Source organism: Primulina eburnea, chromosome 5 (assembly GCF_022965805.1).
Source record: "Primulina eburnea isolate SZY01 chromosome 5, ASM2296580v1, whole genome shotgun sequence".
In the NCBI taxonomy this organism is placed as follows: Eukaryota; Viridiplantae; Streptophyta; class Magnoliopsida; order Lamiales; family Gesneriaceae; genus Primulina; species Primulina eburnea.
The window spans coordinates 9,385,203-9,523,303 of record NC_133105.1 but is presented as its reverse complement, the minus strand read 5'-3'; the positions used below and the strand labels follow the sequence as shown (position 1 = coordinate 9,523,303).

General features: G+C 34.9%; 10 protein-coding genes across 25 annotated transcripts; 6 read left to right on the top strand and 4 right to left on the bottom strand.

The window, feature by feature from the left end:
* Nucleotides 1–4,133: 4,133 nt before the first annotated feature.
* LOC140832945 (two-component response regulator ARR1-like) lies at nt 4,134–7,912 on the top strand. Its single transcript, XM_073197269.1, has 6 exons — nt 4,134–4,670; nt 5,179–5,331; nt 5,429–5,815; nt 5,969–6,045; nt 6,197–7,288; nt 7,372–7,912. Exons 1-6 carry the CDS (start codon nt 4,511–4,513, stop codon nt 7,438–7,440), a joined length of 1,938 nt encoding a protein of 645 aa, XP_073053370.1. The 5' UTR covers nt 4,134–4,510; the 3' UTR covers nt 7,441–7,912.
* A 1,908-nt stretch (nt 7,913–9,820) lies between these two features.
* On the bottom strand, nt 9,821–11,457 carry LOC140831737 (GATA transcription factor 15-like). The gene is made up of 3 exons (XM_073195488.1): nt 10,978–11,457; nt 10,764–10,901; nt 9,821–10,293 (listed from the first exon to the last, which is right to left on the bottom strand). Exons 1-3 carry the CDS (start codon nt 10,996–10,998, stop codon nt 9,997–9,999), a joined length of 456 nt encoding a protein of 151 aa, XP_073051589.1. The 5' UTR covers nt 10,999–11,457; the 3' UTR covers nt 9,821–9,996.
* A 13,741-nt stretch (nt 11,458–25,198) lies between these two features.
* LOC140832944 (uncharacterized) lies at nt 25,199–29,834 on the top strand. 5 transcript variants are annotated; one of them, XM_073197265.1, is made up of 7 exons: nt 25,199–25,348; nt 26,310–26,423; nt 26,490–26,619; nt 26,813–26,871; nt 26,948–28,663; nt 28,857–28,998; nt 29,093–29,834. In XM_073197265.1, the coding sequence occupies exons 2-7, from the start codon at nt 26,421–26,423 to the stop codon at nt 29,761–29,763; spliced, it is 2,721 nt and encodes a 906-aa protein (XP_073053366.1). In that variant the 5' UTR covers nt 25,199–25,348; nt 26,310–26,420; the 3' UTR covers nt 29,764–29,834. The 5 variants fall into 5 exon arrangements, with proteins under 5 accessions (XP_073053366.1, XP_073053367.1, XP_073053368.1 ...); XM_073197268.1 differs by lacking the exon at nt 25,199–25,348 and having other exon boundaries at nt 25,385–26,423; nt 26,948–27,149; nt 27,183–28,663; XM_073197266.1 differs by having other exon boundaries at nt 26,417–26,619.
* Nucleotides 29,835–44,116: 14,282 nt separating this feature from the next.
* On the bottom strand, nt 44,117–56,845 carry LOC140832942 (AMSH-like ubiquitin thioesterase 3). Of its 8 annotated transcripts, none has more exons than XM_073197258.1 (18): nt 56,263–56,845; nt 55,470–56,198; nt 54,986–55,189; nt 53,961–54,172; nt 53,725–53,879; nt 52,907–53,033; nt 51,233–51,440; nt 50,167–50,365; nt 49,911–50,009; nt 47,245–49,481; nt 47,109–47,155; nt 46,537–46,739; nt 46,282–46,371; nt 46,144–46,206; nt 45,790–45,864; nt 44,787–44,849; nt 44,648–44,700; nt 44,117–44,389 (listed from the first exon to the last, which is right to left on the bottom strand). In XM_073197258.1, exons 10-18 carry the CDS (start codon nt 47,286–47,288, stop codon nt 44,215–44,217), a joined length of 813 nt encoding a protein of 270 aa, XP_073053359.1. In that variant the 5' UTR covers nt 47,289–49,481; nt 49,911–50,009; nt 50,167–50,365; nt 51,233–51,440; nt 52,907–53,033; nt 53,725–53,879; nt 53,961–54,172; nt 54,986–55,189; nt 55,470–56,198; nt 56,263–56,845; the 3' UTR covers nt 44,117–44,214. The 8 variants fall into 8 exon arrangements, with proteins under 8 accessions (XP_073053359.1, XP_073053364.1, XP_073053358.1 ...); XM_073197263.1 differs by having other exon boundaries at nt 47,245–47,350; XM_073197257.1 differs by lacking the exon at nt 49,911–50,009 and having other exon boundaries at nt 47,245–47,350; nt 49,217–49,481.
* A 1,961-nt stretch (nt 56,846–58,806) lies between these two features.
* On the bottom strand, nt 58,807–65,700 carry LOC140832941 (putative pentatricopeptide repeat-containing protein At3g16890, mitochondrial). Its single transcript, XM_073197254.1, has 2 exons — nt 63,449–65,700; nt 58,807–58,979 (listed from the first exon to the last, which is right to left on the bottom strand). Exon 1 carries the CDS (start codon nt 65,653–65,655, stop codon nt 63,532–63,534), a length of 2,124 nt encoding a protein of 707 aa, XP_073053355.1. The 5' UTR covers nt 65,656–65,700; the 3' UTR covers nt 58,807–58,979; nt 63,449–63,531.
* Nucleotides 65,701–68,424: 2,724 nt separating this feature from the next.
* On the top strand, nt 68,425–69,446 carry LOC140831736 (large ribosomal subunit protein eL29z-like). 2 transcript variants are annotated; one of them, XM_073195486.1, is made up of 3 exons: nt 68,425–68,543; nt 68,658–68,784; nt 69,149–69,446. In XM_073195486.1, the coding sequence occupies exons 2-3, from the start codon at nt 68,683–68,685 to the stop codon at nt 69,230–69,232; spliced, it is 186 nt and encodes a 61-aa protein (XP_073051587.1). In that variant the 5' UTR covers nt 68,425–68,543; nt 68,658–68,682; the 3' UTR covers nt 69,233–69,446. The 2 variants fall into 2 exon arrangements, with proteins under 2 accessions (XP_073051587.1, XP_073051588.1); XM_073195487.1 differs by having other exon boundaries at nt 68,450–68,543; nt 68,655–68,784.
* Nucleotides 69,447–95,012: 25,566 nt separating this feature from the next.
* On the top strand, nt 95,013–97,178 carry LOC140832940 (DNA-directed RNA polymerases II, IV and V subunit 9A). Its single transcript, XM_073197253.1, has 4 exons — nt 95,013–95,147; nt 95,378–95,453; nt 96,506–96,664; nt 96,872–97,178. The coding sequence occupies exons 1-4, from the start codon at nt 95,119–95,121 to the stop codon at nt 96,950–96,952; spliced, it is 345 nt and encodes a 114-aa protein (XP_073053354.1). The 5' UTR covers nt 95,013–95,118; the 3' UTR covers nt 96,953–97,178.
* Nucleotides 97,179–97,851: 673 nt separating this feature from the next.
* Nucleotides 97,852–99,794, bottom strand: LOC140832939 (uncharacterized). Its single transcript, XM_073197252.1, has 3 exons — nt 99,585–99,794; nt 99,087–99,202; nt 97,852–98,325 (listed from the first exon to the last, which is right to left on the bottom strand). The coding sequence occupies exons 1-3, from the start codon at nt 99,687–99,689 to the stop codon at nt 98,004–98,006; spliced, it is 543 nt and encodes a 180-aa protein (XP_073053353.1). The 5' UTR covers nt 99,690–99,794; the 3' UTR covers nt 97,852–98,003.
* Nucleotides 99,795–109,062: 9,268 nt separating this feature from the next.
* LOC140832938 (uncharacterized) lies at nt 109,063–122,913 on the top strand. Of its 4 annotated transcripts, none has more exons than XM_073197251.1 (25): nt 109,063–109,400; nt 109,600–109,701; nt 110,752–111,103; nt 111,475–111,632; nt 111,931–112,170; nt 112,760–112,869; nt 112,958–113,035; nt 113,110–113,216; nt 114,797–114,891; nt 114,970–115,085; nt 115,274–115,377; nt 115,455–115,532; nt 115,666–115,744; nt 115,880–116,048; nt 116,703–116,773; nt 117,669–117,749; nt 117,837–117,907; nt 118,276–118,372; nt 118,480–118,539; nt 118,907–118,961; nt 119,065–119,450; nt 119,548–121,425; nt 121,542–122,108; nt 122,187–122,245; nt 122,370–122,913. In XM_073197251.1, exons 3-25 carry the CDS (start codon nt 110,757–110,759, stop codon nt 122,563–122,565), a joined length of 5,202 nt encoding a protein of 1,733 aa, XP_073053352.1. In that variant the 5' UTR covers nt 109,063–109,400; nt 109,600–109,701; nt 110,752–110,756; the 3' UTR covers nt 122,566–122,913. The 4 variants fall into 4 exon arrangements, with proteins under 4 accessions (XP_073053352.1, XP_073053348.1, XP_073053350.1 ...); XM_073197247.1 differs by having other exon boundaries at nt 119,065–119,456; XM_073197249.1 differs by having other exon boundaries at nt 109,600–109,708; nt 119,065–119,456.
* Nucleotides 122,914–135,594: 12,681 nt separating this feature from the next.
* On the top strand, nt 135,595–136,404 carry LOC140831349 (uncharacterized). The gene is made up of 2 exons (XM_073195101.1): nt 135,595–135,795; nt 135,874–136,404. Exons 1-2 carry the CDS (start codon nt 135,634–135,636, stop codon nt 136,402–136,404), a joined length of 693 nt encoding a protein of 230 aa, XP_073051202.1. The 5' UTR covers nt 135,595–135,633.
* The last annotated feature ends 1,697 nt before the right edge of the window (nt 136,405–138,101 follow it).

Here is a 138,101-nt window from a genome sequence, read left to right as displayed (position 1 = left end):
GATAATCCCGTCAATTCAAACATCACAGATATAATACCAGAACTCATAATCAATGTCGATACCAGTCATAATTTCACTAACCATACATATCTGATATGAATTCTCAGTCAAATCGAATCCAAAAATCATAACAATTACATAATCAGTCCGTTTCTCAATCTGACTTCGATTTTATGATGTCTAACATGACAAGAACATCATATCTGAATCATATTCAATTCTGACAAAAGTCTAATTTCAAAACATGTCAAAACGTAGCAAAACTTACATCCAGTTGTACCCTACGTTGATAGGAACTTAGTACTGAAGTTGGATTTGAAAACAGACGGACGGATCGTTTACAACTCACGATAATACCTTCGAAGAAAACTTAGCACGTTTCCCCTCAATTCCTTCGTTTTCTATGGATTATGCTTGCATGTATATATATATAACTCGTGCATTCCAAGAGAACAAGTGGCGATTTCTCAAAATGCATGCCGCGCGCATATGCGCGCACCAATCCGCGCATATGCGCCGAAGGTTCGGCCCGGCACCTTCCGCTTCTCCCTTCTCGCGCATGTGCGCGCCTCCAGCCGCGCATGTGCGCGCAAGTTTCTGGACACTCCGCGCCGATGCGCGCATGGACGTCGCGCATGTGCGCGCAAGTTTCTGGACTTGCTGTTGGACGCCTCGCGCATATGCGCGCTCATTTTTGTGCATATGCGCCAATTTCTCTGGACTTTTCCCTTGGCTTCTCGCATGGCTCGCGTTTCACAATTCAAAATCCAATTACAACGTGTCCCTTTATATTACATTAATTAATCCATAAATCATTTCAGATTGATCTCAGATTACGGTAATTATACCCAAATCATTTTCGATTACGGTAATCAAATTCTCGGGCCTTACAATTGCACTCCTTGCAATCAATTGGAATCGAACCCGTGACCTTGGCTCTGATACCAATTGTAGGACCGAGCATTTGCCGCTTTACAAAAGCTATAGCTGGTGGTAATGGTGCAACTCAAATCTTTTAAACCGCACAGCAGCTCAAGAACCACGGTTCGATCGCTCTACCAAGTAGGGACAATTATTACACCCAACAAGATGGACGAGAGAAGAGAACAGCGGTGATATGTTAAGAGGTGAAAGAGAAAAAGAAATAGTATGTGTATAAGTTTTAAAATCCATCTGAATATTTGGGTTAAACCAAAGATATTTTTGACAGTTTATAGTTGTACTTTATACTTTAATATTTGTATGATAATAAATTACAAGGAATTATTAAAATTTTAATAACTCTAAACTTTTATAAAAAATTTATAAATCAATGTTGAATATCACTTAACTTTTTAAAAATTCTATGAAATTATATTTTGAATATCACTGGATTTTTATAAAGTATGAAAAAATCTTGATTAAATACCTCTAGATTTTTAAAATATGCAAAAATAATTAAAAGTCATTAAATCTCTTAAAGGAAATACACTCATATTCACACTATGTATCATCCTAAGTATCATCATTAAAATTATCTTATTGTTATTCCAATAATCCTATTAATCTATGTTTACATAAAAATACTCTTTCAATCAAATTAATTTTTTTAATCAACTTAATAACAATAATATTATGTCTGTTCCAATTATATAAGTCGCCTTTCTTTTCTATTTTTTCTCAAATATATAGACATGTATCCATATTTAACAATATTTCTTCTATTATTTTCCTAATATACTCCTATTTAATTTGGAGTTTTTTAATTAACTAACTATCGAAAAGATAACAAACTATTTATATAAGCACTCATTCAAAAAGAGTAAAATTGAAAACGTGTTTGTATTATCGATATTTCTGATAAATTTATTCATCTGCGTGGAAAAAACAAGTTTATATATTCGGGACAAAAAAATATTATTATTTAGACATATTTAGACATAAAAGTTAAGAATGTTTTAGGGAGAAAGTATTAATTCTTGCATGTTGGGTGGCGTTTTGACAAAAACTTGTGTGAAACGATTTCAAATAGTGGCGGATATAAAGTAGGGCTATACTGGGCTGTAGTCCAACCTACTTTGGTTTTTTTTTTTAATACTTAAGAAATTTCAGCCCACCAACCAATTACCAAGCCCAGCCCTAGCTTCTCCTAATTTTCATGGCGTCTTCACAAAATTTGGGTTTTTTTTTTGTTGGCTCTTGTTCTTCCTAAGATTCAGTCTATTTCCTAAGATACAGGTTAGCATATAATATTTTTCTTAACGACTTCTTGCATTCTGTAATTCATAAATTATTTTTCCAAAATTTTTATTAATTTTCTTCTTATTTTTTTTTAAGAACCCCTCAACTTAGTCATTCTATGAAATGATATTTGAATTATAAAGATAGTCTCTGCGATTGTTTTGGTCGAATAAGCTTGAAGAAGGTATAAAAAAATTGGAACTAGCAGCTTTATTAACGAGAAAGAAAAGAGAAGAATAGGTGATGAAAATCAATAGGAAATATGACTTGCACAACTTTATTATCATATTGTGTTCAAGCCCCCCAACTCTTATTCTTAGATCCGTCACTGGTTTCACGGGTCGTATTTTGTGAGACGAATTTCTTATTTGGGTCATCCATGAAAAAGTATTATTTTTTATGTTAAGAGTATTACTTTTTATTGTGAATATCGGTAGGTTTGACAATTGACTCGTCTCACATGTAAAAATTCGTGAGACCGTCTCACAAGAGACTTACTCTTGGATTTTTATGTATGAGAATTGGTAAAATGGGTTTTCAAGAAAAAAATTGTCATATAATTATTTATATTGTTTCTTTCTAAGATTTTTTTTGTGGTTACACGTTCGACCAATTTTATATTTATTATTTAAAATTTTGAGAATATAATTTTCAAACATAGAATCTCGATTCAATCCTTTGGTGAAACTTGCCCAATAAATGCAAATTGTAAAACCTTTGCTGTCACATAATATGATTGATGAATTATACCACGTGCTTAACACCTAATTAATCATTGCTTAAGAAATCAAATTGGAATTAAATAATTTATTTAATTTAAGACGTTGTTTAATTGAGGTCAACTATCTCAATTAATTAGTGGTCGACGTACACGTATTGCATATATATAAAATTTAATATATAAATATTACGCATGTCGCATTTTTATTTTAAAAATATTTAATTTAATTATGAAATTTTTGCGCAAAATTCGATATATAAATTTTCATAAATTTCGATTTCAAAATATGATCGTTATTTTATAAATTATTGTAATGTACATTTGATAATTTGTTTATAGTTTTTGAATATTGTCACGTTCGAGACATCATGTATTATTCGCAAATGTAAAAGATTGAAACAAAGTCAAATAAGATTATAAATGTACTTAAAAATAATATGACAAAAACTTGTGTGAGACGGTCTTATCGGTCATATTTTATGAGACGGATATCTTACTTGTGTCATCTATGAAAAAATATTACTTTTTATGCTAAGAGTATTACTTTTTATTGTGAATATCGATATGGTTGACTCGTCTCAAAGATAAAAATTCTTGCCATTGTCTCTCAAGAGACCTAATCAAATAATATTGTAAATGAAAAATAAAAATTTAATTTTAAAAATTATTTGACCAAATTCATTTCTCCCTAATTTTTTTTTTAAAAAATCGAATTTTAATATATGATTTTTTTCAATCGAAATTAAATGTGAGAATTTAAGTCCAAAGTATTTTGGATTAAAAATACAAGAGTAAACATGTGTTGACATTAATATAATTGGAGTCATTCAATTTAAAAGATTAGCAAATCGAAATGATTTAATATATATAAGTTTGTTAAATTTAAATAAGTAAGTTTTATATTTTTTAAGAGGAAATTTTAATTTTATTATGGTAAGAATATCCTTTGATTGATATCAAATTGTGTAAAAGATTTATCAAAATTTAATCTCCAAATTTTCAAATTTAATCTAAAATCCAAATTTACCATTTAAAAAAATAATCATGAACAAATGAGTTGGATCCACACAAGGGATTGGCCATTGGACTAATTAATAATAATAAATTAATAAATTAAATTTATTTTTATAAATAAATAATTAAATAATCCTACAAAAAACCGAGTCCCAATTATAGAGAAGAACTAATTCAAGAAACGCATTAAAACTAAGGCAATGCCTTCAATTTCGAGAACTCGCAGGCTAAAAAGCAAATTTCTTTCTATTTTTTGTTCTTGTTCTTGTTTCCTTTTTTCTATGTTTCTCAAAACCCTATAGGAATCAATAAAAAAACCCTATAGGAATCAATAAAAAGTTTCGAACTTTAAACAATTCAGTCCCTTTTTCCTCCTCTCTCTAATCTTACCTTGTAGTTTACTGGATTTTCATGAACTTAATGTAGAATCACATGCCACAAACACTTGATTCCATGCATTGGAATTTTCAGAAGACGCGGTTGCATTAATTTCCCATTTGGGTTTTGTTATTTGCATGTAACAGGAAGATTTATTTGTTCAATTTCGAAGAAAACATGAGTCTTGAAGTAAAACCCATGTTTTTTGCGAGTACTTTGAAGTCCGGCGATGGATTCACCGACCAGTTTCCGGCGGGTCTTAGGGTTCTTGTAGTGGATGATGACCCGGCTTGTCTCAGGATCATGGAAAAGATGCTTAAAAATTGTCTCTACGAAGGTAATTTATTTATAAAAACACACACTTCTGCGTGTTTTGTTTGTTTGTGTGTGATTGTGACTGTGTTTTTTTTCCCTCTTTCGGGGCACTTCATCTGTTCTTTTTTTGTCATATTTTGCGGATTATTGTTGCTTAAAAGTTCAGAATGTTCATGTGTCCGAGGTTTTATTTGTCTGGTTATTGTAGATCTTGATTACATGAAAACTTGATGTTTCTGCTATTTAATTTTCGGGATTTTGATTTTGAATGTTTTAAATTGCGTGGTTGACCAGAACAGGCATAGAGAATGGTTTGTGAAATTGTGGGATTTATTCTAATTAATTGTTCAAAATATTAGGTTGATTGGTTGAGTTTAGATCTTTTGCAGAATTTGTGATTCAATGGTGTTTATTTGTGCTGATGGTATCTAAATTCCATTGGTTCAATAAGGAGGTGGAAAATAATCTTTATTGCCCATCTACATTTATCGGGTGATATGTTATAGCTAAACTTGTTGGATTTTTTTCAGTTACCAAATGCAACCGTGCGGAGCTTGCATTGCAGTATCTAAGGGATAACAAAAATGGCTTTGATGTTGTTATAAGCGATGTCCACATGCCAGATATGGATGGTTTTAAACTTTTAGAGCAGGTTGGGCTTGAGATGGACTTGCCTGTTATCAGTAAGTAGCGCTGTTTTCTTATTGTGTATGGATTAAATGTAATCAGGAATCAATAGATTACATGTATTTTGTTCTGAGTTTTTGTTTTGGTGTTTAGTGATGTCAGCAGATGACAGTAAAGATGTTGTGATGAAGGGTGTTACCCATGGTGCATGTGATTATCTCATAAAACCAGTTCGTATGGAAGCGTTAAAAAACATATGGCAGCACGTGGTTCGGAAAAAGAAGCACGAGGGCAAGGATAAGGATTTTGAAAATTCAGGAGGTGTGGAAGATGGAGACCAAAAACAAAAAATATTAGAAGATGGCGACTACTCTTCTTCCGGTAATGAAGAGAATAGGAATTCAAAGAAAAGAAAGGATGAGGAAGATGACGATGCAGAAGAACGTGACGATGTGTCAGCACATAAGAAACCTCGTGTTGTATGGTCATCTGAACTCCACCTGAAATTTATGGATGCTGTGAATAAACTTGGCCTTGAAAGTATGGATCTTCCCCATTTCTCTTGTTTTCCTAGTTTTTTTAGTTGTTTGGGCTGTTTTGTCTTTGTTTACTTGTGTCTGTGCTATAGAAAATTCATAGATTTTGTATTATGTAATTTGATGTGCTATGTTCCTACTCCGTCAATGAATGCAGAGGCTGTTCCTAAGAAAATTCTGGAGTTGATGAATGTTCCCGCTCTTACCAGAGAGAACGTTGCAAGCCATCTTCAGGTTCGAACAATTTTGTTCGCTATCTTTTCCAGTCTTTAAAACCGATCTTGAGTTATTTTTTATTATTTTTTTTTTTACTTCAATTTATTATAGCTCAAACACTTTATATTCTTCCCTCGAGAGGTTTAACTTATACAGCCAATTGATGCAGAAATATCGGCTCTACCTTAAAAGGCTAAGCGATCCATCACAACCCTCGATTGGACTCGATAACTCTTTTATGGGACCCCCAAATCCACCATTTGGGCCTGTATCTCCATTCAGTGGCGTCGATATGCAAAGCCTTGCTGCTGCCAGACAACTCCAGCCGCAGAATCTTGCTACAATCCAAGCAGCAGTACTTGGCAGGACTGCTACCAAAACTTCTGTATCACTACCCCTGAATGATCATAGAAACATCTTCAACTTCGAAAATCCAAGACCAAACAATAATAGCAAGCAAATCGACTTACTTCATGGAATCCCAACAACTATGGATTCAAAGCAGCTTGCTTCGTTACGACAATCTGCATCGACTTTTGGTCCCATGAATATGCATGTCCATTCACCTGCAGTACAAAATAATCCTCCGATGAATCAGATGGTTCAACTTCAACAGTCGAGGATTCAAGGTCTAAATGGTCAAAGTTTAAATGCTGCCGTCAGAGGCAATCATGTTTCGAATCTTCCAGCAAATGTGGTTCAATCTGTTTTGTCAACTGCAATACCCAGTACGCTCTTGGGCAGAAATGGAATAGACAATGTTCAGGGGCCAGTAAATACATCTTTTTCAGCCCCCTCGAATGCCGTAGGTCTAATCACCGAGTTCCCAAGTAATAGCTTCTCTCTCCTTGGCAATTCAGGAACTTCCACCCTCACTTCTAAAGGCATGTTTCAAGACATGAAGTCTGAAATAAGAGGGCCTAGAGCTTTTGTTCCTAGTCACGGTGTTTTCAATGAGTTAAATATGAACATGGCCCAAGATTGGGGTTTGCAAAACGCCGGATCAACTTTCGAATCTCCCCAACATTCTAATGCACGAGGAGTTCTGGGCATTTCTCCGTCAACTTTATTTCAACAAGGTTTTTCTTCCAACCCGAAGAATGTGCAAGGGCAAAGTAAGAGTCCCGTTGTTAACTCATCCTTACCTGAAAATTCATTGAGAAATGAGGATGCAAGACTATATAATATGGGCTTTGAAAACAGTCTCTTCCCCGAACAATATATTCAAGAAGATGACCTCATGAGTGCACTTCTGAAACAGGTTTGCATTGCATCTTACATTGAGATTCTTTAAATTAGTCGCTAGATAATTCTAATTCGAATATTGTTTTTTTCCATCGGCAGGATGGGACTGGCCATGTTGAAGGCGAGTTTGGCTTTGGTGGATACCATTTGGAAACCCTTCCTCCGTAGCATAACTCTCATGCTTCATCGAAGAACTTGTACATACTTGCAGTTAGAGCTGAATGTTGACCTTCCTTTCTTTTGTGCTCGGAGAAATAGGATTTACTCTTTTTTCCTACTTATTTAGTTTGGATACATGTTTGGAGCTTCATTCTTGCAAACTAAAGAAAATACAGGATCTGAGCATTCGATCAGGTGGAAATATCAAAGGGTAAACGAGCATGATACACGAAGCATACATGTTGATTAGTTTAGATTAGGCGATTGTAGTTAAGGACATTGTTTCATGGAAAGATGGTGAAAAGTTTCATGCATTATTATGAGTGCTCATCTTTTCAGTTTGTGGGTATAAAGTTCCCAAACTTGTTACTGAAAGTTTTGATTCAACTTTGTTCGAACAAGATAATACTTTGTTTAGGATTTCATTTCAATACAGTTTGATGAATTTTATTGGTCAAGATGCATATTTTGTGACCATGAATCTCCTTATCTCCTTTGTCAAGTCTTAAATTATCAAAGGACTAATACACGAATCGATTAATGTTTGGATTTAAATCTCTTTCGGCACCATCCTATTCCGAACAATGTGTCGAACTATTTCAACAAGTCTGCACCTGAGATATCATGGAGGAAAGTTGGTCGATTTAAAAGACTATACATTGTGTGATATCGTATAAAACATGTTATGATCATGTTCACTTACTCAAAAATAAATAAATAGAAGGAAAATGGACATGGTTTATGTCATATACATGGTTAGTATTTGTTTCTATACTAAATTATCAAATATACAAACTATAATTTTAGTCACGTATGTTTGTTTCTTTACGATTTTAGTCATCTGTGTGATCAATTTTTAGTTTTAATGTTTTCTTTAATTTTTTTTTTTTAGTTTTAGTAATTTTTCACATGAAGTTGGTATTACGTTGAAGTATTCAGCTCTCACATTAGCACTCTTATTGAAAAATAACTAGAATTACAAAAACTTGAAAGATACAACATTAAAAATGAAATTTGTCGGTATAAATAATCAAAATTATAAACATACAAATATATCAAATTAAAATTGCAATGTTCACTAAGATTAAATTACAAAAGTTTTAACATATAAAAAAAGATTGACAAAAACTTGCGTGAGATGGTCTTTCGGGTCGTATTTTATGGGACGGATCTCTTATTTGGATAATCCATGAAAAAATATTATTTTTTATGCTAAGAATATTACTTTTTATTGTGAATATCGGTAAAGTTGACCGTCTCAGAGATAAATATTCGTAAGATCTTCTCACAAGAGACCTACTCAAAAAGATTTTATATCCATAAATTTATTGTGGAAATTTTTGTTTTACTGTTCATATAATATATTAGAAATAGTTACGAGTATATATTGTGTATGATGTTATCTGTCTAATTTAGGGTATATATTTTACCACCCAATTATTTCGATTAATCGGGCAAAGAATGGCAACTCTATGATTTTACATCATTGACCACTTTTTATAGCTGGTTTCATGGTATGAATTTATGATCATCAGGGGCAAAAAGAAGATGGTTGAGAGTCTAGGAGTGTAAACGAACTCGAGTTGTTCGAATCGGTTCGAAAAATATTTGTTTTTTATTGGAATTTATCGAGTTCGAACCGAACTCGAACATGTTCAATTTTTTTTAACCGAACTCGAGTCCAAATTATTTTATTCGATTGTTTGCGGATTTTAGTATTTATTAATATTATATAATTATATATTAAATAATTAAATTTCGAGTTATTCGAGTACTTATTTGCATGCAATAATTCAAAATGTTCGTGGTTCATGAACATGTTCGAATCTTTTGAACCGAACTCAAATTCAAGCTTTAATTTAAACAAAAATTTTAAAATTTTTAAACTATGAATCGAACTTTAACTCGAATAGAACTAATTCAAACCGAATTGGATTTTTCAATACTCAGCTAGTTGAGACAATTGTTTTGCATCTTTATATCTTTTTCTAAATTCAATAATTTAATTTAAGTTTTGTGCTCTATATTGATTTTCAAGCTGTCACTATAAGTTTTAGACCATCTCCAATGTTACACTAATAGTATAAAAACTTCTGAAATATTAATTTAATACATAATTTATGATAAAAAACTTCTGTGAGATGATCTCATGAATCGTATTTGTGAGACGAATCTCTTATTTGAATCATCCATGAAAAAATATTACTTTTTATGATAAAAATATTTTTTTTTATTGTTAATATCGGTAAAATTGACTCGTCTCACAGATTAAGATCCGTGAGACAATCTTACATGAAACTCATAATTCATTCACCTTGATTACGAATCTAAGGTTACTCATCTACAATTTCGAAAATTATGTCACATTATATATATATATATATATATATATACAAATTTGATTTTTTTTCCAAACAACAAACACAAATTGGAGCAAATTACATTTATGAACTTCCAAGGATAAATAAATAGAAAAAGCCCACTACAACTATTTTGAACTAGAAAAAAAATATAAGTCGAAAAAACAAAAGGTACAACAATAACAGCTGCTAGCACAACTCGGTTTCAATAAACAGAGCTACATGACAAAGCCATTAAAAGAAATGCAGCTTGTTCTTCCTCTCCCAATTTCTTTCTCTGATTAGTATTTGATCTCGGCCTCTGCAACACCAAATCCCTGTCAAATCCCCAAAATCTGTTCTTCAATGAAAATTTAATCTTCCTGGTGTTGTCTCCTCCTCCACTGCTCCTCCCATTTTGAATATTTTTAGATTTCTTGGGTTTCTTGTCTTCTTTAATGGCGGCACCAGTCAACGATCTCCTCTTTTTCCTGCTTTTGATCCCACATGCATTGCACAGTGACTGTAGGCAAAACAACAACAAAAACAAAAGGCCAATAAGCATACATACATATTATAGACTGTGGGCAGGCAGGGGATAATCATAATTTTTGTTTTCTATAATTTGAGACCAAAATTGTTTTGATCCTCCAGTTTTAGATGATATGTACCCCAAAATGACCCATTTTTCTCGTACATATTTATTTATGCTGTGGGCAGGCAGGATTAGTTACAACTTTGGTTCCTATATATATCAAGATCGTTTCACATGGATATTGACCCCAATATTCAAAATGGTTGATTTTTCTCCAAAAGGGGGGAAATGGGTACTAGTCTAAGTCGGAAAAATAAGATCTTTTTGTTGATTAGTGTCTAGTCAAATACTATCAAGAATCAAATACATCTAAAATCCACAAATAAAAAGAGAAAGAGGCCAGAACAACTCAACACCAAACAATAATAAAATCAGAAAAAATGTATGTATGTATATACCTTAGGGCCTGCAGGACCACCTCTCCAAAGTGGGGTTTTCGAGGTGCCACAATCTACACAAGTCTTGATATTTGTGCCACTGGATGAGGCGCTATCAGCATTCACTGTTTGGTTCCTCGTTTCATCGGATTCCATTCCCTGTAACCAAAATCATTTTAGAAATAATAATTAAAAAAAAGAATCAATTTAAGTCAAATGAATGATGATCACTTACTTTATTACTATGATCCAGCATCTTCAAGCCCTCGATCGGAGATTTAAAACGACCCCAAATGTATAGTTTTTACCAAAAAAGATACCAAGTTGGTTCGATCAAACAAATGCTGCAGCAGCACCACCTAGGATCATAGCCCTAAACAAGCTGTTCCAAGAAAAATCATACAAGGGAAAAGGACGCTCTAAACCAAGCTAAACCCAGATCAGTAAACAGAAAATTTCACCCAAAAAACCACACACACATGAACCCAATCCTGAACTATGATCAGGAGCACGTCAGCTGAAGGAGAAATGGACTAAAAACCCATGATTTCCAACCTTCTCCGGACATGCATGCGAGGATTGAGAGAGGAAGGGAAGTATTTGTTAATGGGTGAATATGAAGAAGACACGCCGCAATCTCTTCCGGAAAGAGGATCGATTCCAGAGAGAGAAAGTTGTGGCTGAGTGTGAAATTTTTTGATTTGGGGGTTTGTATAAATATATGGGTGTTTACAAAAACCCTAAATGCGCGCGCGGGAGAGCGAAAAGACGAAAATGGGGTTGGGTTCCCCCGTCGCCCACACCCGCCAATTTGTTGCAAAAAATAGGCGCCAATGTAGGCAGTGCTCTTTTCAATGAGATTGTGAATTAATTTTCCCAAATTCACAATAATATGATTTCAATTGATTTTTACATTTTGAAAGACTTCACAAACGATGGTCATACTTCGAATCAATGTTCGACGGAGCTCGATTATCGAGCTAAGATGAAATCAATCGAGTTAAATTTTATTAATAATTTGGATCGGAGATACTAGTTTATCGTTCTCTTTTTCTTTTTCGTTATGATGTTGATAGTTGACTCCCGAGCACGAGAATGAATATAAAATTTTTGAGTAAAGTTTGATTACATCGAATTCATTTGAATCCCAAGAACTTGATGATTGGCGATCAATGTGACAAATCTTGAAGTTTTTTTCTAATTTATATATGATCGACGATCAACGCGACAAATCTTGATTTTTTCCCATATATATATATGTATGTATGTATCAAAGGTTCGACTTAGTAGCTTGATACCATGTAGACAAAAATATACTATAATTAGTAAACTAAAAAATATATAACAATTTTCTAATCAATTAATCATTATAAAATAATTATCTTATAATTGGCATTTTAAGTCTTTGTATTTTGAAACTTTTGTATTATAGTTTCATTATAACTATTAAAAATATTTCTATTTATACATTTATCATTCATCCAATCATCACTTAATTGATTGGAAACACTATATTTACATTTGTAGTCCCAATGGGTGGAATCAATATAAAATATTTTAATATTAAAATTTTGAATGTTTATTTAAAAGTAATTTATTGTGATTATATAGTAATAAATGATAAATTTTCTTCAAAAATAACATTGAAACTATATAACACAAGGTTCTAAAAAGTATGAGACGGTAGCAGACGACCACCTCACGCTTTTTGTAACCTTGTGTTATATAGTTTCAATGTTATTTTTGAAGAAAATTCCAGCGATCGCCCACCAACTAATGCCTAGATGCCTAAATGGTCGCCAAGACGTCACTTAGACGGTTTTTTTAACTATAATAAATAATTCTAAAAATTTTAAAAATATATATATTTTATATTATAAAAAAACTGGTCAAAAGATGCATAAATGTGTTCAATATTTTCATTTTTTTCAACCACGTTTATTGATGTGCCTAAAAATTTTATGTGAATATATTTCGACAAAATATATATAAAAATTATTATTATTTTTTTTAAATTATTAATTTTTTTATTTTTTTTTAAAAAATCGAACCATTGGCAGTTTGTTGTCCGCCTAGGCAACCGATTTTTCCAGCACCCCCTAGAGCCACCGATTTCTAAAAATCGAGACGATGGATGATACCTAAGCGACGCTTTTTAGAACTCTGTGAAAGTGCGGAGCCACATGTATGCCCTCAAATGAGCTTTTATATTTTTAATTTTTTTTACATTTAGATTTTAATTCAACTTGTGTTTAGCAAATGTAACTCAGGTAGAAAAAGAAAGATAAAGTCCAGAAAAAAAATTAAATTTTGTATTGAACCTGCATAGTCAAAGTATAAAATTAAAAACCCAGAAAAAGTATTATTTTTAACCTATAAAATGTAATCACTATAAATTTAATTGACATGTATTATTTTGTATTTTGTTAAGAAATATTTTATCTCGAATAGTATCAAGTTTCCGACTCCACTACCGTCAGTATGGGCAACTGCTCACACTGGGCTAAGGGAAGCTTCGCCCATGGGTGTAGCATACAAAAATTTGTATCTAACATGGTTTAGACGTCAATTTTATAAGAAACAAATACACGCTAATAAAAAGTTGGAATCAAATTAAGTTTCTTGCTAATATTAGGTAAGTGGTTTATTCGAAACTCGATTTGAGTTTGACTGGATTTTAGTTAAACTCGGATAGCTCCGAAATAAATTTGAGTCAAGATTGAGCATTGGGTTGTGTTCGGATTGTTGTATCTAATTTGAACGCAGTGATTTGATTTGAAAAATGAATTTCAAATTACACGGGTGTTGTATTGCATTTGGATTGAAAAAATCGGACTTAGGAAAAGGATTTCAGACGACTTCATTTTTTATTTGAATTTTAAATATATTGCATTAGTTAATGAAGTAAAAAAAACTAAGTGAAGTGTATTAGTTATAATGAAATCATTAGCATCAAATTCATCAATCTAGACATTTTTTTTAAATTTTATCTATCTATACAAGTAAAAAAGTTTCAAATCATCTATCATTCCAAATCTATCAATCAAACACAATGTCGTCTTAGGCTCGAGAAATAGAATTCAAATCCAAAAGCAAATCACGCAAAGCAGAAACTTATGTGAGACGGTCTCACTGGCTGTATATTGTGAGACAAATATCTTATTTAGGTCATCCATGAAAAAGTATTACTTTTTATGCTAAGAGTATTACTTTTTATTGTTTATATCGGTATGGTTGACCTGTGTCACAGATAAAGATTCGTGAAACCGTTTCACAAGAGACCTACTTTTTAACCAAAAGAAGAGAAGGAAAATTCTAAAAAAATGTCACAAAAATATTCTCTCTTTTTTTCTTTTTGTTGCATACACATATTATATATCGTTATTATTGTGTTTTCAAGACAATATTAACTATCATATTTGTAAACCTCAAGTGTTTGTCTAGTTCATTTATTTGTGGTAGATCCCTTGGTAGGTGAATTGGATTGATCGACATATCTTACGTGAAGGCAAAATTTTATTGTTGCAATCAGATCGAGACAAGTTTTATGAACCATTCACGATATATTTCGTGAGGTATATATTTTTTTTTCTGTGCATTTTCTATTACAAGTGGATGTTTTATGTGAACGAAAGTAAACAAATCATTCCCAAAATCCAGATATTTTAATTTTTAAAAATTTTGATACCTTTTGGTTCTGGTTCTTGGGGGATGCCAATCGATAAAACTCAAGCTTGACTCAATTTGAATGCAATGTTGGTGGTTAAATGCCGTCTATATAAGCCGTCTATATTGCTTATAGACAATAAAATTAAAATTATAGATGTCTCCAAGGATGTTTGAATTGATGGAATACGTGAACGCTTAGTCAACAATCAGAAGTTTGATTTCTCTTACCAGATAAACTTTCTCTTACCAATATCTTTTTGGGGCGACTTTGTCACACATAGAGATGATAATGAGTCTGTTTGGGTAAGATTTCATATTACATGTTATCATCCTCATTTGTTATATCCATCATCATCTTCATTCTCATCATCATCACCATCCTCATATCCATCGGTTATTCAATTTTATTTTCATCCTCGTATCCGTTGGAGGATTGAATATCAATATCTTACCCAAATATCATAATTAATTTACATATACTTGCATTTTCTCATATTTGAATTATTTCGAGTAAGCTAAGTGCATTCATTAAATTGTTGAGAACAATAAGAAAATATATAAAATTAGCAAATTAAACATTATTGAAAAAACAACAAAACATTAGAAACAATTTATCTCAATATAATTATCCAAATAATTTTCTTTATTATCCATCGGCATAGATGATGTAACGCCCCGAGACCGAGGTTGTCAACATCGGTATTGTTTCACAATCACATAATTTATAAACAACATGCCTCGTAGTAATAAAGTATCCAAAGTCTATTTAAAACAAAATTAGATAATCATATTTACAATGTGATTAAAAAATGTGGAAGCGAATTATAAACTTAACAAAATCGAAATTATGCTTGATCTCGAACTGGTTCTTCATCATCATCCCGAAAACATAGCTTGCTCATCCTCATTTAATTGCTCTTCATTCTTATCTGAGAAGGGGTAGTAAGAGAGTGTTTGGGAAAACACTCGGTAAGTGGGGGTCGATCGTGCCCAACAAATAAAAAAATTACATATACATGTACAAAATCATAAGTTTGATTATAAGCACGATGAATCCAATACGAACAAATTACAAACATAGCACTGAAACTCATTTCATTTTTCCACGGTCTACTTATCGGTTTCTTATATGTTACTCCTCTATAGGACGAGATCAAATAAATGGTTGTTATATCACATCGCATCAGGGTAATATCAAATCAATTCAAACGTTAGAATTTATTTGATAGTTCTAACTCGAATCATTACAGTGAGTTTCAAATATTTTAAACATGTTTTTCGAATATCATAATTAGTTCTAACTCGAATCATTACAGTGAGTTTCAAATATTTTAAACATGTTTTTCGAATATCATAACTAATATCGAATAACAAATGGATTTCAAAGATAGCATATCAAATATAAACGGATATGTATCATGCGAATTGAGTTTTCGAAGACATACATAATCATATTTGGAAAACAATTTAGCACACTTATAAAAGAAAATATATAAGTTTGCAAACTTTATAAAGAATATACATACAAAAGCCTACTTACTTGTTTTGTTTTCTTGCTGCTAGAATGTTAACTAAATTTCTTGGAAGTATCTATGAAGTAGAAAAAATCCTTGGACACTGGCTATTCTTTGAGAACTCAAAAATGGACAGCAACTTGGACTGGAATTCCTCGAAAATTGATGCTAAATGAATAGTCTCTTGCTCGAAAATATGGAGGGATTACAGTAGAAAGTCGACTCTATCTTGTAGCCAATGTGACCGAATTTCTGCAGCCTTTGGAGAGAAATTTTTGTGTGGTTTTCCTCTTAGATTGATTCACTATTTGTAGGCCAACGTGAGCAGCTGAAAGGGCAGCTGTTACAACTCATTCAAGGCTGATAATGGTCACCGAAATGGCTGTTGCATCATCATTTTAATTTAGGTTAATGTGCCCTTTTAGTTTCTTGAAATATGTTGATAATACAGCTGTTACAAACTTTTGCCCAAAATTATTTGCCTGAGAAGCCTCTAATCTGGAGAATGTCAAAGACATGTCTTGGATCTTGCTCTTGGCATGGAATGCGTTTTTCCTCTACTTGATTTTGATTTCTGCCGAGTGATGGTCTTCATCATGGTTGGAGGGGTTATTTCGTGTTGCGGGAGACAAGATTTTTTTTAAAAAAAATTATTTGAAAATCGCATAAAATATTGGAACAAGGTGGGATTATAATTAGTACTTATTTAGAGATTCATTATTCTTGAATTCTAGGACGAAACAACAAAGATTGGAAACGTGCCACCAAATGTTCCAGTTTTCAGAATTTTCTTGATCAGAAATCGATTGAATAAATATCTATAGGGAACAGTTCGGACTTTAAAGCATATCAGTTCCGGAACTAGATCGAAATTTCTTAATCCTTAAAATTCTATCAAATCTTTCCTTCTTAATATGATGATAGTCGTATATCTGTAATATCTATCTTATGATCCAAAATATTAAAATCTTAACGAATTTTCTGTCAACCAAAATTATTCGGGATAAACCTGAGAGTCTCTGATGCCACCTATGGGCCCCAACTTGTTATATCATTATCTCTTTTAACTTACAGTAGTAGAAACATGTATAATAGTTGACTTTATAAAAGATAACTCAAATAATATCAGTACGATATCAAATGAAAGACAACGTAATTTCACATCTTGATAAGTCAATATTTCAATTTCCATAATTCTATTTCTAATCGAAATCCTGAAATCTTGTATTTGGAATTTACAAAATAGAAAAAAATAGAGGTCAGATTTTTGGGGACTTAGTAAGAGATAATTGATACAAAACGTCAAATGGTAATTTATCATTGCAGTAATTCAATATGAAATGACATGGATTAACAGTAACATATCGTTATTAAAATATCAAGTCAAATTAAATATAGTTGATTTTCATGTCTTTAAAGTCAATATACTGGGCTAAAAAGGATTACTTTTACTAACATTTGATGTAGAATTTTCTCCACTTACTCAAATAAGATTGAAATACCTCAGTCCCATGACAATAATATTTTAAAGAAATAACATACGCGGAAGCCTTAACATTGAAAAGGAAAGAACACTATACTATTACATTATAAGCATTTTCAACACTAATATACGTGATCATTTACACAACATCATTCAAACCCATAGCTAAAAGCCAACACATTCAACAAAATACATGATATTTTAAAATTTCACATGTTCACTCTACTCCAAATAAAAGAGACAAGATAAAAAGTCTTTCCCATGGCATTCTATATGACTTCTTCTGCCTCGAACAATCCATTTCAATTCTTTTTATCACATGCATCACATGACATAACTGGAATGAGAACAAACTCAGTAAGTATAAAGCTATACATAGCAATTACATATATATAACTTTGGCTTAAAACGTGGCTATAGCAATGACAATAAAGTAGAACGATACTATCTTCAATGAACATTACATAATCAAGGCAATATGGATAGTATCTCATGACATGAGTGAAAGGAAAGGAAATGATAGTTTGTGACCTGTGGATAGTATCTCTTTGATATATAAATATATCAAAACTGTGAGAGATACTCATAATCATGTAATTGGCCAATGACATACATGAATTACTATCATTCCTTGGCTTTAATCATAGGAACTCTTATTGAGGCATTTATACAAACACTTGGTAGGCACAATGGTATATTAGCTCATTGATCGATGAATTCAATGAAAATCTTTGAACAATGAATATATAACAATATATAGATTAAATATATACCAATGAAAGGAGCTAATTATCAATAAACATGGATTATATACACATATATATATATATATATATATATATATATATATTCATCATGTGAGCTCAAGGAGAAGTTTCTACTTACAACCCACAAGCACTGTTCCTACAACATAATACATAATAACCATCAACAATCATCACCAATATCAAAGGAATCCATCAACTCAATATGAACCTTCATTTTCTTGAACTTTTCTAAACTAAATATAATTTTCTTACCGTGTTGCTTAGAAATTGAGATAGGAGAATTCAAACAAGAACCTAAAATCCTTGAGCTTGAGGTAGAAGATGAGGGAGAAAACTTTGGAGAGAAGAAGGCTTGAGTCGATGGAATGATAAGGGGAAAGAGGAAAATGAGTGAAAGCCATATCCAATGCAATATATAAATCTTTTAGTGCTTAAAAACATGTTTTTTATTTTTTATACAGGCCGTTGGGCGCATATGCGCGACTTTTCGGGCGCATATGCCGCCCCCTTCTGCCCAAACATTAAACTTCAGTTTCTGGCGCATAGAAATCGCGCATATGCATGCCACATTCTGCCAAAAAACTCATTTTTAGCTTTCGAATTTGTAAAAGTGATCAACATAAAAGTTGTAGCCCTATGTGTTTTCTTGTATCTTCAATTGACCTCATGTCATTTGAAGGTCTCAGTAAAAAGTTATGCTCATTTTCTCAACATGTGTCAGTGCAGGAACAACGATACACGCGACACACTTCGGGTCACTTTTGGCTCGTCTTCCCTAATGATTCGAACAAAACTCAAAACATGAAAGTTATATCCTTATATCTTATCTTTCTAATAGAAGTGACCTCACACCAATTGAATCAATATACAAAACATTATGATAAAAACCACAACTACTGTCATATTTTTCAATCAATTTCTGCACTCCAATCTTCTAAAAACTATAGTCATCAAAGCATCCACTCCAAAACCTTCACCAAATCCAATACCAACACAAACTCAAACTATCTAACAACCATCAATGAACTCATTCTTCTCTATAAACATCAACAACTATGAACATAATACCAAAATAATAACCATAAACAATGACCATATTTTAACCATTCCAATAAACATAATCAATGATCATTCCACATAAACTCAACCACCAAAACCATATAAAATATCCATTACTATACCTTACCATAATAAATCATAAATTACAACATCAACAATAACATGATAAAGTGTCGGATATTACAAAGATCTATACAGTCATTTACAAAGCTAGATGAATTTACATTTTTGGGCCAAAACACGATATTCAAATAGACCATATACCTGGATTAATAACATGTTGTTCATTGTGGTCCTTTTATATGCAAAAATGGGGTGGGATGAATCATCCTCTCACAACAAGTGTCAAGTTTTTTTTTTTCACACCTACCTAAGTCACCATCTTTTAACACATGTCAAGCTTATTTTTTGCAAATATATAAACTTAAATTTAAATCAATATTCATTATTTAATATTTTATTTTACTATCTATTTTCTTTATTATTATTTTTATTATGATTATTAAATGGACTTAAATGTTTTTATTGTATTCTATATATATTTTTATTGAAATTTTCATATTCTATATAAAGTTATTTTATATTCCTTTATTTTATATATTATTTTTATTTTAGTTATATTATTTTAGAAACATATTTTATGTGTTGTAATGTTCAATATAGATTTATTAATTTTAACTTGTAGGAAAATAAAATTCATTTCACATAATTAAATTATTATTATTATTTAGATATGCTCTTGAAAATAATACCTGTAAAATTTAATTATATGTTCCTAAAATTTTTAGGAGTGTTACAATCTCCCCTTCTTGAGGAATCCGGTCCACAGATTTTCACGTAGACGAAATCTCTAGAGAGTTCGATCACTTGCTTCTTCGAATCTTGCGAGACCTTGTTTATTTTCCCTAAAGTTTCTTATTCATAGTTGTTGACAAAACTGCACCAATTGTTGGAGAATGTCAAATACATATCTTGGATTTTGCTCTTGGCGTGGAATATGTTGTTCCTCTTCTTGATTTTGATTTCTTCAAGGTTGGAGGGATTATTTCGGGTTGCGCCGGCAGACATGATTTCATCAAGAATTTTTTTTATAAAAAAATATTTGAAATCGGAAGAAAATATTGGAACAAGACGAAAATAGAATTAACATTTAGAGATTCATTATTCTTCAATGCAAGAACGAAACGACAGATATTGTGAATGTGTCATTGATTGTGCCGGTAATATTCTTTCCTAATAGGGTGATATTGATATATCTGTACTGTCTATCTTATAATCCAAATACATAAATTTCTTAACAATTTTTCTCTGTCATCCAAAATTATTCAGGATAAACACGGGAGTCTCGAATACCACATGTGATCCACGACTTATAATATCATTATCATTTTTTAACTTACTTTAACGGAAGCATGTATAATCCTTGGTTTTACAAAGATAACTGAGATATTATTAGTACGATCTCGAATGAAAGACAACGTAATTTCACGATCTTGCTAAAACAATATTTTAATTTTCCATAATTCACTTTTTATTCGAAATCCTGAAATCATGAATATGAAATTTGCAATAAATATAAAAAAAAAATAGCTTTAAGTCTTTGGGGACTTAGTGAGATAATAAACCGAGCTTATATAATTATAAAAAGTCAAACACTAATTAATCATTGCAATAATTCGATATGAGACAACATGTATCAATGATAACACATCGTTATGAAAACATCTTGTCAAATGAAATGTAGTAACTGTTCAGAACTATAAAATGAATATCTTAGGCTAAAAAGTGGCTGTCACCAACATTCGGTGTAGCACGTTTTCCCACGTACTCAAGTAGGATTAATCGATCATTTATGAGCCAAGTTGAATTCATATTTTCGAACCGAAGACACATTATTGAGATTAACTATATACTTGAGTTAATAACCCGTTGTTAATTGGACTCACTTTTTGGGTCGAAGTTGCATTGTCTAGTGGACTAACAATCCGGCACATAGATTGTTATCTAAGGCTCCAGTCTTTCGGTCATCCATTCATTCAATCGTTCAGTCAATAACCGATCGGTAACCAGTCAGGAACCAATAATAATCCATAAATCAAATATGATGTACAATATGACAAATAAATCATAAATACACAATATGATTCAGTATGTATAAATAAATCGATAAATTATGAAACATTAATGTAAATTCCAAACTGAATGCCAAAATAGTCATAATTGAAAAAAAAACCGGTAGTGAACTCAGATAGAAACCTCATCTCGATAGCTTACTTTTCCATCTCCGTTTTTTTTTAAAAAAAAATTATAGGTAAATTTTGATATAATTTTGGATAAAATTGATATTAGTCCGGGTAGATCAATTTAAAATATTAAAGGATTTTAGAGTTTAAAATTCTAGCCCGGGTAGACTTTGATTTCTGGCTCCGCCAGTCACGCGTCGATGAAGTTTGTACATCGGGTTCACCTCATCTTGATCTAAAAATTTTGTATTGCAATTGTTTTGTATCGCAATTCTTTTTTTAAAATTCATGATGATTTTGCAGAGATTTTGAAAAACAAAGATGATCAGTTAGTTTGTTTCGGCCATCCCAAAATATTTGTCTGATGTGATTATGAAGACGATAAGCCAAACATTTGTAAGCTAGGAAATATTTTGAACATCTTTTATGTTACGACCGAAACAAATTTCGTCAAAGAAAATTGAGAAAAACAAGATAAAAATAAATACATCAAAAACAGTTTTCTTGAAATTTTTCAAAATTGTTAGTCACGAACTCGAATTTTCTGGAAAGATTTTGATCGTGATCTTGTTATATCTTCGGAAACTATGGTTTCTGGGTATGAAAGTAGTGTTGTGTAAAAATTTAGTCACCGTGGCTTGAATTGACAGAAATTTGTTTACTCTTTTGGTATGATTTCTTCACAAAGTTGCATGTATGTATTTATAGGGCAAAAATGAATTGAAAGTTGAAAAGTCACTTTTTTAATGGCCATTGACCAGCCCTTTATGGCCATATATATATATATCAACCATTTTTTGGCTGCATATTAGCTAGTCATGGTGCCCCTTTAATTTCGAACTTAAGGCCTTGAATAGCCATGAGGAATGGGTTGTTACATGGCTGAAATTTTGATTTTTAGGTGCTGCTTAGTTATCGAAATTTCGCTTTTCACATAAGATATTTCAAATCATTCATTCTAATTTTGAACGAAATGAATACAATGAATTTGATTTAAAAATTATAAATCAAATCTTTCGATCCAAACGCAACCTCAAAGATCATGATTGCATAACAAACATCCCCAAGCCTAGCAAATCCAACTTTCGCCAACACCGTTGGGTGTACACATATTAGATGATAAAAACGATTATTGTGTTTACACAAACTAATGTGAGTCTGTATCATCGAAAACAACTTAAACGATGTTTTCGTGATCCCATAAAGTCGTGCATTCGCCGAACTATAAAATTATAACTCTATTTCTCTGAAAGATATCAATTTAGCTCGATGATGACAGATTTCGTATTTATATATATATATATATATATATAGTGATTGCTCATATTTAATGGAAGTCACAAGAAAGCAACTTTTCACGTTCAGATTTTAAAATTAGACTTTTAAAAATTCAAAACGTTGTATAGTAATTGCTGCAAATTTCAACAAATCGTGAAGAAACTTTAAATGATATAGGTATGCATGCACCTAAACATTAAAATCTCCAATATAATTATCAAGATTCTTATATAATTTAAGTATATAAATTATTTGGATAAACGTAATATATGTCTCGAGTAGATTATCATGTTACCATTTTATAGTTTTTCAAAAGCAATTTACATCGCAAAATAGCTAGGAAAATAATATATAAAAGAATGATATTTAAAATGGTCAAATGGGACATTTAAATTAATTGTTTTTGATATTTTGTTATTTTTTCTGTGATGTTTAGTTTTCTAAATTTTATCTTTAATTTGTTTTCTTATTCTTCTCATGAGAATGAGGTAAATATGTATAGAATGGATTTATCGAGATAATTAAAATTTGAAAAAAATATATATAATTGTACGTATGTGATAATATGATATTTGATTAGAATATGAATATCCAATTCTCCGACGAATATGAGGATGAAGAAAAAACTTGAATACCTGAAGAGAATGAGGACGATGATAGATGTGTATATAATAAATAGGGATGAAGACGGAGGATATAGAATCATACCCGAATATGACTCATTGGCATCCCTAGTTTAAAGTAAAATAAAAGCTCCTGTATGAAGAGAAAATAATTTTTTTTGGTTTACAAACTAATTTCATCTCGGATCTTGGTCCACTGAGTATATTATTCAAAATTTGATTTTGATTCAATACCTTCGATTTTTGTTTACTTTTAGCTCTATTACGTCGGAATGCAGAAGTGACACTGAAAAACGTTGACATGACTCTGAAAAATTATGATGTAGTATTGAAATGTTCTACAACATGTAAGCAGTTAAACCAAAATAGTCGGAAAATAAAAGTTAATGCATCAAAATCGAAATTTGACAAGTTAATAACTGATATCCAAAATTGAACAAGTTAGTAGACCATAAAAAATATGTTATCCAATAACAATGGCTATAAATTTAAAATTGAATGTATTTTTAAATAAACTTTAATTTTTGAATGCCATTTAAGGATATCTTTTATAATTTTCAACCAAGTTTACAAATAAATAGGACAAACTAGGTTGTATGCCAAATTTAACCGGTCCAAATAAATCAAGCTAGAAATATTTAAGCTCGGTTTACGATGGTTCCATTTAAGCCAAAACCCAATTAAAGCCAGTCTTTATTGGGTCTACTTTTAGTTAGCCCATTTAATTTTAAATTTATAATTTTAAAAAGAAGCAAAAAATAAACTAAAAAAAATGACAATTTTTCATGAATATTATAATCACTAAAACCATAAAATAAGCAATTCTATTTGTCTACACTACAAATTCTAAAAATCATAGAAAGATAACAAGTGATATTTAATTTTTAGTATCTAATAACTGCGAAAAACCATTTAAAACAAGATTACCAAAACACCTCGAATACGTAAAGGTTAGTTAGCATCCGGCCATTAAAAAATTGAATTTTTTGTTTAAAAAATCTAATAAAAAATTTAATTCAAAAAAAATCAATTTTAAAATTACTGAAATCTATTTTTATAGATAAACTAAAATATCGAACTAGATAAACCGAATTTTATGAGTATAAATAGTTTCAAATAATTGAGTAGGTCTCTTGTGAGACGGTCTCACGAATCTTTATCTGTGAGACGGGTCAACTCTACCGATATTCACAATAAAAAGTAATACTCTTAGCATAAAAAATAATATTTTTTCATGCATGACTCAAATAAGAGATATGTCATACAAGTTTTTGAAACTCTTAGTGGTTAATCAAGTGACACCAATTAATTATATTTGACAAAAATGTTCAATCAATTTTAAAAAGTAATCTTTCTCACTAATAAAAAATATCATAAATAAATTTATATTATTTATTAATAAAAATCATGTCTCTTATAGTTTTCAAAATTTAAAATTCGAAAACTCTCCCATTATCTGTAAACAAATATATATAATATCACTGCATCGTTGATTTTTCTAAAAGTTTCAACCCATTTCACTAGAATATCTATACGTGAAAACTCAAGAATTTGACTTATATTAACAAACTTTATTAATATCCAATATTATGTTACACGCAACGCGCGTGTGATCGAGTCGCTAATATTTATTTGAGATGCAAATTATATATATTATTCAACCAAATCTCCTATTCAAAACACAATAATAAAACGGTAGAAAATGGGCCCACAAATTTCTCTGTTCGGAATTTGAAATCACTCCCTCTCGCCAAAGAGACGTTACAAGCTTTTTAACCTTTTCTGCTACACTGCCCATTATTATAACTCGAAAAAATTTCCACTCCCCTTCATTTATTGCTCCACTGGTCTGTGACCGAAAAGCCTTCCCCTTCTCCATATCTCTCTATCTAAACCTCTCAACTTCCATTTCTGCTCACATGTGTGTGTGTTTTGACGCCGAAAGTTTGCAGCTTTGCGATTGGGGGAAGGTTAGCAGATCTTGTTTTTTGTTTTTTCAGGTGGGTTGTGTGAGTTTTACCGATTTGAGTTTGCTTTATTTTTCTTACGTTTTGTATCTGAAATGGGTTCCATTTTCATGGGTTTTGGTGATCCTTTTTACTGTCTCGTGAATTTCATTAGTTTGGGTTGTGTTTTATCATGCGTGGACTCATGGAGTGTTGTTATCCAAACGGGGTCGTTCCTTAGTGATCGTTTGTGTGATTGTGTTGCTTGTACGAGGTTGAACTGTTTAGTTTTTTTGGTGTATTTTGATGTGAAAAAGTGTAAACTAATAAATAAAGCAAGTGGAATTCAGTCAATGAGATTTTTTTTTTGTGTTTTGAGGATAATAATGGAATTTGATTGGTCTGAAAACTTAGTAACAAAGAGTCAATTCTCAAGTGGTTATCGAAGCGGGGGACTAAGGGAGTGGAGCACGAGAGCGGCCACTCAGATCAAGAGAACTTTAAGTTTCTTGTATAATGTTGTATAGATACATATTTCTCAAAATTCAACATTTTAATCCATTAGTCGGTCACTGCTACTCTCCCCATTTGTTTTGTGAAGATTTATCTAGGTAGTGAAGGTAGCACTTGACTAATGAGATATGACTTTTGGATCAAAATGATGTTCAGAAGTGAGCTGGTAAAGGTGTTTTTTTTAGTTTTGTGCTTAATGTCTCTGTGCCCTTTTCATCTCACTTTTTGATTAATTTTGTGGTGAAAACATTGATTGAGTGAACATTGTAATCTGATTGAGAGCATCATATTCTGGTTTGGCAGCTAAAACTTGCTCACAAGGCTCTGATAGTATCCAGCTTGTGCATAAATTATCAGAACGCTCTTACCCCTCTGGCTGTTTGATTGCATGAGAAAAGTGGAAAATATTTTCTTTATATGTTCTTTGGTTCGATCTAAGGCATATTTGTCCCGCCTCTCAATTTCCCTGTAGCTTAAATGATGTCAATGGTGAAGCTTTTTGAAAGCACACCTTCCTGTGATCCACTACTTCACAAAGCCCAGAGTATCTAATTGCCTTCACATTTCATTGATTTGCAGATGAATGGTAAGAAATGGATTATTGTTTGTCTCTACTCATGTCTTCCATTGTAAAGTGAATTGGGTGCTGTAGTTATTTGTGAACATGGGGATTGATAAAAAGAGCTCCAAGGGTGGAAATTATGTTGGTGGCTTCCTCCAGATGTTTGATTGGAATGCAAAATCTCGAAAAAAGTTGTTTTCAAGCCAGCCAGACTTACCAGGTATCATTCAAATTTGTGATCATTGGTTGTATAATCCTTTTATCTTTTAGCATCGGCCAAAATCAATTTTTACTAAAAATACCTTGCGGTGTAGCATTCCCAATTCTGAATTTACTTATGAAAACTTCTTGTATCTGTGAATATAAGTGGTATGCATCCAAAGCTCAAGGTTGTTCTTTTATCATTAATGTAGAGCAATTCAAACAGAAAAAGAGGGGTGATGGGAATTTTCCAATGACTCAGCTTCAAATGGTAAGAATATTTACAGCAAAAGATTAAAAGTTTTCCCCCAAAACCCAAAATAAAAATATTGTTTTGGGACGTGTAGTTGGACGAGTATGAGGTATCAGCCGGTGCAAGTATCAAAGGAGGCAGTGATTATAGTTGTGCATCATCAGTCACTGATGAGGACATTTATGCAACCAAGGCCCCTGGAGTTGTTGCAAGGCTTATGGGATTGGATTGCATGCCAAAATCCAGCATCCCCGAGCCTTATTCAACTCCACTTTTTGATTCTCATTCTGTTCGAGGTTCTTATTACTTCGATTCTCATTCTGTTCGAGGTTCTTATTACAGCACTAAAAATCTTGAATCTGCTCAAGATCCTTTGCAAGGAGGAGGGGTATGGGGTCAGAATATTATGGAGCCAAAGCAGAAGATTATACACAGACCGATCGAAAAGTTCCAAACTGAAATCTTGCCTCCTAAATCAGCTAAATCAATTCCAATTACACATCACAAACTTCTCTCTCCCATCAAAAGCGTGAACTTTATCCCACTGAAGGATGCTGCTCAGATAATGGAAGCAGCTGCAAGAATTATTGAACCTGGACCTCAGGCTAGTACAAAATCTAAGCTTCCCTTAGTCGGCTCTTCTTCGGGTCCCTTAAGAATAAGGGACTTAAAAGAGAAGGCTCAAGCCACCCAAAAAACGTCAAATCCTTTTGAACGCTCTCATGAATCTAGTGAACGTTGTGCCAAGAAGAATCTTAGGGGACAGTTGTTGAACAAAAGCTGGGATGGATTAATGGACACTGAAGAATCAAATTCCATAGGGAAAAATAGAGGAAAATCCATTTCACTCGCACTACAGGCAAAGGCCAATGTTCAGAAAAGAGAAGGCCTCAACTTAAATGGCAGCAGAAGTGTGGCTGTAAAAGAAGCAAGTGAATTGAACTCGAATCAGCTGTTCAAAAACCAGTCTATAACTCAGAGTGCACTTAAGAAACCAACCACACACAACTCTTCAAGTGTGCTTCGCCAGAACAATCAGAAGCAAAATTGCTTAGTTGATAAAGGAAAATCCCCGTTAAAGTCAGGTGGGAAAGTGATCACCATAGATTCTACCTCCTCAAGCCATCGGGATTCTAAAAACCTTAGTGGCCCCTCTAAAGTTAGTTCCAGAAAGTGGGGCTCAGAGTTTAAAGATGATAAAGGAGAAGTGTTGGGTTCTAGATACGAAAGAGTTACTCGTAAGAAACGATCTATTGATGGGAATTATCAGCTTGAAAGAAATCAGGCTTCTCAGAGCATGAGAACACATAAAAATGGGAAAACGATTCAATCTAGTGCTATCATAGATGAGCAAACTAGATGGGATCAAGATAGTACAGGTAATGGAACGGATATCGTTTCTTTCACATTCACTTCTCCAATGACACGATCAGGCCCTGGCCCGTCCATGGACATTGGGGAGAACCATAAGATCTTTACATCAGATTCTCGAAGTAAGAAGGCACTGCTGAGCTCAGAAGGTATGAGTTCTTCAAAATTTTCTTTCCGGGGACATAATCTCAAAGGAAGTGATGTGTTAAGTGCTCTTTTGGAACAAAAGTTAAAAGAGTTGACTCATGCAGTAGAGTTTTCTAATCCGAAAGCAAGGGATGTTGTACATGATTCCGTGCCTTCTCCAAATACCGAACCTACTGTGCTACAAGAAGACATTAAAGCTGGAATGCACACAGATAATCTATTTAGTGGAGAGGGCTCTAGCCTTTTTCCGGCAGATTCCCAGAAGTTCATGACAACTGGACAGAAGTACCAGGTAGTTATGGATCTTGTATATAGTTTATTTATAGCATCATATTTTGTTCCATTAGGTGAAAAGATGCTCTTGTCAAATATTTTAGTTCTTCAAATTTCGATAAATAATTTCAAAAGATGATGATAGAGAGTTTGTTTAGAATTATCTATGATATGTTTTGATCTAATCAAGTGATTTTGATGGCTTTTTCCAGGAGGGAACACGAGAAGAAACCATCGACCATTGCAGCTCCACATTGTGTCGGCTTCCAAGTCCAGTTTCAGTTCTTGAGCATCACTCTTTTGTTGAAAGTTGCAATTCTTCAGATACTGCCAGTACTAATTTCAGTGCTGCCTGTAAGATAAATTCTTCAACTGTTTATGACACTATCACTTTTCGGAAGTCAATATAATTAGCCTTTACAAACTGAGCTTCTATGACTAATCCCAGGTAAGAAGAATAGCTCGTCAATTTATGCTCATGGAATACCTGGTACATATACTCTGGGGACTCTCCTTACAATTGAAGGAGATGCCGAGCTGTCAGACTCAGCTTCTTCAACAACTGCTAAAACTCTGGCGAAGAGTCAAGAAACTATCTTCACCGTGGCTAACTGTGAAAAGCCAATGAAATGGGAATTAGCATATATTAAGGACATAATATGTAATCTAGACCAAAGTTTTACAGATTATGCATTGGGCAGAGCTCGTATGATTATAAACCCTCGTCTATTTGATCAAATGGAGAGACAAAAAAGGTTCTTGAATGGACCTAGTGGACCCATTCCCGAAACAAACCGTAGAGTTTTGTTCCACTGTGTGAGTGAATGCTTGGAACTGAAATGCAGGCAGTATATAGTTGGAGGAAGCAAACAATGGATAAAGGGTCTGTCTTGGGTCAGAAGAAAGGAGAGATTAGCTGAAGAAATCTATGACGAAATTTCAGGCTGGGTTGCCATTGGAGATTCTTTGGTTGATGAGCTTGTAGACAAAGACATGAGCAGCAAACATGGAAGATGGCTCGACTTCGAAACCGAAGCGTTTGAGCTAGGGACACAGATTCAGTCTAGGATTCTAAATTCTTTGATGGATGAAGTAGTTGCTGATATCTTGGTATTGTGATGGCTTTAATGAACTTATAACTCGTTGTCTTCGTTTCGAAAAAGTTCTACAATGATACAGATTCTCTTTGATGCTCCTTTTGTAGTTTTTTTTCTCCTTTTTACCATATGATGGGAGAGTTTATAAAATGGTGAATCTTATATGGTATACGGCAATAAAAGGTCATAATCCTGCTCTCTCTTGTGCAGAAACTAGGAGAACTTATGCTTCATAGGTTTCTTCTCTTGTAGAAGAGATTCAAGCAAAAACATTTGTCCAAAAATACTGATGTATCCACCATTTTTTTTTAGAGTTTTATTGCATTTCGGCCTCCTGTTCGGTTTATTTATTTTTTAAAAAAACAAGAAAATATAAAATCTGATTCAGAATGGTCTTGATTCTGCCAACCAAAAATCCATGGAAAATGGTATGCCACCGTACTTTAATTATTCTGAAAAAACGGGACACAATTTGCAATAATTCTGGTTCGAGAAAAGGACCTAGAATTATCAGTTGTCTCATATTAGCTAATTTGTATGTATGAAATTAGACAATCCTTATTTGTTTTAGTTTTTGAAATTGAGTTAGGTCTGTTGGACTGCCTTATGAGCCTTACGATTATTATTGTAAACTCCACGATCCAGATGTTTATTTTTGAGCATGAGAGTGATGTGTTAGTTGTTCCACATCGGTTGAATAAAATCCCTGGAAGTTGCATATATGAACTCGGACAATCATCTTCTCTTGAGCCAGCTTTTGGGATTGAGTTAAGTACAAGTCTCACTTTTAAAAAAAAATGAAGAAAAATATGCAAATGACAAGATGAACTCCGATTAAAAAAGCGAGCAAAAATGAAAAAAAATAAACGTAAGCTTCATTAATGAAAATGTAAAAATATAAATTAGACAATTAGTTGATCAAAAATATAATTTTTCAAATTTATTTTACTCATGAAACTTATATTGTTTTTGGGGGAAATGAAACATGGTTGAAGTTCTATTTTTTTTTTAAATTATTTACAATTATATTTCACTTTCTTACTACACGTAATTAGTATTTAACAGTATAATTGTGTGTTTTTTTTTTTTTTTACTATTTATCAATCTTATTTTTCATTTTCTATAAATTTTTGAAATTTGGTCACTTTTTAATTTCGCAATAAGTAATAAATAATATCAGTACAACTCTAAGCTCAATCTGTTCATCCAAAATATAATACGGATTATTATATTTGGCAAACGATATAAAATATGATTATATTATAAATAGTATTATCTATTATTGATGAAAGAGTAGAAAAATATCTCAAGAAATTTATGAAGATAAAAGGATCGGCTTAAAACGGTGAATCTCAAAACTATAAAATAAATTAAATAATAATATTGCAACCATGCAATTAAAATGGAAAAATACGAGCCAAAAACTTAAAAGAATATTTTATTATATATAATAAAAAAGCATTTTATACTAATTGTATGAAGTATTATTTTAAAATTTTATATTTTTTTACGAACACATCGATCCACTAGTTCAAATAGTAGATCAATGATACTGTCAATAACTAGAAATAAAGATAAGGAATTCAAAATTAAGAACAATTAAAAAAATTGATAATAAGTAGCTGCAAAATAATGAAGACAAAAACTTGTGTAAAACGGTCTCACGGGTCGTATTTGTGAGACGAATCTTTTATTTGAGTCATCCATGCAAAAATATTATTTTTTATGTTAGGAGTATTACTTTTTATTATGAATATGAGTAGGGTTGACCTGTGAGATCCACTCAATAATGAAATATCACTTTGAAACTAATATAAACATTACCTTAATTAAACCCAATTCTTATGTATATTTTTTTTATTAATGGACATATATTATTCATGGTATTTGAAGTACAAAAATTTCAGATAATCTATATTATAAATCTTCAACACGTGCATTTTACTTTTGTACGTGCAATTTAGGTGCGTCTTGCAAGCACACATAAAAAGTAAAAATTTATATATCTGAAAATACTCTCATTTAACTTTGTTTGCGTGAGACTTAAAGTTATGATTGTGATTGATATATTGAAATAAAATAAAGTAGGAATGTCATCAAATTTGAGGGAAATAATAATGAGACAAAACCAAAGTGTCAAATTTGATGACTTGAGTTGTTAGATTAGCACATATTGATCATTGATTATCTGATATGTTCCTGATAAGCGTGTGCTTAAATGAGCAGCTAAAAATCGAAAGATTAAATGTGCTCGAGATCTTTGGAATATGCAGACTTGTGAATAGTTGTGATTGGTCGATGGAGTTTTTCATGTTTGAAATCTATATATTTATACTTGAAAAGCTCAAACGGTCGAATTTTCTTTTCAACAATCATATGTATTGTTTTCCCGACAGAGTGGGCGTGTCACTTTTATATCATTAAATACTAATTAATGTTCTTTGTGTTTTTTCTCAACTTCAAGTCATTTGCTTTGATCTTTTTAAGCATTATCTGAATGGCATGATCTGGTCCATCTGTCTGAAACATGAAATATATTTAAAAGTGGTTGGATTTGAAATAGCTCGATATTATTATTTCTTAATCACCCAAACTTAAAGGTACTTGAAATATTCTAACATAGTTAGTGGTGGTGGTGTTGTTATTATTATTAATATTATAATTATATTTAAATAAATAATTATATTTATTATTTTAACTAATAATTATTTATTATTTCATACATATTATTATTATTATTATTATTATTATATATGTGTAAAATAGTTAAAGTAAACAAAATATATAAATGATTTTGTAAAAATATAAGAAAGTGAAGTGGGAAAATGGATGGAATGACTATTTTTATGACCATTGGAATGAACATTAATGACCATACCAAGCATGTATTAACGTATGAGATGATAATGCCCAATCTATTCTACCTGATTCTCTCGTACCAGCAAAAATTTATTTAAATACACTAATGGAACGAAATCAAAAGCTTAATGAAGATTTAGCACATTGCAATTCGACTCAAGGTACATATATAGACAAAATGTATATGAAATTTTGGGATCCTGAGTCGAACTTTAAAAATTCAACTCAAGGTATTTTATCTTATAAATTGTTATGAGCACAATATTATTTTTGGTTTTTATTTGGAGTTAATTGAGTGAAATGTCATACAACTTGCTATTTTTTTTTTCAAAAAAAAAAAATAGATATTTTTAAGATATGAGGTCTGAGACGACCGCCTCACGTACCTCACCTCATGTATATATATTGGTGATATAAACTTGTTTGTAAGGCCCAAGAATTATAGAATTTATAAACCAAGATTATCAATCTTCATTAACGAGAGATTCGAAAGATATGAGAATGCATGACATGCAATGAGGGAAGAAAAGACATGAGAAAATAGGGTTTGCAAGATCGCACCCGCGCCCAGAACAGGAGTGCACCCGCGGTCATTAAAAATAGAATTTTGAAGGTGAGGCCGAAGCATCACCGCACCCGCGGTGCCAGACATGACCGCACCCGCGGTGCATGAACAGAAAGTTGGGGAATTTTACATAAGCCACACCGCACCCGCGGTAAGAACAAGACCGCACCCGCGGTCGTGAATTTCAGAAAATGATAAGCATGCCGAAGCATGAGCGCACCCGCGGTGCTGCACACACCGCACCCGCGGTCATGCGTGGTTGCTGAAAAAAAGACACGTTTCCAGATTTGCATGCAGTATATATATAAGTGAATGACACGTTAATTCCTCAGAAAACTCAGAATAAGGCCGAAGATTTTGATAGAAAATCCTTACGCCTTTTAGATTGGCAATTGTGGAAGATCCGTCCATCAGAATTCGAATTTGAACGTAGTACCATACTCCTCTTGACTCGAGCTACACAAGGACGTAAGTTTTGTTACGTTTTGAGATGTTTTGAAAATATGATGTTGCTAGAATCGAATATGATTCAGATATGATGTTTCTGCTACCGTAGACATTGTAGAATTGAAGACAGATTAAAGAATAGATTGGTTCTGTAATTGTTATGATTTTCGAAAGATATTGACTGAGATTTCGATATCAGAATTGTGTATTACTGATTTTGAATATACCGATATTCGGATTATGAGTTCCAGTATTATATTTGTGATGTTCAGATTGACGAGGTTATTCAGATTGTATTGTTATGCCGTCGAAACATCAGTTGATTTAGATTGATCAGATATGATATTGATTGAGATTCATGGTTATACTGTTGATTTTGATCAGATTGTATACCGATTTGAGTTTTGATCAGAACAGATTCTGAACTGAGATATATACTGATATTGTATTTATGTGATTTGTCATTATCAGATTGATATGGACAGATTTGACTTCGAGACTTCGTCTTCATCAGACCGGGACGACAAAGGTATAATTCATGTGATATTCAGGAAGATATAACTCAAATAAGATCATATTTGAGTTATCCCAACAAAATCACATACTAGATTATTTTTATATTCTAATCTGAATAGGCTTTGTTTATATGCTGATATGCTATGCTTTGTTTACAGATTGTTATGCATTGCATTTAAGATAGGGAGTCTTGACAGATCAGTCAAACTTCTAGATGTTCGGTGATATCACAGCTTAGGGGAAGATCATTCTCCTATTTTAGATGTGGATACAGATCAGGCCGAAGTCTAGGAATAAGACGTACCGTCACCCCGATTGAGAGGGTAGGTGATAGATCGTCTTATTCACACCGGGATCCCTAGAGTTATAGTTGAGTCGAGTCTAGACATGATTTGACTAGAACTGCATGTGTTTATAGATGTGGTTTCATAGACTATGAAACCCATGTTTATTGCTTTCAGACATGATAGTATGTGTTTATGATTTGATGTAAATTGCATGGTTATCTGAATTGAGTTGCATGCTTATTTTGATTTGATTTCATAGATTATGAAATCTATTACTTTTGAATATGTTTATGACAGCATGTTTTTATGATTTAGATTGTTTATATACATGCTTACCATGTTTTATACTGGGATTTATTCTCACTGGAGTATCCGTCTGTTGTCTTGTTTTGTATGTGTGCATAACAACAGGTGGGACAAAATCGGGGTCGAGAAGATGATGAGAGAAGACGAGTTTAGCGTGGTGATTCCGGACTTGGATATATTTGGTTTTATTACTTGAACTGTAGTAGTTGAACCTTAGATTAGTTAAAAGATTGTTGTATCTTTATACTGAATTGTAGTTTTATACAGATATGTATATTATGTAGATGCCATTACCTTCCGCACTTTATTTTAAAAAGAAAAATTTTTAGACCCTGTTTATCTTAATTGATAATTAAGTCCCAAAGATGATTAAGAAAAAGATCAGCGTCCGGGTCCCCACAACAGGTGGTATCAGAGCGGATAGTTCCTTTAGACTTAGATTATCAGAGCGATAGATCCTTTAGGCTGAGATAGTCAGAGTTGATAGATCCTTTAGACTGAGATAGAAGAGAATGAGCGGGGTAGATTGAATTTTCTTTCCTTGCATGTGATTGCTAGCATGAGATTTATTTCAATGTTGACTTACATTGTGTGTGCTAGCATGATTTATTGCTTTCCCTATTACATGTTGTTTGTTATCTGAGTTGATTACAGCATGTAATTACCAAGACTGAATCAGAACCGAGTCTGAATCAGAGGTATATGATCAGAGAAGGGCTGAGACAAATTATATAGATTGTGTATTGATTTGTTTGATATTCAGATATACCGCCTCGGAGAATTCCAGAAAAGGGTAGTACTTCGTCTGAACAGATAGATGCATCAGAAACTCAGATAGAAGTAAAGTTGGCAGAATTTCAGTTATTACAGCCGCCGATTTTGAGTGGTACCGAGACATCTGAAGACTGTCAGAACTGGTTTGATGATATAGAAATCTTGTTCGATTTACTCGATTGTACAGATGAACAGAGAGTTAAAATGGTACATTATCAGTTACGAGAGGCCGCCAAGAATTGGTGGATTACATGTAGAAGAATGTTAGAACAGAGAGGTACAGTGATTTCGTGGTACATATTCAGAACTGAATTTTATCGAAGATTTTTCTCAGCCTCGTACCGAGAGGACAAGAAAGCAGAGTTTGAGAATTTGAGCCAAGGTAAATTGAATATTGATGAATATACCGCCAAATTCTCTACTCTACTGCATTTTGCTCCTCATATAGCTGGGAATGATGAGGAGATAGTGAATCAGTTCATCAGAGGGTTGAATTCGGAGGTAGTTGCATTTATGAATCTGCAGCGACCTTACCATTTTGCTGATATCTTGAGTAGAGCGAAGAGAGCTGAGGCGAGTCTGATTAGACAGCTAGGAAGGTTGTGTGTGAAGCAACCCCAGACACAGCAATCCCCTCTCAGATTTGATCGCGGCAGTACGAGTGGGAAGCAAGATTTGCTGAAAGCTCGAAAGAAGCCATTCAAGAAGTTGAGGAGTAGTTCCTCTAGCTCAAGTGGTTCCAGTCCAAGTCATATTGGAGTCTATTGCAGGAATTGCGGAGGGAGACATTCCTCAGAGCAATGCCAAGGAGTGCTTGGTAGATGTAATATTTGTAGACAGCCAGGGCATTTTGCTAAAGTCTGTCCACAAAGAGGTTCCCGTAGATTTCATGGAGCTGGACCATCGGGTGGTAATGACTGAGGAACAGACCCAAGAAATACTTGAGGATATAGTGACAGGTACTATTCTTTTATGATTAGATTGCATATGTATTGATATATACTAATGCATTCCCTACGATTATCTTTGACTGAGTTGCGTTGATATATGATGTACCTGTTGGGTCTGTATTTACTGTAGTATCGATGTCTTTACCTTTTGGGAAAGAAAGATTGATATCAGAGATTTCTGTAACATCTTGTATATTACAGTAAGATGAGAATAAGATCGAGTTAGATTATGATGTACTTGTGTTTCTAATTTGATTGCATTATTGATGTTAATATGCTAAACAAGTACAGAACTGTTATAGATTCCTTTCAGGAGAGTATAAGATTCAGACCAGATCTGGTTGATGACTAGAGATATCATAGTAATTATTCTAGATTTAGAATTCCTGTGGTATTTAGATTGTCTATAACTCGATTTATACAGAAAAGAACAGATGGTATCCTTATGTATTCAGTAGATGTACTGAAATCGAGCCTAGTATTGGCAGATTTGCCAATGATGTGCGAATTGGCTGATGTTGTCAAATAAGATTTCAGATTTACCTTATATCAGAAAGATAGATTTCAGAATTGAATTTAGATCAGATACTGATTGTTGTTTTAGAATTCAGTATAGAATAACATTGAATGTACCTTATGATACAGAATGAATTGAAAGAATTGAAAGATCAGTAGAAGAGTATCGACACATTTGATTAGTGTTGCTCTTTGGCGTGTTTCAGTATCTTCAGAGATGTTCTGATGATTCTATGCCTGTTATATCTAGGAGATTTTGATATAATTGCAGCATTTGATTGATCGAATCGAATATCTGAAGAGTGTATTGGATATTCTGAGAACTGTGATGATTGTATACAGAAATTATTCAGATAAGAATCCTGTTTGAAACAGATTTTATTCAGAGTATGCGATATCTGAAGTTAGTATACCGATTGATTTTGATATAGTTGAAATTGTGATCAGTGACCGAGAATGATACCGATATCAGAAAGATCAGAAATGTCAGAAATGTATTTGCTTGATTGGCAGATTATTTTATTCGACTGTTGCTTTATATCTGCTGAGTATTGTTATTGTTCTGAATCAGTATTTGAGACATCTTAGATTGTTTTGGAGAGCATATTTTATTTGCAGATGAGATATAACAGTTGATCAGTATGACATGAAGATATTTATCAGAAATCCTTGTTTTATGAGTTCACTGAACTCACTAGATCTGTATAGGATATTGATACTTCGTTTCTGATTTGATATTGCTGTTATTTTGAATCCGTATATGCTACAGATTATAATGAACCGTTGAGATTATATACAGTTCAAACCGAATCAGAGCTGAACTCGAGAATTACAGCAGTTCAGAAATTGGATCAGAATGTTCAGAACTTGATTGTAATAATCAGAACAGAGTAACAGATATGTGATTTTGTATTTTGTATGAGATTGATTATTTTATGATGTCAGATGTGTCAGAGTTTTACAACAGAAGTTGATATCGATAGTCAGAGCCGAATACCAGGTATGTATATTTTCTTTCATTTATGTTATTAATTGATTTGTTTATATCAAATAGTTCGAATCAGAAATCACAGATAGGGTCAGAAATGTACCGTGGTAGATTCAGTTTTCAGTTTGATGATTGAGAATGTGTGATATTCGAACAGATGGTTTTGATGTAGACAGATTAAATCAGTTCTGACAGAATTTTTATTGAAAGGTTGGCAGAAATTATACCGATATGTCTGAATCGCTAACGGAAAAGACAAAAAGATAGAAATCAGAAGATTTATTACAGAAGTGTATAATTCTGAATAGAAATGGAAGTACATTTCTATGGCTTTTGTAATGAAATTACCGCCATTTTCTACAGATAGTGAGATAATATGATTATGATTGATAGATTATTCAATCTATATATTATTAGTTTGTACAGATAACGTACAAACATAGTCAAATGACACAGATCGATGTCAGAGAAGTGATCAGAATAATCAGAATGCCACAGTAGAATATGTCAGATTGTGATTTTGTTTGAGTTTGTATTCGTGACAGAATATATCATGAACTCTCTCGTAGATTGTTTCACAGATTGACAGGCAGTCAGAATGTATTATCCAGATATTAGAAGATGTTAGCACTATACAGCTTTAGTGCTGGATATTAGCACTAGTTGTTATGACTTATTGTCACTGTATAAATTACTGTATGACACTAGCTATTAAGATAGTTCAGAATGGACAGATTTAAGAAACCAACGTCGGATGATGACGATTGGTATTTACAACTGAAGGTGTTATATGTTCTTAATTGGAATAAACAGATTTGATAACAGCAGATAGTACTGATATGTGATGAGCTGTCGATTGGTTTATACGGACGGTGTATAACCAGTAATGCGAGATTAATTTGTCAGAAGAATTGGAGAAGTATTATGACATTATACTTAGTGAATTCTTATTCCACACTGAAATCAGATATTTGAGTTTTGATTTAACTCTATTATGCATTTCCTCTGATATCTCCGAAGTGATTGTTTATGAGTTCGAGGACGAACTCAGATCTAAGAGGGGGAGAAATGTAAGGCCCAAGAATTATAGAATTTATAAACCAAGATTATCAATCTTCATTAACGAGAGACTCGGAAGATATGAGAATGCATGACATGCAATGAGGGAAGAAAAGACATGAGAAAATAGGGTTTGCAAGACCGCACCCGCGCCCAGAACAGGAGTGCACCCGCGGTCATTAAAAATAGAATTTTGAAGGTGAGGCCGAAGCATCACCGCACCCGCGGTGCCAGACATGACCGCACCCGCGGTGCATGAACAGAAAGTTGGGGAATTTTACAGAAGCCACACCGCACCCGCGGTAAGAACAAGACCGCACCCGCGGTGGTGGTACCGCACCCGCGGTCTAAGATGTACCACACCCGCGGTCGTGAATTTCAGAAAATGGTAAGCATGCCGAAGCATTAGCGAACCCGTGCTGCTGCACACACCGCACCCGCGGTCATGCGTGGTTGCTGAAAAATAAGACATGTTTCCAGATTTGTATGCAGTATATATATAAGTGAATGACACGTTAATTCCTCAGAAAACTCAGAATAAGGCCGAAGATTTTGATAGAAAATCCTTACGCCTTTTAGATTGGCGATTGTGGAAGATCCGTCCATCAGAATTCGAATTTGAACGTAGTACCGTACTCCTCTTGACTCGAGCTACACAAGGACGTAAGTTTTGTTACGTTTTGAGATGTTTTGAAAATATAATGTTGCTAGAATCGAATATGATTCAGATATGATGTTTCTGCTACCATAAACATTGTAGAATTGAATACAGATTAAAGAATAGATTGGTTCTGTAATTGTTATGATTTTCGAAAGATATTGACTGAGATTTCGATATCAGAATTGTGTATTACTGATTTTGAATATACCGATATTCAGATTATGAGTTCCAATATTATATTTGTGATGTTCAGATTGACGGGGTTATTCAGATTGTATTGTTATGCCGTTGAAATATCAGTTGATTTAGATTGATCAGATATGATATTGATTGAGATTCATGGTTATACTGTTGATTTTGATCAGATTGTATACCGATTTGAGTTTTGATCAGAACAGATTCTGAACTGAGATATATAATGATATTGTATTTATGTGATTTGTCATTATCATATTGATATGGACAGATTTGACTTCGAGACTTCGTCTTCATTAGACCGGGACGACAAAGGTATAATTCATGTGATATTCGGGAAGATATAACTCAAATAAGATCCTATTTGAGCTATCCCAACAAAATCACATGCTAGATTATTTTTATATTCTGATCTGAATAGGCTTTGTTTATATGCTGATATGCTATGCTTTGTTTACAGATTGTTATGCATTGCATTTAAGATAGGGAGTCTTGACAGATCAGTCAAACTTCTAGATGTTCGGTGATATCACAGCTTAGGGGAAGATCATTCTCCTATTGTAGATGTGGATACAGATCAGGCCGAAGTCTAGGAATAAGACGTACTGTCACCCCGATTGTGAGGGTAGGTGATAGATCGTCTTATTCACACCGGGATCCCTAGAGTTATAGTTGAGTCGAGTCTAGACATGATTTGACTAGAACTGCATGTGTTTATAGATGTGGTTTCATAGACTATGAAACCCATGTTTATTGCTTTTAGGCATGATAGCATGTGTTTATGATTTGATGTAAATTGCATGGTTATCTGAATTGAGTTGCATGCTTATTTTGATTTGATTTCATAGATTATGAAATCTATTACTTTTGAATATGTTTATGACAGCATGTTTTTATGATTTAGATTGTTTATATACATGCTTATCATGTTTTATACTGGGATTTATTCTCACCGGAGTATCCGGCTGTTGTCTTGTTTTGTATGTGTGCATGACAACAGGTGGGACAAAATCGGGGTCGAGAAGATGATGAGAGAAGACGAGTTTAGCGTGGTGATTCCGGACTTGGATAGATATGGTTTTATTACTTGAACTGTAGTAGTTGAACCTTAGATTAGTTAAAAGATTGTTGTATCTTTATACTGAATTGTAGTTTTATACAAATATGTATATTATGTAGATGCCATTACCTTCCGCACTTTATTTTAAAAAGAAAAATTTTTAGACCCTGTTTATCTTAATTGATAATTAAGTCCCAAAGATGATTAAGAAAAAGATCAGCGTCCGGGTCCCCACATTGTTAGAGACTAGGAATGATCTCCCTTCGTCCTCGTCATGTGTATGTCACAACCACTTAAAGAAATTTCCGGGTTACACAATGTTTGGAAGCCGATAACTCTACCTCGACGTGTTTGTGGGAGCCATGATGACTGCGATCGCATCGCATAATATGACATATTGACAAACCAAAGAGACTTTTGAGCATAGTAATAACTCGAGGTTCAAATGAAGAAATTGGGGGTGTTAATTACCAGCAATCCACATGAATCTGCAACATGAAACTAGGGCCGGACTTTTTATGAGGCCAAGTAAGTCACTACCTAAGGGCTCGGTCCTAGAAGGAGGGTACCTAACATATATATTTTGAGTTGGTGTTCTACTGAAATAAAAAAATTTGGCCCAATATTAAACAAAAAAGAATAATTTGAATTTTTTTGTTTATAATTGATAAAATTCGATATATTCTAAAAGTTCGATTTGAACAATATAAACAATATTAAGAGACTTTGGAGCATTTGTTGAGTTTGGAGAAGTTAAAGAGTTAGTATTTAATTAGCTTGATGAAGTATTGTATAGAGTAAAAAAAGTATTGTATAAAGCTTCGAGAATTTTTGAAGATGTTACAATGTATGGCAAAATTGAATGATTTATTATCAAATACTTATATTGCTCGTAAGATTTTGTTAACCATACTAATAACAGTTGCATAAGTAAAAAGAATCTTATCGAAGTTGAAGTTAATAAAGACTTATGTTCGATTAACAAAGTTACAAAATAGACTGAATGAAATAGCTATGTTATTGATTGACAAAGAGATTATCTGACAATTGGATTGTATAGATTTGATATATATTTTTCCTCTAAAACAACTAGATTATTATTATTTATGTAATTATTTCAAATATTTATTGTCTTATTTTTTATGTAATATATTGTTTTTGATGTATTTATGTATTATTTATTGTGTTTATTATTTTTAACTGAACTTTAGCGTTGCACGTGCATTTCGATACTTTGTGCAACATTCGAGCATCTTGCTTACACTTTCGAATTATTATTGATTACACTTTCGAATTATTGTTGTTTTCAAATGTACATGAATGATAATGTATAATCAATTGTTCAAAATTAACATTTAAAATTCTTATATAAAATAACATATATGCTAACGCAGACTCTTGAAACTTGAATGTTTTTGTCCAAGTCTATTAATAAATTTAGCAATCAACTAAAAAATTTATCCATTCATTTCACACATCAAATAATTTTAAAAATTATTATAGTTTTACAACTAATTTGAATTTTTTTTTAACCATATAGAATACAAAACTTACCGTATTACTGTGCTCTACCCAAATTATAAATTTATTGTCAAACTCATCGAAAATGTAGAAATGCATAATTGAGTCTTATTTATTGACATTGAAACAATGGGAAAACTCTTACAAAAATTTAAATAAACCAAAGAATGCATATAAAGAAGCATCATCATGCACTAGTAGAAAATAGAATGCAAAGAGAATATATAGGTCATACATACAAACAAAGTAACAAATTAATAATAATTATTATTATTTTAATAAAAAGAAATACAAATTATTAATGATGGTGGAAATAAAATAATCTAAATTTGAAATGACGAAAATATAAGCTAATTAACCAAGAAAAAAAAGGCAAACACCAAAGAAGAATGAGATTCAAACATTAATTGTAAGTAGTTAAGATAATATAAGGGAAGATTTGCAGATAATATAAGCTTTCAAAGAATTTAATCCATGTATATCGTAAAGATCATTTCATTTATTATCCATAAAAATATCTTTTTTTTATATGTGTTTCAAGTTCCTCCAATATATAAAAAAAAAAACTCTAAAGCTAACATAATATTCCATAAATTTATTTAAATAGTTTTCAATATAAACATTCTATTTCCACACGATTTTCAAGTTCTTACAAATACTTTCTTTTTCTCTTATACTTCATCAATGAATCAATAAATATTTTAATCTAATAACCGTGCAACTCACGTGCATCTTAAATATGTAATATGCATGAATATATATATTTTTAACTAATAAAAAAAATATTACCATGCATTTTATTTGAAATATCAAAATTTCTAATATTTATGACACCAACATTATTTTCCGTAGGTGCGACTTACGTGCATCTTCAACACGTGCAAATTGTTTTGTTTACAAACTCAAGGAAAATCTATTACATGATATAATATTTAAGTACCTCAACTATGTAAAAACTTCTAAGTTAAATATTCAATACATTTATTTAAATATTTTTTGGGTATAAATTAACAATCTATTTCCACGAGTATTGCATGTGCTTCTCAAATTCTTACAAAAAATGATGAGAACACACTTTGAAACCAAGAAATACAGAGGGACATAGCAAGGTACCATGAAGATTGAGATTGTCTCACTTAACAAGACCTATTAATGAACCAAAAAAACTCTCAAGCAGAGTACTAATAACTTCAACTTGATATGAAAAATGAGTATGCAGATCAACAGAAGACATAAAACATGCTTGTATCAGATGAGTCTGCAGACCAAGAATAAATTTCTGAAATTCATAACATTATATACTTTAAACAACATAGTGATGGCATGATACAACAATGAAAAATGACTCAACGTTATCCTTAACAAAAAAGATTAAAAGACCAATAGTTCTCTTGCAAATTGAGGAGAAAGTAAGCGCAACTAATATTGGCAAATGTTCAATCCACGTGAATCTTCAACGTGCAACATACGTGTATTTCATTAATTTTTACGTGCAACATACGTGCATTTCAGTAATTTTAATTTTTACGAATTTTTACGTGCAACATTCGTGCATGTTGGTTACTCTTTCGATATTTGAAATACCAAAATTTCTAATATTTGGCACTCAACATTAATCACTGTGCAACTTATGTGCATCTTCAACAGTGCCAAGTAAATAAATTTGCCATATTGCGATGAATAAACCTTTTCTTTCTTTTAACTTTGTCTACATAGATGAGTATACAAGCAGTTTCTTTAAATACATTCATGGAATGAAATGAAAAAACTCAACGAAGATCTATGACATCGTGCCTCAAACAAGGGTCAATATAAACGTGGGAGCAACGCTCATAGATGGGACTTCCATCCTCCGGCTCGTAGTGAGGATGAAAACCACGTTCCTCACAATTTCGAATGAGCCCCACACCAGCTGGATCGGACAGGTGAAAGATTCCATGGGGACTGTAACAATACAAGAACATTGATTATTTAAGAAACAATAGAAAAACTTGTAATACTATACTAGGATTTTTCTTCGAGAGAAAAAAACTAAAAAAGACGAAACTTGGCAGAGATCAGGCTTGACCCCATTCATCTCCTTCATGTATCTTTTATCAACTATTTATATGGAAGTTGAAATAATCCAAAGACGATTTGATTCAAAAAGGAAAAGAAAGGAAATTTCCAAGATACGGTAAGTTTGGAAGCAAACTATTCTACCTCGATTTGTCTGTGGGAGCCATGACGATTGCAATTGCTTCACGTAACATGACCTATTAATAAACCATAAATAAACTCTTAAGAGAGTACTAACTTCAGGTCAAAGAAGTGTACCAAAAAAAGTATTAATATATAATACCTGATATGAAAAATGGGTGTGCAGATCAACAGAAGACATAAAACATGTTTGTGTTGGATGAGTCTGCAAACCAAGAAGAAAGACAAAAGTGAAGAAAGACAAAAGTGTAATCAAATGTGCTCATGGTTTCCATATTTGTAGCATCTTTAATAACCATATCTATATCGACAAACAAACAGATTTGAAATTAATTAGCATCCTAAAAACTTCTTCGAAAGCCATTTAACTATGCGAAACACGGAACAATTCACAACAATGCAAACAGAGATAGCACATGGTTCTTGCAATACATTAAATAGGCAGGTGTCATCAAAGGCAAGAGGGATTTGTAGCAGACAGAAAAAAGTTTTCATTTAAAACTTATACGGTAAAACTCAAATGATTATGCATGTGGGTACTGGTGCTGAAGGTGAATACAAGTCACAGCTGACCCAAAAGTAGAAAGTGCAGAGCACGGATTGCCTCCTCAAATCAATGCACATGAAATATTGCACGCAGTCATCAACTTAACATAAAGATGACAAATTGTTATGGATGCCAACACACTGGTACAGGAAAGACCAGAACAGGAGTTGAATACAAGTCTCTGCTAAGCCAAAGATCGCAAACTATAAACCACAAAAAAGGAGCCGAGCATGAATCTTCACATCAACAAATATAATATCATATATGTTGCCATCAACTTAACACAAAGATGACAAATAACTCAAGATTGCGCTGAACATAGAAGTTAAAAAAACAAATGTCTCTCTCACAAATTGAGGATAAAGTAAGCAACCATAAACACAACTAACATTGCCAATTTTTTTCCTTTGTTTATGTTTCAAAAACTGCAACACAGATTAGGTTGTTATTCAAATTTCAACTACGAACTACTTTTGTACATGCCACTTGGTTGATGTCATAGAAGTTCCATCAAATTCAATTATGCTAAGAAGCCAATTGTAATCGAAAAAGACTGAACAGTTTTAAATATTTCAGTGAAGCTAGACTTAAGACGTACATGAATCCACCCAAGAGAAAAAAGTGAGTTGTTGTCTTGAACCTCAAAAATCTCTTCTTCATTCAAAGTCTGGCACTGCAGATAGATGAAGAGTATTCCAGTCAAAAGTAATTTGATAAAAAAAAAATTGTGCATCCTAGCTGAATAAGCTCCAGAAAATTGCAAAACAATTGAAATGGATTGTGACCAAACACATATTTTCCTTTAGATTATTGGAAATAACAAGAAATCTTGATTAAAATACAATAACATTAAACATTATGAAAAGGGAGAATATAAAAAAAAAGTGGTTGATTGCGGGAAACTGGAGCATTTGGGAGTCAAAACAGTTTTCGCAATAATAACTTAAGTTACCGAATATGAAGTTGACTCTTGCTTGGGGATTATGAGCGTAGTGACTTGAAAAACTCTGTTCCGCTGCAAATCAAGGAGATGCAAATAAGAAACCATAATGGATGGATTTTGGGAGCAATTAAAAGAACGAAGCTTTACAAGTGAACCAGCAAGAACGCCGCAGGTTTCTAAGTTCATTGCAGTATTTTGTACAGCCAATCTCAAAAAATCTTCCATCAGCCTCACAGACTGCAACAAAAGACAAATGAGCCTTACATCCACCCAAACAAACAAAAAGGTACAAGAATTTGTTTGAATGATAAAAACCTCAATACTAACTAGAAACCTCAAGAAAAATTTGCAGCTACATTCTGATATTTATTTGCACGGTAAAGGATGAAGCTAAAGACTTACTATATGAAGATCATGGTATGAATTGGCAAAATGCAACCCGTCTTGTGGGAGTTCTGACGTTCTGTGTCTTGGATCACTAATTTTTGCCAGAACAGGAGGAGGAGAAGGTTGTCTGATACTAGCTAACTGAATATCACTGTATTCCACTTCATTATTTACCAGAAAGTCAGATTCTTCATCTGGATGTATCCATCCTCCATCACCTAAAGATTGAACAGAATCCACGGTCAATTTTTCAACCTTAGAATCAAAATATATTTTTGGCAACATTGAATCATTATCCTAAATAGTCATTAGGACAAAATGCGATGCAATAATGAAATATTACAGACAATTAACTCACTACATAAAAGTGTGCATGCGCGTATTGGCTAATTAACAAGCATATAGTAGGAACACAGATACTAACAAAATCAAGAATTGAACATTCAGCTGTATGATGAGCCTCAAAAAAGTTGTAATTTGGAAAAAATATCGTCTTATAATTAAGGCTATGATAGAAATTACTCAATTCAACAGCCTTATCCGGAAAAGAAAATTGGAAAAATAATTCAGTCTAATAAAATTCATACCTTCAAGTTTCACTGAAACCCATGGAAACCATCCTTCCATAGTTATCCTGGAACATGAAATAATTAATAATTTCCTAACAACTCTCAGTGTTGGGAACAAGTTAAACAAAAGAAGGAAAGGGGTCATTATGGTTACCTTAATCTCAGCACTGGACCACAACCATTGATCACAATATCCATTTGGATGTTAAAACTAATGACTGAAAAATGCTTCCTGCTTTGGACAAGAGAAACTGAGAGATCTGCCAAATTCCAGAGTAGATCAATATACTTGGCAAGTCGAAACTAAATAAAATACAAATTAAACCCTCCTTCACAGTTCACTCATTGAAATGGAACTTAGCAGTGAGACAATAGAAAGAGCTTGAAGACAGAAACAATCGGTAACAAATTAAAACAGATGACAACATCTTGAAGAACTAGACAGGAGTCGGTGTTTGCAAATGCCAGCTCCACCTTAAAAGATACTGCAAAACTACACGACATATCCAAACCTCGAATGCTAATGACGCGTACGTGCTCACGTGTGTGAAAAATATTATGCATGCAAATAGAGAATATTATACATTTGAATTTAAGGTTCCTAGGTAAAAGTATCCTGTTAGCATTATGTCCTGATTAAGAATGCAAATATTTTTTTAAAAATATTGTATGTTTTCACTGCTATGTCAATAACTTTACATTTTGCTAATAACAAGGAATCTAGATTTTAAAGTGTTTCCTTAAAAGATATTCTGGAGATCATAAACTTGCCAGATGATAGAATATAATCTCTGAAATACAACCACCATTCAGTTATCTTAATGATAAATTTTAAGGGGTAATTGAGAATTTCAGTTAATAGAATAAGCATGATTTGCAGACTGATCATTAATGATCAACAATTCGTTAATGAAGGGAGAAAGGTTGACTCATTAAAATCAGTATAAATGTACTAACCACCATTTTTAAGAAAAATATTTTCCATTTGCAAACAATACACGATAGAGGACAAAAAGTTGTTACTACTAAATTTTCCCATTTTTCACGTCTAACATTTTTAAAGTGAAATATAATTAGTACTAACAGCTTATGAACTTGCAAGTTAATGGAACTCAATGACGGAATTCAAGGGTAATGATTATGTGGTTTGATGAAGATGGCTAAGATAATCTAGATAAAAAAGCATTAGGCTTGACTGAACTTTAAAAAAAATAGAAATAATTTCAAGAGGAGATGAAGCATTTAAAAACACATTTTTTAGTTTTTGTCTTTTATAATCATTTCTTTTCTTTAATAAAAAGCCCAACCAAAAACATGTTTTTTCAATTCAAACTTAAAAAAGCTTTTGGGAAAAAAAGCTTGGTATCTGAACACACTCACCTTGATGGCTATCAAAGAGTGAAAAGATAAATAAGATTACAAGATAAATAAGATTACAAGGAAATTCATAAACTTGGTGAAAAGAAAAATACAGAAAAGGTAAAAAAAGGAACGAGAAAAAATAGCAGACAATTGAACATATGTTAATTTGCTATAAAGTAATCATGGTTTTAAAGAATACATAAAGTTGGTATGAGGTAAACTATCAGTTGATATCCAGGCAAGTGCTTAGAGGAAAGACATGAAATGGAAGTGATAAATTGCCTGAAAGAACAATCAGTACTTGTCCAATAGATTAATTGACCAACTAAATTAAACAACCTATGTCATTCAAAATGAAATCCTATCACCTGCATGTTTTTTATATGTAAAGATAGCTGTAACAACAGCTGAGAAGGAAATTCTTGGCCACACTAATGAAAACTTGGGCCCCACCAAAAATATTTGTTTCTATGTGAAAATACTGTAACAGCGGGTAAACAGAAAATTATTGGTCACGCTACTGAAAACTTAGAGTCCAAACAAGTTCAATATAATCCTTCTTTTTTCTCTATGACAGAGCATTTCCTCCAAAGATGTCTCACGAGCATTTCCACTAAACTGAAATAAGTTGTCCTACCGCTTCTTAACAAAACTAAATGGTGCTTCAATAAATCCCACGTTTAATGTAATACGAACTCAAAGAAACTTCTATGCTGCACATGTTAATCATCGCTAGCTCACTGAGATGGTCAAGAAGATTTTACCTTCTCATTGTGAATAAGCAAGATGAATCAGCGCCAAAATTAAGGAAGCTTTACTACCTCATCCCATTCATTCCAAAGAAGACGGGGGGAGGATGCATAAAAAAGCTTGTCAGGGTCATCAAACTGATGTATTTGCGATGGCGTGAGCTTTATCCAGTTTATTTAATTGACAAAAGTCGTGCCTTGAAATCCCTAGCTCATCTAGCAAAACTAAAAATTTCTGCAATTCCGTGATTTAAAGCAACCCTTCCAGGACCAGCTGAATCTGTGGCAAGGAAATTGGAACTATCGGAACATTGGATTACCTTTTGGTTAAAAGTTCTACCAGTAGAGCATAAACTCGTAATCTCAATGAATGGCGTAGTTCCAAACACCGATTGTTCACTGGCTATAATTACATACACGGGTAGAATTTTCAAGTTTGTACCTTGAATATATATTTTTTCCTCTCTATAAATATCTTCCCGCAACCATTTGTGCGTAACAACTAAGGAAAAGCAAAATTAAAATCGAAGTAATTTTAACCTTCCACAAACTTATAACATAGAGATATAGATATTTGAATCCAAAAAAAATATAGATATAGATATTACTTAGCTCAACTCTTACATATATCTTTTACAGATAGACAAATATCAGCATGCATCTTATTTGAAGTACCGAAATTTCAAATATTTATAACACCATTAATTACCGTGCAACACACGTGCATCTTGCTTTTACATACAAGTTTCTAGTTTTTTCGAGTATTTCCGTGAGCCAATGTCGAAAAATCTTCCATAATCTTCACCAACTACACAAATAGACGAATGAACCTTTACATTGATCCACCCAAACATAAACACCAGGTACAAAAATTTGTTCGAATGATAAAAACCCGAGAAACTTCAAGAAAAAGTTGCAGCTATGTTCAGATATTTCCAATGTAACTTATAAAACTAAAGGCTTACCATATGAAGAGCGTCCTATGAATTGGTAAAATGCAACCCATCTTGCGCGAGTTTCGACATTCCTCGTCTTGTGTCACAAATTGTGTCAAAATAGAAGGAGGAGGTTGCATGATATTAGCCAACTGAAAATCACTGTAATACATTTAATTCTTTACTGGAACTTCAGATTCTTCAGCAGAATGTATCCTTCCATTATCATCTAGAGATAGCAGAGAACCCATGGTCAATTTCTAAAAATTATAATCAATAAATTTGTGTACTAGCCAAATGCACATGTGACGCAGGTTACTGCATTTTAACTATAGAAAAAATTGGAAAAACATTGTTAAATATATGCTATTGATTATAATCATAAAATACTGATATTAACTACAATTTAGAAACTTTAACCAAAATGTCTAAATAAACAATAAATAGTATATAAAAGAATATAATATGAAAACATTAAATTAATTAAAGTACATAAATATAACTTTTTTCCAAAAGCATAGTAATTCATATTTTTATCTTTACAAACATGTTTTTAGCTTTTCAATGTTCCTCATTTTTTTACTTGGTGAAAGAATTTTGACCGTGATTCAATTTTTCAAATGATAATACATAATTAAGACACAAAAATTTACTTAATATGATAATAATAGTAACAGCGGCATATTAATAAAACTGATAATTTGAATTGTAGCATTTAACAAATAGCATCTTTCTTTTATATATTTTACACATTTGTAAATTCAATTCTCATACAAATTTTTTACTAATAGACAAATATTAGCATGCAACTTATTTAAAATACCAAAAATTGAAATATTTATAACACCAAAGGTTAATGAACGTGCAACTCACGTGCATCCTCGTTGTACAATACACTTGCATCTTGCTTTTAAGTACAATATATACGCAGTTTGCAAGTTTTTCATAGTATTTTTGTGAACCAGTCTGAAAAAATCTTCCATAATCTTCACTAATTGTAACAAATAGACCAATGAGCCTTACATCTACCCAAACATACAAACCAGATACAAGACTATGTTCAAATGATAAAAACCTCAAGAAAATGTTGTCATACTTATCATATGAAGATCGTAGTATGAAATGGAAAAATTGCAGCACGTCTTGCATGAGTTTTGATGTTCCACATCTTGCATCAGCAACTAGTGACAAAACATGAGGAGAAGGTTGTCTGGTATTAGCCAACTGAAAATCATTGAAATCCATTTCACTATTCACAGAAAAAACTTCATATTCTTCAGCAGGACGTATCCATCCATCATCATCTAAAGATAACAAGAATTTGTGGTCGATTTTCAACCTTAAATCAATTAATTCTTTAATATAGCAAGATGCACGTGAATCGTGATTGCATTTTAAATATAGCAGAAACTAGGAAAATAGTGTTAAACATAAGTTCTTGATTATAATTATGCAATACCGCTATTAATTATAATTTAGAAACCTTATCTAAAACATCAAATCAATAAAATATCAGTGTTCTAAATGGCGGTTGAGGCGGCCGCCTAGGCACCGCCTAGGCGGTAGGCGGCCTTCGACCGCACCGCCTACGCTTGAGGCGGGTGTTTTAGGCGGCCAAAGCTATACGGCGTTGGGGAGGCGGGTCGAAGCGGTGAGCAGGCGGGCGAGTCGGCCAAGACAGGCGGTCAAGATTTTTAAGTTGTAGTCAACAATTTCAAAAACCTAGTCAAAGCCAACGAATTTTAAATTTTAAAACCCTAGCACACCCAACTTTTTTTTTTTACTTTTGGTTTTCATTCTCATGTCTCAACCACTAAGCCCACCACACACTGTCTGTCACCCGCCACCTGCATATGTAGATGTAGTAGATGGTGCATATGTAGATGATTTGGAAGATTATTTATGTTTATTCTAGTACATGTTCTAATGATGGATTTGCATGTATATATTTATTTGCACATTATGTATATGATATTATATTGTATGAAACTTCTTTGTGCTTAAAAATTATTTAATTCCACATCTTACATAAAAAATGATGACTATTTGTGATTATATTGAATGATTATATATGATTATCGATAAAAAATTATTTAAAAAAATTCAACCGCCTGGGCACCGCTTAGGCGGCCAAGGCGGTAGGCGGTCACCGACCGCCCCGCCACCGCCTCTCGCCATTTACAACCTTGTAAAATATACAAGCGAAATGCATCTTGCTTTTACATCTATACTATCTTATAAAGCATGAAATGCATAAACTAACTATTTTTGTTGTCTTGATATAACATTTTTAAGTAACAAAAGTACACCTATTAATTTCAAAATTACTCAATTTTTTAATAAAAAATAATTATAAAAAACCTATTTTAGTAAATTTATAAATTATATATAACCAAAATATCTTATCCACTTTCAAAAATATTTTAAATTTCTAAAATAATTTGACTATCTTTATCTTTATCATTAAATTTTTACACGACCATATCACTCCTAATAGAAAATTCATTAATTTGAAAATAACAAAACTTATCATGTTTAAATACTTCTTTCAACTGTATAAGCACGCATTGGGCACCAGTGCAATATACATGCGGTTTGCCAGTTTGGAAATATTTCACAGAATTTTTGCGAGCCAATCTGACAAAATCTTCCATAATCTTTACAACTGTAACAAATAGACCAATGAGCCTTACATCAACCCAAACAAAAACGCTAGGTACAAGAATTTGGTCAAATGATAAAAACCTCAGGAAAAGGTTGCTGCACTTACCATATGAAGAACAAGGTATGAATTGGAAAAATTGCAGCCCATCTTGTACGAGTTTCGATGTTCCAAATCTTGGATCAGAAACTTGTTCCAGAACACGAGGAGAAGGTTGCCGCCCGAAATTAGCCAACTGAAAATCAATGCAAGACATTTCATTCTTTGCTGGATTTCAGATTCTTCAGCAGGATGTATCCATCCATCATCATCTAAAGATAGCACAGAATCCATGGTCAGTTTTTAAACCTTAGAATCAATAAACTTTTTTGGTACTAGCAATATCTGCGTATGATGCATGGGATTAAATTAAAAAATAGCAAAAACTAGGACAGCAGTGTTAAATATATGTTAATGATTATAATTGTACAATTTTGAAATTAATTATGATTTAGAAACTTTATCTACAATGTCAAATAAACATAATATACAAGAGCATATAAATAAGAAAAACATTAAATAATTCAAAATACATAAATGTAAATTTTTTCCTATCAAAAGCATATTAATTCATATTTTTTATCTTCACACATATTTTTTTAGCATTTCAATATTCCTCATTTTTTTAGTTGGTAAAATAACTTTGACCATGGTTCAATTTTTCAAAAGATGATAGACAGATAAGATAAAAAAGTTTACTTAATATGATAATAATAGTAGTGGAATAATACTAATAATTTATTGTAGCATTTAGCAAATAATATCTTCCTTTTATATATTTTATGTATTTGTCTAAATTAAAATTTTTACTAGGAGACAAAATATTAGCATGTGACTTATTCAAATAACTAAAAATTTAAATTTTTATGAGATCAGAGGTTAATTGCCATGCAACTAGCGTGCATCTTCATCGTGCGACACACGTGCATCTCGCTTTTATATACAATATACACGTAGTTTGCTGGTTTTCAAGTATTTTTGTGAGCCAAACTGAAAAACTCTTCCATTATCTTCACCGACCGTAACAAATAGACCAATGAGCCTGACATTCACCCAAACAAAAATGTCAGGTACAAGAATTTATTCAAATGATAAAAGCCTCAAGAAAAGTTGCTGCATTTACCATATGAAGATTGTGGAATGAATTGGATAAATTGCAACCCGTCTTGTGCGAGTTCTGATGTTCCACATCTTGGATCAGCAACTTGTGCCAGAACATGAGAGGAGGAAGGTTGTCCCACATTAGCCAACTGAAAATCACTTTAATCCATTTCATTCTTTCCTGGAACTTCAGATTCTTCATCAGGACTTATCCATCCACCTTCATCTAAAGCACTGAATCCATTGTCAATTGTACAACCTTAGAATAAATAAAGTTTTTTAGTACTAGCAAGATGCACGTGTGATGCACGTTATTGCATTTTAAATATGGCAAAATTTTGGAAAATGGTGTTAAATGTATGTTCTAGAAACTTTATCAAAAATGTTAAATTAAAATAATATGTAAGAGACTATAAATATGAAAAAATTAAATTATTTAAAGTTAACAAGAATATTAATTCGTTTTTTTATCTTAACAAATATTCTTTTAGATTTTCCAGGTTCTTCATTTTTTGCGTGGTGAAAGAACTTTGACCATGATTCAATTTTTCACAAGATAGTAGATATTTGAGATACAAAAGTTCACTTAATACAATAATAATAGTAGCGGTGGGATGTTTATAATACTAATAATTCGAATTGTATCATTTAGCAAATAATATCTTAATGTTTAATGTATTTGTTATCAACAACACTCATATAAATTCAAACTCTTATATATGGTTTTTACCAATAGACAAATATGAAATATCAGTATGCAACTCTTATTTAAAATACAAAAATTGAAATATTTATGACACCAGGAGTTAATTACAGTGCAACTCGCATGCATCCTCATCGAGCAATACATGTGCATCTTGCTTTTACATACAACATACACTTGGTTTGCCAGTTTGCCACTGTATTTTTGTGAGCCAATAAGAAATATTTTTCCATAATCTTTACCTACTGTAACAAATAGACTTTACATCCACCCAAACAAAAAACACTAGGTATAAGAATTTGTTCAAATGATAAAAAAACTCAAGAATAAATTGCTGCACTTACCATATGAGATCGTGGTATGAATTAGTAAATTGCAGCCCGTCTTGTGCAAGTTTTGGTGTCCCACATCTTGGATCAGCACCTTGTGCCAAACATGAGGAGGAAGAGAAGGTTTTCCGACATTAGCAAACTGAAAATCACAGTAATCCATTTCATTCTTTGCTGTAACTTCAGATTCTTCAGCAGGATGTATTCATCCACCATCATCTAAAGATAGCACAGAATTCATTGTCAATCTTACAACCTTAGAATATTAAGTTTTTTTTATTATTGAGCTAAACTGAAGTAATGTTTATATTATTTATTAATTGGAGGAAGTTTAAAATTACTTTGTCTGAATTTAACTTTGTTTCTACCAACTGTTTATAATCAAATCTGTGCAGGCAGATATTTACATTTAAAAGACTATTGTTCAATACCAAAATTTTAAATATTTATGAGTTATGACACTGGATGTTAATTACCTGGCAACTCGGATGTTAATTACCTGGCAACTCGAGTGCATCTTCAAAGTTCAACACAAGTGCATCTTTCTTTACATACAACATTGAACATATACATAGTTTGCTAATTTCCAAGTTTTTCGCAGTATTTTTGTGAGCCAGTCTCAAAAAATCTTCCATTATCTTCACTGACTGCAACAAATGGAAGAGTGAACCTTACATCCACCCAAACAAAAACACCAGGTACAAGACTTCGTTCAAATGATGAAGTGATATCCAGAAAGAAGTGATAAATAGCCCAAAGAATACTTTCTGGCTACCCAAATTGATTATCGACCAATTAAACCAATACATAACTAAGTCGAGCAAGGTGAACTCCTATCACTTGCATGTTTTTTCTATGTCAAGAAAAATGTACAACAGCTAATAAGGAAATTCTTTGTCACTAATGAAAACTTGATGTCCACCAAAAAAGGTTTTTCAATGTAAAGGAAGCCGTAACAGCTAAAAACTTAATGTCCAACAATAAACCCAAAGAATGCAAAATCAACTTCTTTATGGCACGTTTTCATAATTGACACTTCACTGAGATGACCGCATGTTAATAATTGACACTTCGCTGAGATGGCCGCAACAATTTCTACCTTCGCATTGTGAATAAGCAAGAGATGATTCTTATTCATCACTGAGGTAAAGGAGGCTTCATTATTGATTCCAGTCATTCCAAAGAAGGCAGTGAGGAATCATAAGAAACCTTGTTTGGGACATCAAACCTATGTATTTAAGATGCGTAACTTTACTCAGTTCATTTAACTGACACGGAACTTGAGGATTTACCTGACGTATAAATTGAGGTCTTGAAGTCTCCAGCATATCTAACACGCCCAAGTGCCCAACTATTTCCGCTATGCCGTCAGTTAAATCAACACTTCCAGGACGCAAGAAAATTTCAACTACTAGAACACTGGACTTACCTTTTTGTGACAAATAGTCCTCCTTTCGGACATAAACTCGTAATCTCAATGATATAGCACAGTTTCCGACACCGAACTGTTCCAAATTCATTACATAACTTGTAACATTAGCCACCGGATATAATTACATTGACGGACGGCATTTTTCAAGCAATATCCGAACAGTACGGCATATTGGCACACATATTTTCTCTTCTGCGTATATATCTGCCTGGAGTTGCGTATACCAACTCAATAAATCACAAAGTTAAATATAAATGATAGTAATCAATCACTCCACTTCACACATTGGATTCCCTACAAAATTTCAACATTAACGAAACATCGTTCCCAACCGAAGAGTAAAAAAAACAATATCATTCGAAAACGATTGTCGGTGTTGATCTTCCGAGTCGCTGCGGCCAATAACCGATTCTCCGGCAGCCGCAGCCGCAGCCGCAGCCGCACGAAGGAAGAAAGGGATTTGTTTATTAATTAATTTAACTCTAAAAGCTTTCTCGTTAAGTCGTTTTTTAGAGTTAAATTAATTAATAAATAAAGTATTTAATTTAAACTTAGAATAATTCTTGCAGTTGGCCATTTTGATGTTTAGGTTATTTTAAATTAATGTGTAATTATTTAGTGAATTAATGTCATAATGTAAAAAATTTGTCAATAATATAACTATATAATTGGATACGATTTTAAATTTGAAAGTTCTAGGAAGAAACGAGTTGATTTAATTTTTCTTGTTAATATTCTGATTATCTATTTACGTTTTTATTGATTAATCACGAATCGAAAGATGACTATTTAAATGTAATAATTATAACGCCAATCAATACACGGTTATACTGACTAAAAATAATATTCGATTTCAATATACGATTTTAAATTAAAAATGAAATTCCACAAAGAAATTGGAAATTTCGCCGTAATTGTCAAGAAGTTAAAATTAATTGAATTTGACACATATCAACATAGTAGAATTTGATACCGTTATATGTTTTAATTTTTTTATTTTGAAATTGAATATATTTGAATACGTCATATTTAATGTAATTATTTTATTTAATAATTCATATATCATCCCTTTTAAATGATGAAAATTCTAGAAATTAATATCAGTATCACTGAGATCTATAATTGGACTCATCGTCCATTACTATAATTTGACTTAATCCACTTGCTAGATTTGTCCCTAACTGAAATCATCGGTAAATAAGTAATAAGTTTCATCTCATCAAAAATCAAGAATCTCCATCCTTCTCAACATATTCCAACAGTTTGTGCATTTAGAACAATATATGAAACGTCGTCACAAGCACAAACACGTACACCGCAGCACGTCCAGCCGCCTTGCTCGCACTACTTTCATCTGATCGAAAATGCTCAGCAACGTTGAAGTTACCTGTCACAACACAACCCCATTTACAGCAATTCACATGATAGAGCTTTATCGTAAGTTGGAATCGAGGCAAGGGACGAGGTTTTATTAAGGTGTCGTTTGGTACCTCTTTTAGGACCATAGCTACATCCACCACTGATTACATCTCTCAAGTTGCTAAGAGTAGCCCTGTTGAAGAATAAGAAGTTTTTTACAATACCATCCACGCAATCTAGTACATGCCGTGTTTCGGCTATGCACGGTCCGTTGCAGTACTGATCCGTGTATTCAGGTGGCACGCTGAGTTCACCGGTTTGAGTTAGTCTGTAAGCTTCATTACAGCTGCTGTAAATCTGTAGACATAACAGAATAAGAGAGAAATTATGTGTAGGGTCCCATTTTTGGTTAAATATATAACATATTAACATTGATCGATTTTTTTTCCAATTTGCACTCACCCTTCCGACTATTGTCTTTGTCGTTAAAACTTTAGCAGAAGATGTTCTGAGAATATTCTAAAGTTTGAAAAGACAGTCTGGACATAGATTTTATATTTGACGTAGAATTCAAAATATTTTTATGCAATAATGCGTGACCACGGTGCGGTGGGATGGAGTTGCCAAGTATTTAGATGAATCAAAGCCAGTTATCTTATGTAGATTTCTACCTATGACTGCCGACGCAAATACAGAAGAGCCAATGCCAGTTAGATGAAAAAGGTTCGAAAGTTTTATTTTCCTAAATTTAAAGTTTCACCTCTTATATTAAATCACCACCTTACCCAGTCTCTCCCCCTCTTTTGAGTTTCTGGCTGTGTGCCTACACGATCAATTTTCTGAATACCATATTAGGGCATGAAACTTTGAAGTATTCTTGCCATTCAGTTGACCGAGAATCAGGCCGAGTGGGAGGAGAGCACCGGCAGCTACCCCTCAAATGAAAATATTTTAAGAATTCATTTGTAAAGCATTTACTAAATTGTCCATCTCAACTATATTTAAGAGTGATGATTAAGTTTGAAGGATGAGAGCAATTTCTTACATGCTTATCAATGAAACATTCGGATGCTTCATTCAGGAGAAGAGCTGGATTAGTGCCTATCAGTCCAGCTTCAGGAAAGTACTGATCTCCCTGTCCTTCACCTTCTGCTTCAGGCAAATATCCTCTTGCAAATACGCCTGCAGCTCCTAAGTGAGGATAATCAAATGCTCTCCCTGAGGAGAAAATATAATCCAAAATCAATGTCAAGTCTGAGGAAAATGATTCTAATCAAGAAAATGTCGAGATGTTTCACTAATTTATACCGAATTTGCAGAAGGAAACGGAGAAACAAATCACAACAGAAACTAAAAGATGGCTTTTAGTTAATACGGAGAATGCCATTACAGTAACAAGTAACAAAGAGATGCCCGATATTTCGACCAAAAACGAGATTTATATAAATGTCGCAACTACCACAAGTAAACTCCCATTTCCTTTTCAAGATACAGCATCGGAGACATTCCAAAAGAACAGATATGTCACAGTTACAAAGATATGACAATTTTGTAGAGGAAAGATTTGGTCATAATGAAGAAACTTGTTCAAGAAGACAGCGCTTAGTAAAAAGGTAGAATTATAGGTAATCTGCCTTACTTGTCAATAGAAATATTGGGTAAAATAACGGCAACATGTGGAAGGGACAGTTGGACTAAATCCACCAACTTTCATATAATTTTAAATTTTTAAAAATCAAACCTATACTAAGGACCTTGCATTAAAAATCAAGTCTCATAATAATAACGGACGTTGAGAATGTTCGCTTAGTCAAATATCAATAAAAATAATTAGTTTCCGCAATCACAGGTTAATCCCTACAGTACCACCATAAAATCATCATCCAATCAATTTAACTAAGATAAATTACAAAAATTCCGATGTTCTTAACTATGATAAATTGCCTTTATCTTCATCTAATCTGATAAACATCTTCAGCCATTCCAAAAACAAAAAGGAAAGCTCTAGAAAAGTTGTACTCCTATCAAACTCACTTGATGAAAATAATGAATAAACAAACACACACACATATATATATATATATATATTCAAGAAATCAATATTTCATAAGTTCCAAATATCATCAAGTGATGGAAAATTAACCCTGTGCATTCTTCCCTTCTCGTGGATTCAGATATAAAGCGACGTATTGGTTGTGTCATAGGAATTACAGTCACTTCCATTCATCATTCGTAAACATAGCGGCTAGCGCCACCTAAAACTTATACATCCTGCATATCCATAGGGGAAAATTTATTGTTGGTGCACATCCCATTAAGTTTAGCACATGTTTATATGTGTGGCATCACTAAATATGGACCAGTCATTTTACTGTCAACATCAAAATTATCGAGCTACAGATATCAGGCAGGATTTTAAGGATTATTCTTTGAGTGGCCTATACACGATGTTGTAAATGGCCGGAGCGGTGGCGGGGCAGTCGGTGACCGCCTACCGCCTCTGCCGCCTAGGCAGCAGAATTTTAAGGATTATTCTGCGTATTAAGACCGCAATGGTGTAATCTATGCCGGAGACATGAAGAGAACCAAGATCATCTTCTGTTGCACTGTTCTTTTTCACGTGCAGTTTGGACAAGAGTTCTGCAAGAGCTTCGTTTCGATTGGACATTTCCAAGAAAGGGTCGGGACTTATTTATTATGGAGACGACTATGGCAGACGGAAGAAGGAATAACAGATTCTGGATTTTGACGGTACACTGCATCTTTTGGTCTCTGTGGTTGGAGAGGAACAGTAGATTGTTTGCGGATTCGGCGGAGTCTCTGGACGAAGTATGGGCAAAGATCAGATTCAGGGTCGCAACGTGGACAACAATGCTAGCGGAGTTTAAACATTTACTTATTGCGGATGTGATTAGGGATTGGAATTATGTTTGTTGTTGATTTAAGATCTTTGTTTTTAATTCCATAATTGTACTGTAGTTCTTAGGATTATTATACTTTGTAATCCTCATTATTATTCTAATGAAAAGTAGTTTCGTATAAAAAAAAAAATAATATCTCACAGTTCGGGGATCCAAATAACCAGCCTCCAAGATTGACTAAAAAGAAAACTCAATTTGGCACAAGTTGTATTTCACGTTAGTTGGGCTAAATCGGATGTTATCCAGGCAAACTTATGGTTGCAAGACCAAACTGATTGCATGAAAACGGCAATCAGTTGAGCATGAACAGTTGCGGCACTTTGGTCAACCCGATCAGCTCGGTTATCCAAATGAAACGATTAAGTGTGCGTTAAGAATCTAAGACGGAGATCTACAAATCATATTCACAAGTCAAAATCTGAATCGGGGTGTAAAATGCTGATGAATGACGATAGAGATACGAGTTTTGTGCATACTGAAATCAGTTAGGCTCAGTTGAACAAGTTCAGTGGATTGAATGACCAGTTGAGCAGATGAGCAAAACTGAAAGACCAGTTGAGCACACGAGCAAAACTGAATGACCAGTTTAGCAGGTTCAGTCGAGCAGACAAGCAAAATTGGATAAAAACTTCAAAATTAGTGGAAAAGTGGCCAGCAAGACGGAAATGACTGGTTTAATAACAGAAACAGTACAGAAACTTTCCAAACGGTCATATTCTTGTGTCTAACGTATATATCATTCATGCAGTCTATAAATACATCTTGAATATCAAATACAAGCTTTTTACGTGGATTCAAAGCATAGGAAGCCTACATGAAGAAATTAGCTAGAATGAAAAACAAGCCCAAGTGTGATGATACATTTGAGAAATACGCACACTGTAATAGATTAAATATTCACACGCAATCATTAACATATATAAATGAAAATTGAGCTTCAAAATTTAGTTGAGTGAATCTTCACACAAAAACATTAAAGATTGTATTTGTAATCTTGACATAAGAGTCATTAAACATTATGCAGATTGTGAGGTTGCTGCCTACAATCGAAAGTGTGCTAGAAGTTTCAATTAGGCAAGAGATAAGTTCTAAGTTGAAATGGGTTTGTACAAAGTGTTGTATAAATCAAAGTCTTCTAATGGATCTTTCCCAAGGGGAAGCAGGAGTGATGTAGGAGTTGTTAATCTCCGAATATCCATAAACAAATTTGTGTCTATTTACTTATTGCAATTATTTACTGGCTACTGTTTTTAAGATGCGTTGTTCAATCATTTTATGTGTATTTCAAATACCAAAATATTGTATTCCAAGTGGTGGATAAAATGTTTCAACCAAAAAAGTTTTCTTTACACATTCAACTTGCATATCTTTTACATTTTTTAACAAAATGTTTGTTCGGTTTCTACGAAAGATTATTTTAAGTGTCTCCCACTTGGTTTAAAAGCAAAACTCGATTTAATTCATCGGTATTCTATATTTCAAGAACCGAGCAATTGTAGTTCACTGATTATTCTTCAACCGATCCTATCAAACAGTAATAAAGTAATATTAATATTAATAATTTTATAATCACAATGAATATAATAAAAATAATTAATAATTAATATTATAAATAATAAAATTAAATAAATAAATAAAACAATAATTATAATAATCGTCTTTTATTAATAAAAATCATAACAATAACAATAGTCACAATCATGAACGATAATCATTTTATGATAATAATAATTTTATAATAATAATAATAAATAGAACAATAAAAATATAATAATGATATTACAAAATAAAATATTAATAATTATTATTATTTAATAACAATTATAATTACAAGAAAAATAAATAATGATGATGATGATAGTGATAGTAAATAATTTTAGAATAATTATTATTTATTTAATTATAATATGATTTGGTTATTTGAAATAATTGTATTTCATTTTGCTCACATTTTTCTGATCATTTCATTCCAAAATCCATTTCATTTTTATCTTATTCAATTACATCATATCAAGCATGTCTTAAGAGCATAGATCATGATGTGATTCAAGGAACAATCACCTCAATTGAGATGCATCTGAAATACCAAATGGAGAAAATGTAGAGCCTCAAATCTGCTACTCAACACCAACTTTTTTAGCTCATAAAACAACAGAAAATTAAAACAAAAAATTCAAGTCAATAAAGGGAAACTATAAAAAGAACTTGATGGATTCTCTTATCCTCGTTCCCCATGATAAGAGGGAAATCTGACAAAAGAATTACTGAACAATTTAGATAAAGCTCTAATTGACAAGATTGGAGGAGATTTCGGAAATGACATCAGTAACAACCCATAAAGGGAGACTGAGAGATTTTGACGAGTGTAGTGGGTAGAAAATAAATCTGGGGGGAGTCGGATATTTTGAGGGGGAAGATTTTCTTTTCAGCTCAGGCTGGCTTATGCTAGGGTAAGAAGTTCTTCTCTTGCAAAGGAACAACTCCTTGGCCGAGTCTTCGACTCAGATTATCAAATAGACTTGTTCTTATAAAATTCTATCATTTTTGTTATTAATATGTTGTTTGGAGAATTAGATCATAACCGAGAATGCTTTGAACATAAATGGTTTAATACACAACTCACAGTAATCGTCATCAATATTTATCCGTAAACAGTCATGAACTATAATCATACTTTAATGCACACCATATATCTAGACATACATAATTGCAAGCATGTGCCATAGATTTGAAAAAATATCTTAAAGTTTCTAATTGTATACATACCAGCACTCAAAGCCAAGATGCACACAGCAACCAAAACAGGTGAATTTCTTTGATAAACAATTGTCCAACCATGCGCCATGAGATCAAACGGTAATCACTTTTAATGTTATTCCTTTCTCTCTGCATTTCAACCATACCTCTTGGGCTTCTTCAAATCTGTGTGACTTTACTAAAGCATCAACGAATGAATCACATGTATAGGCATCAGGACAACAACCATTTGCTTCCATTGAAGAGAATAACTCTTTAGCTTCATAAAATCTTCCAGATTCACATAATGCTTTGATAAAGGAAATGTAAGTAAAATTATCTGGCTGCAAATCTAGAGTTAGCATGCTTATGAGAAGCCTCTGTGCCTTATCAATTTTATTCATCTCACAGTACTTCTGAATTAGAGCATTAAAAGAGTAAACATCTGGTTGTACGCCATCAACGTGCATTTTTCTCAGTAGTTTCATTGCTTTAACAACCTCTCCAGAAAAGCACAATGAACGAATTAAGCAATTGTATGTAATAGCATTAGGAGAGATTCCCCACTCCACCATTTCTGAGAAACAATCAAAAGCATCAGTAATATGGTTAACCTTGCATAGACCGTCAATAATTGAACTAAAGGTGAACACATCTGGTTTAAAGCCATGATCTAGAAGCATCAGTAACAATTCTTGTGCCTTGACCACATCCCTAACCTTGCAAAACCCAGTAATAAGGGTGTTGAAAGTAACAAGATTAGGGTGAATGTCTCTATTAGACATCTCTTTTAATGTTCCAAGTGCGCTGTTCATCATTTTGGCTTTGCAAAAGCAATCAATTACCATGTTAAATGTGAAGACATTTGACACAAGTCCTTTTTCGAGCATCCAACTTAAATATTGATTGCCCTTATTTTGTCTTCCTGAGTTGTACAGGGCCGCTACAAGTGCTAGACAAGTACCGGGATCCACATTCACCCCTCGTTTGATGAAATCATCAAATACCTGACAAGTTTCCTCAATTTGCAATCCTTTTATCAAACAAGTAATTGTGATGTTAAATGTCAAAGTGTCGGGAATATAACCATGTCCTGCAGCTGTCCTTAAAAACACAACCGCATCCCTTGCTAGAGAATTATTCGATAGACAATAGAGTATACTATCATAAGTTACTTTGGGAAGCTTGGGCTCCTTTTTCACCCATCTCCACAGCCATTCAAAAGCTTCGTGTGGTGACAGGGTTCGAAAAACTCCATTAACAAGTGATCTATAAGTGGCATCATTGGGCCTCACTTTCATGGTTTTCATTCTCTCCAGAACCCCAAATGCATCATTCACTCTTTTTGCATTACAATACCCATCTATTAGGATGGTATATGTGAACACATTGGGAGTGTGTCTCAATCCCTCCATCTGCTTGACAAGGCGAAGTGCCTCATCGACTACACCAGCCTTGCAAACTCCGTGAATAAGAATGTTATAGGTAAATCTATCTGGGACACAGTTGTCCACCTCCATTTGCTGAAACTTGAGGTAAGCCAAATCAAGTGAATTGGATTTCACTAAAGCATCTATCACAGCATTATATAACCTTGTACTGGGAATCAGTCCCAGATAAGAAACCTGCTCAAAAACCTCAGCACAATACTTGGCTAACCCCAATCTTCCCCAACTACCTATCAAAACACACAGAAAATCCTCCGTGACTCTGCACTTTGAGTTCCTGATGTCCTGTATTAACTCAGTTGACAGCAAAATGGGACCTTCCCTATAAAGGACATCGCTTAAAGCAACGCGGATGGATTGATCCTTACCAAACGAGTCTCCGATGTTCGAAACCCAGTTATAAAATCTCAAACAACATAAAGGGTTTTCTTGGTTTCGCAAAATGCTAACAACGACACGACTACTCAAACTGATTCTTTGCGCCTTGAGCTCATGGTTCAGCAGCAAGTACCAGTCCTTTCTGGACAAAACTTCAGCTAAATATCGATGATCAATAGGCTTCGAGAAAGATTTATTTTCACAACCTAAAATGCGAGCTTTGGGAGTTGAAACTGAATCAAAGTTTGAATCTTTGAATTTAGGCTTACCTGTCACTAAATTTTGACGGATATTTTCCCGATATTTCAGTTTAGAGGAATCTGAAGCAATTTTATTGGGAATTCGGACTTTCTGAGTGGGATTCTTGAATTCCAGTACAACCCTAGAAGCCAAAGATGAGAAATTTCTCATGGGTAGCCTGCAACAATGGAAGAATTCTGCCTGCCCTTGAATTGACTTTGCACAAGAACCGGTTTATCTAAAAGAACCGGGTCCAATCGGGATATTCTTAATCATTCCCGGTCCAATCGGGATATTCTTAATGACCGGTCCAAAAATATAGAAGATGAAATATTGGTTTCTCTTTCATCAAAATCTTAAATGATATTTTAAATTTGGAGTGGGTCTCATGTGAGATCGTCTCACAGATCAATATTTCATCTTCTATATTTTTGAGACGGGTCAACCCTACTCATATTCACAATAAAAAGTAATACTCTAAGCATAAAAAGTAATATTTTTTATGAATGATCCAAATAAGAGATCCGTCTCACAAATATAACCCGTGAGACCGTCTCACACAAGTTTTTGCCTTAAATTTGATAGTTAATTGTAAGTGTTTTCAAGTTCTTAATAATCAATTAAATATTTGAAAATCTTATGTAAAAACTGACAAACTTAAAAATATTTTAAAGATGAAAATTTGTGTGAGACGGTCTCACGGGTCGTATTTGTGAGACGGATATCTTATTTTGATCATCCATAAAAAAATATTAGTTTTTATGCTTAAAATATTACTTTTTAGTATGAATATCGGTAGAGTTAACCCATCTCACAGATTAATATCCGTGAAATATTCTCACATGAAACTCCCTCTATTTTAAAATAAAATCTTGCAAATGCTACGTTAAAGACTTAAAAGTAACTAAACTTGATGTCTTTGGTGGAACATATCTTATTTAGCCTTAAAAAAAACTTTAAAATATATAAAAGAGTTTATTTATTTTTATATATCTATAATTTAATATCTTAAATTTTTAGATATCATTTAAAATAAAATAAAAATACATTATAATTATTCTAATTACGTGCACCGATGCACTAATGATTATAACAAATTCCGCTCAACTCAGAAAAATATATAAACTAGGGATTTTAAATAATATTTATTACTTTTAAATTCCTTTTTATATTTCTTGATAATTTAATTTATCCAAACTTCAAACGTATCAATTTTCTTAAATAATTTTCACTTAAATTAGTGATCTATCTAAATAATAAACTGAGAGTATTGCATGACATATAGTTGTTTGTATTTCAATCATTTGTAGACTCACGTATTCCATAAAATAAAATGAAATTCTTGAAATTTTTATTGAAATTGATGCAAGACGAGTTTTGCAAAAAAAAAAAAAAAAGTACCTTTTTTATCATAAGTATGACATTTTTAAGTATATAATAATATATTGGATGAGTAATGCCCTATAATAAATATTTATGTTGGGTTGCGAGTACTCTAACAATATTCATTTTGATGATAATAAACTTGTTATTGCATTTCTAATATATATATACTCAAATATAAATTTGCAACCTAAAGTCAAAAGCTGGAACTCCAATTTTGCAAATGGTTAGACTCGAGCGAGCTGCAATATTTCAATAATATCTCATAGCTCAATTATTGAAATGACCCGTGAGTAAACTAGCTGAACATAAAACATAATTTTAAACAATTCATATTTCACATAAGTGGGCATCGACGCTCTGAAAATAAATGTTAATATTTTAGCCACTGAAAATGATGATATGCAGAGAGTATTCCAAGCAACATTGAATGGAAGCAAACGGTTGACACTTAATCAACTCTTGGAACATGTATTCTGCTTACATAAAGAATATGCATAAGTCGCAAAACTAGTTGGTGATAGAATTGAGCTAGAGTTTGGCAATAATGAGTGCATTCTTTCTGGAGTAAAAACTCAACTATGTCTAGACAAGGGCAATTATAAAATTATAAATTCTTTCAGGTTTAACATAATATATGAATATGACCAGCCTGAAGTTCAACCAAACCAAAATGTAAATTTTGAGAACAAAGGCATATATCGCGACTTAGTTTATATTGAATCGGAGAATTCTAAGTCGTTGTGACCCCCTTGATTTTATCTGCTCTTTGGCCATAATCGGTTGGACAAAAGAAGAAGATTCTTAAAGAACTCATATGGTTTTTGAACATTAAGTGTTCAAGGCACATAACTTGTTATATCATGTTGTTATCAAAAGTGATTGATTACAAAGGGCCAAGAACCACATTCATTGATAATTCTAAAGGTAAAGTCATGAGTAAATGTAAGATTATCCATAGTGAGATAATCATTAAGGATTAGTTATTAATTGAAAATCGGTGTTACAACTTAATTAGCATAAGTCAGTTATGTGACAATGCGTATTTTGTTGGGTTTCAAAAGCACACTTACACTATCAAATATGCAAATGATGACATCATGTTAACCAGTTTAAGATAACTTAACGCTTATATAAGATAACATGGACATCTAATAAAGAGTGTTGTAATATCATGGATGTCCATATTATCTTGAGTTTTATCTCATTGATTTTTTAGTAAGATTTTAACGAGACACACCTGTCGAATAATATCTAATGAATTGTGTTATGATATTATATATGTCAAGACAATAAAAAATTTGGATAATCGGAAAAAATCGTAATCAAATCTTCGGAATATGGTAATAATCACAATCATATCAATTCCTTGTAATATCATTAATACCATATCTAAGAATTTTTATATCTATAAATCGGTCACTCATATAAAATTTTTCATATATTAAATTTACTCGTCTTTGAATTATTTGGGCTTTTCTATAACAATAAATAATATTTTTAATAATATCCAATATTTAGTTTAAGGTCCATAATCCAAACGGCCTTTAGGCCCATAGATTATTAGTCCCCTAAAACCCAACAACTTAGGGTTCAAAATCGAAACCCTTCGCTACTATATAGCAGCATCGAAGGTTCTCCTGCTAGAAATCCCTCGCCGCCTCCGAGTAATCCAGGTACATAGCTTTTCGAAAGGGATTTCTTAGCGATCTGTATGTGTGTTTTGTGGACAAATTCGAGGTCTGTTCTGATATCTGTGATATCGCGTGGTTTTTTCTTTATTCAAGCAGTGTTGTCCGCAGCGAAGGAGTGGAAATGGCGAAGTCGAAGAATCACACGGCTCACAATCAGTCGCATAAGGCCCACAGGAATGGAATCAAGAAACCCAAGCGCCACCGCCTTTCATCCACCAAAGGGGTTTGTTTTATTCATGTCTAGCGAATTTTTAATCTGGTCTTTGACCCGATGTGTTGTTGTTTTGATTTCTGTTTGTTATGGTGTGCTCTGCGTGTATTAACCTGTAATATTCTTTGCATCGTTTGGTATATGCGTGACATGAAATTCCCTTTTCATTCAATCTCTACGTGTACTAGTGCTGTAGTCGGCACGCACCGAGCTTCTGGCTTGGTGTGTCAAGTTTCATGTGGAGTTAATCAAAACTCATGTTCATGAATTGCCTCTGTATATTGAATCTAGGGTTTTTTGGTTTCTGTCAGACGAAGATTTCTGGTACTGCTCTGAATTATATCATGATTGTTATAATATTTGTGTATTTGTATAGATGGACCCGAAGTTCTTGAGGAACCAGAGGTATGCCCGAAAGCACAACAAGAAGATTGGCGAGACCGCGAGCGAGGAAGAGTAGATGTTCGATGAAATTGCAATTCCCCTTCCTAACCTCCTGGAAATGAGGGAGAGCTGATATGGTGTTTTGGGTCAAGCGTTTTTCTTTATTTTGTTTTTGTTGATTCCGGAGTTTATGTTGGATTATTATATGACTTCTGTTTACTGCTAGAATCACTACTTTTTTTAGCAACATCTAAGATTATTATTGCATAAATTTGCCGTCTTTATCTCTATTATCCGAGTGCATCGGCTGTGTGTGATGGGTCATTTGTTTTGAAAATGGTTTATTTCTTTCTTGGTGCTGCATATTACCTTAAATTTAATCCATTGCGGGAAGTGGTTTGTTTGAACTTAAAGTGGAAACTTCTTGTGGTGTTTAACTGATACACGATATTTGGTCTTTGTTTGTGTTGGTTTTTTACATCTATGTTTACAGTTTTTCGAGCTTTACTGTTTTCGAATTAAGGATTGGTTATGGAGAGCATTTGTCTTCTTGATGATGGTCATAATTTTTAGCATAAACTTTTTATTAAGCTCTGATTTTACGAGTAGATTCATTCAAGCAACGATGATATTCGTCTGCAGAGTCTAGTGTCATGTTCGTTTGAGAATTTTTTGTGCTTGTGCTAATCTCTGGTAGGCACGAGACTTAATGGTTGATTCCATGCCGGTATTGAATAATGTCATAGTACATAATGAGCGAGTTAACTTCATCTGCATGACACTTTGACCCATCAAGAACTGCAATCTTTATGTTTCCATCCGAACTCACATCTCAAATATCCATTGCTTTTAGATGCATTCTCCGTTATGTCAATTGTATGTCTTCTAAAATTTTGATTCTCGAAGTCGGGCATTTGTGTATTTAGATATATAGATTAAGTTTAGTCGGGCTAGATTTGTCAATTTTTACCTTGGAAAATGATCATCCTCCCAGTGTTCTCGATACGCTTCCCATAGGATATATTTTTTTAGTCCGCTTTGAGAAGAGATATTTAGTTATTTAGACTTCAGAAAAAATAAAATTCATTATAATAATTATAAAAATACTTCAATATAAAGTGTGCACTAATTAATTTCGAGTGCATGGTGTTAAAATTTTAATATAGTGGAAGAAAAAGTGTCTCGGGGAAACAAAACAGTAGCATTTAACAAGTTTTAGCTTGTGATGTTTCGTTTTGCTTTTCATTTTTCCCGTCTTCTTTAACCTTTTCTCCACGTTTAAATTTAGGTAGACTAGGATTGTCTTGGTAAAGTATATCGAAAATTTTAGCTCCTATCGTATATTATACTAATTTGTTAAATTTTTTTGCATGGAAAATAGAAAATTGTTAGGCCTACGTACTGGATCTGTAATGAAATGGCAACTTGCTTATTTCGATTACAGTCATCCTTGATAGGTCTCGCTTGATTGCAAATGTTGCAAAACTTGATATCTTGTTCATACACAAATTTAATATCCACTTCACCAATAAAAATGTCGCCTTGGACTCACTTTTCTAGGAAAAGAAGCATTAATTTCAACCAAAACATTAGCATAATTAACTCTGTTACGGTCATGAGGAAGGACCGCCACCGATTAAAAATAATAATAAAGTCAAGCCATTCAATCAGTTGGCTTATTTGGAAAGATTACATAAGATCCTACCAACTTCGAAATGATAGAAAGTTACTTAACTAGTACATGATGTGTCAGACTCAGATTTATAAAAAGAAAAAGTCTTGACCGTTTTACCGGGACACAATACAAATGATCGTTGAAAAATAAATTTGATCGTTGAAGCTTTTCAATTATAAATACGCAAATTTCAAGCATGAAGAACTATCTCGACCAACCACAACTATTTTTATGCATACTTACTTCAAAGATCTTGAGCACACTCAATCTTTCGATTTCTAGCCCTTTCTATGCTAGTCCCACAACTTAAGCGGTCAAGTATGGCCGTTGGTTTTTTTGTTTGTTGTCTGGTGAACAAAGAGTTTTTAAATATCCAGAATTGTAAAGTGGTCATAGAGCGGTTTAGTTAGACAATGATAAGTCTTAATTGAAATGAATGGTTACAAGATGTTGTAAAATAAAAGTTTTTTAGTTGAAACATTCATAAGTGGAAAAATATGTGGTGCAAGAGTTCTATCTCCGAACATCCATAACAGGATAGGGGGATCATCAATGAGCTACAATAGCTCGGTTTTTGAAATATTGAATATCGATGAATTAAATCGAGTTTGGTTTTCAAATCAAGCGGAAGACATTGAAAATAATCCTTCATATAAACCGATTAAACATTTTACGCAAGTTAAATGAGTAAAAATATTTTGGTTGAAGTATTTTATTAAACAATTGGTATGCGATATTTAGTATTCGAAGAACATATTAAAAATGCTTCAACAATGCATCTTTAAAAACAGTGAAAATAATAAGTAAATGTTATAAATAAATATACAAAAATTTGTTTATGGATGTTAAGAGATTAACAACTCCTATGTTGCCCCTTCTTCTCCTTTAAATTGATCTACTAGAAAACTTTAATTTATACAACACCTTGTAAAAATCAATTTCAACTTAAGACTTATCTTTTGCCTAATTGAAACTCATAGCACACTCTCTATTGTAGGCCGCAACCTCACAATCCGCATAATGTTTACGTATCTTATGTCAAGACGACAAATACAATCTTTAACATCTTTGTGTGAATACTCACTCAACTAAACTTTGAAATTCAACTCTCTTGTATATGTGTGAGTAATTGTGTGTGAGGAATTTATTCTTTACAATGTACATCTCAAAGATATCCTTACACAAGGGCTTGTGCTCTCAACTAGCAAATTTATTCATACCAACAGCTATGCTTAGAATACCCTTCTAAGGCTCTTGTTTGATCTTCAAGATATTGTATTTATACGCCCCAACAATGATATATACGTTAGGCACAAGGATATAACCGTTTCGAAAGTTTATAAAATTGCAACGGTCAAATTCACCTTTCTGGATATTTTTCCAAGCCTAAACTGGTTAACTGATCAACTTTGGTCAATTAATCAGCACTTCAACTAGTCAGCAGCTCCACCGGTCAGCAGCTCAATCTGCTCAGCGGTTCAACCAGTCAGCGGTTCAACTGGTCAGCGATTCAACCGGTCAGCAGCTCAACTAGTGTGTGTAGAACCATTAGTTTCATCGTCATTTATTAGTATCTCAAGCTTCGATTCAGACTTTGACTTCTGAAGATTATTTGTAGTTCATCGTCTTATCTTTGCAACGCATACTGAATTACTTCATTCCAATAAACGAGTCGAGAGATATGATCAAAATACCGCAACTGCTCATACCCAACTGATTATTGTTTTCGTGCAATCAGTTTGGTCATTCAGCGAACGTTTTGTCCTAGATAACATCCGATTTTGCTCAACTAATGTGAAATACGACTTGTTCAAAATTGAGTTTTCTGATTTTTTAGCAGGTGGATTGTCATTTGAATCATTTAGATGAGAGATATCATCAAAATACCAAAGGTCACCATAAATTTAGTTTGATTAAACTCAGTTTCAGTTTCTTTTTTGTGTTAATAACTCCACACTTGAGTAAATATATTAGAAACACAATAACAAGTTTAACAATCCATAAAAACATTTGTGTCATTAAAGTACGCATTTATATTTCTGCAAAGTCGATTTCAAGTCGTTTATTGTTAAACTGACAAGTATAATATGTCATTAATCAAAAGCCTTTGCACTAACAATTTTTAGTGGTCCAATTAATCTAGTCGTTTAAGTGTTAAAGTAGGTGCCCGTCGAGCCAAGTGTTGGCCGAGTGTTCACAATGAAACTCTATGTATAAACGATCTTTATTTTAATTATATTTGAAATTATTGTTTTGGCACATCTTTATCTGTATACCCATGCTAGTTGCATAGATAAAGTCCTTGAATATACAAATAGTAGAAAGAATATGAGATGCTCATATGATGAGTATCATGAAACTCATATTTGGAATACTGTATATTCTAAACAGTTCCTAGTCGATTGAGCCGCCGCTAAGAAGGATATAGGCCGCTCGAGTTAGAGACTAGTATCTGCGATGTGAGTACCATGTTTCATTGGTAGGGGACATTGTGATGTCCAAGCATGCAGATAGGTGCTCCTGGAAGAGTGCACTGAACAACCCTCCATTAAGGAATTTCCAAGTGGTTCTCACTTATCGAGTGGAAACGTCCTAGTTTATGGTTGTACACCATTAGTCCTTATGACCCGGGACAACATTGAGACTCTATGTGCTAGCATTGCACTTTGACTTGTTTACCGACTCTCAAGGGGTCATCAGATGGCAAGGTTGGGTGTTCTGTCGAAACATATAGGAGTCGATGCATTGTAGTCGGGGATTCACCGCTTACCTTCGGGTATGGATATCCTATGTGTTTTCATGTATATGTAGTGTGAAATCTCTGATCAGAGTATGGTGGTAATTATGAAAGGAGTTTCATAGATTACACCATCGATGCAACTACGGCATGACACATAGTATCGATTCATTGACAACTCTCGATAAACCAATGGTTGTCGAATCGGTCGGGATATATGAGTTGAAGGGACCGTACTGTACGCTAACCATAATTGAATGGTTCTTGCAGGCACTATCATTTGATACCTAGGGAATCATGTAAGCGATGCTGCTAGGCGTTTAACGTGATTGGTTGGGTACTATCAGACTTGAGTTCTGACGTTCTTGTTATCAAGGAGTTGATAAGTAAGAATGGAGCAATTGGGGTATGCTCATATAAGGACATGTTTAGTCCGAATCACATGGAGATGTGAGCCCACGGCTAGTTGTATCAATGAACCATTGAGGGCCACACAAGTGCTGGCTTTCTAGATCCCGTTGAGAAGTAAAATTAGTTCAATGTGTTGAACGGCTTATAAAGGAGTTTATAAGCGTAAGGAAAATTAGAAGTATGACTTCTATAAAGGAGAAACTAGTTCAATGTGTTGAACGACTTATAAATGAGATTATAAGTGTAAGGAAAAATAGATGTATGACTTCTATGAGAGAAATGTAAATTTTAATTTATGGAAGTGTTCCTAAATTAAAAGTTGACCAAGTGAATAATGTATTTGAAAATTGTGATTTTCATAAACATTATTATGGACTAAATTAAATTAATTCAAGTGTTGAATTAATTAAACACTAGTGGACCTAGTAGAGTCCAAATAATTAAATTAATTCAAGTGTTGAATTAATTAAACCATATTGAGTCTTGTAGAGCTCAATTTAAATTAATTATTTAACTAGTGGGACTTGAATAAATTCAAGTTATGTTTAATTAGTCTCAAATATGTTTGAGATAATTAAATTTAGTCCATGGTTTTTAATTTGTTAAAAAACCATATAATATATGCATGCATGGGAGGTGAATGGTTGGAGACAACTTTTGCAATTATCAAGGCTTGGCATGCTACTTTTGTCTCTACTTTTTGCAAGACCAAGGCTAGTCTCCCTTCCCCCCATTGAAGCATGTGATGGCCGAAACTTTGAGTATTATTCTACCAATTTTTCTCTCAATTTTTCTCTTCAAGTGTTGAGGAAGAAAAATACTTCTCTTTGAAAAATCCTTTTATTTTTCTAGTGCAAAATAAGAGGGGTTCTAGTTTGCTAGTGATGGGCCTAATTTGAAGGAAAGAAATGAGTCCAAGGAAGCTTGTAGATCTTCATTCCATTCAAGAGCCAAGTTGTTTACAACTTGGTTGGAGCCATCATCAACCTTAAGAGGTTGATAAGTAACTATTTCTAAACACACTATGAATGTCATTTTGGTGTTTTATTGTATTTCCTACACAAACTCATGGTGGCAGAAATTTATATGCTAAAATCGAAAAATTTTGTGCTTCCGTTGCGTTTTCGGCCACCGTAACCGATCCTCTTTCAAGTGGTATCCGAGCTATGGTTACGATTTTGTGTAGCAACTACAAGATATTATGTTGAGATCGATTTCTAACCACATGAGACAACCAAAACAACAAATCAAGGGCCGATTTTTGGGGTGTTTTTGGGCAGCATGTTGCTGCCCATTTCGGGCAGCTCGGGCTTCCCGAGGGGCTGCCCGAACAGCCCCCTTTTGAAAATAAAAAAAAAATATTTTTGGCATGTTGGCCGGAATGTTGGCCGGAATCCGGCGACGGAGCTCCGGCGACGGCGATGACGACTAGGGTTTTCCAAAAGTGTTTTGGATTATCAAAGTGTCATGGACCTTGAGTTGTTGGGCTATTGGATGGCTAACATATTTGTGAATTTTAAATGGGCCAAAATGTTTTTGGTGAAAAATGAGTTTTTTGGGCCCTTAAGTTTAAAATTACAAAAATTACAAATATTTTCTCATGAAATAAATATTTTAAGTTGGAATTTAAATATTTATAGTAAATGGTGATTTACAAGAAATTCGGTTATAAATAAATTAATTTGAAAGTAGACAAAGGTGTTTGTATACTTTGTTAATTTAGTTTATAATCGTGGCGGTTAGTGATTGAATCAAGATATATAATATTGGATCAATTAATTATTGTGATAATTAATTGATGGTGTATGATATGTGATATTATGCATGAAGGATGATCAAAAGCCCAAGCCCAATTTGCTAGGTGTATGCTAGGATATTTGTGTTGAATGATTGTAATAATTATCAATTTATAAAGTGGGCTTGGTTTATGGCCTGTTCCCACCCCATGAGATGTATCCCTATTTGCCATGGATTTTTATTTGTAAATATTAGTATAGTGGATGATCAAGATTGGAAGATGGTGGCCATGATGATTATGAAGATCGAAGACATGTAAATATTGGAAGCTTATGTAATAGTTGCATTTGCATCCCGTGCATTTCCCTAGGATTGGACCTAGGCTCGTGTTTAGCTCACACGGTCCGTTAGTATTGGGGCGATTGATCATCCTTGTTTGTTTACTGTTTATAATATATGCATGATATGTTATAAATAATGAGTATGTGCGTTATTATTATAATAACAAAGTTGCATGAATCCGGCAATCATACGATCAAACATGGCGAGCTTTTAAATAAAATTAATGATAAGACCTTTCAAAATTAAAAAACCCTCATTTTGAATAAGATTCAAAATTAATATCAAGCCCGAAAAGGGGAATTATAAATTTGTTTATAATTTCCTTGTCTTCCATCGACAAATGGGTGCATGACGAATCGCTACCCGTACTCGGGGCTCGGCTCATATTATTGGGGGGGCCCTTAGTACCGGAAAGCTGTGACATCCATTTGACATGGTGATGTGAACTACGTGGAACTCCCATGACTTCGGCTCATATTATTGAGGGAACTCTTGGCGACCGTCCATTAAGGTTCAACATCGATGGGTAAGGCTTGACACGTAAAGATGAACGACGTCATATTATTGGGTCCTAATCAAACGTGAGACAAAAGTTTACGTAGAGGGTTGCATTGTGATGCAATTGGAAACTACCTTTTAGGAATTGTGATTGACTGATATTATTCGGGATCATAATTCGCTAATTGGACCTTACGTACCTACTGAGGAAAGGAGTTTCCCGTTTTCACTAGAGGGTAGTGAAAGATGTCAAAACAGTGGGAGTAAACATTTATAAAGTTAAAGTCCATACTTTATATCTTACTAAATATTTTAAAATAGTCATTAACATTTATCTGTTTACTTTTCAGTACTATTTGACAATGTCTTCAATTCGCAATCCGCTTTCTGCCATACTCGAAAAACATGTGTTAACCGGACCTAACTACCTCACTTGGCTAAGAAACCTGAAAATCGTCTTGAACTCGGAAAAGATTGCATATACACTGACTGAGTCGCCCCCTGATAAGGCTCCGACTGACTGCACTCCTGAGGAATTGCAGACCTACAAAGATTGGTGTGACCATGACTTGAAGACCAAGTGTTATATGCATGCTTCTATGAATGATGAGCTGCAGAGGCGTTTTGAGGGTGCAAAGAGTGCTGCTGACATTCATTTGCACCTCAAGGAGCTCTTTGGTGAGCAGACTCGGCCTCTTAGGCATGCTATCGTCAAGGAGCTAATCACTTTGCGCATGCGAGATGGGGCCTCGGTCCATGAGCATGGCCTAAAGATGATTGGACTCGTGGACAAGCTTGTTGGCATGGATTTGATGTTGCCTTCAGAGTTGACCACCGACGTGTTGCTGCTATCGCTGCCTAGCTCATTTGATCCTTTTGTGGTGAACTTCAATATGAACAAGATGGAGCCGACCCTTGAGGAGTTGGTGAACATGCTTGTGACTTTTGAGTCCACTATCAAGAAAGAGAAGTCAGTTCTTTATGTGGGTTCTTCATCTGGTACGAAGACCGATCCACGTGGGAAGAGGAAGAAGCGTTCTTTCCAATGTCCCAAGAAGAACGTGCCCTTGAAGAGGCAAGCTCCGAGTCCCGTTGTGGTAGCCACACCAGTGAAGGCTAACAAGACTGTTGACGTTTGTCATTACTGCAAGAAGCCTGGACATTGGAGGCGTAACTGCAGGGAATATCTTGCCCAGAAGGGTTCTGGAAACGGTATGTTCTATATTGAAGTAAACATTTCAATTAACTCTACTTCTTGGGTATTAGATACCGGCTGTGGCTCACATCTCTGTAATGATTTGCAGGTGATGGGAAGAAGTAGAAGGCTTAGAAAAGGTGAGACCTTTTTGAGGATGGGAAATGGAGCAAGGGTTGCTGCCAAGGCAGTAGGAGATGTTTACTTGCTTTTGAACAATGATTTCAAGTTAATTTTGAGAGATGTTTTGTTTGTACCCGACTTGGTGAAAAACATTATTTCCATTTCTATGTTGGACAAAGATGGATTTTCTTGTTTATTTAGCAAATGTGTTTGCAACATATACAAGAATGAATGTTTAGTTGGTACCGGGGAACTTGAAAACGATCTCTATAACTTAAAATTGAAAGATATTCCACTAAACAATGTCCAAACGATAACAACAACAAACAAGAGAAAACAAGATACTCTAAATTCGGCACAATTATGGCATGCTCGATTATGACATATTTCCTTAAGAAGGATGAACAAGCTAGTGGGAGTTGGCATGTTGATATGTCTGATATTAATGCTCTCACGACTTGTGAATCCTGTCTAAAAAGAAAGATGACCAAAATTCCATTTAAGGGCCATGTGGAGCGAGCCAAAGGGTTATTGGATTTGATCCATACCGATGTGTGCAGTCCGCTTAGCATCACAACTAAGCATGGACATGCCTACTTCATCACCTTTACCGATGATTTCTCGAGGTATGGGTATGTGTATTTGATGAAATACAATTCTGAAGCTTTTGAAAGGTTCAAAGAATTCAGAAGTGAAGTAGAGAATCAGTTGGGACGAAGCATCAAGACACTTCGATCGGATCGGGGTGGTGAGTACTTGAGTGCCGAGTTCCAAGAGTATCTAAGGGAGAATGAGATTCTCTCACAGTGGACTCCGCCCGCTACACCACAGTTGAATGATGTTTCGGAGCGTCGTAACCGGACTTTGATGGACATGGTTCGGTCTATGATGGGGTTCACGGAGTTGCCGCCATCCTTTTGGGGATATGCGCTTGAGACAGCGGAACTGTTGTTGAACAATGTCCATACAAAAGCAGTTGATAAGACACCATATGAGATATGATGGGTAATGTGGGGACCCGGGCTCTAATTCTTCTTCTTGGGATTAAATGGATCGTTATTCTCAAATGTGGGTCAATTTTTTTCGCTTTTTACATTAAATCAAATGTAACTAAACAAGCATAAGTTCTTTATTTATTTTACAACATACAACAAAAGATACATGTCTTATTCTATATACAACTAGTGTTCACTATCATCTAAACTCAAATGATAGTACAAGTCTAACAAAAGAACCACTAGTCCTCTGCTGTGCCCGAGATCACCACGCTATCACGATCATCGTTGTCTCGACCCAGATCCTGCCCCACCTGTTGTTATGCACACATACAGACATAACAACAGCCGGAAAACCGGTGAGAACAAATCCCAGTATAAACATGTTTACATGCATTAAAACAATCTAAAACATGAAACATGCGGATATGAATGTCATTCATATAAAATCATGCAATGCGAATCTAATCATGTCTAGACTCGACTCGACTAGAACTCTAGGGATCTCGGTGTGAATAAGACGATCTATCACCTACCCTCCCAATCGGGGTGACGGTACGTCTTATTCCTAGACTTCGGCCTGATCTGTATCCGCGTCTACAATAGGGGCGGTGATCTTCCCCTAAGCTGTGATATCGCCGAACGTCTAGAAGTCTGGATGATCTCTCAGACTTTCCTATCTTAATGCATGAATACAAAATCTGTAACCATGCATGATCATCTTAATGCAAAGCAACATGATCTGTAAACAAAGCATAGCAAGATTGTAATGCCCGAGATTTTAATTAGATTAATCTGAGATTATTGATTATGAGTGGACATGATTATAACCCGGACCATTTTGGAGATTAATTTGAGAGGACTAAATTGTTGGGCGAACATGGCGCGCCCGGGCAGAAGTTTTTAACCGCCCGAGCGCGAGTGCCTAGGAGAAGAGGGCCGAGAGTTACTCGCCCGGGCGGAATTTTGTGCTCGCCCGAGCGAGACTGCTTGAACTAGCGAGGGCCGAGAGTTACTCGCCCGGGCGGAAACTTATGTCCGCCCGAGCGAGAGGCGTGTGTTGTGAAAATTGTGCCACGTTTCTCTCACATGCATGGAGTATATATATATATGTATATACGTGCAAATGAAGGAAAAAGAAAAAGGAAACGAAAGCTTCGAAGGAAAATAGCTTTTGAATTTTAGAATTCGATTTGCGATCAATCCGTCCGTTAGATTTTAAATCCGACTTCGGTACTGTGTTCCTATCTACGCAGGCTACAACTGGATGTGAGTTTTATTACGTTTTAACATGCTTTGAAATTATGATATTGTCAGAATTGAATGGAACTCATATATGTTGTTCTTGACATATTAGACATCATAGAATCGAAGTCAGATTAAGAAACGGACTGATTATGGAATTGTTATGATTTTCGGAATAGTTTTGGAGTCAAGTGATATCAGAATTGAGTTGTTATTGAGTATGAGATATTAGAATTAATATCTGATTGATAGGGTATTGTTGGGTATATTGATATTATACCGTTATGCCATCGATATTGAATTAGATTGAGTATTGAGCAGGACAGATTTAATTCGAGTGGTGTATGATAGTATACTCCTCGATATTGTTCTTGTCAGATTGAGTATTGACAGGCTTGGGGTTCGAGACTTCGACAGAGTCAGAGTATCAGAAAGAAAGATATAAATTAATGTTGAGTTGGGATTGCACAACTCGAGTGAGGTTTGACTCGAGTTTCCCTAAATCACATACTTTCATTTATTGCATTGATATTTGCAATTGATGAGACTTATGATTGTAGTCTATTGAGTTATAGCTAATGTATGATAAGATTGGTATTTGTAGTCTATTGATTTATAGCTACTGTATGTAATGACTGCTGATTCGCTAGTCATTGACTGATTTGTTTAGATACTGAATGCATGTATTGATTACTGAGTCGTTGAGTCATAGGCTGATTCTCCTAGTCACCGGCTGATTCGTCGGGTTATTGGCTGATTCGTCTGGTTATGGACTGATTCGTCTAAACTTAAGCTGATTCGCTTAATTACAGGCTGAGTTGTCTGATTATGGGCTGATTCGCCTAATTACCGGCTGATTCGTCGGGTTATTGACTGAGTCGTCAATTCTGCGGCTGATTCGCCCAGACACTGATATATGAATTATATCGATGCCGTTTAGGGATTGATTCATTCCTATCGACTGAGATTCGATATAATTACCTATATCCAGATATCGGGATCCCTAGGATAGAGTTGAGTCGAGTCTGAGACGACGTGTCAGTTGAGTCGAGTCTGAGATGACGCGTCGGTTGAGTTGAGTCTGATACGACATGTTGATTTACATTGTTTATATCATTCATGTTTATTGAATGCTTGATATTGATTTATGTTTCTGATTTGAGACATGTTATGAATAGTTCTTATATGCTTGCGTATATGCTTTTATATGATTGCATGTATACATTGTTTATACTGGGATTCATTCTCACCGGAGTTATCCGACTGTTGTCTTGTTTTGTATGTGTGCATGACAACAGGTGGGGCTGGATCAGGGTCAAGAAGAGGATGAGAGAAGACAGATAGCGTGGTGATTCCAGACTTGATTTAGAGATAGGGTTAGACACTTGATATTAGTTGTTAAACCCTAGTTGAATAAATGTATGTTGTACAGGACTTGTACTTTTATACTGAGATGTATGTTCATGTTTAGTATGTAATTTGAGTAAATTACATTACGTTTCCGCTTTGTATTTTAAAAAAAAATTTTAGACCCTGTTTTATAATTGATTAATTAGTCCCAATGATGATTAAGTACTTGATTAGCGTCCGGGTCCTCACAAAGATTTGCATACAAATTCTAGAAACAAATCTATAAACAATCATAATCATATGAAGGTATAGATAATAAAACAAGTATGTGATTTTGGTTGGGAACTCAAATGTGATCTCCTTTGAGTCGTGATTCCCCAAACAAAACATGTACTATACCTTTCTTTGCACAGTCGCTGTCACGGTCGTAAAGACGAATCTGAAATGGAAATGTGGATATACAATCTATCAATCTCTCATCTAATCAACACATATCCAAGTCACTACGTGATCTCGATATAATTTGACAGCATAACGAAATATATTCGTAATACCGGTCAATCCAAATCTTAAACTCAATACAAGACTATATCCTCAAATCACCAACATTACAATATCTATGTCAAGATCGTACAAGCTGCATAATCTCATCACAATATCTGCTGAAAATAACCACAATTACATTTGACATCCATTCTTTGATCCGTTTATGAATATATCATGTTCAATACGGCAAGAACACAATATAACTATCATATTCCAATTTCCCCAACATCTAAAATCCGAACCATGCTGAAATTAAATGAAACTTACATCACTTTGTAGCCGTCGATGCAAGGAGCAAGACTTTCTACTTAGCTCAAAGTTTGGATGGCTAAATCATACACAACTTAAGAATCAAAGTGAAGAACTTGAAGATGCTTGGAGAGGAAGTCTCGGTTCTCTGGCTGGAAATGAAGAATGAATGAATCAGCACAATTCTATATATATACCATGCCATGTGTCAACAGGAGAAGGAGAGTGGATTCCTCGCATGCATCACCGCGGGTGCGGTGCTAACATGAGCGCGGGTGCGCTCATGTCTCGGCAGGGCTAGTAATTTTCAAAAACTATCGACCGCGGGTGCGCTCCTGTTACTACCGCGGGTGCGGTGACCCTACTGGAATTATACCGCGGGTGCGGTATGGTTAAGACCGCGGGTGCGGTCTTGCTTCGCACCAAATCTTATTTTCTCTCTTTACACCGAGGGTGCGGTGCTGTCTTATACCGCAGATGCGGTGTGGCTTCGAATTAAACTTGCATAATTCTACATTTCAAGCCAAACTTCTTCATCTCTTATTTCTTATCTCTATGCACATTATTCATAACATATCTACCAATTCAGAATGATCACTCAGTGTTCTGGGCATTACATTTCTCCCCCTCTAAGACATAAGTTCGTCCTCGAACTTGAAATAAATCAATTAGAGTATTTAAAACAGTATTACAATCTAAAACTGAATAAATACTTACATCATATAAATAACTCGGGGTGTTTCTGCCTCATGTCTGCCTCTGTTTCCCAAGTCGCTTCCTCGATGCCATGACGACTCCACTGAACTTTCACAAGTGGAATAGTCTTCGTTCTGAGTTGCTTGTCTTTCCGATCAAGAATCTGTATCGGTTGTTCCACATAGCTCAGAGTCTGATCAAGTTCAGCTTCGTCAGGTTGAATGACATGAGAAACATCTGGCATATATCTTCGCAACATTGATACGTGAAACACGTCATGTATTCCGGATAGAGAAGGAGGAAGAGCAAGTCTGTAAGCTCGATCGCCAATCTTCTCAAGAATTTCGTAAGGCCCAATGTATCGAGGAGATAGTTTCCCGCGTTTGCCAAATCTTACAACGCCTCTGAAAGGAGAAATCTTTAAGAATACTCTATCTCCTGCCTCAAATACTAACGGTCTACGTCGGATATTGACGTACTTTGCTTGTCTATCCTGTGCTGTCTTCATTCTTTTCTGAATAACTTTCACCTTCTCAGTCATGTCACGAATCATGTCTGGCCCCAGTTCTGGTACTTCTGAGATATCATCCCAATATAGCGAAGATCTGCACTTCTTGCCATACAAAGCTTCAAACGGTGCCATCTCGATACTCGTCTGATAGCTATTATTGTAAGAAAATTCGCAAAGAGGTAGGGAATCTTGCCAACTAATGCCAAAATCTAGCACAACGGCTCTCAACATATCCTCTAGTGTCTGTAGTCCGTTCTGACTGTCCGTCTGTCTGAGGGTGATAAGCAGTACTCAGGTGTAATGTCGTACCCAAAGCCTGCTGTAAGCTGTGCCAAAAGTGAGAAGTGAATCGTGGATCACGATCTGATACGATAGACTTCGGCACTCCATGCAATCTGACTACCTCTCGAATATATATCTCCGCCATCTGATCTTGTCTATACGTCATTCTGTACGGAATGAAACAAGCAGATTTGGTCAATCTGTCAATAATGACCCAAATCGCATCGCAGCCTCTGGATGATCGAGGTAACTTCGTCACGAAATCCATGGAAATGTGGTCCCATTTCCATTCTGAAATAGATAAACTCTGAAGTAAACCTCCCGGCTTCTTTCTTTCAGCTTTTACCTGTTGGCAGTTCAAACACTTAGACACAAATTCAGCAATATCTGATTTCATTTGTTTCCACCAGAATTGTGTCTTCAAGTCATTATACATCTTCCTGCCACCAGGATGAATGCTGAACCGACTACCATGTGCCTCTGACAGAATCTGCTGTCTCAACTCTGCAACATCTGGCACAACAAGACGGTTATTCACGTACAGCACATGATCATGTACCTGATAGTCTGACATATGCCCTGATCTGACCATTTGAATCGATCTTTGCACGTTCTGATCTCTTCTCTGTGCTTCTTTGATCCTCATAATCAAATCAGGTTCAACTTGGATCGTAGCAAGTCGGAGTGGCTTACTATCTGTATCAAATTCTAACCCAGACAAGCAGCATTTCTCAACTAAATTATTAACACCTATCGTCGATAAGGACAAGGCACATACCTTTCGACTTAAGGCATCTGCTGCTGCATTTGACTTCCCTGGATAATATTTGATTTCGCAATCAAAGTCTTTCAGTAAATCAAGTCATCTACGCTGCCTCATATTCAATTCTGACTGAGAAAATAGGTACTTCAGGCTCTTGTGATCGGAGAAAATCTCAAATTTCTCGCCGTAGAGATAGTGACGCCAAATCTTCAATGCAAAAACGATAGCCGCCAGTTCTAGATCATGAATGGGGTATCGAACTTCATGTGGCTTCAATTGTCTCGAGGCGTATGCGATCACATGACCCCGTTGCATAAGAACACATCCCAACCCTCTATGAGAGGCATCACAATATACAACGAAATCACCTGTACCTGAAGGTATCGTCAACACTGGAGCACTAGTCAGCCTTTTCTTCAGTTCTAGGAAGCTAGACTCGCACTCCTCTGACCAAACGAATGGCATATTCTTCTGTGTCAATTGTGTGATTGGCTTTGCAATACTGGAGAAATCTTGAATAAATCTTCGGTAGTATCCTGCCAGACCCATGAAACTGCGTATTTCTCATACCGAAGTCGGTCTTGGCCAATTTATCACAGCTTCCACTTTACTCGGATCAACAGAAATACCATCTCCAGAAATGATATGCCCCAAGAATACAACTCGATTCAGCCAAAACTCACACTTTGACAATTTCGCATACAGTTGCTCGTTTCTCAACATCTGCAAGACAATTCTGAGATGCTCTGCATGCTCATTTCTGTTCTTCGAATACACCAAAATATCATTAATAAACACGATCACAAAATCATCCAAATACCTCTGAAAAACTTGATTCATCAAGCCCATAAATACCGCTGGAGCATTTGTCAACCCAAAAGGCATGACAATGAATTCGTAATGTCCATACCTGGTTCGAAATGTTGTCTTCGGTATGTCTACATCTCGAACTCTGAGCTGATGATATCCCGATCGCAAATCAATCTTAGAATAAACAGATAATCCCTGCAATTGATCAAATAAATCATCGATCATAGGCAATGGATATTTATTCTTGATTGTTGCCTTATTCAGTTGCCGGTAGTCTATACACAAGCGCATCGAACCGTCTTTCTTTCGCACAAACAGCACCGGAGCGCCCCAAGGAGATACACTAGGTCTGATATATCCCTTGGCCAGAAGATCTTCTAACTGTGCTTTCAATTCTTTTAGTTCGCTGGGTGCCATCCTATACGGAGCTCTCGAAATAGGGACGGTACCTGGTACAAGATCAATACTAAAATCTACCTCTCGCACCGGAGGTAATCCTGGGATCTCATCTGGAAAAATATCTGTAAATTCCCGTACTACTGGCAGATCCGCCAATGCCGGGCTCGATTTCTGCATATCTACAGCATAAATAAAGAAACCATCTGCTCCTTTTTGTAACAATCTGTTCATAGTAAGAGCCGAAATCAAGGGAATCCGAGATCTGGAACCCTTCCCGTAGAATTTCCACTCGTCTGTCATCTCGGGTCTGAATCTGACAATCTTATGGAAACAATCTACAGTGGCTCTGTACTTCGTTAGCATGTCAATACCGACTATACAATCAAAATCAGCTAGACCCAACACTATACAATCTAGGTCAATCTCATGCCCCTCAAACTGTAGAATGCAATGTCTAACCGTAGTTACAGATATCAATCCACTTCCCAACGGAGAATTAATCGACACAACATCTAACAAAGTCTCAACAGGCAATGAATGTAACAATGCAAATCGCTCCGAAATGAATGTATGCGATGCACCTGTATCTATCAATATATAAGCAGGATAACCATAAAGAGAGCAGTTACCTGCTATAACATCATCTGGTGCATCTTGTGCTTGCTCTTCTGTAAATGCAAACACTTGAGCCTATTGCCTCGGAGGTTGACTCACTGTCTGACTACCTCGAGCTCTGGGTTGAGTCGGTGCTGGTGGAGGCTGAAAAGAGTGAACCGATGGTGCCTGCCGCTCAAACTGAGGTACTGACCCGGATGCTCGTCCACTCTGGGCTGGCTGTACACTCCTCTGTGGACAGACTTTGGCAAAATGCCCCGGTTGCCTACAAATGTTGCATCGGCCTGTAACTCCCTGGCACTGTTCAGTCGCATGTTTTCCTCCACAGGAACTGCAATAAACACCTGAATACCTGGTACTCTGATCAAAACCAGTCTGTCTTGATCCGCTGGAGCTCGACGAACTGCTCCCTGGTCTTTTAAACTGTTTACCCTTGGCTTTCAATTGATCCTTTCTGCCGCTACTACTACCGCCGCTTTCAAATCTATAAGGAGGAGGTTGTACTGAAAGTTGTGGTGGTCTTGGCGCAGGAGCAACATATGGAGCACTCCGTTGTCTTATCAGTCCTGCTTCCGCTCCTTTGGCCCGATTTAATGCATCCGCAAAATTATTAGGTCTCCCCGTGTTCACCAACGTAAAGATGTCCGGATTTAAGCCATTGATAAATTGATCCGCCATAACCTCGTCATTTCCCGAAACATGAGGTGCGAAACGAAGCAACGAAGAAAACTTGGCAACATATTCTTCAATGCTCAAAGCCCCTTGCCTCAGATTGGCAAATTCAGCACCTTTATCTTTACGATAGGATTTGGGAAAGAAACGCAAATAGAATTCCGTCTTGAACACTTTCCATGTAATTTCGGTACCACGTTGCTCCAGTGCTCTTCTCATGTTCAACCACCAGTTCTTGGCTACATCTTGCAATTGATGGCCAATAAGATTTACCCGTTTCTCATCACTGTATTCCAAGGATTCGAATAACATCTCGATATCCTCAAGCCAGTTTTCACAGTCAACTGCAAGTTCTGTACCCTTTAAGGTTGGTGGTCTAAACGACTCAAATCGTTTCAACAGAGTTTCCATAGGCGTCGCAGTAACATCCATGTGCTCTCCGGATGTACTCCCCTGTTCTGGCGCTGGTGGTCGTAGAGGTATGGCTGCTCTTCTAGGAGGCATATCTAATAAACCAACAGATTAGTAAACAAGATATACAACTGTCTCAGCCCTCCTCTGATCATTTACCTCTGATCCAGAATCGGTTCTGATTCAGTCAATTACATGCTGTAATCAATCAGATAACACACAACATGTAAGACGAAAAGCAATAAATCATGATATGCTAGCATGATATAAGCAAGGAAGATGACTCGATCTACCCCGCTCACTCTATTCTATTCTCAGTCTAAAGGAACTCTGGCTCTGATACCACCTGTTGTGGGGACCCGAGCTCTAATTCTTCTTCTTGGGATTAAATGGATCGTTATTCTCAAATGTGGGTCAATTTTTTTCGCTTTTTACATTAAATCAAATGTAACTAAACAAGCATAAGTTCTTTATTTATTTTACAACATACAACAAAAGATACATGTCTTATTCTATATACAACTAGTGTTCACTATCATCTAAACTCAAATGATAGTACAAGTCTAACAAAAGAACCACTAGTCCTCTGTTGCGCCCGAGATCACCACGCTATCACGATCATCGTTGTCTCGACCCAGATCCTGCCCCACCTGTTGTTATGCACACATACAGACATAACAACAGCCGGAAAACCGGTGAGAACAAATCTCAGTATAAACATGTTTACATGCATTAAAACAATCTAAAACATGAAACATGCGGATATGAATGTCATTCATATAAAATCATGCAATGCGAATCTAATCATGTCTAGACTCGACTCGACTAGAACTCTAGGGATCTCGGTGTGAATAAGACGATATATCACCTACCCTCCCAATCGGGGTGACGGTACGTCTTATTCCTAGACTTCGGCCTGATCTGTATCCGCGTCTACAATAGGGGCGGTGATCTTCCCCTAAGCTGTGATATCACCGAACGTCTAGAAGTCTGGATGATCTCTCAGACTTTCCTATCTTAATGCATGAATACAAAATCTGTAACCATGCATGATCATCTTAATGCAAAGCAACATGATCTGTAAACAAAGCATAGCAAGATTTGCATACAAATTCTAGAAACAAATCTATAAACAATCATAATCATATCAATGTATAGATAATAAAACAAGTATGTGATTTTGGTTGGGAACTCAAATGTGATCTCCTTTGAGTCGTGATTCCCCAAACAAAACATGTACTATACCTTTCTTTGCACAGTCGCTGTCACGGTCGTAAAGACGAATCTGAAATGGAAATGTGGATATACAATCTATCAATCTCTCATCTAATCAACACATATCCAAGTCACTACGTGATCTCGATATAATTTGACAGCATAACGAAATATATTCGTAATACCGGTCAATCCAAATCTTAAACTCAATACAAGACTATATCATCAAATCACCAACATTACAATATTTATGTCAAGATCGTACAAGCTGCATAATCTCATCACAATATCTGCTGAAAATAACCACAATTACATTTGACATCCATTCTTTGATCCGTTTATGAATATATCATGTTCAATACGGCAAGAACACAATATAACTATCATATTCCAATTTCCCCAACATCTAAAATCCGAACCATGCTGAAATTAAATGAAACTTACATCACTTTGTAGCCGTCGATGCAAGGAGCAAGAATTTCTATTTAGTTCAAAGTTTGGATGGCTAAATCATACACAACTTAAGAATCAAAGTGAAGAACTTGAAGATGCTTGGAGAGGAAGTCTCGGTTCTCTGGCTGGAAATGAAGAATGAATGAATCAGCACAATTCTATATATATACCATGCCATGTGTCAACAGGAGAAGGAGAGTGGATTCCTCGCATGCATCACCGCGGGTGCGGTGCTAACATGAGCGCGGGTGCGCTCATGTCTCGGCAGGGCTAGTAATTTTCAAAAACTATCGACCGCGGGTGCGCTCCTGTTACTACCGCGGGTGCGGTGACCCTACTGGAATTATACCGCGGGTGCGGTATGGTTAAGACCGCGGGTGCGGTCTTGCTTCGCACCAAATCTTATTTTCTCTCTTTACACCGCGGGTGCGGTGCTGTCTTATACCGCAGATGCGGTGTGGCTTCGAATTAAACTTGCATAATTCTACATTTCAAGCCAAACTTCTTCATCTCTTATTTCTTATCTCTATGCACATTATTCATAACATATCTACCAATTCAGAATGATCACTCAGTGTTCTGGGCATTACAGGTAAGCCACCCAAATACTCATATTTTAGAATATGGGGGTGCCCTGCTTATGTGAAGCAAGTAGTGGGAGATAAATTGGATTATCGATCCATTTTATGTTACTTTGTGGGATATCCAAAGAATTCTGTTGGATATTACTTCTATCATCCCCAAGAAACAAAGGTATTTGTTTCTAGGAATGCAACCTTTTTGGAAAGGGAATTTTTATTGAATAGAAAAGGAGAGATGATAGAAATCGAAGAAGTTCGAGAGACACCCACAATTGTAGAACCCACACCCGAAGAGCCAAGGGAGGAGATACAAGCTCCTAGAAGATCCAAGAGAGTCTCGAGACCACCTATGAGGTATGGTCTGCTTCTTGAAGAGGGCCGTGATGAGCCTAACCTTGGATGTGATCCAAGGACCTTCAAGGAAGCGTTATCTGATGCCGATTCATCCAAGTGGCTTGAAGCAATGGAATCTGAGATGAATTCCATGCATTCGAACCAAGTGTGGAATCTTGTGGATCCACCTGAGGGAACTATTCCCATAGGGTGTAAATGGATTTACAAGAGGAAACTTGGGGCGGATGGGAAGGTATCGACCTTCAAAGCGCGATTGGTAGCAAAAGGATATACTCAAAGACAAGGAGTTGACTTTGAAGAAACCTTTTCTCCAGTCGCAATGTTCAAGTCCATAAGGATTTTGCTAGCCATAGCTGCATGGTATGACTATGAGATATGGCAGATGGATGTTAAGACAGCCTTTCTTAATGGGGATATTAAGGAAGAAATTTACATGTCTCAACCCGAAGGGTTTACATCTGTCGGAAGTGAGCATATGGTATGCAAACTTCAGAGATCTATTTATGGTCTAAAACAGGCATCTAGGAGTTGGAACCTTAGATTCGATAGTACAATCAAAGAGTTTGATTTTACTAAGAATCCTGAGGAACCCTGTGTGTATAAGAAGGTCAGTGGGAGTGCTGTGACATTCTTGGTACTGTATGTTGATGACATTTTACTCATTGGGAATGATGTAGGAATGTTGCAATCAACCAAGATATGGTTAGCAAGCAAGTTCTCGATGCAAGACTTGGGTGAAGCATCTTTTGTATTGGGAATACAAATCTATAGAGATAGATCAAAGAGATTGCTTGGTCTCACCCAGTCCACATACATTGATACCATCCTGAAGCGATTCTCGATGGATGAGTCCAAGAGAGGACATCTACCAATGTGTCATGGCGTGACCCTATCCAAGTCTATGTCTCCCAAGACTGATGCGGAGATAGCGGCGATGACACACATTCCGTATGCTTCGGCAATTGGTAGCATCATGTATGGAATGATATCCACACGTTCTGACGTGGCTTTTGCACTAAGTGTAGTGAGGAGATATCAATCGAACCCTAGTCTTCCACATTGGAAAGCTGTGAAAGACATCCTCAAGTACTTGAGGAGGACCAATCAATTGTTCTTGGTCTATGGGGGTGGAGAACTAAAATTGGAAGGCTATACCGACTCTAGCTTCCAAAGCGATATTGATGACTCAAAGTCAACCTCTGGATTCATATTCATGCTCAATGGTGCTGCTGTCTCTTGGAAGAGTTCCAAGCAAGACAGTACAGCGGATTCCACCACTGAGGCAGAATACATTGCTGCATCAGCTGTAGCAAAGGAGGCAGTTTGGATAAGGAATTTCGTCTAAGAGTTGGGCGTCATTCCTAATGGAGTTGCTCCTGTCCCGGTGTTTTGTGACAACACAGGAGCCATTGCTCAAGCAAAGGAGCCGAGGTCTCATCAGAAGTCCAAACACGTATTGAGAAAGTACCACATCCTCAGAGAGATCATGGAAAGAGGAGATGTCATGATTGACAAAGTCGACTCCGCAGATAATGTTGCTGATCCACTAACTAAGCCTTTGCCTGGACCATTTTTCGAGAAGCATCGCGAATCAATAGGTTTGAAGCATATGGGTAGTTGGCTCTAGTGCAAGTGGGAGATTGTTAGAGTAGGTGCCCGTCGAGCCAAGTGTTGGCCGATTGTTCACAATGAAACTCTATGTATAAACGATCTTTATTTTAATTATATTTGTAATTATTGTTTTGGCACATCTTTATCTGTATACTCATGCTAGTTGCATAGATAAAGTCCTTGAATATACAAATAGTAGAAAGAATATGAGATGCTCATATGATGAGTATCATGAAACTCATATTTGGAATACTGTATATTCTAAACAGTTCCTAGTCGATTCAGCCGCCGCTAAGAAGGATATAGGCCGCTCGAGTTAGAGACTAGTATCTGCGATGTGAGTACCATGTTTCATTGGTAGGGGACATTTTGATGTCCAAGCATGCAGATAGGTGCTCCTGGAAGAGTGCACTGAACAACCCTCCATTAAGGACTTTCCAAGTGGTTCTCACTTTTCGAGTGGAAACGTCCTAGTTTATGGTTGTACACCATTAGTCCTTATGACCCGGGACAACATTGAGACTCTATGTGCTAGCATTGCACTTTGACTTGTTTACCGACTCTCAAGGGGTCATCAGGTGGCAAGGTTGGGTGTTCTGTCGAAACATATAGGAGTCGATACATTGTAGTCGGGGATTCACCGCTTACCTTCGGGTATGGATATCCTATGTGTTTTCATGTATATGTAGTGTGAAATCTCTGATCAGAGTATGGTGGTAATTATGAAAGGAGTTTCATAGATTACACCATCGATGCAACTACGGCATGACACATAGTATCGATTCATTGACAACTCTCGATAAACCAATGGTTGTCGAATCGGTCGGGATATATGAGTTGAAGGGACCGTACTGTACGCTAACCATAATTGAATGGTTCTTGCAGGCACTATCATTTGATACCTAGGGAATCATGTAAGCGATGCTGCTAGGCGTTTAACATGATTGGTTGGGTACTATCAGACTTGAGTTCTGACGTTCTTGTTATCAAGGAGTTGATAAGTAAGAATGGAGCAATTGGGGTATGCTCATATAAGGACATGTTTAGTCCGAATCACATGGAGATGTGAACCCACGGCTAGTTGTATCAATGAACCATTGAGGGCCACACAAGTGCTGGCTTTCTAGATCCCGTTGAGAAGTAAAATTAGTACAATGTGTTGAACGGCTTATAAAGGAGTTTATAAGCGTAAGGAAAATTAGAAGTATGACTTCTATAAAGGAGAAACTAGTTCAATGTGTTGAACGACTTATAAATGAGATTATAAGTGTAAGGAAAAATAGAAGTATGACTTCTATGAGAGAAATGTAAATTTTAATTTATGGAAGTGTTCCTAAATTAAAAGTTGGCCAAGTGAATAATGTATTTGAAAATTGTGATTTTCATAAATATTATTATGGACTAAATTAAATTAATTCAAGTGTTGAATTAATTAAACCATATTGAGTCTTGTAGAGCTCAATTTAAATTAATTATTTAACTAGTGGGACTTGGGTAAATTCAAGTTATGTTTAATTAGTCTCAAATATGTTTGAGATAATTAAATTTAGTCCATGGTTTTTAATTTGTTAAAAAACCATATAATATATGCATGCATGAGAGGTGAAGGGTTGGAGACAACTTTTGCAACTATCAAGGCTTGGCATGCTACTTTTATCTCTACTTTTTGCAAGACCAAGGCTAGTCTCCCTTCCCCCCATTGAAGCATGTGATGGCCGAAACTTTGAGTATTATTCTACCAAGTTTTCTCTCAATTTTTCTCTTCAAGTGTTGAGGAAGAAAAATACTTCTCTTTGAAAAATCCTTTTATTTTTCTAGTGCAAAATAAGAGGGGTTCTAGTTTGCTAGTGGTGGACCTAATTTGAAAGAAAGAAAGGAGTCCAAGGAAGCTTGTAGATCTTCATTCCATTCAAGAGCCAAGTTGTTTACGACTTGGTTGGAGCCATCATCAACCTTAAGAGGTTGATAGGTAACTATTTCTAAATACACTATGAATGTCATTTTGGTGTTTTATTGTATTTCCTACACAAACTCATGGTGGCCGAAATTTATATGCTAAAATCGAAAAATTTTGTGCTTCCGTTGCGTTTCCGGCCACCGTAACCGATCATCTTTCATTAAGAATACTTCTTAACAACCTAAATATTGTTAAGATTGATTCAAAATCAATAAAATAATAAAAATATTTATTTAACATCTCTAAACATATTTTCGATTCCAACAAAAATTGTAATTCAAAATTTTAAAATCTGTAACTTGTGTCAACTGTATGATTTAAATTTTAATTATTTTCTTAGTTCAGATAATTATTATACTCCAACAAAAAATAATAATATTTATACTATGTTAAATGTATGCCCTCTAAGTTTTTTGTTGTTATAATACTCTATTTTTATTTTATTGACAATTGTATCCATTTATTGATTGCTTCATTATTATTATTATTATTATTATTATTATTATATTAAGTTTTTTAATTATCCTTAATCACTCAAAAATATTGTAAAATATTTTCCAATTCGATAAATAGAGAAAAACACAATATTAAATAAAATAATTTTTTTTATTAAATTAATAGATATTTTTATTTAATCTTAATTTTTTTAGTTCTAATATTTTTGAAAACAAGGGATGTTTAATTCTTGTTTTTATATTTCATCTCATGGCTTATCTTTTTTTTTACTTAAAAATTTAATTTTTAAATTTTTTTTAAAAATCAATCACAATATATAATTAAGAGATAATAATACTAATCACGTGATTATTTTGAGTAGTATGTTTTTCATCAAATTTATTGTTTACATATTTTCTTAAAAATATTTTTCAGAAAAAACAAAACTTATATAAAAAGTGAAAGTTAAATATTATTTTTTAAAAAAACACTACAGTGAGACATATCAATTATGTGAGATCGATCTTCAATCTGATTCGATTAATAAAAATATGGCAAAAACTCGTGTGAGACGATCTAACGGGTCATATTTGTGAGATGGATCTCTTATTTGGGTTATCCATGAAAAATTATTATTTTTTATGCTAAGAGTATTACTTTTTATTATGAATATGGGTAGAGTTGACCCGTCTCACAGATTAGGATCCGTGAGACGGTCTCACATGAGACTCACTCTAAAAATATATTATTTTTTTGCAAAAAAATCTTGCGAGATCAATTATTAATTTTCTAAGACATATATCTGACTCAACATACTCATAAAAAACATTATATTTCATATTAATTATATATCAAATATAATTATATCATATTCACACACACACACATATATATATATATATATATATATATTTTTTTGAGATCTTATGATAGGATTTTTTTTTTTTTGTTAAAAGTATTTTTTTCTTTGGATGAGATACATGTCACCGTGACCTACTTTATTTTCATATAATAAATAATAATGATAGAGGACAAAGAAATCAAGAACTGCTGAACAGGAGAGAACCCGTTCGGAACGCCGCCAATTTTCCAGCATGAGTACCATGAAATTTTGCTGTGAATGGTATGCTATTTTGTTTTCATACATGTTTGTGTGTGTGTGTGTGGGTTGACGTGGGGAATGGGGCGGCTGCGGGACATGAATGCAGTATATGGGGCTGAAAGCCTGTGCTATATGCTCTGGGGAGCATTTGCCTTTTTCTACGACTTTATGATGAATCTATCATTGATTTATGTGCTATTATCTGTGAGTTTTTACAAAAAAAATTTTTGATGTGTTTGTGGGTGGTGCAGCAACAATATTTTGTATCCCAAGGAAGATAAAGAACAGAAAATTCTGCTTTATGCTTGCCGGAATTGTGATCATCAGGTCCAATTGTTTCCTTATCTTACTATTTCTGTGCGTGGTTGTGGCGATTTTTTATTTATTTTATCAAATTAAGCGGCTCTATTGTGTGAATGTTTTTGGGAATCATAGGGTTTTGGGGTTTAGGGTTATATTGACTTGTTCTCTCTTTTTTATTTTTCTTTTTATTTTTAAGAAAGGCTCTTATTGATTTTTTTTACTAGAATTGTTAAGTTTTTTTTATGGAAGATTGCATTTTTGTAATATTTTGTATTTCTATTTTTACTGTGATATACGGAGCATGTCGCACACTGCTATTGCTGGTGGAATACAAACTTGCACATCTTTGTCTCCCTCTCAAGTCTACTGCTAGCAGCATACTGAATTTTCCGCAATCTGTTGTGAATGTATATAAGGAACGGTCTTTCGTTTGATCATCTCTTTTAGATCTTGAAGCTTAGTGAATGATGCAAGTCAATAGCATATTGACTATTCTGCTAGATATTTAAGTCTAGGCGTCTTGGCTTGTTTCGATATGAAGTGAAGGTTGGCATCCCTGCTTTCCACGGAAATATCATGTTTGAGGCTACCTTGATGGAGAAGAGATACCTCTTTCTCAGTATATTCATCGGAAACTGAAATTGTTATCAGTGTTCCCTATGTTGTTCGGCATGTGCTCTTCTGGGATTCTGTGAGTTAGTAATCACACCTTAATTAGGCGTTCTTGAACTAGTTGTACTAATTTTATCTTGATTCTTGATCAAGATTAGTTGATCCAATGTTGGTCTTTTTATACCTGACATTCCAACTTTGAAATATTTTCATGATTGTTATCACATCCTGGAAGAGTTTAATAACCGATTCTCGTATTCTGGCATATCTCTAGTTGTATTCTATGAATTTGTGCTACTTTTCTTCCTTCTTTTGAATCATATATCCAAAGTTCTTGGTTTGGCTTCTTCAATTTTGCGAATGTTTCCACTTGTGAAAATTGAAGGTTTTGACTATCTCTTGACCAAATTTTATGTTTTCCTTAATTTTTTGGTGATGATTTCGGCTTGTCTGTTGACTTGCAGGAGGTTTCCGAAAACAATTGTGTATACAGAAATGAAATACACCATTCTGTTGGGGAGCGCACCCAAGTTTTACAGGACGTAGCTGCAGATCCTACACTTCCACGTACAAAATCACTTCGTTGCCCCAGTTGTGGTCATGGAGAAGCTGTTTTCTTTCAGGTACTATTTCATTTATTAATGTGATATGACCTTGTAAACTACTTGTCATTGTGCCAAATAGAAGAGAGACTCACTTTCGACAGCTCTTGCTAATGTTTTGATAATAGCAACTCAGGTTTTTTTCCTCTGCTCAATGTCATGTACTCGAATTTATGCACTATGTAGAGTTTCATTCTATTCCCGTTCATATTTTGACACTCCGAGCAGGCAACTGCTAGGGGAGAAGAAGGAATGACTCTGTTCTTTGTTTGCTGCAATCCAAACTGTGGCCATCGTTGGAGGGATTGAATTTGCATTTTGTGCAACACAATGTCATTCTGTGTCTCATCGACCCTACTTCATCGTTAGAGTTCCATGGGAGGATTCTAATGTATTTGAAAGAGATGTAAGTACACTAATTCGTCAATTCCCGTTTTACTTTTTATAACTGAAGATTCATCTATGCAAGATACGCCTAAAGTAAGGTTCATCTTTCCATGGGGAGATGCCATTTTGGTGGCTCATTACATTGCTTCGTGGGTTTGCAGTTTGATGATTGATAACACAATTCCAAAATATTTCAATCGTGGGTTTGCAGTTTGATGATTGATAACACAATTCCAAAATATTTCAATCTAGAATTCGCCATGTTGGAGCGTAATAATCCCTGTATCATAAAGTTCCCCCGGGGTACGAAATTCAAGCGTTTTGGGCGCCATAGCTAAATTCGATCTTCCCACCAACCACCATTTTCCTTGCCCTCGTTTTTCCACCAGACCGAATACCTATCTCGACGCCCTTCAAAAACATGGCAATGAAAGGAAACAAAAGACGATTATAAAACTCTTTTAAAAACAAGAATGATTATGGAACCATTTTAAAGTTGGAACGTCAATTATGTAAAGACTGATATAGAATCACCTGTTCTCAATCAAGATTCAACAATGAAGTATAAAGTCGGTGTCTATACCTACTTCAAGAATGCCTTAGAGACCTCGACGTTATATTCCTACAAAAGATACGATATTTATGTTGTGTCTGGATTAATGAATTTGATTTGAAAAGGGTTGTGAAATTTTTTTAGTTTGGATGAATTTGATTTGAAAAGGGTTGTTAATTTTTTTAGTTTGGATGAATTGGGGAAAGATCTGAGAGTTGCATAAATTGATATGCAGTGAATTCGAAATACATAAGCTAGAGCATGCATATAACACACAAAAAGATAAAAACATCCCCATAACAATTGTCGAACAAGAAGAGTCTACGTATTTGTTACATCGGATTTCCAATACACTTCTTTGCTCGTTCACAACTACAAAACTAAGTTGGCCAGCACATATCAACAGGGATATATGCCGTTCTATTTTCCCAAATGTGGTGATAGAGATGTAGTAACATTATCAGTCATGGCTGATCCATCAGAAGACTCGTTTGCAAGTACTTGTACTCCTTCCTTGCTCACTTCGCTAAAACTTCTTTTCTTGGATGAAGAGGAAGACGAGGCGGTCTTTTTCTCTTTCTCAGGATGGGTTTCATTGCTTGGTGGAGGAAACAATGGAGGGTCTCGACCACTTAGTTGACAAAATATTCTTTCAACAGTTTCACTTATCTCCTTTCCCAAACCGTTTTGATCCAAAATCAACTCCCATACTGATTTGGATGCCTTCTCAAGTACAGGACCTCTGCATATAATTGGCACCAACATGAGACTTTTCTAAATGATGATCTTGTTACCAGTTTGAGATACCAAAGTTCGTTTTTCAGCAATAAAGTAAACCATCACATTGAAACTTGACTCTCCACGATATGCAAACTCCGAGAACTAGCCAGGATGATTTTACATAAGATTTTCTTAAGAAGCTGGAAGTCGTCGAATTCAAGTAAATCAAATTCCCAGAAATGGGAGGAATTATCGGTTTCACTTCAATATTTTAATGACTTCATATGTCCATAACCACACTTAAAACCTTCTATGATACCGCATCATTTGCCACACTGTGTCACCGATTGAATTTTAACCATGTGTCCCAACACAGGGTCTAGCATAAGATTTGATATTCTATACTAAAAGGCTGAACCCCACCCCCGAGGGCCCCACACAGAGCCGCCCCAAGCTCCGGCGTGAAGGGAGGTAAATCAGGGTTATGCACCGGCAGCAGGTACCCAGAGGAGAGGTTGGCTGGAGTAATTCACCATAAAGGGGGAGCCGAGACTCGAACCCTGGCCAACATGGATTAACAGTCCTTCTCTCCAGGTCCTTACCACACAGCCTATGCCCCTGGGGCCTTTTGATATTCTCCACTAGCAGTAATCTAAACCATCATCGAAGATCTAAATCAAGTAATGGGCACTTACCACAAGCATAAGCATTAATGGCTATTTTAAAATTGTTCTATTACTCATAATCCAACATTAACGAACATGAAAACATAAGATCGCTTACTCGAGCTCTTGTCGAAGTGCATCGAATAACTCTCGTTTTGTCTGTTTTTCAGCACCAGGAGTGTTGAGTACCTTACTCTGCTCCATCATTTTTATGGCATTACTCTTCAGCTCCCCCTGCGTATAAGTAGCCCACCATAAAAAATCGAACTACTTTCTAAAAAAAACCTCGATTCCGCACTCAACAATTTAATGAGAAAATTGCTTCTATCGGTAAAATTCTGTATTTATCTTCTTTTTTTTAATCCGATAATGGCCAGAAACACTTTGCTGCCAAAAAATCGGCTCCAAGTAAAATAATTTAGGTCAATTCCTCGAACATGCATCACCAAGTCGTCTATCGAACCTCGGAAAATTCAAGACCTTGGAAAAACACTTTCAAATACATGGATTTACACGTATAACATCCAATGATTTCCAACACATAATCTATCTTAATGAAAAAAACATCATAAAACATCAGACACAAATGAAAACAAGCACACGAGGAATAGCTCACCTTGGCTTTGAGCTGATTGATTATCTTGAGTCGCATTGCGTCGATTGTGCCATCGTTCATGAGAGTCTCCAGCACGTCCTCTGGGCTAATCACAGAGGATCCCATACCCTAACCAATTTGGAGATTTCGGAAAAGGAGATGACTTTCCAGTCGATTTATCAGAACTCTGGAGATGAAAACCCCATACGACGTCGTATCAGGCAGGGTATTCATGTAAAAATATATATTTTTAAAAAGTCATGACAATTACAAAAAAATAAACAAAATTAATAGTCTTTTGTGAGACGGTCTCACGAATCTTTATCTGTGAAACAAGTCAATCTTACCGATATTTACAATAAAAAGTAATAGTCTTAGCATAAAAAGTAATAATTTTTCATGGATGATCCAAATAAGATATCTGTATCACAAAATACGACCTATGAGACCGTCTCATACAATTTTTCACCCAAAATTAATCGCTTTTTTTATTTAATTTATAGTCATTAATTATCAGAATATTTGCCTGTAACTAAAAGTTACTAAAATCAAAATTTTAATATGTGTTTTTACCATGTATATTATAATTATTGTTTTTATCATAAAAACTTTCTTAAAAGGCAAAAACTTGTGTGAGAAGGTCTCACGGATCTTATTTGTGAGACGGATCTCTTATTTGGGTCATCCATGAAAAAATATTACTTTTTATGCTAAGAATATTACTTTTTATTGTGAATATGGGTAGAGTTGACCCGTCTCACAGATTAATATCCGTGAGACGGTCTCACATGAGACACACTCTTCTTAAAAATCACCAAACCTAATATTCTTTTAAAGTTCATGGATTCGTGGATATATGGAAGTAGATATTAGGAGAGGAGCATGAGACAAAAAATAAATCCACTTGGTTTCAAGCCTGGTACAATTCAATGGCAAAAACTTGTGTGAGACGGTCTCACCGGTCGTATTTGTGAGACGGGTCTCTTATTTGGGTAATTCATGAAAAAGTATTACTTTTTATGCTAAGAGTGTTACTTTTTATTGTGAATATCCATAGGGTTGACCCGTCTCACATAAGACACACTCCAATTCAATATCTAATCTATTTTTCTGGACAACACTCTCTTTTTTTTCCAAAAAATTAATTCTTTTATGAGATGGGTCGACCGGAAGACGATTTTATAAGAGTTGTTATGTTTTCAAACAGATTAATTTTCAACTCCCCACGTCTAAGAAATTTTTATTTTCTCCTTTTAGAAACTCAGAAAAAGTTTTGTTGGTTTTTTAAAAAAAACGAATAGAAAAAAACCTTCGCCATACAAACACATATACCCTAAAAATGAGTATGAAGAGAACCTACAAGCTGCCTTCGAGTCTTGCTCACCGTGGCTCCTTCGAAAAGATAAACCTTATATTTCTCCATTCAATCAAAGGTAGCTCTATTTTAGTTGGACAGCCAAAAATGTATATTTATTTTTTTCGTATATATATATATATATATATATATATATATATATATATATATATATATTATGTGTATTTGTTGCATTTGTTGAAATTCGTGAGCCAGAGAGATTTTTTGACAGAGATGCATTTCTTGTCTCACAACATAAATTAAACAAGTGTAATGTTTTTTTTTTAAATTTATTCCTAATTAATCAATAAGAAAAGTTGAGAAATTTTGAAACTGGAAAATGGTTGAGCTTACTTCAAATACAAATCGTGTACATTGATTGTGTTTGTTTGTTTTTTGTTTTTTATTGCAACACAGCTGGGAGGGGGATCGAACATAGGGAGAGGGGCCAGCTAATCTGACGAGGTGAGACCACCGGGCTACAAACCCGATCTCTGATTGTGTTTGTTGAGAACTATATGACTATTTAAGGTAACATTTTGTGGAGTATTGTCTAAATTCTTATTGAGCATATAGAGTTAGTCGGGAAGATATATTTTGTGTTTATATATTATATTTGCGTTGGTTGTGTTTTTTTTTTTAAAAAAAATTTTAGCTATTCATATTTGTTTACAAGAAAAATTCAAACAATGACACTCAAGTTTTTATGTGAAGATTCATATTTGTTTACAAGGAAAATTCAAACAATGACACTCAAGTTTTTATGTGAAGATATTTGAGTCAATGTTTTAAGGTGATATGTCGCCGTTAAAACATTTTTTTGTTGAGACTGTTTATCTTCAACTCCAGTTCAAAAAATCTAATATTTATTTTCACTATATTATTTCCCACTTATCCTCTAAACCAGAACCACTAACATATCATTTGAAATGGACTTTATAAGCAGTTTCAATAACATTTAACTTTTCATCTGCGTCTGCATCAAATTCATAAGCATAAAAAAGAATATATTCATTACTTTCTTCTACATTTTGAAAGTTCGTTTACCTCTAAATTTAAACCACTATCATATAACTCAAAAAGAACTTTATTACCACTTTCAACATGTCGGCTAAAGAATTGATGCATAATGCATATGTTGGCTGAATTCATTTGGTTAGTCACCAGCATTACATGGGAATAGTATGCGGCAGCATAATTTGAAGACGAATAACGTGGTTGGCAGAATTGGCGGAAATAATGCGTTTTCACACTGACTGACATTTTCATTCTGAAATCATCCCTTCTTCGAGTTTTCTCTCATCTTATAAGCATTTGAGTGCTTAGTTCTATAATATTTGTGAGGTGTTTGTTCTTCTGTATTAAGAGAGTGTGTGTTCTTTTTGGAAACACAAAGAGTGAATTGTACACCACAAAATATTACAGTGGAATTCTTTTCATCTTGCTTGTGGTTTTTTACCCTAATAATTTTTAGGGGTTTTCCACGTAAATCTCGGTGTCCAGTCTATTCTTTATTTTTGAGTTTATTATCTCAAACTACCGCATGTGGGACCAACAAGTGGTATCAGAGCACGAAGAACAAGAACATGTTGAGTCTGAAGTTTCCAATGTGAGGCAGTCAACTCGAGACAGAAGACCACCAGGTTGGATTTCAGATTATGTCACTGAAAGTAATATTACATATTGTCTATTATCAGAGGATGATGAGCCATCAAGTTTTCACGAGGCTACTCAAAGCTCGGATGTATCCTTGTGGATGATAGCAATGCAAGAAGAATTGGAGGTTTTAGACAAGAATAAAACTTGGGATATTGTTACACTACCACGAGAGAGGAAAGCCATTGGAAACAGATGGGTCTATAAGATCAAGCGTGATGACAATAATCAAGTGGAGCGGTATCGCGCTAGATTGGTGGTAAAAAGATATGCTCAGAAAAAAGACATGACTTCAATGAGATATTTTCTCCTGTGGTTTGGCTTACAACAGTCAGAGTAGTGTTGGCATTGTGTGCAGTGTTTGACCTACATCTAGAACAGTTAGATGTAAAAACGGCATTTCTTCATGGAGATCTTGAAGAAGAAATCTATATGCTTCAGCCAGAAGGTTTTGCAGAAAAAAGCAAAGAGAACTTGGTTTGTAGGTTGAACAAATCTCTGTACGCTCTCAAACAGGCGCCGAAGTGTTGGTGCAAGAGATTTGATTCCTATATCATGAGCCTTGGATAGAACAAACTGAGTGCAGACCCTTTTACATATTTCAAGAGGTTTGGCGATGATTATATCATTTTGCTATTGTATGTGGATGACATGTTAGTAGCAGGCCCCAACAAAGATCATGTCTAAGAATTGAAGGCACAGTTAGCTAGGAAATTTGATATGAAAGACTTGGGACCAGCAAACAAGATTCTAGGGATGTAAGTTCACCGAGACAGAAGTAACAGAAAGATTTGGCTTTCCCAGGAAAATTATCTGAAGAAAATATTGCAACGCTTCAACATGCAAGATAGCAAGCCAATATCAACCTCTCTTCCTGTTAACTTCAAGTTATCCTCCAAGATGTGTCCTAGCAGTGAAGCAGGGAGGATGAAGATGTCTCGAGTACCATATGCATCAGCAATGGGAAGTTTGATATTCGTCATGATATGTACAAGACCGGATATTGCTCAAGCAGTGTGAGCAGTTAGTCGGTATATGACGAATCTTGGACGAGAGCATTGGAGCGTTGTTAAGAGGATCCTTAGATACATTAAGGGTACCTCGAATGCTACATTATGTTATGGAGGATCAGATTTTACACTCACGGGCTATGTCGATTCAGATTATGCAGGTGATCTTGATAAGAGGAAATCTACTACTGGTTATGTGTTTACACTTGCAAGAGGAGCAGTAAGTTGGGTTTCAAAACTGCAAACAGTTGTGGTATTATCTACAACGGAGGCAGAATATATGGCGGCAGCTACTCAAGGTTGCAAGGAGTCAATATGGATTAAAAGATTATTGGAGAAGATTGGACACAAACAAGAGAATGTTCCTTTGTTTTGTGACAGTCAGAGTGCCTTGCACATCGCAAGGAATCTAGCCTTTCATTCTAGGACTAAACACATTGGAGTACAATTTCACCTTGTACGGGAAGTAGTAGAAGAAGGAAGTGTGGATATGCAGAAGATCCATACAAAAGATAACATAGCTGATTTTCTGACCAAGCCAATGAACACTGATAAGTTTGAGTGGTGTAGATCCTCAAGTGGTCTAGCGGCAGGGAATGTCAAGATTGAAAGGATGTGTGGACATGTGTTTGATACTCAATCAAATCTCCAAGTAGAAGAAATGTCGGCAAAAGAATTGATGCATTTAATGCATATGTTGGCTGAATTCATTTGGTTAGTCACCAGCATTAAATTGGAATAGTATGCGGCAGCATAATTTGAAGACGAATAACGTGGTTGGCAGAATTGACGGAAATAACGCATTTTATACGCGTTTTCACACTGAAAACGTAGAGAGTGCTTAGTTCTATAATATTTGTGAGGTGTTTGTTCTCCTGTATTAAGAGAGTGTGTGTTCTCTTTGGAAATATAGAGAGTGAGTTGTACACCACAAAATATTATAGTGGAATTTTTTCATCTTGCCCGTGGTATTTTACCATAATAATTTTTAGGAGTTTTCCACGTAAATCTCGGTGTCCAGTTTATTCTTTATTTTCGGGTTTATTATCTCAAATTACCGTACGTGGAACCAACACAACAGTGTTTAATTTTCATCAGCATACCCATCAAACTCAAGTGTAGCATAAGAGTTCAAATCATCATTTTCTTCTCTTATATTCTCTCAATCCTCTTTGAAACCCTAGTTTACATTTCCTATTGTTGATAAGGAACATTATCTTAATTTCTCTTCTCTCTTCCTAATGTGACTTGATAATCGCATCCAACCGCTTTGATTTAGCATATATTTATTTTTTCATATATCATAAAAGATTACAAATAATAAAAATTGAACTAAAATCAAAATCCTTCCATAACCAAATCGTATCATTTTGTTACCTCATTATCAATGTGGCGATTACCGACAAATATCATCTCCTACAGTAAAGGGAATATATGGAGAATATATGGATAATTGAGTTAATAATTATGATTATATAAAAATATTTACAATGATATATCAAATAATGCAATTGCATAAAATGAAATGAAACCTTATTTTTTTATGGAAAGAAAAACAACGGTAATTGTGTTCAGATCGTTTGGGATTTTAGAGTCAATCCAAAAAAAAAACCTTGGAAATATATGCAATACCCATAAGTTTTCAAGTGATGTAATTCGTTCACACACACACATATACACACACATTATCAATAGTTGATTCTGTATGATATATATAACATAAGAATTTTAATTATTAATGAAAATATGAATCTAAATGAGATTAGGATTATGAATCCTAATATGAAATAGACTCCTGATGTGGTCAATAATCAAAATATATAAATATTTCATTAAGTATTATATGAAAGGAGACGGTTTTTGCCCACACAAATTTGTCCACCAAAATTTTTCTCCCCTATGCTCCATTGAAATTTTTTGCCACCTTCAATTTGCACAAGAAAAATCTCATGACTACTTCCACGGTAATATCGCCACAAGAGCTTTGAAATTCCGGCGATCTAGTCTCGATGCAAAATTGCTTAAGATATCTAGTACGATCTAAATAAAGAATCCAGTATCTGATCATAGACTTGATTAGACGATTAAAAGAAGGAAGATCCATTCGTAAAGATTTACAAGAATGACCAGCTCCTCTAATTTTGGACTAGTTTTGTGTTTAACATTAAATACACAAATGTAAATAATTCCATACGACACCCAATGAACGTTTTTAATGTCAAAACTAAAACTTTAAACTTCCGCTATGCATGGAATGCTAGAAAAAGATACTCCAACAGTTAGAAATAACTTTATTGACCACATAACTCACTCGAATCTTGGTTTTTTTCCTATATCTTGTGGATTTTTCTAGTTTGTCAAAATTTTTATTAGGGTCATTAATGTCACATATCAAACCATATACTGGTGTGAGAAAGTTGGTGTTTTGAAGTTGTTAACTTTATTTCATGTATGATATTGCAGAGTCGGTGTTGAAATATTAATTTTTTATTTTTTTATCAGTTGTCTTTTAAAAAAATAAAACTACTAACAAATAAAAATAAAATTTAACATAATTAAAATTGCAAAACTTACAACTAATATAAAAAAAAATCAGAATAAAAGAAAAGTACATAACTTAAAATAACAAAATAAAATTTCAAATAATAATAACAAATTAAAAATACATATAATTAAAATTAAAAACTTCCACGCATTTCTTAAAAAACACACACAACTAAAAAAATTATAATTATAAATAATTAAATGTAACAAATTACGAGCTAAATATGTTATTTAAGAATAATGTTTTCTTGCATTTTTATATAATACTCACATTAAATAACATTCAGTTTCATCTCCTTTCTTAATTTTTTTCTCCATGATCAGATTTTCTTGTTTCATCTCCTTTTTTCTACATCAACCTCATTTTTCATTTTTTTTCTATAACTTGCTCAACTTTTGCAAAATAATTTTCTTCTAGACCAATCTTCGCATCTTATTTTTCATAGTATTGTGTCTCTTCTCATTTCTTTGAGCAAATCCACAAACTTTGGAGTTGTCAATCCTTCTCATCATGGTTTTTTTGAAGGCTTTCATCTCGTTGGTCTAATGGTTTTGTCAAATTCTAGCAATTCATCTCCTTTATCGACGATGAATGTATCAGAGGGTGGGCAAAAAGGAAATAGAGATGAATCACTATCACTATTCTTCAATTTCTTGGTAGCATTCGTTGAAACTCTTTTGAATTTTTCTAAAGATCATATCTTCCATTTTGGTTGCTCTCTCGGTACTAACCAAGGTTTCTCATCGGACCATGAAGTCCCATAATATTGCTCGAACATTGTTTGAGCTCGGACATACTAAACCTATAGATTTGCTAAATTTCAATTAAAATAAATATTTCAGATGAATAATTTCATGTAAAATGATTATCTGATTTGATTGAATGCTTTTAGTTCACTAATTTATTTTGAAAAGCGAACATTCGTTCACAAACATCCGTGAAATATTGTCTCGTGTACGCACTTTCCATCAATTTGAAAACTCATGGTTATATTCCTTTTATACCAATCCTCAAAAACTAGTGTTGTTGTTGTTTGATAACATGTATATTCGAGGTGTTAGTCACTCATACTACGGACTTTACAAAACCCATGCTTATGTTATAAAATTTTCAAGTGTATAAGACACGTTTGTTGACAATAACATTATTATCAAAGATTGAATTGTACCTATTGAATTTTACATTTATTTTCATGAGAAAAATTGTGATTATATACGTAGCAACCTAAACATAGATTAGTGTGTGATGATGTATATATGATGTGATTATTTTTGGATTATTTTCAAAAAAATTATATAAATAAGTCTTTCAATTTGTGAAGAAATACACAATTGAGTGGAGAAATTTTTTATAAAGTGTATAGTTTAATATATTTTGGTTTGAGATTTTATTCTTTATAGTAAATTTTTATTTTTAACACGTTATCAGTACGAAACTTAAAGGTTTTCCATATTTTTCCAAACTCCAAAACACAAGAAAAATGTAACAACAATATTCAAAAGTAATAATATTTATTTTACTATTTATTTATTTTTATTGTGTATATATTTAATATATAATATCATGTTATTATATAAAAAAAATCTATTACACTGTTTATATATTTTTATTGTGTTACTATTTATTTTTTTTGTGCGTGCGTGTGTTTGTGTAAATATATATATATATATATATATATATATATATATATATATATATATATATATATATATATTTGAATAATATTATGTTATTATATAAACGGATTCTATGACACCTCATTATAATAACGTGATGTGATTATTTCACTGTTTATATATTTTTATTGTGTTATATAATAATAATTATAATAATGTGATGTGATACACATAATTAATTGGTAATATTTAGCTCATATCTAACAAATATACGCTAGACAAAATTAAACATATATTTTTCATTATCTACGAGAAACGACAGACTTGAGGCTTTTGTATTTAAAAGATACCAATCAAAATATAATTGGTTATACTGATTCTGAGTATTTATCTGATCCACATGTTCCCAAATCGGATATGTATTTACTCGTGGAGGCACTGCAATTTCTTGGCGTTCACAGAAACAAACACTCGTAACAGCTTAATCAAATCACATCGAGATTATTACACTACGTGAAGCAAGTCGTGAATATATGTGGGCTTGTGACACTATATGAAAATAATGCTATAATATGTGTTACTCAAATGAAAAAAAAGATACATACAAAGCGACAAAACTAAACATATTCCTCGTAAGTTTTTCGCTTTCACCCAAGAGCTTAAGAATAATAAAGATATCGATATTCGCTACATTCAATCAAGTGAAAACTTATCAGATCTCTTCACAAAGGTACTTCAAGTATACGACAATATTCAGGAAACATATATATAACATTGGAATTCGCTATCTACGAAATTTGCGAAGAATCGTTTGTGTTAACATGAAGGAGAGTTTACATGAATACATTTTTTTAATTATGTTTTTTTATCCCAATGAGTTTTTATTATTAATGTTTTTAACGAGACAGTATAAAAAACGTAATGAAGACAATCATTGTATCAGGATCATCATCACAAGAGGGTGTGTTGAAAATAAGAGTTAAAAATATTGAAAATTAGTGTGTGATGATATATGTAATGATGTAAATAGTTTGAATTATTTTCAAAGAAATTTTATAAATATATATCTCAATTTGTAAAGAAATTACACAATTGAGTGGAGAATTTTTTTATAAAGTTTGTAGTTTAATATATTTGTGAGTTTGAAATTTTATTCTTTTTCGTAAATTTTTATTTTCAACAATTATGAAATATAATTGGACTAATTTGATTCACATGCTAAATTCATAGGGATGTGATTGCAATAATAAGAAAATAAAAAGACGAAATGGAAAGAACCCATAACCTTCATATATTTCCAAATCTCAAGGCATCAATTTTTGGAAAAGTGGGCGTAAAGATATATAAAACGCTTCTTCTTCGTCTCTCGCACCAAATTCTCTCTCCTACGAACCGATACAAAACTACACTGCTGCATACAAAATCTCAGAGCTCCCACCAAATAATCCACAATACAATCAAGAAACAAATGGGTTTCAAATCACTCATCAGTCATTCATTGAAATTGCATTTTTATTGATTTTTTTTGGCAAAATTTGGAATAGAAGTCCTTTTTGCGTTAAAGATTTCCTTGTTCGATCCTCAACACCCCTTTATCATCAGCATCGCTGCTCCGGTGGACTCCGCTGCTTCTTTGATTATTGAACTACGTTTCAGGTAGTTACACGGTTTAGAAACCCTAGAAAAATATTATTCTGCATTCTCATTGCTGTTTTTTGGGGGTTTTTTTATGCGCTGGGGGCTTAGATTGAAAATTGGTTGATTTTTGTGATCAGGGATTGTTTGTTTTGTTGCTTTGATCCAGTCTGGAGTGTATATAGATTAAAAATCGGGGCTTTTGTTTTCAATGATACAGTGGGATGCGCGAGGGTCATCGTTTGTCCAAATTCTGGATTTAGAAGTTTTGTGTTTCAGACGGCTGCCATTCTGGTCGATTCTCTCGAAGAATGAATTGAAGGTTTGAGGTTCGCTGCTTCTCGAATTTTAATTGTTTTGATTTTTTTCTTATTATTGTTTGTACACTACATATTAATGCATTCTCGAAAATGTTAAAGCTGCTCATGGCGTGCCTTATTATTCTCTCTTGTATGTTGTATGGCGGGCCTGAGATTGTGAGAATGCGGTGGTTGTGCATGCAGCTTTTTTTGTTTCGGAAAGCTTTGTGATTTCAGTTGGTCCTTTGCTGAGTTAGCCATTGAGTGAAAATTGTTGCAGGGTTTATGGGCTGTGAAATCGGTGTAGCCATTGAATGGAAATTATTTCAGGTGGTTCTGGCATTTCTCAAGATTGTAGGTGTTTATGAACTTTTTTATGTTTACTGGTAGAGATAAAAGCTAAGAGCCTCATGTAGATGTTGTGACCCATGGAATGATGTTAAATTGTCATTCAGGTATTGCGAAATATTTCTAATTCCTGTTGGACAACTCTTGGGGATTAAGATTTGCATACATCATGAAAGCTGGTGCCAGAAAAAATGTTCTTCATGGATATATAGTTTAGAATGCTTCTCAAATAGATTGCCCTCACCGTGTATGTACTGATGTGTGAAACACTTGAAGACTGACTGATTTGAAATAAAATTGTTATGTTGTCATGAAGTTATCATTGCTTCGGTTCTTGTATGGAAGTAAACTTTAGAATGTCTCAGTCCCATCCATGATTGTTTTCCTGCATGGAATATGGAGGTAAACTTTACAACATCGAGACAGCAATTTCAAATAAACTTTCATCTTGTTAGGAAAATTATCATTGCTTCTATTTGATTTTGTTTTGGAGGTGGAATGATGTTGGAAGGAGTTTCATGCAATCACTAGTTGTTCTGGTTTTTGCTTTATTCCATTATCACTGACAGTTGACGATGAATCCTTGAAATCACACATCTTCTTCTCTTCATTCCTTCGAAAATTTTCATATCTGTTTGTTTCCATTGGAAGGTTGGAAATTTTTTTGTTAGATGTTCCAGTTTTCTGAGAACATTGTAATGTAAGTTTTATTTTAAATCTTGCAGGATACATGGCTCTTCAAAAGCACGTCCCCACTGGTGATGCACCTCCCATAAGCATTAAATCTTTAACTTTCACCAGTAAGGAAAATGGGAAAGCCAGCTTGGCAGTTTCGCAAAGAAGACAGATGGAAAGTCATCTGGATATTGACCTTAAGGAGGTGTACTTTCTCATCATGCATTTCCTCTCAGCTGGACCATGTCTCCGAACATATGGGCAATTATGGAATGAACTTTTGGAGCATCAACTTCTACCCAGAAGATATCATGCATGGTATTCGAGAAATGGTTCGCAAAGCAGAGATGAAAATGACAATGGCATGTCTTTTCCTCTCAGTTATAATAAGTTGGTGGAGAGGTAATGTTTGTTGTTGGCACTTTTTATCAGGATGGATAATATGTAGTTCTTATTCCAGTGGTTGCTGGAAAATGTATTTCGATCACTGCTTACTGATCAATCTCCCCACTGTTTCTTTACTGGAAGCATCGAACATATTTCATGGTTGTTTGAGATATATCACGGGTAGCATGTAGCCTGACATCAGGAAATATACTAGCTTTGCTCCAATGACGAGTGGAAGTTTTTTTACTGTGACAAAGTTAATTTTTTGCTGTACAGTGATTAGAAGCCTTAGTTTCAATGCTTGTCTTAAGTTTAAGTGTGGATGAACTTCTTCGTTTTCTAATTGTATCTTCTCATTATGATTTGGGCAATAAATGTTCTACCAGGCATCCCCACATTGGTCAAGATCACTTGATAAAACTCTTAGAGCAATTGATGATGTTAGATGCAAGTGCTCCCTCAAAAGGCTTGATTGGAGGAAATGTATTCAATGCAGCTAAAGTGCCTACACTCCTGGGAACTGGTTGCTTTTCACTTCTAGCAAGTATGTGACAATAACTTTGGCCATGCCCGTTAATTCTTTAATTGTAATGTTGGATCCTAACAGTTCATGAGTCACCACATGCTGATATTGTTCTGGAAATTTAGTTTTCTATAATAATCAGCGGCGATGTTTTCACCTGTTCAGCTATTCTATGAAGTTGATACAAATTTATAGTCCTTTGTAAGAAGTAATAATGTTAAATTTGAGGTAATGGACATTTTGACTTTCCAATGGCGCCTTTTTAAATTATATGCTTTGATTTTTTATGGAAGTTTTCTGAAATGCTCTCTTGCTCAAGATGATCAAAATAAGGGAATAGACAAAGACAAACTTCCTCCAGCCTACATGCGCTGGCCCCACAGGCAGGCTGATCAAGTGCGTGGTCTAAGGTTAAGAGAAATTGGTGGTGGCTTTGCTAGGCATCATCGTGCTCCATCTACTCGTGCAGCATGTCATGCTATTATAAAACCATCCACTCTGGTACAAAAGATGCAAAATATTAAAAGAGTTAGAGGACATCGTAATGCTGTTTATTGTGGTAAGGTTTTACCTTCATTTCCTTATCTCCTAGGTTTAAGCAATAACCAATATCTGGAATTAATTGATTTTTTTTTTGTGGTTTTGTTATGCTGAGTGAGGATGATGTTACAGAGTTTGATGCTCTTCAGTTAAATCGAGTGGAGTAACTTTGGCCTCTTGTAGTTCCTTATGGTTTCTTGAAATATCTAGAAAATATCTACTTTTGGATTTTGTAAACATTTCTATCTTGTTAACTTATCAAGTTACCTCTTTTGTTTCCCTAGGATGCATGATAGACTTTTATGGAGCTGAAGTTTTTCATTCTTAAAAACCAATTACCTTTGGATTGAATCATTTACCTTCTCCTCCTTTCCCCCAATTCATTTGCAATTTTAGGGTTATTTGAAAAGCATCCCTGTCTTTGCATCAACTCTTGACTCCTTTTGATCATATTATTTATTACTCATATTTCCAACTGCTTTGGCATTAAGATGCATTTTTCTATTGTGATTCTATATTATCATCTTGCAGTTAAATTATGTGTTAAGTAATATATTATTATCAAGCAATCTCATTAGATTCCTGTCCCAAAATTTACTCTTTGCAAGCTATATTTGATCGATCTGGAAGATATGTCGTCACTGGTTCCGATGACCGCCTTGTCAAAATTTGGTCAATGGAAACTGCTTATTGTTTGGCTAGCTGCAGAGGGCATGAGGTGAGCTGTCATTTTAATAGCCTTGACCCCCAACTCATTCCCTTCTCTCTTTGATTTATGTGGCTTATGTGTCGCTTTATACTTCAAGGGTGACATCACCGACCTGGCCGTGAACTTCAACAACACTTTAGTGGCCTCAGCTTCAAATGACTGCGTCATTCGAGTTGTAGGATTCCTTCTTCGTATCATCTCTTAGGATTTGACTATGATTAGGCGTATGACTTTTTCATCTGAAAACAGTGGCGCCTACCCGATGGAATGCCGATATCTATATTGCGAAGTCATACTGGAGCTGTCACTGCAATTGCATTCAGTCCTAGATCAAGTGCTCCCTATCAACTTTTATCGTAAGTGTTTTATTTAAACTAATCATATTGCCGGTCGACTTTTGTTGGATTTGTTGTCTTAGTTGGTTTTTGTAATTGAGATATCTCGTCTCTACATGTCTAAACATTGTGCTCATTCTCATTTCTATTGTAGTTGCTACAAAAAAAAAAGACTATGTTGATAAGTATATTCATGACTGCCTTTAACACTTTAGTATAATTCTTGATGTAAGTTAAACCATGATCTTCTTCAGAGAATAAAGGCAAGGATTGGTAAACAGGGGTAAAAAATCTTCTACTTAGAGCTTCATTCATCAATATTTTTGTGTAATGATGTATGTGCAATAGAAGTAATTGCTATTAGAGCCACAGGAGTAAGTTCATTATGCCTAGTTCTGAACCAGTCAAATTTTGTTTGGCAATCGATGTGGGGCTCTATAATCTTCCCTTTTAGACTCACCATGATTTCATTGCACTCTCTTGTTTGCCCGTGATGATTAGCATTATTGGGGTGTCTTACATCAGTAATACTCCAGGTCTATATGGTATCATCTTGTAATGCTTTTAGTGCATGGGAATGATGACAACAATCGAGGCTCCAACTACAAAGTTTTTGCTTGCACCTAACCTGCTTCCACTCTTGCTTTCAAAAATGGTTATTTCAAGTTTCTTTGAAAGCTTAACTTCTACATTTATTGGCTTTGTTCGTTTTGACTGCGATCATATCCTAACAATTGAGAAATGATATTCCATTTCCTGATTTCCCTAAAGTTGATGCCGACAAGCTGGGCTTGGGGATGGTGCCTGCAAGTAGAAATGCAGTGCACTAGGGTCATTATATAAGTAGCATTCCTTGAATATTATTGCCCCTCTACACGCTTTGCGTACTTGTACATTCTATTTTTTTTATATAAGCACTCTTATTAAAAAAATTAGAAATAAAATCTGGAAAAATTAAAAATCAAATTCAAAATTTTCTGATTTTTAAATGCCTTTTTTAAAAAGTTTTTTATAAATTTATTTTTATCTAAAGATAGAGATCTCGAGTCAGCAATGATCATGTGGTCGAGGTGGTTCTATCGGATAAAGAATTGAGTGTTTGAGGTATTGATATAAGAATAAGGGTATTTTAGGGATTATAAATAACAGACAATGACACTATTTTGTTAAAATTATGCTTAATTTAACATATAGTATAAGATAACTAATCTATGTTGCTTAAAAAAGCGACCTTTTTACGAACATAACAAAATTCCCGTTCACAGCTGAATTTGGACATTTAGAATTGTTCAATAAGAATATCTTATGTGCTCACAGATATCCCCTGGGAAAAGCCTTGTGATGTCCTGGAATACTTTAATCATATTCATCTTTATGAGTTCTGTGGTGGTTTGTCTTTGCGTCCCATTATTTGTGTAGATCTAGTTGTAACTGCCTGCTACTTGTGTATATATATTCCACTTCTTTTGTTTGCATAACAATGAAAGTTCCTGATGATTAAACTTTTTGCTCATATGCCTTTTTCAAAGAAATTGCTTTTCTTATCTATTATCACGTTCACTTGTTATTTGTTAATGAGGGGGTTTGTATTTCTGTGACAGGTCATCCGATGATGGATCTTGTCGGATCTGGGATGCCAGATATTCCCAGTTTAGTCCGCGTATATATGTTCCCAAACCTTCTGATTCGATAATTGGTTAGCAGCCACTCTTTTCGTAACTATATTTTGTGATCAGCTTTTGCAGTTATTTATTGTTGGAAATTTGAATTATAGGGAGAAACAATGTTTCATCATCCAGCACAACTCAGCAGAGCCACCAGATTTTCTGTTGTGCATTCAATGCTAGTGGAACTTTTTTTGTCACTGGCAGCTCAGACACTCTTGCAAGGGCATGACCTAACTTTTGCTTGGAGTTATATTGCATTTTCATAATAAAGAAAAATAATTCTGGGGCAACAGTCAAAATGTTTTCAAATCCCTCAATCCAAGCGCACCCTAATATTAAATCAGAAATAGAAATTTCTCCAAATCTTATTGGCATGGTATCTTATGTTCTTGTGGAAAACTGTCTTTACAGGTCTGGAATGCATTTAAATCTAGTTCAGATGATTCAGAGCAACCTAATCACGAGATAGACATTTTGGCTGGTCATGAGAATGATGTAAATTATGTGCAGTTCAGGTTTGTCTGAGCTTATATTTTTGCAATGCCTGATGTTTTGAGTGTCTGCCTATATATTGTTTTGTGATGTAATGCAGTGGCTGTGCGGCGACTGCTCGGTTTTCTTTCTCTGATGCCTCAAAGGAAGATACTGTGCCAAAATTCAAAAATTCATGGTGTGTTTTTGTTGTGCCTTAATCTTATTCCCTTTGTTCCATCTTTGCTGCACTAACTTCTCTATTTGATGAGATTTTCTTTTCCTTACCTTTTGCAATTAGTTTATATACTTTTCCATTTGATGATGTCCAGGTTCAACCATGACAATATAGTCACATGCTCTCGTGATGGCAGTGCTATTATCTGGATTCCAAGATCACGTAAATCACATGTTAGTTTTGATCCTTATAAAACTGAATTTTGTTGGTATTTTCCCTGTCATGTAGAAGTGTTTCTTTGCTTCTCTGGATTGATTAGTTCCACCCCATTTGATTTCACTGAAGCTGATGGAGCTATCTTGTTTTAGGGAAAAACTGGGCGGTGGATACGAGCATATCATCTTAAAGTTCCACCACCTCCTATGCCTCCTCAACCCCCTCGAGGTGGTCCACGTCAAAGAATTCTTCCTACTCCTCGTGGTGTGAATATGATTGCGTGGAGTCTGGATAATCGCTTTGTTCTTGCAGCTATAATGGGTATGAAAATTATTTGCATGTGTATTTATTGTCTAATACTTCAGCCATTTTATTGGAGCATTGCCATTTTGAAAATTTATTTGAAATTTCTGTGAACAATGAAGTGGTCAAGTGCCTTTTGCTAATGCACAACAACAACAAAACTCGAGCCTTTATCCCACTAAGTGCCTTCTGCTAATACTTTTGTTGAATTTCTGTTCAAATAGTGAAGTTGTTAAGCATCTTTAGCTAATACGTGGCTCATGGTTTTCTAGTCTTTGCATAAAATGGCTGCTGTAGATCATTATTTGATTATCTCCTATTTTGCTACTTTATTGCTCGCCCTCGTTATTTTCTGGTATTTGTATGAAATGGCTTCTGTAGATCTTTGTTTTATTATCTCCTAGTTTGCCACTTTAATTTTCTCCCTCGTTTTTATGGAATAGCGCTGCCCGTACACCTTGTGTGGTTTTTGGGTAAGAGCTGGAATTCACCTAGAGAAGAATTTGAGGCTTTTGTAATTGTTCCGGTTGCATGTTTTATGGATGTATCACAACTTTGTTATTTTCTGCTTAGGCTTGAAGCTTGATAAATTTCATTTTGTAATTTGGTGTCATGCATAATTAAGCTAGTTTTTTCTGGCCTTAGTTCTTGGAGATGTTCTCTCATTTGCAGATTGCAGAATATGTGTTTGGAATGCTGTTGATGGTAGTTTAGTTCACTCTCTGACTGGCCATACTGAATCTGTAAGTTCACCATTGGGTGATCCATTAAAAGTACATTTTATTCTGTTATTTTGATTACTCATGCACTTTTAATTCTTATGATTGTGAAGTATCCATATTGCACTTTCTCAATGATCTTGTTTTTCATTGACATGCATGTTCTTTATGTCAAAAGTTCGTTTAAGACCTTTTATGAGAAATGAGTGTGTACTAGTGAACATTCTTCAAGTATGTTATGATTTTTAAATATGGAAAAATCAAATCTGTTATATGAACAAAAGTTCCATACGCTCGCTCAATTTAATATGCGTGATACATACCACAACCTTCTGTATCTCTATTGGCAGCATTTTTAAATTTGAAAATTATACTCTCAAGAAGCAATGCGTTATTCAATATTGCCAACATTTCTTGTGGAGTTTGTGAGATACTTTCCAAGTTTTCTTAACATTCTTTCTTAGATAGTCTTTCAGTGATATTACTGCTAGAGCCTTTTTTGCGAAATCACTTAGTTCTGGAACTTTTACTTCACAAAGTCAGATATCGACTGAACACTGGCATACAAACAGTAGTTACTCTCGTGCCTCTCCCCTTTGGATGCAAATCTGTGCATTCCAGATGAAAATTTTGCCTGAACATCTTATTGAAGCAGTAAAATCTTCATTCTCGACACAATCTTTCATTTCACCTAGTCTTGTCGTCTCAACTATTCATTTCACATGTCAGCGGTTGCTCATGCTCCTGTAACTTACTTTGTTCATTGCATTGTCTGGTAGGAAAAATGTTTCTACATCGATATTTGTTTTATTTTTGGGATTAAGTATTCAGTGTTAATGTCTACCAAAAAGTGTACAACTTTACCCGTTCTTATTTAGTTCTACCTTTATTTTATTTTATTTTATTTTTATTTTTGCAGACTTATGTACTGGATGTTCACCCTTTCAATCCTCGAATAGCAATGAGTGCTGGATATGATGGGAAAACAATAGTGTGGGATGTGAGTTCACGGCCATCGATTTTTGATATGCTTAAAGACTGCTACTTAATTTATCACCCTGCTTCTTTTCTCTTTCTGTATCTGTAGATATGGGAAGGCACGCCTATCCGCACTTATGAAATTGGCCAATTCAAGCTGATTGATGGAAAATTTTCTCCGTGAGTTAACCATTCTGGAAACTTTATCTATTTAGTTTCATTCCGTTGCGTTTTTTTTGCTGTCCATCTTTGTTACTTGGTCCTGATTCCTGAAGGTTCACTCCTTCTGTTAAAGTTTCAAAGTTGATTAAGCTTCCTTCCGCCTTATTGTTTCAATAAAGCTTTTTTCTCAATTTAGTGAAAGGACACTGTTTATACATTTGCTTATCTTAATACATTCCATCAATAAAGATATTTAGCGAAGAAAATTGGTTTGACTGACTCTTACTAAGTATGGAAATTTTGAAAATCAGGGATGGCCATCTGTCAGTTTTATTAATCTGATATTGCTATCTAATTTGCCAATTTTGATTTTCTTTTTAATCCAGGGATGGGACATCGATTATCCTCTCCGATGATGTTGGACAATTATATATATTGAATACGGGGCAAGGTGAATCCCAGAAAGATGCCAAATATGACCAGGTTTGTTAAAACTGCAAATATGCTTATTAATTTAGTAACTATGAATACACGGTTTGCTTATCTAGCAATTGAGTCGAATAATAAGGTTTTTATGCTTTTGTTACCAGTTCTTTTTGGGAGACTATCGTCCTCTTATCCAGGATACACACGGAAATGTTCTCGATCAGGTTAGTGTCTTTTGTGTTTCTGCTTATGGGATTTTCTCCCCTTTCAGTGTTGCATATTCTTACTCGATTCCTCACGGATTTCCCATGTTAATTATTTTATGTGAGTCCTGATATTGTATTTTCTTTATGTGATTGATATATCCTGTCCCAGAATGCAATAAATTATATCTTGTCTTCTATGGTTTTGAGGTCTCTATTTGTTGACAATTAACCCTAGGTTGATTTAACCAGGGAAAACTTGCATACTGGCCTAGACGATTTATTAATTCTTAGAATTTCATCGCCAGACTTCATACACATGTTAAATGCTACTTTAGTCTAGCCTAGACGATTGATTAATTCTTGATAAGATTGTTTTATTTATTAGGAGACTCAACTTGCTCCTTATCGAAGGAATATGCAAGATCTTCTCTGCGATTCAGGTTTTTGTTCACTCTTTTTTATGTTTACTTTTTTATAGCACACATGCTCTTCTATTCTTTTACACATTGTGCCACCATGTTTGCTGGGTGTTCGAAATTGCAGGAATGATTCCATATCCAGAGCCTTATCAGAGCATGTACCAGAAACGGAGGCTGGGAGGTTTTGGAATTGAGTGGCGCCCATCATCGATTAGGCTTTCTGTTGGGGTAGATTTCAGTCTGGACCAAGATTATATGCTTCCTATTATAGACTTGGATACATTTGTTGATCCACTTCCTGAGTTTGTTGATGCGATGGAATGGGAACCAGAAATTGAAATACTCAGCGATGATAATGATTCAGAGTATCATGTAACAGAGGATAACTCATCTGGAGGCGAGCGAGTAAGCTTAAGTTCCAATTCTGGAGATCCAGATTGCAGTTCAGAAAGCAGCGAAGAGGATTCTATCAGAGATGGCCTTCGTAGATCAAAGAGAAAAAAGCGAAAGGCAAGGGTAATTCTTTCTTGCTATATAGTTTCTATCTGTGTCAATTTTACAGGTAATGAAATCATGCACTATCATCTCTCTTCTTTCAACGTATTAGGCGGATGTCACAACATCCTCTGGGAGGCGTGTGAAGAGGAAGATCTTGGATGTGTGTGATGACAGTTTAATCAGGAACAACCGAGCTAGAAAATCAAAAATTGGCAGGAAAACCTCGAAGAAAAAGTCATCGTCGAAGTTTTCACGGCCTCAAAGAGCTGCTGCTAGAAATGCTCTTAATCTTTTTTCTCGAATCACTGGAACATCTACGGATGGAGACATAAATGATTGGGATGAAAATTCTTCAGAAAGTGAATCTACTTTGCCAGATTCGAGCTTCACAACTGAAGAGTCAGAGGCGTCTTTGCAAAATGAGTGGGATGAACATTCTAAAGGAAAAGAAATATCCTTGGATCCGTCTGTGGATATAAATCATCCTTACCCATGTCCTGAGTCTCATTCAAGTTCTGCAGGCAAGAAGAGATTAATCATAAAGTTCCCAAACCGTGATGCAAGCAAAGTTGCCCCTCAACAAAATAATGGGTTGAAAATTGAGGACCGCCAACATGCTTTTGTAGGCTCATCATGTAGGGCTCCTCTCAGAATTGATGAAATAAGTCGAAGTTTTTCTCAGGATGAGGAATGCGGTGTTTGTGAAGCTGATGATGATTTACAGAAACCCTCTATGACACATAGTTGTTTAGACTATCTTGGAGGTTGCAAAGACGGTCCGATTAGATGGGGAGGTGTCAAGGCTCGCACCTCTAAGCGTTTGAAGATTGGAGAAATATTGTCAGCAGGGTTGCATACTGGATCTGGTTCGGCTATTGATCAGCATGTTACTGCTGAAAGAATTTTGAATGGTCATTCCACTTCTGTGATGGAATATCAAACGAAATCTCCAGATTCACGAATCCAAACTCGAGAAGGTAGTGTGGAAGAAATTGTCAGTGTAAATGAACAAATTTGTGGAACCAGTGTGCCGGAAAGTTTGGAGAGAGTAGAAAATGATGAGAAACACTTGGAGTTGAATGAGAGCAAGGATGCTAATGTATTATCAACTCAAATTCACAGAGTTTATGGCGGTACGACTGCACCTTCAGTTTCTTATGTAAATGGCAATCATTTTCCATTGAAAGAGAATGGTACACCAGTTGCCACAAAATTACGGATAAAGTCAAGTACTATCCCAAGAGATTATGATAGCGCTAGAAAATTTGTAATTAAGTCAGATGACAATGTTAAAAATATGCATGGTGCCATATGTGATAACCTTGGAACAGAGAAGAATTTAGATCCAAAAGTTACTGTTTGTGATGACACTGGGATAACATGTTCAGACAACAGAGATCGTAATGAAATGATGGAATCAGAGGATCTGATCAAAGAAACTCCCGTCATAGAAGAATCCTTGAAATTGGATTCAAATAAAAGGATATTTACTGCAGTCTATAGGAGGTCAAAGCCTTCAAAAAGTAGGAGTAATGCGGAAGGTCACTGTGCTGGCATGGAAGCAAGCACTTCACATTCTGGAAAATATAAGCTCGACCATGGTATTGAGATCGCACCAGAAGGGATACGTAGGGCTAGATCAATTCGGTTGAGGTCAGCTATGCGTGATCCAAATATTTCTGACAGCAATTTTAAATATAAGGGGACTCATGATGATTCAGAAGATCCTTCAGCACACGTTGAAAAGGCTTCCATGAGCATAGCCGAAGAGAACTCCTGTGAAGAATGGAGATCAGACTCTAGGACATCTGTTAGATTAAGAGCCACTAGAAATAGAAAAGGTGGTCACTATGTTCGTGAAACTAGTCCAGCAGATGGAAGGAAATCCAATCAATTGAGTAAAAGTTCATGGCTGACGATGTCTGCACATGAGGAAGGTTCCCGGTATATACCCCAACTAGGGGATGAAGTCGTGTATTTGAGACAGGTTTTGTACTTTTGTAGCTCCTTTTGTCATCTTTCTCTCTCTTCTTCTACAATTCCACTGAATTAGTCTTCTATCTTTTAATCTTATTATTATCTTTCTGGCTTCTTATTCTTCAGGGCCATCAGGAGTACATAAGTCATAGTAATTCATGGGAGACAGGCCCATGGGAAACTATTAAGCAAAACATTAAGGCTGTAGAGTTTTGTAGGGTCCAAAACCTTGAGTATTCGACACGTCCGGGTTCTGGGGAGAGCAGCTGTAAAATGACACTTAAATTTGTTTCTCCTTCCGAAGTAGTGGGATCATTTAAGTTGGCTCTCCCAGAAGTAACTGGTTTCCCTGATTTTCTTGTTGAGAAACGTAGGTATGATGCAGCTGTGAAGCGAAATTGGACTTCCCGAGACAAGTGTCAAGTCTGGTGGAAAAATGAGGGTGTTGAGAACGGTAGTTGGTGGGAAGGTCGAATCTTAGCCGTGAAGCCTAAATCATTTGAATTTCTAGATAGTCCATGGGAAAGATATGTTGTCAAGTACAAAACTGATCCAACTGAGACACATCTACATAGTCCATGGGAACTATATGATGCGGATACAAATGTGGAGCAGCTTCATATTGAAGATGGTATTAGAGAAGAGCTTCTGCGTGCTTTTAACAAGTTGGAGCAATCTGGATACAAGACCCAGGTAACGAAGCATACCTTTAGTATGTGGAACTGGCAGATAGACTGAAATGAGGTTAAAATATGTTTTGATTTCTTGTAGGATTACTACGGAGTCAATAAGTTGAAACAAGTTTCTCAGAAGACACAGTTTATTAACAGGTTGGACTTCCGTGCCTCTCGGACTTTTTGATGTTTTCTAGCACTCGATCAGTATTTTCTTTTTATTCCTATGTGTGTTAATTGACTCGGTCTTTCATGCTTCTTGCTAAATATTACTTTACAGGTTCCCTGTTCCGTTGACTCTGGAACTTATTCAGTCCAGGCTAGAAAATAATTATTACAGAAGTCTGGAGGCAATGAAGCACGATATTGAAGTTATGCTTTCAAATACTGAGACTTACTTTGGAAAGAATGCAGAACTTTCTTTAAAAATGAAACACCTATCTGATTGGTTCAGAAGGACGCTATTGCCTTTGTAGTTGAACTGGATACAATTTTGTAGATCAACTAGCCCTCAAGTTCCCTTACACCAGGCTCCTCTAACTGTATGTATTCTTCCATCAACTCTTTATTTTTATATTTTTCCATCAAGTTGAAGCCTGGGCCAATTTAGAATCTTTCAGTGATAAAACATAGGACAGAGATACTGGCTACAGAAAGCTAACAGCTTGGTGATTATCGCCGCTTAGAAAATTCTTTCATGTACATTTTTAGACCTTAAAGATGGGCATCTATTGTATAGACTCTTGCTTCAAATGAAAATCATTGTTGACTTTGTGGATGGATTGTACCACTTCATTTTCAATGTTACATTGTCTTATAGGTTATTTTCAGTTTTTACTGTTCTGTTGATGCAAAATATGAGATGTTGATGCAAAATATGAGACTCGATCACTTTCAAAGAGACTGAATGATGATGTCGCTACCCATATCATCCTTAGAAAAATGAAGATGTAATATTGTGTGTGCTCGTTTTCTTGATTAACTAGGTGATTCCTTTATGTTATGTTTGGATCAATATATTAGATTTGGAGGAAGAGATTTGATTTGAGGAAAGCTTTGATGATTGTATTTCAAATGACATATCTTGAGTTTATTTGATATCCATAATGAGTACTGTCCAAATTGTTTAACTTGATAGTGAATTTGAAATTTGTTTCGAATTTTGTGATTCAAATTGCCAAGGAACCTTATTGTTCGTACTACAACTCCCACTTCTATGGTATTTGAGTATGTCTCAAGTTATTAAACACGTTCTATCGCACAACATTAGTATGGGTGTGCAAGAGTTGAGTTTGTGGTAGTGTTAAAAGGCTGGTTATTGGGCAGAAGATGCTTTACATTCACCACAGCTACATGAACTAAAGTCACCCATTTCTGCACATTTCCTGCCTGACTTCTAATCCACCCTTCAAATCTTCCTTTCCTTCTCCAGAAACTCAGCGAGTTGTCCCCATATTGTCGTTTTCACCCGAACCAAATGCAATCTCTCTGGTCCCACCGCCCTTGATAAAACAGTACTTAAGTGTTCCTGGCCAAGAATACCACCTATAGGCTTTATACTGTTTATCACATCACCATGCAATGCATCCTCAACCGAATCAGTTCCGAGCTCGAAATCCATGGATGGGTCCATTTTTAAAAAAACTAGATAACATGATTCGGTAAGGTGTTCGTACAGACTGGCTAAGCCAGTCATGTACGTTAATAGGTGGTATTCAGCACCTCAAATATGTTGTTTCTTTCCTTTCACCACTTTTGGTAGTTCCATTGGCATCTAAATGAATGTCTACAATAGTGTCCTTTGTTTTTTAATTTAAGCTTTTTCTCACTCGAAAATCTTTGATGCCATACATGTAAAGTTTTTTTTAAAAAATAAAAATAAAACCTCGAACTTAATATTTTTAAATAAACCCATATAAGTAAATAATTCATAGAAAACTTCTAATTGCTAGAAAATAGTCTTCTCCCTGAATCTATGTGCAGATGTAATTAAATGATGACTAGTCACAGTTCGATTCTCATTTATTGCAAGAAGTGTAATTATTGAGAGGGAGATTATTAGGTGCAATAATTTTACATGCTGGAAGAGCGATCGAACCATTGTGCTTAAGCTGTTGTGTGATTTAAAAGATTTGAGTTGTACCATCACCACCAACTATAATTTTTGTTAAATCGTCAAGCACTCGGTCTTACAATAACAAAATATATATAAATTTTTATTCAATTTTTTTAATATCAAACCGTGCACACTATTTCTGTGTCCATTTTATATTATCTATTACTATTAATCAATGAAGAATCATTTAGACTAGAGCATAGATATTTACGTTTCAAAATATGTTAAATGCACTCCATTTTCATTCCCTCTTCACCGGACAATAATACTTAAATACATTTCATAAAATATAAGAATCATATGTATTGCTCTCAAAGTTGACATTTATTTTGTTGCATTTTGTTATATATCTTATAAAATTTATGTAATATCATTTTATTAAAAACACATGAGTAGCTTATCCAAAGTCCAACCAAAATTTGTGAACCAAAGTAGAATCAGTAGAGAGCTAGTTGCGCATTGCTAATGAAAAACACAATTGAAAGTAATTAACACATTGATTGTTTATGGAAGTTCGATTGATAATTCTCTTCTACGTCTCCACTTCTTCTGTTTCTACATGATATCTACTAAAAGAATTTGATTTTTACAACTTTAGTAAACACCTACTTTAACAGGACTTGAACATTCTCTATTACAACTCTTAGCAACAAATTTTCTTAACAAATAAAGATTATCAAAAAGACTATTTTTGTCAATTACATACTCACACAAAATACAAGATAAAATTTGAAACACTTGTGAATGATTTGTTCAGCACAAATGACCTCTGATATAGATCGGATATATCTTTATATATGTGCTTGAAATATTTCAACAAAGCTTTGAATATCAGATATAATAGATGACAGGTCGTAGAAGTGTCAAGAGTGAGCTTATTGAATATTAAGATGGCCTTTTATAGAAAATCTGCAACGTTCAGATTTGAACGACTATAATTTAGTCGTACTAAGACTATAACATAAACATTACTGGATGCTACGTATCATTCGTCTTATTTCAAAAATAGTATGCAATAATAAATGGCGTGAAACACTGATATCCAACGATCATAATGTTTTTTGTTTGTATACTCTGAACATTATCTGATATTAAGATTTGCTGATAATATGTCTTTACCAATTAAGGAAACAAATATGATATAACATGGCCGAAAAAACAGATTAGTACTCATTGGTGAATCAGTAGCAGCTGTTTTTCTGAATTTGGTAGACCTTAACAGATTTTCTAAAAAAGTGCGATGGCTCTGCTGAAATGCGGCTACTCAAATTGCTTGCCTGCTGAATTTGAAAGCTTCCAAATTTATGACTAAGGCATATTATCAAAACTTAAAAAAACTTAACATTTTTTGTGGTGATGCCAAAATTCAGCACAAAAGATAAATGCATAGAACTTTATAACTTATCAGAAATCAGATAGATCAGTACAATTAAAAAGGGAAAGAATTTATGCATTTGATTTTCTAGTTTTTTTCCTTTTTTTGGCATCAGCTTCCTTGGAAGGATAGACTCTGTTTCAGGCAAAGCTGCTTCTGCTCTCGCAAATCATTCCCGCATAGCCTGAATTCGAGCAGCTCTAGCTTCTGCAGTCTCATCTGGATGAATAAATACAGGATCAGGATCAACAGAAGGGCTAACATCAATATCAATCAGTGCAAGATCGGTGTTAGGTTGGGGAACATCCAAATAAACAACCAATGTCGAGTGTTGGGCATCCTCATCCATAGCAGTATCAATGGCGGGCAATTTCTGAGAAACAAGAAGGGGAGAAGAGACTGGAAAAAACTGGTGCATCAACCATCTCCAGTATAGGTTCTTCTAAAATAATTAGAATCTCGGAATGAGAAGAAGTCTAGAGTTGAGTCTCTAGAGGAGATGGTGGAGCTGATATTCGATCTTCAGTAGCATGATCCTGTGAAGGATCCACCATCACAACATTAACAGATAAGGCCACTTGGGTGTTCGAATTGACAACATCATCCACGGTGGATAATGCTAGATCTTTGGCATAGACGAGAACTATTGAGGTTGAGCAGTGGCAATTCCAGGTGAAGGTGCAGGAGTACAGGATGTAGTATCTCTTGGCCGTGAGTTTGCAACTTCCTCTACTGACTTAACTTGAATGTGCATTGGAGCTTGTGCCTTGGAAGCAGCTTTGGCAGCAAACTTGAGTTACATTACAGAGATGCCCATCACCAGAGTTGAATGTTGCTGAGTTGTTGGTTAACTGCAGCATCATGATAAGCAGCAAGACCTCGGTGATTGTAATTTGTCACTAATGCATTGAGGGCTTCACCTAGCTTTGAAACTTTTAGCTTGACCGAAATGTAAGCTCTTCTGATCATTGTCGTGGCCACAATTTTAAGCCTTGCCAAGTAAAGACCTTGGCCTCCAGCATTACTGATTTTCAAAGTTTCTTTTTGTTCTTCTCAAGCATAGCAAACCGAGTGACGGTTCGCATCTTCATCTATTCATTAAAATTCAATCTCCTGATTAGAAAATGCGTCGATTCTTTCCATGTGCAAATCTATTTGGCTGCACAAATGATTTCGGAGATTCATCTTCATCAATTGGTTCAACCACCATTTCTTTTGCCATTTCCAGTAACATCAGGGCAAGGAAACCCAGATCAGGTAGTTTCTTGCAAAGGGTATATGATGATAACTCTTTTTGGTTTAGGAAAGGCTGTGCTGCAATGAGTTGTGCTGGTTGAGATTCAATAGACAACCAATTGGGACAACATCAGTAGGGGATGAAGAGACTTATGATTTAGAATAAAGATCAGCAACAAAAATAGTCTTCTTGGGAGCCTTGAGCTTAATGGTTCTTGGTTTCTTCTTGGTTGTCAGTGTTGTAAGAGTCGCTTGGGATACACCAAGCTCTTTCTTTACTATGGCACTTGGAATAGCAGAAACTTTGGGACGAAGTTCCTAAACATTTGTATCATCTAACATTTTGTCTTGCTCAAGTCTTGAGCAACAGAGACAAAAAAAACTCCCAAAACAACAAATAATTTGCTAAGATGAACAACAAAACCAGTAGAGCGCTTCCCAATCATGTCCACAAGAACATTAAACACAATAGAATACCAATTAACCAACACCCGCAATGATAACAGCCATAACCAATTTTTTTTCTTAGTACTGGCATCAAACTATCCAGCTTTGACCAGCAGTGCCTCTGAAATATGATCCATCATCACTTGGAATTCCGTCTTCATCTCTTTCTTTTGCTTGAAACTAAGATGGCATTGTCAGTAGTAGGGAACTTACGTTTCATCCGAGAAATAACGGACTGAGATAACTGAGAGATGTCAGAAAGTCCTAGATTCGACAGTCTGAGTAGCCTCCAAGGTCTTGAACATGGATTCCTATGAGCTCATGCAGTGAGTGCTGATGTTCAGGATCGTACCTCTATTGAAACATAATGGTTTCATGTTCTTTCATCGATTGGTTATTCCTCCGTTCGTATCTCTTTTTCCAATTTCGGTCTCCATTAGTTCACAAGATTGAATGGCCAATTCTCCTCCGGACCCTCGATTCGATTGTTTGCCAAGAATGTTGAGCCGGGTATGTAAGCCATGTATCTGGGAGGAACAACAATAAAGCCATGGAAGCATCTTCGATGAAATACACATATTCAAAGTTCATTGGATAATCGTTCATCTTGTAAGCCGTCATTTATGCAGTTACAATATTTAACCGAAGTAAAAGTATGAGAGAATGCAAAAATTGCAGAGAGAATACTAAAGGAAAGAATGCGAAAGGATTGATGAGAAATGTGGTAAAAAATGAGGCGGGGAAAGAGTATATGAACAACCAAATGAGACAAAATTTGGTGCCATACGTCAACATGTTTGTGGTATTTTCAAAATTTTAAAAAATAACTGACCATATAGAATAAGGAATTTTGAATTTTATAAGTTCGAGGGATTTAAAAAAATTGTATTCGATTCTTTGAAAGGTTAATAAACAAAATAAATCATATTATTTACAATATGTGATAATGCTTACTAAATAAAGAGTTGCTGAAAATCAACAGAGGTCCTTAGTTTAGTAAAACTCTTGTGTTTTTTTTATCAATTTAATCAGTAGAACGATGTTTTAGCAAAACTGTGCTGAAAATACACAAATGTGATTCTCTCTAAAATCATGCATTTAAAAAATAATCAAGATAAATTAATTAATCTTAAAATATTTCGAAAATAAGAAACTTAGTATCCGAAAGATGAAGATATCAGCAACATATTGTTCAGTAGACACATATTCAAGTTTGATATCTTTCTTCTTGACGTGATGTTTGATAAAGTGATGTTTGATATTTATATGTTTGGTTCTTGAGTGTAGCACTAGATTATATGTGACAACTATAGTGCTTGTGTAGACAAAAAATTAAGGTGATTCAGAAGCTTGGATTCCATAATTTCGTAGTTGCTGTTGAATCCAGATAAACTGTTAAATGCAACTTCTAGCAGCCAAATATTCAGTCTTGGTTGTTGATGTTGCAATGCAAGTCTATTTATTACTGAACCATGTTATTAGTTTATCACCAAGAAATTGGACTACTAAGATAATCAGTATCCGAAACCCAAACAAGTTAAATGTGAAATCTTTTGGATACTACAATTTGACATTTTGAGTTCATTTAATATATTTCAGTATAGGATTAACAACAAGATAATGATATTGATTAAGATCAGCTTGAAATCTTGCGCAAATACACACAACAAACGTAATATATGGTCTACTGACAGTTAAATAAAGAAGTGAACTTCTAAGACCTCGATACATGGTTACTTCAACTGAATTTCCCCTTAATCTTTGTCAAGCTTAGTTGATGAATTCATTGAGATATATATATGTTTTTATGCCGAACATTTTCAGCAGTTCCTTGGTATATCTATCTTGATTGATGAAAATATCATATTCAACTTGAGACACTTGTGAGCGTTTGTTCGGCACAGATGATATTTGATGTAGATCAGATATATTTTTATGCAGTGTACTTTAATGTTTTCAACGAAGCTTAGAATATCATATAGAATAGATAACAGATCGTAAAAGTGTCGAGAGAGCTTGTTGAATCTGAAGATGACCTTTTATAGATGATCTACAACGTTCGGATTTAAACGACTATAATTCAACCGTACTAAGATCATGACAGAAATAATACTGGATGTCACATATCATTCGTCTTATTCTGAAAATAATATGCAGCTATAAACGCACTGAAAACATTGACATCCAACATCCAAAATATTTTTTGTTTACACACTTTGAACATTCTTCGATATTTAGATTTGTTGATAATATACCTTCACCTGTTAAGAAAACAAATCTGATATAATATGACCAACAAAACAGATCAGCAGTCATTGGTGAATCAATAGCATTTGTCTTTCTGAATTAGGTAGACAATAACAAATCTTTTGAAAAAGGTGTGATAGATCTGCTGAAATGCAGACCACTGGAATTGGTTATTTGTTGAATTTCAAAGCTTTCAAATTCATGACTTAAGACATATATGACTTATAAGTAATTAAAAATAGTTTTGCTAGAAAATCTAATTATTATTATCAAATATATAATTACACACGCACATTATTCAAGTCATTGGAAAATGTGCAAATATGAATTTTTGTTCTTATATTAATTAAATTAAATTCTCGAAGTTTTTAATTGCTATCTATGTTATTTCTTTTCTATCATCATCGATATAATAAAATCCACTAAACTAATTGATATCGGCACTATTTTTTTAATGATATTATAAATATGTAATATTTAATATTAAAATTTCATTAAAAATATTACAGTACTATTATTTTTAATGGTTGGTATATTCTTCTCCAATTAATTGAAAACGAATATAAGTAAAGCCAATTAATTAAGGACAAAAACTTGTGTGAGATGGTATCACGAGTCGTATTTGTGAGACGGATCTCTTATTTGGGTCATCAATGAAAAAAGTATTACTTTTTATGCTAAGAGTATTACTTTTTATTGTGAATATGGGTAGAGTTGACCCGTCTCACAGATTAAGATCTGTAAGACGGTCTCACATAAGACTCACTCTTAATTATGGGCACTATTATCCGGTAAAAAAGGAATAAACTTGAAATGAAGTCTACTTATATTTTTTGGAGTGCAAATATCATTATATTTTACATTAATTTGTATGAATAGTGAAAATTTTATGTTTTATCCAAGAAAAAAATTTGTGTGAGACAGTCTCACGGGTCGTATTTTATGAGACATATCTCTTATTTGGGTCATCCATGAAAAAAATATTACTTTTTATTCTAAAAATATTATTATTTTATTGAAAATATCGGTAGGGTTGACCCGTCTCACAGATAAATATTTGTTAGATCGTCTCACAAGAGACCTACTCATACTATGTTTTCGGAACTGGATCTGTGGGGATCCGGACGCTAATCATGTTCTTAATCATCCTTGAGACTAATTAAAAAAATTGCTAATCATGTTCTAAATCATAATTATGACTAATGAATCAATTAGTATAAACAGGGTCTAAATTTTTTTTTTAAATGCAAAGCGGAAACGTAATGTAATTTACTTCAAATTACATATTAAACATAAACATACAATCCTGTGTTATCTACAAGAATTCAACTAGATTCAACTACATATCAGTGTTGAATCCTAAGTTGTTTCGAAGCCCGGATCTCCACGCTATCTAGTCCAGCCTCGTTCTCTTCGTGACCCTGAGCCTGTCGCACCTGTTGTCATGTACACATACAGACAAGACAACAGCCGGATAATTCTGGTGAGAATATAATCCCAATATAAATCAACGAAACATGCAATCATATGATAAACATAAAAGCATGAACAGATAACAACAATATATATCAAAAGCTGAAACATAATCAATATCAAACTGTCGACAATGCTCGTGACTCCACGACTCAGACTAGACTCAATCCTAGCCTAGGGATCCCGGTTTCCAGATGTTGGTACTACTATATCGACCAACAGTAATAGAAAAGACTCCAGTTCTATCCACGTCGATATAGTATCGATCACCAGTAATAGAAGAAGCTCTGATTCTATCCACATCGGTATAGTATTGATCACCAGTAATAGAATAAACTCCGATTCTATCCACATCGATATGACATCGATAATCAGTAATAGAAGAAGTTATAATTCTATCCACATCGATACGGTACCGACCACCAGTAATAGAAAAAGCTCTAATTCTATCCACATCGATAACCAATCATCTGGTGACAGACTATGGCACTATTGCCGATACACTATCTTATGACATCGTGCAATGTGCCCGTGGCGATCCGACCACTATCAGGCACTTCTGTCATAAGATTACTCCTCTAATAACTGCTATCTAAAAATCAAGAGAACAAGTGCATCAATCAAATCAATGCAATATCAATGCAATAAAGTAAAGTATGTGATTTAGGGAAACTCAAGTCTAAACCGACTCAAGTCGATCTCCCAATACCACATTGACTTATACCTTTATCTTCTCGCTCTGACGAAGACGAAGTCCTGAATTCAACTTTGTCCATTCTAAATCTGGTAATAACAATACCGAACAGACACAATATCAATATATCACTCAATTCAAAACCTGTTCTGATCAATACTCAAATCAAAACATAATCTAATCAATATCGAATCAAGACACAATCTAATCCAAATCGACGGTATCACGATATAATCCCAATCACTACTGAGTCTGATCAATATCAATCCAAAGTACAATCTCGGTTCTGTACAGTCTCGCAGTACCGGCAATACAATATCAATATATATATGCACCAACAACTCATCTGATCCAAATCTGACTAATATCAATATATCCAGTGATACAGTATAAATCAGATATCAATTCCAGTACCACGTACAACTCACTAATACCATAATTCTGATATCAAATCGGTATAAATACAATCGAATAAACTCTGAAAATTCATAACAATTTCATACGGTATCTGTTCTTCAAGTGGCTTGTTCTCGTGTTGCATGCCGCGCGCATATGCGCGCCCAACATCCGCGCATATGCGCCGGAAGCTTTACCCGGAATTTGCTACTGTAGTGCTCGTGCATATGCGCGCCTCCCCGTGGCGCATATGCGTGAGGCCTTCTGCACATTTGCCTTGGCTACTGGACATGCCGCGCATATGCACGCACTCACGCCGCGCATATGCGCGGGGCCTTCTGCCAAACCCGTGCATGTGTGCGCACCAGATCGCGCATGTGCGCGAATGGCACCTCCCTCGCACATATGTCGCGTCTTTTCTCGTCTTTTCCGGTCTAATACTTTTCGTCTATAATTACCTTGATTAATCAAGAAATCATCCCAGATTAATCTCAGATTACGGTAATCAAATTCTTGGGCCTTACAGGATCAAACTGAACTATTGACCTGATTGGTCCGGATATGTGTTAAAACCCTGAAAAGTGATCGAATCATTTAAAACCATAAAGAACCAGTAAAACCAGAAAATCAGTATGTTAATAATAGCCCGCTGGATCTTTAATTTCATTAAAAAAATTCAATTTCACCCATATTTTAAAATTATATGTGTAATTCGAAATTTGAAATGTTATGTTTATGTGGATACTTGTTGTATTTTTCAGTTTCAAAAATTACTAAACACTATAAAGTAATAAATAATAAATTTATTGCTATTTTATTTACAATATAAAATAAATATAATATTATTTTTTATTAATCCGGTTTGACCAACCAATGGAATCGGTGGAACCATTTTTGAAGGATTAACAAATTCGATTATCAATCTAGTTATAAAATCATTAGTTTTACATAAAATAACTTATTATTTGTAAAATTTCTCTTTTTTAACCTATTTTAAAAGAGTAAAAATAATAATTTTTAAAAATTATTTAAAATAATATATGAATTATAATTTTTTTAATTCTTTCTATTAATATATTTTAGTAATAATTTTTGAAATATAGTTTATATTATAAAATATGAATAAAGTATAAAATTTGTATTGTATTCATTATTTTACACACACAACTTTCCCAGATCTTATAATCCAACACAAAACAAAAGAAAATTATATAAATTTTTTATTATATATATTTGATGATACCAATAATTTTACCTAGGGTTCGGTCCGGAGAGCGTGTTCAAATTTTCACCACGGGGCGAGGAGGCACTCTAGGATCTGTATAAACAATAGAGAAAAAGTTAGGGGGCGTCGGAAGATTATCCGACGTAACCCCTCCGATGCTTAAGTCAGTCCAAGGGAGCAAACTAAAAGGTACGGTATAAGAATGATAAGTGAATAATAGACTGTGAATGAATCAAACCTTGTACCCCTTCATGGTATTTTATAGGGGGAGGGTAAGCTCCCCACCCGGATAGAACTCCTCTCGAGATAGATCTCCGCCCGAGATAAGGGGTCTCTACTACTAGGACTCTATCCCGACGGCGGCTAGGACTCTATCTCCTATATTATCGGGATTTACCCGCATCCCGCATTTATCGATTCTCTTATTTATTGCTGATCATATCTTCTTATCCCTCCGCCATGTTGGGGTCTTGGATCGCCGACCTCCCGAAGGGCTCAGAACCATGGGCCATGATCTGTAGGCTTGGGCTCCTGACCACGGGGGGTAGGGCTTATTTTGGGATGGGTTCGGTTTATGGCTTGGATTCCTGACCACGAGGTGGGCTAGGTCTTACTTTGGGGTGGGCTCGGACCCGCCCATAGTTACCCGAATTAGGGAGGGCATCAATATTTGTTTTTTTCGTTGTTATTAATATTGGTTGTGTGCTTCTTAGGGGAACCGTGATGTCAGAAATGCTGGTGTGCTTCTTTGCTCCTACGTGGCACATCGGTCGGTCCTGGAGTCGATCCGCGTGACAAGTGATTGAGCGGTCCAGAATTTCTGACATCACGGTTCCCCAAGAAACCGTACACCTCCCAAGAAGATCTGGGCCCTTGAAGCTGGGCAATCGGACGACTAGCATCACGCCTCTCTTAGTATAAAATGAGGGACGCTCTTTCCATTTTCCCACTTGTTCTTCCCGAACTGTTACTCTGCCAAAATTTCGAGAGCTTGTCCGACCAGCGCGTTGACGCCCGACCAGTGTGATCTGACCCCTGTACTCTGTAAGTTCCTTTGTTCTCCCTTAGCATAATTTAGGAGATGTCTTCCCCTGACGAGTCGGCCATCCGGGAAGTAGCTAATTATCTAGATGAACCTCCCTCTGGAGCGGACGAACCTGGTCCCTCTAGATCCGAGCACGGTCCTTCCGAGCCCCTTGGTGACCTTCGAGGAGTGAATATAGAGGGTTCCGAGCCTGGACTTTCTGAGACCCGAGTGGAGAAGTCACAGCGTCTGAGGCAATTGAAAGCCGATGAAGTTCGCTTAAAGGAGGAGGGCCGACCCTGGTATGAGGTCTTAGCGTCCCACCTTGATCCCGACCTGGGCCCCTCTATTAGAGAGGGATCGGGTATGCCCCGTAAGTATAAGATACGAATCCCTGGTCGGATGGACCGAGCCCATCTTCCACCTCCCGGATACCATACCTTTTATGTTGACCAGGTGGAGATGGGTCTGAGGTTCCCCGTCCCCAAATTTATCCAAAACATATGTGGCTACTTTCAGATATGTCCGAGCCAATTGAGTCCCAATTCCATTAGTTCTCTCATGGCCTTGGGTGTTCTCTTTAAGTTTTTCGCGGTTCCCATTAGGATCGGGAACTTGTTGAAGTTTCTACAAATTAGAAAGTTTGCCCCGGGTCGGTTCTATTTGTCTATCCACCCCGATCACAAATTTTTGAAAGGGAAGCCGGACTCCCACAAAGGGTGGCATAATCGATATTTTTTCGTGAAGTCCCCTAAACCGTGGCGTTGCGACATGGATTGGGTTATGAACTTTACCATACCCAAAACCGCCATTGCGCCGACCCATGACTTCACCAATTTCCTGGCTACTATGAGTGTGAGGTGTTTTAATATTGAGAGTCTAGTAGAGGATGACTTGCTTTACCATTTCGGGTTCAGTCGGAAGAAAGTGGGGCTGGAGGGGGACATAGGTAGGGTCCTCCGACCCCTAATTCTTTTCCTTCCCATGACTATATCTATGCTACTTCCTCCCGTCCTCTTACTGTTTTGTTATGTTTGCAGACGACCGCATAATGAGGGCCGGGATGAAGGCGGAGATGAAGGCAGAAATGGCCAAGTTAAAGAGGAAGAAAGCCGAACCCTCCACTGAGGCTGCCCTATCCGAGTCCCCTGGTCCCAAGCCTTCCAAGAAGAAGATTATGAAAGAGGGGTCGGGCTCGGGTTCTCAACCCCTAGGCCCTCCTGTGCTTGAGTCGACCAACCTTCTACGGGCAAGGGGAAAGGTCGGATAGACGAGACCCCCTCTCAGCTTGAGTTGGTGACTCCTGAGGGGATGGGAGCCCCTCGTAGTCCGGACATATCATTTTTGGCCCATCCTGATGGGCGCGGGGCTTTGGGGATGGTCCAGAACTTAGTTTCCTCGCGTGACTTAGGGATTTTGCACTCCGCCCCAGACTCCTTAGTTGAAGAATCCATAGCCCTCGGACTTATGCAGGTATGTCTCTTTGTGTCTATGCACTTTACATCCTACTGATTTTCGACCACTTCGATACTATTATTTTTTTTTTTTTAGACTGTTGCTTGGGTCGGCGAGTATACCATCCGAGCTCATAAGGCTCGTACTGAGGCCCAATCCAACGCTCGGAGTATGGAGGATATCCTGACTCGGCATCGGGAGTTAACTCAGCGGATGCGTGCTTTGAAGGCCGAGCATGATGATGAGCTTCATGGTGTTCGGCGTGAGCTAGAGGGCACCCAAGACCATCTTAAGGCTGCCGAGCAGAAGATCCGAGATTTGGAAGAGGCGGCTCGGAAGCGAGAGGAAGAGTCCGAGGTTATTTGGTCTCAAAAAAGGGAGGCATTCATCCGATCCCCTGACTTTGAGAGGCTTTGTGCGGGGAAGGCAGTGGTCTATTTTGAAGAGGGGTTTAAAGGCTGTCTGGCCCAATTCCGAGCCAACGGCTATTCCGAGGCCGACCATCCTGCGACCTTCCTGGATTTTGATAAGGCTTTGGATACGATGCCCGAGGAAGGGGAAGCACTGGAACCAGACGGCCAGACCGACCACGGCGATGCTACCGACCCCCAGTCCCCTCTAGTTTAATTTTCTTATGTTTGTAGGCCGATCTTGGCATTTTGTAATGACTGGTTTAACTTAATGCAAGCGAATCGTTCTTTGGCCTGCCCTTAATTTTTATTGCTTATCAAACTTGGTATAGGATATGTGATCACGATGGCTGCTCGGGCTCGGTTTTGGGAAATTTCTTTTGCCAAGTTATCAAAGTAAAAACCCGAGCTGGATGCTTGTCCTGTTGCTAATCTTGAAAATCTTTTTTTTTTCCTAACAAATGAACGGCCCGAGCCGGATGATTGTCCCATCACTGCCTTTGAAAATTATTTCCCCCAAGTAAAAAATGACAGAAACCCCGTCTTGTGTCAAATCATAGTCTGATGGGCCAGCGAATTGCCGAGCCGGCGATCGGTCTTATCTGAGTCAGTGCCATCTCCGTGGATTTTATTTACATGAGGCCCTTTTTTATGTGTTTCGAATGCTGCCGAGCCAGTGGTCGGGCTTCTGCAAGATTAATGCCACATTCGTGGACTTTATTTATATGAGACCCCACATTCGTGGGTTTGAATGGTGCCGACCCGGTGGTCGGAGTTCTGCAATGATAGTGCCACATTCGTGGACTTTATTTATATAAGACCCTTTTTTATGTGTTTCGAATGCTGCCGAGCCAGTGGTCGGGCTTCTGCAAGATTAATGCCACATTCGTGGACTTTATTTATATGAGACCCCACATTCGTGGGTTTGAATGGTGCCGACCCGGTGGTCGGAGTTCTGCAATGATAGTGCCACATTCGTGGACTTTATTTATATGAGACCCCACATTCGTGGGTTTGAATGGTGCCGACCCGGTGGTCGGCGTTCTGCAATGATAGTGCCACATTCGTGGACTTTATTTATATGAGTGCAAATATCCTTGGTTCAAAATATCTTTAAAATAAAACTACCAGTCATAACCACGTCCAAAATTTACTTAATTAAAAAAGAAAAGCGTAGCATGTGAGGGGTGGGTGGTATCAGTATATTCCCCCTTTTTCCTTATTCTTTAGGCATAATATCTCTTCAAATGCTGGGCATTCCACGGCCTTTTACCCTTCTTTCCTTCAGCATCTTCTAGATAATAGGCCGCGACCCCGGCCTTCCCCACTACTCTGAAGGGGCCTTCATATTTCGGGTCAAGTTTTCCTCTCTCTCCATGGTGCTGGATCTTCCTCATCACCAGGTCTCCTTCTTTGAAAACCCGGGGATAAACATTTTTGTTGTAGGCTCGGATCATCCGTTTACGGTAGGCGTTCATTCTTACCTTGGCTCTCTCCCTCTTTTCTTCCACTAAGTCCAACTCCATAGCTCGAAAACTTTCATTATCCGAGCCATACCCTGTGACTCGAGCGCTTTCTTGCCCAATCTCTGCGGGCAGCACCGCCTCGGCTCCATACACCATGCTATAATGGGTTTCCTTCGTGGCACTTTGGGTTGTGGTTCTATATGACCAAAGTACGCTCGGGAGTTCCTCTACCCAACTGCCTTGGGCCTTTCCTATCCGAGCCTTTATCGCTTGCACTATCGTTCGGTTGGTGACCTCAACCTGTCCATTGCCTTGGGGGTAAGCCACAGATGTGAACAGTTGTTGGATCTTCATTTCTTCGCACCAGGCCCTGACTTTAGCCCCACAGAATTGTCTTCCATTGTCTGAGATGAGTTTTCGGGGTATTCCGAATCGACATACGATATTT

Coding starts and splice junctions, on each gene's coding strand:
- LOC140832945 (XM_073197269.1), top strand. CDS start 4,511: ATGAGTCTTGAAGTAAAACCCATGTTTTTTGCGAGTACTTTGAAGTCC. Junction 5,332..5,428: donor GATGGACTTGCCTGTTATCA/GTAAGTAGCGCT, acceptor TTTGGTGTTTAG/TGATGTCAGCAGATGACAGT. Junction 5,816..5,968: donor GAATAAACTTGGCCTTGAAA/GTATGGATCTTC, acceptor CAATGAATGCAG/AGGCTGTTCCTAAGAAAATT.
- LOC140831737 (XM_073195488.1), bottom strand. CDS start 10,998: ATGCTGGATCATAGTAATAAA. Junction 10,902..10,977: donor TGCTGGATCATAGTAATAAA/GTAAGTGATCAT, acceptor TTTTGGTTACAG/GGAATGGAATCCGATGAAAC. Junction 10,294..10,763: donor GTGGTCCTGCAGGCCCTAAG/GTATATACATAC, acceptor TTTTGCCTACAG/TCACTGTGCAATGCATGTGG.
- LOC140832944 (XM_073197265.1), top strand. Junction 26,620..26,812: donor AAGCCAGCCAGACTTACCAG/GTATCATTCAAA, acceptor TCATTAATGTAG/AGCAATTCAAACAGAAAAAG. Junction 28,999..29,092: donor TACTAATTTCAGTGCTGCCT/GTAAGATAAATT, acceptor GACTAATCCCAG/GTAAGAAGAATAGCTCGTCA.
- LOC140832942 (XM_073197255.1), bottom strand. CDS start 53,766: ATGCACGTGTGTCGCACGATGAAGATGCACGCTAGTTGCATG. Junction 47,156..47,244: donor GGTCCAGTGCTGAGATTAAG/GTAACCATAATG, acceptor TTCATGTTCCAG/GATAACTATGGAAGGATGGT. Junction 44,390..44,647: donor GCTCCCACAGACAAATCGAG/GTAGAATAGTTT, acceptor GTATTGTTACAG/TCCCCATGGAATCTTTCACC.
- LOC140832941 (XM_073197254.1), bottom strand. CDS start 65,655: ATGAGAAATTTCTCATCTTTGGCTTCTAGGGTTGTACTGGAATTCAAG.
- LOC140831736 (XM_073195486.1), top strand. CDS start 68,683: ATGGCGAAGTCGAAGAATCACACGGCTCACAATCAGTCGCATAAGGCC. Junction 68,785..69,148: donor GCCTTTCATCCACCAAAGGG/GTTTGTTTTATT, acceptor GTATTTGTATAG/ATGGACCCGAAGTTCTTGAG.
- LOC140832940 (XM_073197253.1), top strand. CDS start 95,119: ATGAGTACCATGAAATTTTGCTGTGAATG. Junction 95,148..95,377: donor ATGAAATTTTGCTGTGAATG/GTATGCTATTTT, acceptor TGGGTGGTGCAG/CAACAATATTTTGTATCCCA. Junction 95,454..96,505: donor GCCGGAATTGTGATCATCAG/GTCCAATTGTTT, acceptor GTTGACTTGCAG/GAGGTTTCCGAAAACAATTG.
- LOC140832939 (XM_073197252.1), bottom strand. CDS start 99,689: ATGGGATCCTCTGTGATTAGCCCAGAGGACGTGCTGGAGACTCTCATG. Junction 99,203..99,584: donor TCAATCAGCTCAAAGCCAAG/GTGAGCTATTCC, acceptor ACTTATACGCAG/GGGGAGCTGAAGAGTAATGC. Junction 98,326..99,086: donor GCACTTCGACAAGAGCTCGA/GTAAGCGATCTT, acceptor AATTATATGCAG/AGGTCCTGTACTTGAGAAGG.
- LOC140832938 (XM_073197247.1), top strand. CDS start 110,757: ATGGCTCTTCAAAAGCACGTCCCCACTGGTGATGCACCTCCCATAAGC. Junction 117,908..118,275: donor ATTGATGGAAAATTTTCTCC/GTGAGTTAACCA, acceptor TTTTTAATCCAG/GGATGGGACATCGATTATCC. Junction 122,246..122,369: donor AAGACACAGTTTATTAACAG/GTTGGACTTCCG, acceptor ATTACTTTACAG/GTTCCCTGTTCCGTTGACTC.
- LOC140831349 (XM_073195101.1), top strand. CDS start 135,634: ATGGGAGCCCCTCGTAGTCCGGACATATCATTTTTGGCCCATCCTGAT. Junction 135,796..135,873: donor TAGCCCTCGGACTTATGCAG/GTATGTCTCTTT, acceptor TTTTTTTTTTAG/ACTGTTGCTTGGGTCGGCGA.